This window comes from Euleptes europaea, chromosome 10 (assembly GCF_029931775.1).
Source record: "Euleptes europaea isolate rEulEur1 chromosome 10, rEulEur1.hap1, whole genome shotgun sequence".
Taxonomy (NCBI): Eukaryota; Metazoa; Chordata; class Lepidosauria; order Squamata; family Sphaerodactylidae; genus Euleptes; species Euleptes europaea.
In genome coordinates, this window is record NC_079321.1 from 74,663,650 (window position 1) to 74,807,828 (window position 144,179).

The window sequence follows — 144,179 nt, forward strand, 5'->3', positions numbered from 1 at the left end:
TCACCTGGAGATCCAGGAAGAGGCCGGGGAAAAGAAGGGCGGAACACCACCGAAGGAGTCCCGCGCACGCACCCCAAGACCGCCTGATGACCAAAGGCAGGCGACAGCCTCTCTCAAAAGGCATGGGAGAGAAACCACTGCTGGTACGAAGCTGCTTGACCTGGCTACAGCTGGCAAGAGACCGGTGAAGAATGGCAGCAGCTGCACACTGCCAGAGGCTGGGTCCAAAGCCCACCTAATAGCTGAGCCGCGGGGAGGCGGGGGAGCGGGTGGAACGAGGTCCGCCTAACAGCTGAGCTGCAGGAAGGCTCAGAAAGGCGGGCCAGCAGCCAGCCACTCGGGAGCCCTTTGTAGGCTTTGGGGGGAGTTTGAGGGGGGGCGGGGTAGGGAAGGGGCCTCTCCTACATAAGCCTGCAGTTGCGCTGAGGCCAGGGAGGAGAAGGATGGGTGTGGAGCTCCCAGGACGGGTCCTCTGAACACCCAGGGAAGTTGACGGGTACTCTGGCTCAAGGCAGCGATCCTGAATCGCTATGAAATTTCACCTGACACCTATCGAATGAAATTCCAAGCTCTTACCTGGAAGAGGGGAGATAAGCCTAGGGTCTTCGCGAATACCCTAATGGATTTGGCCTACAGATGGCTACAACCCACAACCATGGGGAGAAAAATATAGTAGATCAGGTGATATTAGACCAGCTGTCTCTAGTGATACCCGCCAAGGCCCGAGATTGGCTGTCCTATAATAGGCCCACGACTTTGACTGAAGCTACAAGGTTATTGGAGAATGTCACAGCCACAGAGAATGCTAAGGAAGTTACTAGGAGCGACTCAAGACCTCCAGGTGAAGGAGATGTGAGTCGGTTGGGACGAGGCAGAGGTTATGGGCGAGTAGCCCCGCCTGGAGTACCCAGGCCTTGGTGGACGCCTTCCCCAGTTAGCCTGCAACCAGAGAATAGCCGAGGGGAAGGCAGCAAGACAGAGTCTATGGAGGAAGGCTCCAGCAGGGAGGCTAAAGGGGCGGGACTGTGCTTCACCTGCGGACAGTAGGGCCACTTCAAGTGGGAGTGCCCCTTAATGGAATACGACCTCAGCCGGGAAGACGCATTTCAGGCCAGTGCGATGCACCCCCGGCCCCACGCCATGGTAGTGGAAGTGAGATACCAAGGATCCTTATACCAGGCATTGATGGACTCTGGCTCATCTATATCCATGATCCTCACAAACCTCTTACCCAAAGAGCTACCGATGGTATGGTGGGCGGACATTTAGTGCTTTCATTGGCATATCGAGCAATACCCCATAGTTCAGATAGCTCTCCGTTGGAAAGGCCAGCTGTATCAAATGGAAGTGGCCCAGGTAACGACATTGCCTTACCCTCTCCTTATTGGCCGAGACGCTCCTTGTTTCGCCGAAATTGTGGCAGTGTTCTTACGACCGAGGGGGTAAGCCAGAGCCCATGAGCAGTGCGCCCTGGGGTCTCCAGCCGACAGCAATCCTGAACTGACAACTAGTGAATCAAGAGAGGAGGCGGAGACCTTGCCAGGGTTGCCAACAAGTAGTCTCCAAGAGACATGGGTAAGAGACCCCACCTTTGGGATTGCCCAAAATCAGGACCCCTCATTAGAGGCTTTGAGGCATATGGTGGCCATAAGAGAGGGGACAGTGGAGGATGAAAGGCGGATGGGGAGGTGGCCCCAGATATGGCAGGAAGGGGGAGTATGGTTTCAGTTAACACAATCTCACCACCTAGACAGGTACTGGTGCCTCAGGCCTATAGAGAAAAGGTAATAGAATTAAGCCAATATCACTCCTGGGTGGGTCATCAGGGGGTAAAGAATACGATGGCTAGGGTGGAAGTGCACTTCTTCTGGCCCTCTATTTCGCGGGACATTAAGAAGTACTGTCCTCGCTGTCAAGAGATGGGATAGCATGGCCTCTCATCGGGCCCCCCTGCAGTCGTCCCCTATTATATCCACGCCCTTTGAACGGGTAGCAATGGACTTTATAGGCCCTTTACCTCGGATGCCTCGGGGGTTCTGATACCTACTGGTGATCATGGATTATGCCACGAGGTACCCCGAGGCCATTCCCCTGCGGACCCTACAGGCCACGGGGTAGGACGGGTGCTTATACACTTCTTTGCCCACGTAGGGCTTCCCAAAGAAATCCTCACGGATAGGGGTACCTCTTTTACATCTTCTATCACTAGACAGTTATGTCGGGTACTGGGGATCAGGCAGATGTTTACTGCTGTGGCACACCCCCAGACAGCCTGGTGGAGCGATTCAATAAGATTCTTAAGACAATGTTGAGGAAGCTAGCCAAGGATAAACCTCACCAGTGGGACTTATATGTAGACCCAGTCCTCTTTGCAGTCCATGAAACACCACAAGCGTCCACAGGTTTTGCTCCCTTTGAGCTTCTGTTCAGGAGAAAACCACGGGGGATTCTAATCCTGGTAGAAGAAAGTTGGGTAGAAGCTCCAGCTCCCGCAGGCCTAGAAACTCCCTTGTACATGCAGCAGCTAACAGAAAGGCTGGCCACAGCTTGGGAACTGGCGCGGCAAAACCTAGAGAAGGCCCGAACAGCATAGAAGGAACGCTATGATTTAAAAGCGCTACAATACCTGCAAGAGGGGACTTTAGTGTTAGTACGGGACAGAATCTTTGGGGTCGAAAAGGGGGACCCTTGGCATGGGCCATACCCAGTGTTGAAAGTTTCGGGGCCATGTTCGTATATAGTGAGATGCAGACCCTCTCCTAAACAAGATAAGCATCTTCATATCAATGACCTCAAGGAATGGCAACAGCGGGAGGTTAGTCAAACAGAATGTCATTTGGGGGAACACCTGTTAGATCTACCAGCAGGAGAGTTACCCTGGCAGGTGTGAGAGAGTGAAGACGAAAAGCCCCTCTTTGATCCCGAGGTGTCAGAGCACCAACAACAGCAGATGCGGGTGCTAGTGCGGAACACTCCCGGAGTCTTCTCCAAAACTCCAGGCTGCAAAACCTGGGTAGAACAATGGTTACGTACACCCCCGGGACAGGTGGCCTGAGCTCCTCGGAGACCCGTCCCACGAAAACGCTGGGAAGCTATCCAAGAGGAGGTTCAGAAGATGCTCAGAATGGGAGTTATCAAGCCTTCGTGGAGCACCTGGCAGAGTCTAATAGTGCTAGTCCCAAAATCGGGCAGGTCCATACGCTTCTGTGTAGACTATCGAGCTGTGAATAAGATAGCACAGTTTGATGTGTATCCAATGCCAAGGGTGGGAGAGAGGAAAAGAAGCCCCCAGGTTGCTCGGCGGTTTCCTTGTTGAACCAGGCATGGCTCCCGGGCGCTGGGCGGCCCTGGCTAGACACACACACCCTCCACCGACCCCCAGAGCTCCATCCAACCCCCTCCGCCTGGGCGCCTGGCTGGGTCTTCGGTGCTCAGCAGGTTTTGCTTTATCAGTTGCTTGAAAGTTGCCCAGGCTGGAAAGTTGCCCCCATGAGGAAGCAGCCCCAGAGCATGGGGGAGTGGGAGAGGTGCATACGCAGCATGCTCTTTTCACACATGCGGTGTGCTGGTTTTTGCATTCCACCTTGGGCCAGACCTCAGGGGCTGAAGCTCAGGAGCAAAGTCTCCAGGAGCAGAGGGGACCGTGGCTGGGAAGGGGGATTATTTTTAAAAAGGAAAAGGTGCGCAATAACTCTTTGTGCCGGCGTAGGCCAAGGGCTGGGCGGTGTCCGCAGTCCTCAGACATGCGGGATGTATTTAGCCCCTTTCGGAGCAGGCAACAAAGATTATGCTATCTACCAGGGTCAGAAGTCAGAGGCGGCGTAAAAGCAGGCAGGAGTCAACGGCCGGAAAGATTAATCAGAGGCAGTAGCAGGAACACAGAGAAACTGCACGGTTGCTTCCGCAAAGTGAAAGCATGCCTGCACTGCCTTTATCAGTCAGTGCACTTCCAAGCTAGGCTTCATCCTGAAAAGACTCAGCACCAGTTCTCTGTCTGTTTAGCCTCTCCAAGCGAGCACTCCTCCTTTTACCCTGCAAAACCACACGCTGCCGAGTCCTGATATGCCTATCAGGTTCAGGTGAGCTTGGAGGGCTGCCATTCTCAGCTTCTGCTGCAGGGGTTGGGGGAAGAGTAGCTTCTGTCTGCCCTTGTTCCATCTCTCTGCCTAGCTGTGGTTCCTGCTGAGTTGTTTCAGGCTCCTGTGCTACTGACTGCAATGGAGGTACTGAAGGCCCAGAGGCAACCTGTTCCTCCACTTCAGCTTCAGAGTCCTCCAAGTCCTCGGCTCCCAAGGCAGGGCCCATGACACTCTTTGAGGCTGCTGGGAGGGGAAAGTGTGGAAGAATCACCCCAAACCACATCACAACAATGAGGGGCCTAGAGCAGGGGCACGGCTGACCCCCCCCCCCCAGATTGGGGGAGAGCCACTGTTGCATACAGGCAGGTCTGAGTCTCTGCTTTCCACACAGCAACGTATCGGTGCTGAAGGAAGCAGAGCCTGACGCGTATTTTACTCTTGCCGGGAGGGCCCAGCAGCTCCTTAATAAGGACAGGAGCAGTATACTCACAATACAGGAACAAGGTCACAAACAGACACAATCTCCTCTCCTTTAAGGTCTTGGCTGCAGGCCACGGCTTTCTTCCAAGTTCAACACCACGGCAAACCGGACTCCAAATGAAGCTTCTCACGATAAGAGACAGGCAGCATGCAATAACATTTGCTCCCACGAGGCACTTAACGGTCAGTCCTGCTTATATTGCCTTCGTGACTCTCCAGGTGTTTCAGATCAACTGTCGGCTTCAGACTCTGATTCCTCCTGCGCCAACTTACGTCTTTTGTCCAAAAGCCGGGCCGACTTTCTCCTTTGCTGCAATGCCATTCTATCTTTTACTCTTCTTCTCTCCACTTGTGGAGGAGACCCTGAAGGTGAAAGGCTTTCTCTTCCCTGGTCTCTTGTTTCAGCCGGCTGGTCTTCTGGCTCAGAGGCCCCATCTTGCTGTTCCGGTGTTATCTCTTCAGAGGGAGTGAGGGCTTGTTCTGCCGCCTCTTCTTCTGAAGAGTAATTCTCAGGCTGACTCACGACAGCCACCCTCTGCTTGACCCCCCTGCCTACCACAGAGTCACTTGAGAAGGGTGCAGAAGGGTGGCTGGGAGAAGGTGGACTTTGGTAGAGCAACCCCCTAAAGTGGCCTAATCCTTCCTCCTGCCGAAGGGAGAGAGGGGTGGGGTGGGGATATGGCTGGACCCAGAGATACAGTGCAGAACCCCTGATTCCTGGCATGCCCAACAGGGTAGCATTGGCTGGCGGGGATTGTCCCAGTAATGTCCAAATGAAAGTAGCAGTTGTAGACATAGAGTGGTTACTACCGACACTTACCTGATGAGTTGGGGAGCTCACTCAGAGGATAGTTCCATTCAGGCATTGTGGAAGGAAAACTCCGCAGGTCTACACATCAATGTTTTGGAACATCGTGCAGTGTGTTTTGCCCTTACCGCTTTTGCAGGTATGCTATGTATCCTGTGTTCTCATTCAGTCAGACAATACTTGGGTCGTTTACTACATAAACAAGCAGGGGATGCAGGTTCCCCTTCCTTATGCTGAGAAGCATAGCTGACATGGGGGGTCGCAGTGGTGCATGGCATACAGCTAAGGGTGTTGCATATAGCAAGGGTCTGGAATACATGGGCGGATACCCTGAGTCGCTCGTTCCAGACAAACCACGAATGGGCACTGTGGGATGTTTACTTGGAGCCAATATTTGGCATGTGGGGTTTCCCAAATGTAGATCTTTTTGCCAGTAGACACAACAAGAAGACAGAGCCCTTCTGCTCCCTGGCTGGTCACAACAGAAAGTCTTTGGGGTAGGCTTTTCAGATAGTGTGGTCAGGAAACCTATTTTACGCTTTCCTGCCCTTCCCAGTTATCTCAAGGGTGTTAGGAAAGGTGCTCAGGGACCATACACAATGTATCCTAATAGCACCCTTCTGGCCAAGACAAATCTGGTTCCCCTTACTGTCCCAATTAGCAAGGAACAAGATAGTACATCTCCTGTGTGTCCTGGACCTTCTCAAATGGGAGGTTCTGTCCCATCATGATATGCTACGCCTGCACCTCATGGCATGGTTTCTGGATTTGAACAAGTAGGCTTATTGCCTGAGGTTCACCAGATCCTAGTAGAGTATAGGAAAGCATCTACTAGACGTTCTTATAAGGAGAAATGGAAGCGTTTTGAGGACTAGCTGGCTGCCAGGAGCATTTCCCCTTTTACCTGCCCTGTTAATGTGGTATTAGAGTACTTGTTCTTAGCGCGCAGTGGTCTGGCCGTGTCATTGGTCAAGGTTCACCTAGTAGCTTATATTTTTAGTGCTAAAATGGAACTCGCAAACAAAACAGGTTTGTGTCCTGTGTTTGGGTGTGATTCTCTGCTTTGGTTGTTAAATGGCTACTCGGCTCAGTTAAAAAAACACACACACACCGGTCAATTTCACAGCGAGGGTTTTCACACTTCGGGGATTAAACATAGCCGGGCTCATCCCCCCCCCCCATGTGTCCTCTTAGAGGCGTGAAAGCCTTTTTCTTTTTCATTTGAGAGTGATTTCCGATGGAACAATGAAATGGAAATGGCTGTTGTGATTGTTTTTATGTTCTTATGACTCCTGCATTGAGATAGCCAGAAACAAATTGGTTGGGAGGGTGTTTTTCCAGACCCTTCTTTGCTTTGGCTGTAAAATAGCCACTCTGCTAATTTCAATTGAAAGAATCCTGCTGCAGTATAGCCTATTACAGAGTAGCATTTTCAGGGGGGAGGGACTCAGAAACTCCACATTTTCACTGGGGATGCATAATTGATTACAAGATATTCCTGGAATTTCTTTGGATCAAAATGCCCCCATGCGTAGAGTTTTGAGAATTCAGAAGAGAAAAATGTGCATCTAGACAGTGGCAAGGCCAAAGCAAACTTTCCATGCGTTAAAGGCCTATCTTTATTCTATCAGGGCTAACAATGACCTTGTCTTTCTAAAAATAATGTTCCAGTTAATTCTCCATATTTTGCTTAGAGTAATTTTAAAAATCTTTTGAAGAAGAACCTACAGTATTAGAAAGTGAAGTGAAAGCTGCACTGAGAGCAAGTGGGAGAAACAAATCACCAGGAGCAGATGGGATATCAATAGAGCTATTCCAAGCCACAGAAACGGAGTCCATTAAAATCTTGACAAGAATATGCCAACAAATATGGAAAACAAAACAATGGCCCACAGACTGGAAACGATCAATTTACATCCCAATTCCCAAGAAAGGAGATGTCAAAGATTGGAGCAATTATCAAACCATTGCATTAATTTCTCATGCAAGTAAAGAGATGCTCAAAATCTTACAACAAAGACTGTTACCATATATGAAATGAGAAATACCTGATGTTCAAGCTGGATTCAGAAAAGGAAGAGGCACTAGAGATCATATTGCAAACTTACGTTGGTTAGTGGAGCATACGAGAGAATTTCAGAAGAAAATCAGCTTGTGTTTCATAGATTACAGAAAAGCTTTTGACTGTGTGGATCATGAAAAGCTATGGTTGGTTTTAAAGGAAATGGGTGTGCCACTACATCTGATCGTTCTGATGTGCAACCTGTACTCTGGACAAGAGGCCACAGTTAGAACAGAATATGGAGAAATGGAATGGTTTCCAATTGGCAAAGGTGTTAGACAAGGATGTGTTTTATCTCCCTATCTCTTCAATCTATATACAGAACATATAATTAGGAAAGCTGAATAGATTTAGATTAAGGTGGAGTGAAAATTGGAGGGAGAAACATTAATAATTTGAGATATGCCGATGATACTACGTTACTGGCAGAAAATAGCAAAGACTTGAAACAACTACTGCTCAAAGTTAAAAGAGAAAGTGCCAAAGCAGGACTACAGCTGAACATCAAGAAGACAAAAGTAATAACTGCAGGAGAATTACACAACTTTAAGGTTGACAATGAAGAAATTGAAATTGTTGAAGTCTTTCTATTCCTTGGTTCCATCATCAACCAAAAGAGAGACTGCAGCCAAGAAATCTGAAGGAGATTGAGACTGGAAAAAGCAGCCATGAAAAGATTCTGAAGTGTAAGGATGTGTCACTGGCCACCAAGATTAAGTTCATTCATGCCATCGTATTCCCTATTACTACGTATGGGTGTGAGAGCTGGACAATGAAGAAAGCTGATAGGAAGGAAGTAGATTCCTTTGAAATGTGGTGTTGGAGGAGAGATACCGTGGACCGCCAAAAAAACAAATCAGTGGGTTATAAATCAAATCAAGCCTGAACTGACCCTAGAAGCTAAAATGACTAAACTGAGGCTGTCATACTTTGTTCACATTATGAGAAGACAAAAGTCACAGGAAAAGACAATCATGCTAGGAAAAGTTGAAGGCAGCAGGAAAAGAGGAAGACCCAACAAGAGATGAATTGACTCTATAAAGGAAGCCACGGCCCTCAATTTGCAAGATCTGAGCAAGGCTGTTAAGGATAGGGCCTTCTGATGGCTTGATGGATTCTACCAGTTCTGTTAATCTTTCTTTTTTTCTTCCCTTCAGGCGTTTTCTCTCTGTTGTTTCTTCACAGGCAGTATTATCCACTGAAGGTCCCCTGTCCCTCTTATCTTTAAACAAAACAAAACCAGCCCAGTGCTTCCTATGAACTGGCTAAGTTGCTACAAAGACAAACTAGACTGACTGAACTTGACAGCCTGAGCAGCTTTGTGATGCTACCTGGCAGCTTGGGTTGGGGGGGGGGGCATTGCTCCACTGTAAAATCCCAGAGGGAGCTTGAACCTTGCGGACCCCCGGAAATTTACGCTGTTGTTGGGCTGTAAATATATTTTGCACAAATTAGGCATGAATTCTTAAAACTTACTTTCAGTATGTTCAATTTTTTTTTCTTAGAACAGGCCTCTTCCATACTTTTATTGTCTCTACTTGGTAACAGCACATAGCAATGCTCTGATCCCCCTTCCCCCATGAACATTTGGTGTGTCCAAGCATGAGGGTGTGTTAGTACTTTTATTTCCTAGAATTTGAAGAGAATTTTTTTAAAAATATCTGCCTGCAAGGTTACTGACATTAAGACTGTCGATTCGGTTCCATCTGACATGAAAAACAGCCGAATTTTCCCCAATTCGGCAGTTGCTAGTTCGGATAGAACCGAAGTCAAAAAAGGCGGGAAAACGATGAGCCGAACTCGGTGAGTTCGGGCGGACGCCGGATAAATTCGTACAACTTCGGTGCCCCCAAATCAGCATTCTCCCACGGCCAATAGGTGGCCAAGCTGGGTCAGTCAGTCGCAGATGAGTGCGTGAGTCTGGCCACTGTGCGGCCCGGGAAGAGAAAGAGAGAGTGTCTGTGTGTGTGAGAGAGATCCCCGTGGGGGGGGGGTGCGTGGTCCCGGGTTGCTTCGCAGCCCAGGGGGGAAGAGAGAGAGTGTGTCTCTCTCTGTGAGAGAGATCCCCGTGTGTGGGGGGGATGCGTGTGTGTGGTCCCGGGTTGCTGTGCGGCCCGGGGGGGGGGAGAGGCCATTTATGCACAGGAGGTTTTGCCTTGGATTTGCCGCTCTCTAGATGCACATTTTCCCCATCCAAATTCTCAAAACTCAACAGTAAACTCCCATGCAGACTTTTGAGAATCTGGCCGGGGAAAATGTGCATCTAGAGAGCGGCAAATCCAAGGCAAAACCTCCCGTGCATAAATGGCCAGAGAGTCTGTGTGTGTGAGTCTGTATTCCTTCCATTGCTGCTGCTCCTGTGCTGATCGTGAGAGATCCTGAGCTGAGGTGACCTGCTGCTGGTTGCTGGAATCAGATAGGATTAGTCCTCCTGACCCCTGCTTCTGCTTGAAGAGAAGACATCCACAGTTTGACCCGTTTTGGGGCTTTTCTCTATAGCTTTTTTCCTGTGTGTGTGTGGGGAGCAGATTCTGTGTGTGTGAGAGAGAGAGAGGGGGGAAGCCAAAGGGGGTGGGTTTACCTGTTCTGCTGGGGGGTGGGCTTGATTGCCTCTGTGTGGGACTGTGCTTTCTGCTGTTTTCACTGGTTGCCACCTTCACCTCGAGGTCAGTGTGGGTCGGTGAGTCTCTCTCTCTGGCTGCCCCGTTGTTCTCCTTCATTTGGAATTTGTGTCTTCTTGTCGCGGAAGGGCTGTTCTACTTGGGGGGAGTTTATTGTCTCTGTGGGCTCTGTGAACTTTTGCGGTCTTTTGCGTGATGGGGGGAGGGAATGGCGTGTAGCGGGCATGCATGTGTGTATGCGCCAGTGGTCTCGTGTGCCGTACAATGCAGTATCCTGCTTATTCCCCCCCTCCCCAGCCCCCCACGGGTGTCCCTGCTCAGGATTTCTCCTTTCCACTGACAGTGACAGCTCAGCCACGTTGTCTCCTCCCTCAACTCCCCCCCACCCCGGTCTTCGTTGTTTTTAGGTGCCCTCATGGCTGAGGAAGTGGTGACAGGAGGAAGCAAAATGTAGAGGAAAGGGCGGGCAGTCCTGATCCTCCTGTCTGCTTACTTGGAAGTAAGAGCCGCGGTGGGGCTTTGCTCCCAAGGTAAAGCGAAGTGAATTGTAAACAACACCGCCTTTTATCAGTCCGCAACAATGGGAGGTCTTGCCTTGGATTTCCTGCTCTCTAGGTGCACATTAAGGATTGCCTGCTCCCATTCATTCCAATGGGCGGATGGGGGGACCCCTTCCTGACCCCCTGACCCAATCTTCACCAAACTTGGGGGTTCTTGCAAGTAGGGTCCCTCCAAGCTACCCTGAAAGTTTTGGACCTCTACCTCCAAAAATGCCCCCCCCCCGGAGCCGCGGAAAGCTGCGAATGTGTTTTTAATGGCTTTAAATGACTGAATTTATTTGCGATCGCCAGATTTAATGCCGAATTCCACGGATCCGAATACGGGGAGTTTGGACTTTGGCATTTCCCGAATAAAAACGGGCCGAATTTTGCCAAATCCAAATTTTACCGATTTTTTTTTTCAACAGCCTTACAGCTCATTCCTGAGCTTTGCGGCGGCCGGGGACGGCATAGCTGAGGCGCCACTGTGGTGCCTCCAAAGCTGTTCCCCGGCTGCTTCAAGGCTTACGAAAGCTTTAATTTTTTTTGGAAAATGGGCCATTTTCCCCCACTGAAAACAGTGAGGCTGCGTCAGCAAAAAGCTGGCGCAGCAACACTGTTTCAGAGGGGGGCGTTCCTGGCCTGAAAGGGGTCAGGAAGCTGTCTATTAGCAGCTCCACCCCCCAGAATGCCCTGAGAATGCTCCCGGGAGGATGGTGCAGGGAAGTGCGTCGTCCGGATGCTGGCAGGAGGCTAGGCTGGCATCCCTGGGTGGCACTGACACGGCAGCGCTGGGAGGATGGTGTCTGGGCCTCTCTGCCGGCGTCCGGGCCATCCTGGGCGGTGTAAGTGGCACTGGTGCAGGGGGCCCGAACGCCGGCACAGCCCCTTCCTGGCCTCCTAAAGACTTTTGTCCTTTTAGCTCAGGAATGGGCTGTGAGTTTTATATTGCTCTGAATCTGAAAAACTGATCTTTTTATTATCAGACACTGACTTATATGTTACCTATAGAATGTCACTAGTTGCCCTGGCTGCAAAGAAAATAAGAGCCAAAGAGCCTTTAAAGAAAGTAACTGTTTAGAAATTTTTGGAGAGGACAATTTTTAGCTTAAAATGATCTCTATTGCATGGTAAATTTGTGCCAATTGTTATGTTATCAGTATCATTATTAACTTTTACTGTTTTTATCCCATAAAATTTTGGAAAATTATAAGGTTATTTTGGAATGGCCTATGGCTATACAAATAAATTTATTCTATTCTACTAAGTTTATAGAGAATTGAAATGAGAAGACAAGAGTCACTGGAAAATACAGTAATCTAGGAAAAGTTGAAGGGAGCAGGAAAAGAGGGAGACTTAACATGAGAAGGATTGACTAAGGAAGCCAGGGCCCTCGGATTGGAAAACCTGAGAAGGCTGTTAAGGATAGGACAGTTTGGAGGACACGGATTCAAAAGGTCGCCACAAGTGGGAAGCGACTTGATGGCACTTAACACACACATGAAATGGGAACTGCATGGTTAGCCCCAGCAAAAAAACAAAAACAAAGGGCCCCTTAGCAACATTCAAAAACACCATGGGGTTTTATCTTGTCTCCTTTTATACTGCCTGTGTAATTTGACACTGGTAGAACCCATGGTTTCTAAGGCAAGAGGAAGTGCAAGGCCCTGTTCCATTTTGCTTTGCATCATGAACTATTTTAGTTCTAAAGCCTTGCACGTCTGCTTTTGCTGCTGCAGCTCTGAACAGTAGGGTAGAGCTTTAAGTGACCGGATATAACAAATGGGCGGCCCAGAAAAGTGGCAGATACTATTGGGGGAAATGTGACTTGTCACAATTCATGTATACTTTTTATATGTAAAACAATCTAATAGATAGGCAAAGGGAGGGGGTGTTCCTTTTCATTGAAATGAAGGTGTACTTTCCATTTGCCCCTCTTTGTTATTAATGGGGAGATCTACACATGTAGCAGAAATAGTGCAATTGTGCAGTTCCACATCGAAGTTTGGTGGTTTAATTAAAGGTTTAAAGAACATTATTGTGTATTAAAATAATTGCAGTGAGCTTAGAATGAATCCCTTGTAAAGTGCTATTTAGAAAGCTGTCATTTAACTTCTTTGTATCAGAGACTCTATATTTGCCTTTATAAAAGCAGCAAGATATAATTTGTGTTCCCTGTACAGTGAGTTGGCCAATGTCCATTGTCTTTTGTTTGTGGTACAATAAACTGTGTGCCATGTGACTTTCTTTTGCTGGTTAAAATTAACTTGTTACGGGGCTGCACGCTGTAACTCTCGTCTGTATAAATAATGTCAGGTGGTATTGAAAAGCTAATTAATGAGCTTCTGCTTTTCTTCCCTTAACGATAAATGTAGGGGCTGTAACAAGGACATGAGGCACTGACTGGAAACATAAAATCTCACAAATTTACTTTGGACTTTTTACTGTTTACTATGGAGACCAAAGAAGACAAAAAAGAGCGAAGAGGCTATTTTTACCGGTAAGCTGATTCGAGTGTGTTTGTGGATTTCCCCCTCTTGTAACATTTTAGTCTGGGGCACCAGAGGCGCCCTGTTGTGGGTTCAGATGGCATTTTTATTTCCTAATGAGAGGGTAGTGGCTTGCTTTCTTTTCCTTATTGTTTCTGCTATCGCAAGCAACTCAGATAGTGGCCAACTCTGATAGTGGCCAACTCTGAGATTTATTATTATTATTTCAACACTGTACTTTTAATTTGGACTTTGGCTCCCTTTTCACTCCAACTCCATTAATATTGAAGCTGTTCACATAGTGCAAGTTTTGTATGCTTTTTTAAAAAAGGGTGATTGCTGTGTAATTCTAACAACTTCAAGCAGTGATCTGCCATTAAATACTAAGCATAATATATTCTGTTTCATGGAGGGGATGGTGGCTATAAGATGCAACAAGAGCTTGTAGGATTACCTATTAACTTGAAACAGAGAGAATAGCTCAGATACTATGTATGCCATGTTAAGCTACTCAGGTAAAATAGCGAAGAATTGGTTTTTATTACTGACAGGTAAAATACCTATGAGAAGATTGAGACAGCTGCTTTATTTTTTAATAACGTCTTTCAAATATACCCTACTTTTCCATACAGGTCAATACGCTTACAGAAACAAAACAAAGCAAAAAACTAAACTATATGATCATCAGATTATATTATATTTCTGATGTTTTTAGTTTCCTTGTTATCACTTAAAGTACTAAAGTGTGTAGAGTGGTAGACTGTATCTTATTTAAAACAGCAGCAAAGATATTGGCAGTGGATGAAAACATCAACAAAAGGAAGTCAGCTAAACAGTATTCAAAATTACAAAGTCATAACCAGGGTAAGACTGTAGTGGACAACTGAAGCAAAATCAGAACAGAACAGGTAACCTTTTGCCTGTCACCCAAATGCAGCCAATGAAGGTTCTAGACAAATGTTATGGGGAAGAGTGTCCAATTGAAGCAAAACAACCACTGAAAAGACCATCTGTGGTTATCACCTACAGGGAAAAAAACTGTCTTGAATAAACTCTTGCCAAACATCTGAAGGCCGGGAAACATGGACCAAGGGCTGTCCATATGACCTGAGTGTATGGTAACTCTTTCCAGGCCTTGTTTCAGAAAACCATGATATGCTAGTTCCATAGTATAATATATTTGCAAGTTCAATAAAATGCCATCTTTTGATAGTTGGTGGAGTATGTTGGCAAAAATATGATTGCCAGCTCCATTTAAAGCCAAGTAGTAGAACTAATGGTAGAAAAATTGCTTTGTAGGCACTAAAGTTGCATGCACACATCCTGAATGCTACTGATCCAACAAAAGCTGTATCCAAAATAAATATAGTCATTCTAATTAGGTATAGTTCCTAAAGAATCTCAGTGCTAGAAGTTTGGGCTTATCATTTGGTGTGCTGGTTGTAGGTTTAACCCCCCCCCCCACTTTGGATTCTGTTCATACTGGATGTCCATGTCACTACAATAGCCTCAGCATTTAGAATCAGTTGAAATTTTCAAAGGGTCTTCAAAGACAGCTGTATGTAGAACATGTTACAGTAATCAGCCCTTGATGTAATGAGAACATGCCCAGTTAAGTCATTTTATTCTAGGATAGGGCACATACCATACCAACTGAAATTTGCTGAAGGCAGTTTGAGACATGTATGCCATTTGTGCATCTGAGGATAAGGCCAGATCTAAAAACTGCAAACAAATTTTAGGGGCAATGCTATCATGTGTAGAACATGCGGTACCATGTTAGAACATTAATTCTCCAGTCCATTGTCATCTGTTCAGCACATTTACTGATCCATCTGACTCTAACGAAAGGAAGAAAACCAATAATTAAAATATTGGGGAGGAAGGAGGGATCACTGAGGAAATGCCAAGTGAAACAAAACAGTCTTCATCCACTGGCGGAAGATGGCAACAGAAGGGGACAGGTAGATCTCCCTGGGGAGAGAGTGCCAAAGATTTGGTGCCACTGCTAAGAAGGCCCTCCACAGTGGATATTCTATATCATGTGTTACCTTCAGTCTGTATTTAAATATTAATTGAAGTCCAGTCTCCTGAATACAGCAAACCAGGTTCTTTTAGTAGGATCTAATGTTGGAGATGGTAGGGAATTTTTAAAGATACTGAAAATCTAGAAAGTTTTTTTTCTTCTAAAGCAGTCGAGAAAATTGATTTTAATGTCTCTCTTACGGAGACTTGGCAAACTGCCACTATGATAGAGACCTTAGCACTGTTCTTTATTTGACTGGAGCTTTTGCTGGTAGATGTTGGTAAGATGGGGGAGAGGGTGGGACTAGGCACCTCATTCAAATACATTAATTGGTGTTAGTAATGTTCCATCAGTGATCCATTACGTAGCTCTGATTTAAAAACTACTAAGCAAGCACCAGCTGTTAAACCTATGTTCTTCGTTAATCTTCAGTATGAGCTGAAGCACATCTGACTAAATATCTGGGGTGTCATTTTTCAAATAAAAGCTCTCAAATTTGTATATATTCATGAGACTTGCTCCTTAAGATACTCATGTCTTGTGCAAGTCTACTTTATCTCACGAGAGACATTACCCACCCTGAGCCTGGCTTGCTGGAGATGAGGACAGGCTATAGATTTGATAAATAAATAAATAAAATTACTCTGTAAGGCACTCTATTCATTTATGTGCATACTCACCCAGTTCATCCATGATCTTACAGTGCAGTCCCACATAGGGACTGTGCTTGCACAGGCTGACCTTCGGAGAATTTTTAAGCTTCCAGCCACTAGGGGGCACTGCGCTCTGTAACGTGCAGGCAAGGCTCCACAGAACATGTGAAAACGGGCGCTCTGTGCCCCCTTCTCTCAGTTCTTCTTTTGCCCACTTTGGAGTCAGTCACTGAAAGCCACATTCTGTTGTTGAGTATATATATATACATTATGTTCTTATTCGACATGACTCAGACTGACGAGCGCAATCTTTGCCTGCTCTGTCAGGGAGAGGGCCATAATGTTTCTGCCTGTAGAGCTTGCCAGAAGCTCTACAGGGCAAAAAATGAACAGGCCACAAAGTTGAAGGCTGCTCTTTGGTAGCAAGCCTTGGCTGCCTCTTCAATCCCGTCAAAATCGGTTTCGGAAGTGGCACCACCCCTGAAGGGACCTTCGATGGGTTCAAATCGGATTGACACCAATGCACTGCTGGGAACCAAAGCGTTACCGGAACCGATCTGCATCACTGGTGCCGAGGTGTTCTTCGGAACCACTGAGGAAGCATCCTAAGTCTAAGGACAAAAATGACAAAGAGAAGTGCTCAGATCCAAAGAGAGGCGCTTAATCTAAGAGGTTTTCAGATCCACATCGAAACCGAGTGGTAGAACTGGCACCTAGAACTTCCCCAGAGGTTGTGGAGGCCTTGTCGCCCCCACTGAAAAACCATCTCCTTGCCTCGCTGCATATGTCCTTTTTGGACTGTGAGCCCGATTGGGATGGAACATCGGATGCAACTGTGGTTCCGACACAGGCGGAACCGACCAGTTGTGGCCACCAATGGATCCAATGGGAGCGGGATATTGGAACGAATGTTTTCAGGAACCGTTGGTGCCTCCTTTCACTCTGTAGAACCCAATGACATGTCAGTTGGGAGCCAGCCAAATGGAGCCGTTGAGACGTCCCCTTTCTCCTGTGTTTGAGGAGTGTGAGGGATTTGGGGAACCTGCGCACAGTTCTGACATCGGTTCTGAGAGTGTTTACTGTTCCAGTCTGGATGAGGCAGTGAATAGATAATTGAAAGACATGTACCTGTCCTGAGTTTTTGCCCCATGGGGTGTACCTGCTGTGGATCTTTTTGCAAGCAGGGAGGATGCCAAGGCCCCCAGTTTTTGTACTCTGGCAGGCAGAGAAGTTTCTTGGGTGACACTTTTCAGATCACCTGGCAGGGGACTCTGTTTTATGTGTTTCCACCAATTCCCCTGAATACAAGGCTGTTGGGAAAAATGAGGGTGCACGGCACTGACGGGATAGTGATTGCCCCTTTCTGGCCGAGGCAGATATGGTTCACGACTCTCATGACCAGTTCCAGGGATCGGTACACACTGTTCCTGCCACTGTCGGATCTCTTGAGAATGGGGATGCAATACCATCTACAGGTCGACCATCTGCACTTGGCATCATGGAGGATACAGCCCCTAGAATAGAGTTTTCAGAAGGGATCAAGGAGATCATTCTCTAAGCTCGCAGACCATCTACTAATAGGTCTTATGGTTTCAAGTGGGTTAAGTTTTCTGAATGGTGTAGAAGTAGAGGGGTGTTGCCTGATGAAGCCTCTCTATCAGTAGTGTTTGAGTTTTTACTACATCTTAAGAAGAGTGGTATGGCCTTCTCTTCCATCAAGGTTTATTTGGTGGCCATCTCGGCCCCCATGGGCAGGTAGAGGGGTTTGTGGTATTCTCACATAGAACCTCCAAAACCTTCCTGAAAGGGTTGTTTAATTCCTTTCCGCGCAGGGCCCCTATCATCAATCAGTGGTCCCTCTCATTGGTTCTAGCTAAGATCATGGGGTCCCCATTTGAGCCTTTGGCTTCTTGTCCTCAACACCTGGTCGCTATGAAGACCTGTCTGCTGGTGACTATAACATCAGCCTGCAGAGTGAGCGAGATTGCCGCATTGCTGATGGATCCACCTTCCATGAGGGCGTTCCCTGAGCAAGTGGTGCTCAGGCCATTGGCACAATTTTTACCAAAAGTGGCAACAGCCTTTCATTTGAACCAGGAAGTCATTTTACCAGTCCCCCCCCCCAACCCTTCCTCTGATGCAGAGGGAGCACTCCACTCATTGAATGTAAGGAGGGCTTTACTATTTTACATGCACAGGGTTAAAGGGTTTAGGAAGAATATGTCCTTGGGCAAAAACGCATGGTCGCTTTAGCCTCCTTTATTCCCTGTTTTAGCCAGGATTGAACGCATGCGTTTCACGGAACGTGCGTTCGATCTTGGCTGAATCCTGGCTGAAACAGGGAATAGAGGCTAAAGCGATCATGCGTTTTAGACCAAAGTTTGTGTGCCACTCGGGGCCCAAGAAGGGTAAGAGGGCATCACCTCAGACTCTGTCCAGATGGATTGTGTTTGCAGTTAAACTGTGTTTTACTGAGAAGGCTGGGGTTCCCTGTCCGGTGGAGATTCGTGCCCATTCCACTAGGGTGCAGGCTACGTTGTCTGCTTGTCTACAGGGGGTGCCCATCAAGGAGCTCTGCAGAGCAGCAACTTGATCATCAACTGACACCTTTATCCGCCATTATGTCTTGGACCTACAGGCAAGAGACTAAGTGTCAGTGGGGACAGCAGTTCTCCAGTCGTTGTTTCTGTGAAAGGTTGGAGCTCCCCACTGTCCTGGTAAGGATTGGGACTATGCCTATGGGGGACTGCACTGTAAGACTATGGATGAAAACAGAGTTGCACTTACCTGTAACTGCTGTTCATCTAGGACTTCAGTGAAGGCACACAACCCTCCTTCCTGCCCCGATGTGAGCTCCTTGATTCCTGACTCCGACGGCTCAGGGGGAACTGAGGGAAGGTGGCACAGCGAGCCCTAGGTAGGTGGGCACCAGTTTTTTCAAGCCTGCTGTCAGATTTTTTTGGTCTCACTGCTAGATTTCTTTTAACCTGGTTGGATCATTTTATCCTTTCTAAAACCTCCAGTTCTGAAGCTGCTCTAAATATCAGTGTTTACATTGTATGTGTGGTGCTTCTTGTCAAAGCATGCAAAACATGGCAGATCCTGTAATTTCTGGTAATATGCTTATAAAATTACCGTATATACTTGTGTATAAGCCGACCCACGTATAAGCCAAGGTGCCTAATTTCACCCCAAAAATGGGGGAAAATTAGGCACCCGCGTATAAGCCGAGGGTCTGCTTATACAACCCCCGGGTCGCCCTCCCGCCCGGCCTCCCGGGCCCTCCAGACCCACCCCTGGGGGGGAGGGGGAAGAGCCCCTGAACCCCCTACTTACCGGGAGAGGCGGCGATCAGCTGGCTGCGGCGGCCCCCCCTGGCGCGCAGGAGGCCGCGCAGGCCGCTCCTGGCCCGGGGGAAGCACGCTGGAGGCGGCGCCCCCCCAGCACGCAGGCTGCTCCTGCAGGCTGCTCCTGGCTTGGGGAAGCGCGCTGGAGGCGGCGGCAGCGGCGCCCCCCCTGCAGGCCGCTCCTGGCCTGGGGGAAGCGTGCTGGAGGCGGAGGTGGCGGGGGCGGCAGTAAGTTCCCCCCTCCCTCCACCTACCATATTGACCCGCGTATAAGCCGAGTTGGGATTTTTCAACCCTTTTTTTGGGCTGAAAAACTCGGCTTATACGCGATTATATACGGTAACATGTTGTACATACAAAATCAGGCTTTGTGAGAAATAAAGAAATTAAAATATTAGCTTAAGTGGATTCAGTTTGGCTTTCTTGGGTTTGATGAGGGCTTCATTGTCTGTCTGAGCTGCTGCTTTCCCCTTACCACTGTGTGCCTGTATTGATCAATGAGAACCTTGTTAGAACTTTCTTTTGTTTGTTGTGACTTATTTCCCACATCCAAGTTCCCGCTTCTTCTTTTTTTCTGTAGACTAGAATAACTTTTGGTTTTGTAAGCACAGTGGCTGCATACTGTAAACAGTTTTATCAGCCTGGTTTTTAATTTTTAATTTTTGCTGAAACTGAAGAGCGTAGTTAAGCAGAAGAAAAATGATCTGTTGCTTAAGAACCTGTGGTAGGGATTCTCAGGCCTTGAACCAGTGACCCTGGACTAAAGAACTACCATCAACTATGCTCAGGGGTTATCCAAACATTACTTCCCTTTTACAATGTTTGTACAGGATGCCTGTATGCTTAAGAATCTAGTTCAAGGTGCTCGTACCATTCATGATCTGAAGCCCCTGTACTTAAAAGACTCCCTCTACCATTATGAGCTTGTGTAGTAGCTGTACTCTTCACAAAAAACTTTGCTGGCTGTTCTGACCCCTGAGAAGTTTAATTCCACTGCTGCTCAATCACAAGCTTTTTCAGTGGCTGCTGTCCCATTCCTGTGAGACAGACTTCATCTTATATTCTAATAGCGAAGTTGGATGAATCTTTGGATACTTAAATCTGGACTGGAGCTGTGAATGGGCAAGACAGATTTTTCTACAAACCTGAAACAACTCCCAGGTTTGCAGGGGGGGGGGGGAAACATTGGGAAGGGGTTAAAAAAACCCAAAAATTATAAAAGGAGCACCTGTAGCTTTAAGCAACAGATCCCCTCAGTGGCTGTTCCAGGCTTCAGTTTCTGTGAGTAAAAGGTAGGGGGAGGGCTGTTTCCAGGCCTATTTTGGCCTTTGAGGGAGGACTCATTGGGCCCAGGTCTGACTAGGGTTGCCAGCTCCAGGTTGGGAAATTCCTGGAGGATGTGGGGTGTGTGGAACCTGGGAAGGGTGAGGTTTGAGGGGGGAAGGGATCTCAGAAGGGTATAATGTCCAACAGTCCACCTTCCAAAGTAGCCATTTCCTCCAGTGGAACTAGGGTTGCCAAGCTCTAGATGGGAGCTGGGGATCACCTGGAATTACAACTGCTCTCCACATGACAGAAATCAGTTCCCCTAGAGAAAATGGCTGCTTTGGAGTTTGGACTCCATGGTATTATACCCTGCTGAGGTTGCTTTCCTCCCCAAACCTTGCCCTTCCAAGGCTCCATTCCCAACACCGCACAATCCCCATAATACCTCTTTTTAAGACCAACCAAATGACACAGAACAGTGTGTGAAGCATTTGAGTTTGCCAGAACTTTTTATCAAGCTGGATGCTACAAATATAAAATATAACAAGTTTTGGGGAAATCAAAATCTTGTACACTGTTGTGTGTCATTTAGTTGGTTCTAATGAAAGGTATTAGTGAGTTGCCAAACAATTGGGGACGTGCAGCTTTTAAAACACGTAGCTTGGGAATGGGGTTTTTCACAGATAGTTCTGGGAACAGAAAAAGGTAGGGCAGATCTTAAAACTGAAACCACAACAGTTAATAAATATAGTAGCTTCCTTTTCAAAGAGTTCAATAAATAAATCATAGGATACACTACAAGAATTTTGATGTTGCACAGAGACAGTTTAATCAACTATAAAAGCCCATAGTTTGTGATGTACGGTAGTTTTTTGGTGCAGCTGTAGCCTTTGGTATTACTTATTTTCTTTTGTAGGGAAAGCAAGTTTCTTCGCTTGTTGGAAATGTTGCATGGGGAAAATCTGCTGGCCGGTTGTTTTCTAAGCTAGGTTGCTCAGCTCCTGACTTAAGACTTTAGTGTTGTGTTTCGACTTTTGTATAGGGGGAGCTTTGTGAAACTAGATTAGCTTACCTGCACAGATTCCACAGGGTGTCCTGTTATGAGACGGAGAGTAGTTGAGTAGTAATAGATGAGAATGCAAGATGGTTCCTTGTAGTGGGATAAAACTGTATTCATTTTGTCCTCTTGACTTCGATTTATGAAGCACATTTGGGATACTCTGGCTCAGTTGTTAGTGCTTTCTGTTGAAGTCTGTCCTAGCTATTAAATTGTTATCCTGGCCTTCCTCCAAGGAGATTTAAACCACAGACTTCCCAGATCACAGTGTGCAGTTCTGATAAGGAGCAAGAAGTACAACCACTATTATTATTGTTATTTATAAATATCCTCAGTGTGCCCAGAGGATTTTTATATGCTAAATGTTGACATAGACAAGTGAGAGCAAATGAAGATGGTGGCAGCAATTATTAAGCAAAGCACATGAGCATTTAAGATTAATTTCACTGGGGAGGGGAGACTAGAGATTAGAAGCCATGATAACACTTTTTAGTCATTATGGGCAGAATGTACTACTCCCAATCATCCTAATACATGGGATTGCATGTAGTGTATTCATGTAGGGCTAGTGAGTTATCTGATTCCACTATTCATAGCTAAATATTTGGAAGTTTTAAACAACACCTTCCAGGGGCCTATGAATAAACATGTAGGGTGACTGTTATGGTAGCTCAGAATCCTAAAAACATGCATTATGGGTAAGATACACCAGTGTATGTTTTTACAGTTAATGTGCAGGGACTACATTAAAAGTACAGGTTCAAGAAAATGACATTGTTTGGCTTTTTCTGTCTTTGTGTTTTATGACATCTTTCAAATCTGGAAAAAGGTAATCTTACAGGTATTATATTTCTGCTAGTATCTGATGTCTCTGTCACTGCTGTAATTACTGAACTGATATTGCTGTGGCATAGTTGTTGCTGCATATGATTCTACTAATAGGTATGTTGTTAAATGGCTAAGGGTAAGTTTTTTCAATCTCTGTCAGCTTCATATATGCTCAGAAATATTTTAAGTATTCCACTCTTTAGTTTATTGTGCCAGTTTTTGTCAAATTGATATTTGTATAAGCAATGACATCCTATCATTTCTCTATAAAATACTGTGTTCACATCACATTTTGGGCCACCAGCTCTTTTCCAAACAGCCTATGGAGCTCTGATAGGAGTTGGTATTGGGGCTGAATTTCATTTTTTCCATTTCACCCATATAAGGTACATGTGAAAATTGGGTTCAGAAGCAAGCAGAAAATGAGCAGTAATCCTTCTTCATGTGGATTGCATTGGCAATTACAGCTCACAGTTCTCTGTTGCTGGTAGGGGTGGATGGATGTTACCGCCTCCTCCTGTCCTTTGCCTACACTCATGATACCTCATCCTCCTGCTTCTTCCCCACCTTCTAACAATTTTTGTCTTCATCATCTTTTGGCCATTGCTTTCTCCTCTCGGCATTAAAAAAGAAAAGAAAATCTCTCTCATAATGTAAACTGTAATCTTTTGAGATTTTGGTTGGCATTTTTTGTTGGAGTTGCAAGGTCTACTTTCTTCTATGTTTTTTGGTTGTTGTTTTTTTTAAAGAAAACAAGTCAGATTTTTCTGCAAATCTAGGGATTCTCCCCAGTTTGAAGAAAAATCACATTTCTCTGTACTTGGCCCCATTATATGGATTTTTTGATCCACAGTTGGGGCCATGTTCAGAATTAGATATTGAGTTAAGTAATAGAAATGTTTACTGTGAGCATAGATAAGAATTCTGGAGCCAGTTGTAAAGTGTTCTATAACATAAGAGAGTAGGCTTTCAGCGATCAAAGGAATGCTGCCTTTTGAAAGTAAATACTTCTAAAAATAACACAGCGTTGGATGTTTTTTCACAATTTGGGGGTATTCTTCATGAGTGCCATCTGCATTGGCATTTACAGCTGGTTAGCCATTGCCTTCCTCTGCAGTCTTCCTTGGTGGTCCCCCATCCAATTACTGACCCTACTTAGCTTCTGAGATCTGACAGGATAAGGCTATGCCATGCCATCTTCCCTTACTCATAGGAATGTATGAAATCATTACAAACATTATCATGAGTTAATTCACAACAACAAAATATTTTTGTGCTAGTTCAATCCACATTAAGGATTTGCTGTCCTTTCAGGACGTCTTCACCCCCGCCCCAATAATAGAAGTGTTTTCTATCGTCTTATAAATTAACTCTTTGCAGACAGTACTGCATTTTCATCATTGCTAAGTGTGTGTGGCTTCATGTTCTTTCTCATGCCAGAATGTGTGGTGATTGCAGCAACATTGACTGGCAAATCAGTGTTCACCTAGGACTATCGGTGTGATTTCAACATTTCACATTATTCAAATAGCGGTGATTACCTGATGGTGTACATAACTAGATTATAAAATGAGGTCCTTTCCCCCCCTTCCTTCACCAGTTATATTTATCATTCTTACAGAAGGGTAGGATGCTCCCGTACAGATATGCTGCACTGGAAAACAGATGCTTGAATTTCAAGTCAAAGGTGCAATTGTTTTCTTTGCACCCTTAAGGAATCTTATCCAGTCCTACAACAAGATGCAGTTAATTTTCCTTGAACTGTATCACTAAACAATAATAGAATCATACCTGAATGTATAATTGCTCAAATTTTGCCTTTAAAAAGTATTTGTCTTGCCCCTTACAAAAGAACAATGCCTCCCACTTGTTCAGTAATGTGTACTAGGACTATAGAAGTTGTTCCTGAAGTTGTTCTTTTAATAATTTTTCTGTAATGGTACTACAGCAACAATTGCTCTGGTCATAGAGAACAAACTGTAAACGCTGTAGCCAGTGATATGGAAGAAAAATCTCTTCTTAACAGAGAAATAAAATGTATTTTAGCACATAAGCTGTAGAGAGTGAGTAGTCTTTGGGATGCTAACATGAACATGACATGAAGATGTGTATAATATTACCCCAATGACCTTTTAAAAAATAAAACAGAAAGGGCAGTTGGGATCAGTAGCTTTGTATGTGCATGCATGCGCTCAATATTTTCTCCATCAATTTCCCTAGTTCATTATCTCCCTCCCTAAATGGCTCTCTTCAAATGCACTTGGACTCAATGTGAATGATGGTTGCTATGATGTGTCAAATTTTATCTTGCTATATAATCTATGTGTGAAGCACATCGATCTTTTCCACTCATTAGTTAAGATTTAGAGTGATCACTTAATGGATATCTCCTCGTTTAATGGTACCCTTGTCTTAAGCTTCTTCCAAGATGTTTGTTTGAATATGTTGTTGGAAAAACTGCTCTTGTGAGTGCATTAATAAGAGAATGAAATGCCAGTGATGGTGGGACTGAATTTAATAATTTCAGTTGATAATTATTGGGGGGTTTTTTTGGTCCCATCTTTTCTTTAGGTTAAAGAAACTTAACAGTGTAATTAAATAAAAAATAATGAAAATTCAAAAGTGTTGTGATAGATGCTGTGAATTTTTTAACTAAAATGTAACTAAGCGTACAGTACTGAATTTCACTCATGAAGCAGAAGGTTGTTCTTTGTATTTCAGTGAGTCATGCATATTTCTCTTGTAGATGTTTGAGAGTTTCAGGTAAAACACGTATCAGAGGGCACTGATTAAATAACCTTGAGTGAAATGAATGGCATGTTTCTGTAAAAACAAAGTTAGTCATAAAGCTGGGGCAGCTGACTGTGAAATCATAACTTTAGATGACATGACTGTGAAATCATAACTTTCGATGACGTGACATACTAAGTAGATGTTAGCCAAATATATTACATCAGTATGGTATCATTTGGGATAAACCATGTATGCATATGCCTTCTGGTATTACCCAAGTGGTGTGGCAGCATGTTTGTCCCATGCTGCTCTGATAATGTCAATAGTCTGAACTCACGTGGGAGCAACACGGATCAGAAGGCCTTGAGAATCTAATCATGTGTCCAGTTTTCCAACAAGAGCTTTGTTTAATAATTAGTTGGATCCAGAGTTTCTTTTCCCACTAACATTAGATCCTTCCTCTAATCTAAGAAACCTTCTGCTGGTGGATCATACCTCTTCTGCTGGAGCAATGCTGCTTGCACCAGTGGAATGAAGCGCTTTGTGGAACAGGAACTCTGGCTTCAGCTCATAACTACTGACATTGTTAACTTATTTGCCAAAACCAGATTTGCCAATTTACATTGTTTTATTCTTTTTAGTCTGAGAAAGAAGAGAGCAGCAAAACAAAATGCAGACACGGCATCTGGTAACGCTTGTGGAACCAGTGCATGCAGAATTCAGACTGGGAAAGATGATGAAAACAAAGCCATCTCAGCACAAACCAATGGTTCCCAAGAAAATGGCAAAATTTCTATGGAAAAGGAAGACAGCGTCACTGATGGAGAGAGAAAAAAGAAAAAAAGTCAGCCAAAGGATATTAGGCGCACAGATCTCAAGAGATACTACAGTACTGGTGAGTGTATCCAAGATGTAAAATAATTTGGCTTTTTCTTGAAGGGTTCTCTTTTTAAAAAATTTAAATGTATTTAAATGTAACAAACTGAAGTGAGCACGTGTGTTTTAACGCTGCTGTTCTGCTTTCAGTAACCTTATTCCTGAGAGTCAATATAGAATGTATAAACATGTTGTAGTTTTATAGACTTCTCTCTGCATTTAAAAATGTTACAAAAATATTGTTTTATTGATCTTGGCAAGACTAGATGTGCAAAGTCAGTGTATGTATAAAGTTTTTTGAAATATTGGATGGCAGCTGATGGAAGGTTTTGATGTCAATATTCAGTCTGTTGTATATATTTGAAAGAATTGTGGTTGATGAGTAGTTTGGTACTGGCCATAGTCCTGAAAATGGTGGCCTGGTCCTTATAATGAACTTTTGTCTCTAGGTTATCCTTTGTAGATGGATATCTGATCAGCCATACTGACCACATTGCTCACTGAATGGATTTCCAAACCATGTAAACTTGGGGCTGGAGCCGTACTTAACTGTCCATTGGCAGAATGGAAATTTCCTCTCTCCCCCCCCCCCCCGCCCCCCGGCAGCCCAATGAGCTCCACAGCATGCTGCTCCTGCGGGATAGGAGACTTGGGGGAAGGACATGGGGGGGTGTCTTCAATAGGAAGTGGGATTGAAAATTACCAGTATGGTCTGGATCCCACTCTTGGGCTAATGTCCTTTGTTTGAATGACCTCTGTGGTTCTTGACAGATTTGTCAGTCTGTTTTTTATATGTACACATTTTGTGTACTATTAACAAGCTGTTCTGAATATAACTACCTTCCTTTGTAGATAACCATAACATTTCAGTCTGGTAATTATTTTCTCCATTAAGGTAACCTCTGGGGTTGCTGGTTCATTTGCCAGTCCAGCATTTTATGAACTCATCACTATAATATGTGAATAATGAATGCAGTACACAGAGCATGCTCAATCTCGGATAGTAGCTCTTGGAAATGTTTATCATAACATTGTAAACCATAATAAGAGAAAAAAATTATGTGTCCTGCTGCCTAGTCAGTTTTGTTGGAAATATCAGAGGCGAGAGTTTTTTTTAAAAAAAATCATACTATTGAAAGGAATTAAAGGTTGAAACAGGATGATTAAAGGTTGACACATGATTTTCAAAATGTGTACATATATAATATAAAATTATGTGTGTATGTGTATAAAATAAGTTCTTTGGGTTTGCAGTAAGATGTGTGTCACCAAAGTGACTTCTATTATACACGTTAAAATTCTAAGGAGTAATTGTAATTTGTAGGAATGACTCCATCATTTGGCAGGACTTTGCAAGGATAATGGGGATTGAAAATGCCTGCCCGAGTTGTTTGGAAAAGGTTTTAAAACATTAATTTGGAGATTGCCAGGCAGTTTGCTATCAGAGTCCTAAAATGTTTTGCTACTTTAATAATAAACCTGCTTAGCATTTATACAGTACAATTTCAACCTTCATAATAATCTTGAGAGAGTATTATTTATGCAAAGAAATAGATGTGATGCCCCACACCTTTTTCTAGATTTCAGTTCCTCTGTAAATTTGAAAAAAAGGCATCATAGATCTGCTGTGGTAGGCTGATTTAAAAAATAGCAGCCAAACCAAATATGCATTCCCTTTTGTAACAAACCCAACAAAAATACCAATTGTGGACTAAAAAAGTTTCCTGTTTTCATGCCATGTTAATGCATGAGTGGTTGCTAATATGTGTTTCAGCCACTTTCTGTCAAGGACAAAATTTCATGCACAAAACAACTGTGCAGCCCCACCTCTTGTCCTTTGTGCCTCTGGAGCAGGGAATAAGCATACAAAGCTATAAAACCCTTTTATACTTCTACTGGATCTGGGGTGATTTGGGCTGTTAAATGGCTCCAGAACATGCTGATTTGAGCTACTCATGTGAGGGCTTTACCGCGACTGCTCAGCTCAGACCTGGCCAGTGGCTCACCCATTGCCTTCTCTTGCACTGCTGCTGGCCAAGCCCGAACCAAGCAGCCCTGCAAGTCAGGCTGAGCCACTGGGAACAATGGGTTCAAGTTTGCCTGTCACCACCTCCATCCCTGGCCGAGTCTAGCCAAGCGACCCTGGACCCAGCTGACAGCAGTGTGGGAGGAGAGTCCAAGTCTCCCAATGCCACTGCTGGCCAGATCGAAGCAGCTTTCCAGGACGGGGGTTCATTGGGTGACTTAAAGAGCTAATCTGCCTTTGTTCAGGATGCTGTTGAGAAGCTGCTTTGTTGAACACTGCCACACAGAACTACTTTCTCCAAGTATGTAACAAACTTGTTGAGGAGAAGGATTTAGCCCTGAGGTCCCCAATGTGGTGCCCATGGGCACCATGGTGCTCGCTGACACCTCTCCTGGTGCCGGCCAAATGTTTTTAGAAAGTGGATGGAGCCAGGTGGGGCTTCTGCCCAGCAAGGCTTCTGATGGGCCATTGGAGACTTCATTGGCTGTGCAGGTTTTTTAAAATGTTGCTTTGGCAGCAGCTGTCACCCCAGCACAAGGGTCTGCACTGTGCGACTGAAACTAAGCTGCAGCAGCCATTTTGTGTCTGCGGCCACCATATTGTGTCAGAATTCCTAAGGCGCCCACAGGCTCCAAAGTTGGGCACCCAAAAGGTCAAAAAAATATAAATAAAATTAAAAATCCAAGGCCCAAGGTTATACACTCATGGATCTGTTACTATTTCTTTTATAAAGGTGGTTGTTGTTGGTGTAATTCCTAGCCTGCACTGAAAGTATGTTCCGTGCCACCCACCACCTCTGTCCAATTCTGATGTTACGTAATTTATTGGTACTGTTTTGTTATTGGGGCAGGGAAAGCCTTTTTTAACATACAAACATACTTTCCTAATTCCAAAATCCACATCATTTTGAAACTCAGGGTTTTCTAACAATGCAGTTAAATCGGGCGTTTAAAGTTAGAATGCTGGTTTATTTGAACAGCCAAATAATTGCGTAGGAGGTGATGTAGACCAAAGGTAGATTATTGCTATTTTCACACTGGTTATTTGCCCTGAATGCAATGCTGTTGGGACATGGTTTTTTTTGGGGGGGGGTTTGCTGCTTCCCCACAGCACTGTGGTGCATTTGTGCACCTCTCAAGGTTTCCCTGGATGTCCCACACTCTTCCCCAGACCTGCTTTGCTCCAAGCTTTTGGAAGGATTGCAGGAAAGCCCGGATGTCTGCTGTGTGGGTGAGAAAGTTCAGATGTTCCTGTTCCCACCCTCACTGCAAGTCATTTTCCTCATGGCAACCATTTCCTCTCCCTGGCACCAGGAAGGGTGCTTTGGGGGGTTTTTTAATTCAGCAACTGAATGTTTATTGTTTATTTTTATTTATTTTGAACATTTTTATGCCTCTCTAGGAACCTGCAGCTTCCAAAATAAAAAAACACAGTAAAAGATATTAATTAAAATTCAACATTTAAGACGTCCCAGCTCAGCGTAAAAACATAGATCATAAGAGCAGACCACAGACAGCTTAGGAAGAAGAAGAGTTGGTTTTTATATGCTGACTTTCTCTACCTTTTAAGCTTACAATCTCCTTCCCTTCCTCTCTCCACAACAGACACCTTGTGAGGTAGGTGGGGCTGAGAGTTCAGAGACAACTGTGACTAGCCCAAGGTCACCCAGCAGGCTTCAGGTGTAGGAGTGGGGAAACCAACCTGGTTCACCAGATTAGAGTCTGCCACTCCCAACTGCTACACCAGACTAAAACAAATGTTTTGACAAAATCCACCCCTTAATTAAAATCCTAGGTAAACAGAAACATTTTGGCCTGGAACTTTTTTCCACTGCAGGGGCAGAGTTTAAAGATAAGCTCAAAAGAAAGCCCAAAAGAAAGCCAGACAAGCCTCAAGGGGAAGGGCATTCCACAAGTGAGGTGCCACTGAATATGATTGCCACCCAGCTCCCTTCTGAAGGTGGGGTACAGAGACCAGGGCTTATGAGGTAGCTCTTCACTGCCAGGCTGGACAATATGGGGTGTGTGGGGGGGATGACAGTCCTTTAAGAAACCAGTTCCAAGCCATTTACGGCTTTAAAGGGAAGAACTAGCTTTTTGAATTGTGCCCAGAAACAAATGGGCAGCCAGTGCATATCATTAAGCATTGGGGTGAAACGATCCCTGTATCCTGCCCTAACAATAGCCTGGATGAGATGAAGTTTCTAGACTGTTTTCAAGACAGCCCCACATAAAGCTCATTGCTGTAATCTAACTTGGATGTAATCAGAGCATGGATGACCAGATCATACTTTTTGAGGAATGGCTGTAGTTGGCATATCAACCAAAGCTGATAAAACACACTATGTGCCACAGAGGAGATCTGGCCCTCCAACTGTAGGCCAGGATCTAGCAGTACCCCCAAGCTACAAAACTGTTCCTTCAGCAGGAATGCAACCACTACCAAGACAAGCTGTCTCCTTGAGAAGCTTTGTCATTGACCAACAGCACCCCAGTCTTCTGTTTATTGGCTGTCATCCATGTTATAGCGATATAACATTACAGCAATATGTGTAACAGGTTCTCTGAATCTTCAGTTGTCATTAAAAAAAACAACAACTCTGGTCCTGTTATGGTAACTGGTGGGAGTCTGGGAGGGGGACATGGTGCTGTCAGCAATGGCATGACTTCACTTTTTGGGAAAACCCAGAAGTGATATCATGCCTCTCTAGGAATAGCTGGAAACTCTGTGATGAATCTCTGTAGTTTTGGACCACTTGTTTATAAATGTTGAATAACTTTCAAAATGGCAATGAAGCTTAACAGAAACGGGATATCTGACAAAGAAAAGAAGTAGGATAAAAATAGACTTCGTGACAATGCACAAAATATGTATTCATATATCTCTAGAATGAATAGGAACAAAGTCACTTCATGTTCTCTTGCCATACTTTGTATATGTGTTGGTTGCAAATGAAAGCAGATGTGCTAGATTTTAATGTAGTATTCGTTCTTTCTGACCATTTTAATAGCGGTAGAAAGAAAAAGAGGGCAATTTTTAAATTGAATGCATTTATATGTTTAACCTGGAGAGGAGAAGACTAAGAGGTGATATAACCATCTTCAAGTACTTGAAGGGCTGTCATATAGAGGATGGTGCGGAGGTGTTTTCTGTTGCCCCAGAAGGTCAGACCAGAACCAGTGGGTTGAAATTAAATCAAAAGAGTTTCCAGCTAAACATCAGGAAGAACTTTTTAGCAGTTAGAGCTGTTCCTCAGTGGAATAGGCTTCCTCAGGAGGTGGTGAGCTCTCCTTCCCTGGAGGTTTTTAAGCAGAGGCTAGATGGGCATCTGTCAGCAATGCTGGTTTCTATGACCTTAGGCAGATCATGAAAGGGAGGGCATCTTGGCCATCTTCTGGGCATGGAGTAGAGGTCACTGGGTGTGGGTATGGGGGGGGGAAGGTAGTTGTGAATTTCCTGCATTGTGCAGATGACCCTGGTGGTCCCTTCCAATTCTATTATTCTATGATTCTAATTGGATCCAGACCTGACAGCAGCCACTGGGTGACTTGATACCACTTGACTTGCATGACTCACCTAGGCCTGGCTGCTTGCTACTCTTCAAGAACAGCCACCCTATGAAAGCCATTGTTGTGTAGCTGTTAGAGCTTCATAATAGGATCTGGGAGACCCAGATTAGAACCCCCTTATTTCTGTGGAAGCTCACTGGGTGATTTTTGGGCCAGTCACAACCTACCTCACAGGGTTGTTATGAGGAGAAAAAAGGAGGAAAGAATAATGCAAGCTGTTTAGGTCCCCACTGTGGAGAAAGGTGGGGTATAAAGGAAGCAAATAAATAATATAGCTGAAGATTGGAGGCAGATAAAAGGTTGGTGAATGGCTAAGAAAGTGAGAATGAGGCAGGGAAAAGAGAGAGGGCATGGGGGCTGACAGGAGGTGGGAAAGAGGAAATAGTGTGGGGTGGGGAATGCAGGGAAAAGTGAGATACCCCCCATACCAAGTCCTTGAGGGTTCCCTACCATGGATGTGGGTTTGGCCCAGAACCAGTAACACACAACTGGGCCACAGTTTTTCCTAGGCAGAGGTCGCTGGGGTGGGGGGAGGGAAACCTGAAGACAAAGGGGCAGATAAATGTAGGTTGGCTGTTGGATGGGAAGGAGAGAAGGACGCAGGAAAAGGAGAGAAGCTATGGGGGCTTTTGGGAAAGAGGAAATAGTGGGGGAGGGGAAAGTGAGATGCCTTCCCCAAGTCCCTGAGGGTTCCCACTTGTTCTAAATAATGCACATGACACAGAAAGTGGGTTTGATCTCTTACACTTCATTTGCACATGTCTGTGGGTCAGTGTGGTCTGAACGCAGAAGGTAACTATTTTAACAACTATTTCTTTATTTAGAATATTTCTATGCTGCCTCTTTGAAGTCATGTTCGAGATGGCTTGCAATTAAAAACACAATATTAAAACACAAGCTGTACATGTACATGCTAGCCAGTGTATATTTTTCATGGGGATGAGTGGATTCCTCCAGGTTGTAATCATTTAGGATTTGGTCCATCTACAATCCAGGGGCTTCACATCCACAGCCTTCCCTAAAATCTCATCGAATTCTGAGGAATAGAACCCTAGGATTTTTTAAAAAATGATCCTCACCATTTCTTTTGTCTGTGGAGTCCATGGACAAAGGGGAAATTTTTAAAAGTTCACTTCCACACAGGGCCAGTGCCAGTCTTTTTTGCTTCCTAGGCAAGGCTATCTACTTGTGCCCCCCCCCCCAATTGCTAACCAATTTTCAAAGGAAAGGCTAAACAGTTTTGTTCTGGTGTTTTGTTTTGTTTTGGAAAAAATGAAAGCTTGGGATATCAGAGAACTTTTGCAAACTATGTAAAAGAGTTGTTAAGGGGGGCATTTTTAGAAGGTAATAAGGCAATAGTATAACAGAATGGTTCAGGAAGGCACTTTTATAGAGAGAACAGGACTATAGTCTGTGCCTCTGCATGTGCAATATCTTATCTCTTTGTTATATGTTTTATCCTGCTCATACTCCATTGTTTTCTACTCTTATAATTCCATTTTGTTCATTGCTTAACATCTTTGGCACTTTTTTGTACTTTTTCTAATTTTGTAATCCTTGTCCTATTGTATTGCTTATTAAATCTCTCACACTATTTGATTATATTGTTTTACACCATGCAATCCATCTTGGCTCAGTAAGAAAGGTGGACTATAAATATAACGTAAATATATATAATGTTCAATGCTGTAGTGATCCAGCTATTACCAATTTTTATATGCCCAACCCCCAGACAAGGGGGTAATGCTGGCTGTGGGGGAATGCAACAGGGAAAATGGTACCAAAGCAGGTGAAACTTTTTGAACTGCAGCTCACCTTTTGGCTGCATATTTATAGAAAACCTTGGATAAAAGGTGGCTTGAGAAAGTACAGGGAAACCACAGAAAGACAACAGGTAAGTACTGATGTTGTATGCGAGCTCAGAAATAATCCTCTGAAGTTGGCAGCCCAAACCAGATCAAAAAGCCCACATAGAAATCACAATGAATAAAATGGAGGAGAGGAGAACAATGTAAGCTGCTTTGCATCTCCATTGGAGAGAAAGGTGGGGTACAAACAAACAAATAAATAAATTTAGGAACAGCATCCACAAATAGAAATACCAAAAAATTAGCCTTCTATTTACCAAAATAAAGTTTTAAAATTTTTGTTAGCCCTTTGAATAACTAGTTTTGAAAATGTTTCTTTGTTTCCTTTTTTATTTTGCAACATATGGTGTGCTTTTCCTGGGATTTTTAGTTCTTATTGTCATAGAAATATGGATCCATAAGATGTCAATGAAATTTTTCCTTTATAGTGTACCTGGAGTTTGGACGGGGTGGAGCAAATCAGCGTTCAGGTGGAAAAATCTGCTCTAATAGGATTTTATACATTTAGTGAGATGAGAGGCGGGGGTGGGGCGGGGGACAGGAGATGCCTTGACAATTATGGTGATGGAAAGGGGTCCAGGTGTCTTCAAGGGTAGGAAAAGGGGAAAAGATGCTCTCTACCAGAACAGAGCAGATAACAGGCCAACCCTTGATGTGTTAGCACCTCTTGACTGGAGGGTGCAGGTTTGGTGGGCTTGAGGCCCACAGCTTCACACCCAGATTGGCTGAAGACCCCCAAACACATGGGGGTGAGGTCTGAAAAGAGGAGCTATTTGCTGATGCTGTTCCTTTGTTTGGAACTTCCTTCTGGTTTTCCTGCTTGGCTCCTTCTTGGTTGGGAAGTCCGAGGAACGTGTGTTTTGCCATGAAGTATGACAGAGGGGAATGACACAAAAGAGGGATGTAGTTGCACCAGGGCAAGGGCATCCTACATCGATCCAGATCAGATGCAACATAGATTGCAAACCTGTCTTTTTGTTTATTTTCCTTAGTGTGTCTAGATCCTGACCTTAACAATACCCTGAGTTTGTGCCTTGTAGAAATAAAGCCTTGCGTAACTTGAGAGACTCTGCACATGTCCTTACCCTGCTCCTTGGCATGCTACTGAACTCCTTGCAAGGTTGGCTTCAGGCAGCCATGCTAGAGAGAGGAGGGCTGGATTTTACCTGAAGTGGTGGCAGCAACCAGAAATGGGGGGGGGGGAGGCAAAACAGTGGCTAGTCTTGCCCCCAAAGTGACAAAGACCACGATAGTAAACATCCCTAGTTTTAAATTCCCAGTTGAGACCTGAGGAAAACAAAAGCCCTTTTAGTGTCACTACTACAAACTCCCATATAATTGAGAAATACAAGAACTGATTTCAGCATCACTTTTGAAAACTTCCAAGGAGTCTACATGTTATATGTGCCTCAGGATCCTCCTGTTTCCCTTGCTGCAAGGTATTATGCTCATGTTTCAGCAAAGGGAGGGAGTATGCAAAATTACATTGGTCCTGGGAACTGGATTGCACAGACCGGGTCTGGCCCTTTCTCTAAACTTTGCCTCAGCAGAATCTTAAAAGAAGGGACTATGTGTGAGTGTGAATGTGGCGTTCATTTCTGATTTCTCAGTCAGAGAAAAAACAGTCAGTTGATATTTTGGAGAGATCTGTAGATTTTTTTGGCGACATTTGCTGTAGATTATTTTTGGATTTGTCTGTTTTGAGACAGGCAAGGCTGACTTGACAGGAGGCGTGGCAAGGAGTCTGCTAGAGGCAAAGCACATTTCTTTTCTATTTTTAAAAGAAAAGTTGTGAAAGACTTCGATAGGGCAATATCCAGATCTCTGAGGCATGTTGAAGTGACTCTGCCCCCACTTCTGCGCCTTCAGCTGTTTCCTATGGAGTGTTGCTGGGTTCACCGTCCAGGTAAAATTTGCAAGATCTGTTCGGCAGCTTCTCCAAGAAAGACCACCAAGACAGTTCCCTGTGAATTCCCCCAAAGATGCTCAAACGTGAAATGCGAAGAGGGTTTGTCGTCTTCAGGTTACAGTTCAGCAAATGAGGACAGCTATGAACCTTTGCCTGAAACGAGGGCCAGGGACCACGATATCTGTCTAACTGCAAAGAAGAGACTGCTTGAGGTTATGCACGTATTTTCATCTCAAAAGCATTTCTCCTGGTCTGTGGATTACAGACAGCCTTACCTGATATTAGGTATGCCAGCCACCAACTCCTGTGTGCTGTCAGTTATCATAGCAGAGGAGAGAGTAGGAACATGGGGATGTTTAAAAACCAGACAAAGTAAATAGCTGTAGCTATTTAGATCTAGCATTCCAGTTAAATATTTGAAAATGTAGCTCACATCTGGATCTTTGTACATGTGATAAAAGCAACTACTATAAATGTATATCTTTTATTAAAATGTGCGTGTTTTTATGATTACAAGCAACCTTTGTTGACCAAGGCTGAGTCTTGAGGCCATATATTATTCTGGAACAATCCAGTAAGGCATATGGACATGGGACTCGTTTGGCTTAAGTGTTCTAGGAATTTCAGTGAATGTTCTGTTGTTCAGTATTCAAATAATAAGAGTAGTTTTATTGTTACGGTCATAGACCAGCACATATATAAAATACAATGTTAAGCCGACGCTTATATGAAATCAGATAATAAGAGGAAAACAGGACTGCGTTCCCTGCATAAGCCTGTGCAGCGATCCTGACCCATCCTGTCAGTGTCTGTTCATGAAGGCATATAAGAACTGGCTGCTGCTACTTCGTCTTGAGCTTTTACAGTGGAGGTGGCCTCTACATTATGGGACAGCCTTCTGAGAATGTCAGGAAGGCATCCGTTCTTTCTTTTTTTGGTAGGCCATGTATGGTCAAACTGTCTATGAGGGCCTTTGAGCGCAATCAGTAGGATTAATAATCGTCCAACCACCTGTTTTTGATCTGGTCTCTTATTTTATTGATGGTAACTGTTGTTTTGATAGACTAACTAAGTTTCTGCTAGGAAATGCTGTGAGTCTCTTTGGGGATAAAAGCTAGGTATGAGTGTTTTAAACAAGCTACCTTTGAGGAACTTAGGGGAATTTTTCACGGAGATTTGCTGCTGTTTCGACACTGATTTGCGTCGGAGTCAAATTTTGGTTATTCACTGCAGATCGGCTTTTCCCTGATAGAGGTATAAAAGCCGCGTTATGTCAGCGGCAAACCAAACCACTTCTGAGCCGTACTTTCCAGTAGAAGCGCGTTTTGTTGCTCGGATGCCCATGAAAAAATGTTAGCCCTGTGACGTCTCCTTTCTCCTCCCTCAAGAACGGTGATTGGCTGGGGGAGTTTCGCGCTCGGACAAGAATACCGCGCCTTTTGCTGCCTGCCGGCCTGCCTGCCTAGAGTCCTGGTGTAACCCTGCCAATATTATGGGCTTTAGGACCCAGGGGGGGCTCACTGAGCATGGGCAGTTAGGTAGGTTACTGACTGCAACTGCCACACCCCTCAGTCGGTTGGGCTGGCTAGGAATAGGGAAGCCAGAGTTAAACTGAGGGGACTAATCATTTCCCTTTACAGACTGGGAAGAGAGAAGAAGGCCTTCAACATCTGCAGCAGCATTCGTGAAGCAACAACCCTGCAGTTAAACTTTAAGTTGTGGACTTTTCCTTCCTTGTTATTGCACTTGATGTTATTTACCCATGTACAGCGTGTCCTTCCTGAAAGGCACTGAAGATTTTGTGTATTGTGTTTGTGTTTGTAATTGTTTGGTTACTTGAAGTTATATGTTGTGCTGTTGTATTAAATGTTTTATTTTATTGTAAGCAACTTCACAGTTGTCCACAAGTAGTGCTGTCAGTTTATTGAATTCAGAACCCCTCCCTTATCCTCTAGTAGGGATTTGTGTCAACAGGGTTACACAAAAGGGGGAAAAAATGGCGCCCGAACAGGGACAGCGCCATCTTGTGGCATATTGATATTGCAAGTATAAAATTAGTGAAGTTGCTTTAAAATTTTGTATAAATATATTTCTGTGATGGCAATGGATCTGTTTGATCCAGAATACTCAGTTAGGCTGAGTGAGATTCACCCTGAAGTTACTGATGGAGAGTTAATGGATGCTTTGAATGAATATGGTGCTGTAAGCAAATTTAAAAGAATTCAGGGTGCAAGACTAGGTATTGCATTGTGTGAATACAGTAAAAAGTGTGCAGCTAAAATGATAAGGTCTGAATGTAAACAGTTTAAATTAAATGGCAAATGGAACGTGTTTCCTATCAGCTTAGGAAAAATACCTTTTAATGACACTGTATCACCTGAAGGGAATCTGGCCACTGAACCAATAGCTAGTACTTTACCTACTCAGTTTTCAAGGGAGAATTCATTTACCACTCCAGCTCATCAAGCACAATCTACACCCATCTTCACTATCCCTGAAGGGGTTCATCAAGTAGTAGTGGAGCATGTAGTAAAGACTAATGAGGGTACTTCTGCTTATTATCACACACCCTTTAAACTTAAATGCTTTTCTGGTCTTTCGTTAAGACTCCCTGGTGAAGTAGATTTTGATACTTGGAGGCTGCAGGTACAACAGCTACTTGATGATCCAGAGATATCTCCAAAAGGGAAAAAGAGGAAAATAATTGAAAGTTTGTCTCCTCCAGCCTTGAATGAAGCCTTAAATGCAGGGTGGAATTCCACGGCTGAAGAATGCCTGGCACAGCTGGAAACTATATATATCTCAGTTACAAGTAGTGATGAACTCTATGCCCAATTTCTGGAAACCTTTCAAAATTCTGAAGAAAAACCCTCAGAGTATTTGAAAAGATTAAATAGTTGCTGGAGGAAGGTTCTTGAAAAGAAGGCCAATGTGCTAGAAAATCAGGAAATGCAGCTAATAAATCAATTCATTCGTGGATGCTGGGATGAGTACCTGATTATGCAACTCCATCTTAGGGATTATTTGGATATTACCAACATTTCTAAAATATCTTATTCACAACTACTATACCAGGTGAGATTATATGAAGAAGAAAAGGAAATGAAGAAGCAAAGGAGATGTAAGCAGTTAGGGAGACCACTTTATAAATCTAGCAGTTCATGTCATATTATGGACTCAGGAAGCCCTACCAGTACTATAGCCATAGAGCCAAGGAAAATGGAAAGCAGACTAGAACATCTTGAAGGGGCTGTTTCCAAACTGGTGAACCGGCCTGTTATTCAGAAGCAGATGGATGGAGCAAAACAAAAGGTCTTTAAAAGTCCAATACAAGATAAGTCTGGGTTTAGTAAACCTTGGTTTTTCTGTTATAACTGTGGAATGGAAGGTCACTCTAGGACTGAGTGCAGAGAAGTACGCAATGCTGATTTAGTGCAAGAGAAATTAATTTCTAGGCAGAGTCGTGTTTCAAAATCTTTAAAAATTGCTGAGAATTGTAACGTTGATGCTAAGCTCCACGGAGCCACATATAAAGATAAGAAGATGAACAAACCATCAAATGAATTAGTGGGAGAGCCATGCCATACTCAGATGTTTATAGATGGAGTACCGTGTAAGTGTTTACTAGACACAGGTTCCCAAGTGACCTGCATAACTGCAAGGTTTTATGAAGAACAGTTGTCACATATGGAATTGCATCCAATTAAAGAAGCACTTCAGATTATAGGAGCAGGTGGTCAAGAGGTTCCTTATTTGGGATATGTTGTTGTTTCTGTTCATTTTCCCAAACAAAATTGTGGCACTGAAAAGGGTCAGGTGGTATTTGCTTTAGTGTGCCCTGATCAAAATCCTCCTGCAGAAGTGCCAGTTATTGTGGGTACCAATATATTGTGGAAATTTAAAAATGACTGTGAACAAATGGCTGGACCACATTTTCTGAAGAAGCTCAGGATTGATAGGGTATGGGCAAAAGTATATGCAGTGTGCAAAATGAAAAATCTTTTGCAGAAGGAGACCCCAAAAAGAATAATAAGAACTGCAGCAAACCAGTCAGTAACAATACCCCCAGGTGAAGTAAAGGAAATTACTGGAAATGTAAGGAAAATCTCAGGAGAGGGACAAATTGAAATGCTACTAGAAGATGCAGAAAATAAATGCTTTCCAGGAGGGTTGGTGCTAAAGACTCAATTTGCTACCACAGCTTCTGTGTCTTGCAATAGGATAACAGTACAGCTGCAGAATGTAAGTTCTCGTGAGATTACAGTACCCCCCAAATGTGTTGTTGCAAAAGGAGAAATTGTAGATTGGGTGAAGCCTATGCCTGTTTTGAATGAAGCCAATACCACTCCTTTGTCATTGGATTTTGGAGAGTCACATATAAATCCGGACTACAAACAGTACCTTGAGAAAATGATTCTTCAAGAAGCTGGAGCAGCTTTTTCCAGTCACGACTTAGATGTGGGCCATGTTAAAGGAGTGAAGCATGCTATTCATCTTTCAGATAATATGCCCTTCAAAGAGAGGACAAGACCTGTCTCACCAGCAGATTTTGAAGACTTAAGAAATCACCTTTATGAATTGCTGGCAAGTGGTATTATAGAAGAATCAGATAGTCCTTATGCTTCTCCTGTAGTTTTAGTTAGGAAAAAGACTGGTGCATTGAGGATGGTGGTGGATTACAGACGTCTTAATAGCATAACAAGAAAGGATGCCTATCCATTGCCAAGGATTGAAGAAACTTTTGCTTTGCTTTCTGGATCAAAGTGGTTCACTGTCTTGGATTTGAAGAGTGGATATTACCAGATTGAAATGGAGAAAGAAGATAAACCCAAAACAGCATTTACTACACCAATGGGAAATTGGCAGTTCCGTATGATGCCACAAGGGCTAACAAATGCTCCGGCAACATTTCAAAGGATGATGGAACGTGTCATGAAAGACATCAACCTCACTGAAGTAATTGCATTCCTGGATGATCTAATAATATTTTCTGCAACCCTAGAAGAACATGAAGCCAGGTTGATGAAGGTTCTACAACGGCTGATAGAACATGGATTAAAGTTATCAGTTTCCAAATGTAAATTCTTCCAAACATCAGTGAAATACTTGGGACATGTCATCTCACAGGAAGGTATACAACCTGATCCAGATAAATTGTCTGCTTTAAAGGACTGGCCAAGGCCAAAGACTGTAAAAGAACTGAGAACCTTCCTGGGGTTTGCGGGATATTATAGGAGATTTGTAAAGAAGTATTCAACTATCACTAAGCCCTTGACTTCACTTCTGGCAGGCAGGACACCAAGTAGAAAAGGAAACAGAAGTGGTTCTGGTAAGCATTCTCAGAAATTAGAAGAAGAGTGGAGCGGAAAGTGTCAAGAAGCTTTTGATGCCATAAAAAATTTGTTGACATCTGCACCTGTCTTGGGTTTTGCTAACTGGAAACTCTCATATATATTACATACAGATGCCAGCTTGAATGGATTAGGAGCAGCCTTATACCAAGAACAAGAAGGAGAACTCAGGGTGATTGCATATGCCAGCCGTGGATTAAGTGCAAGTGAAAGAAATTACCCAGTCCATAAATTAGAGTTTCTTGCTCTTAAATGGGCCATATCAGAAAAATTCCATGACTATTTGTATGGAGCAAAATTTAAAGTTACAACTGACAATAATCCCTTGACTTATGTTCTCACTTCAGCAAAGTTGGATGCTACTTCTCATCGGTGGTTGGCAGCATTGTCTAATTATAATTTTACCATTACTTATAAAGCGGGGAGAATGAATGCGGATGCAGATGGGTTATCCCGCAGACCACATGACCCTGAAATGGAAGATGATAGTGCATTAAAATTACAAGAGCGTGTCTCAGAACTATTAGCAAGAGCTAAACCTGACACTGAGGATTTGGAAGAAATATCTGTGGCTAGTTGTACGGCTGTGTGGCAAAAACATTCTGTTCATGTCATGGCACAGACAAATGAAGAGGATTCTACTGAAGATACTTTTCCAATGATTGAACTGTTGTCCTGTGATGATGGAGCCGTGCCAGATGAGTATGAATACCCAGGGTTATGGCCTGGGACATCAAGTATCCCTGGACTTTGCTCTGAAGACTGGCGAGAGATACAGAGGAAAGACAAGTTTGTTGCCCGAGTGATCCAAATAATAGAGGAAGGTAACAGGCCTAGTAGGAGAGAAGAGAAACAGGAACATTATGAAGTCCAGTTGTTGTTGAGAGAGTGGAAACGACTTCATCTGCATGAAGGGGTGCTTTATCGAAGAGTAAAAAGGAAAGAGGATTTCATTGATCAGTTAATCCTTCCACGTTCTCACAGAAGTCGAGCATTACGAGGTATCCATGATGAAGTAGGACACATGGGCATGGAAAGAACATTGGACTTAGCCAGAGACCGGTTCTATTGGCCTAAGATGGCAGCTGATGTTGACCGCAAGTGCAGGACCTGTGAAAGGTGCATCAGAAAGAAAGCTCCAGCAGAGAAAGCAGCACCTTTGGTGAATATAAAGGTTTATGCTCCAATGGAACTTCTATGTATAGACTTTTTGATGTTGGAGCCTGATGACAGAGATACCCGGAATATTTTGGTGCTAACTGATTGTTTTACAGGGTATGCACAAGCCTATCCAACAAAAGATCAAACAGCCAAGACTGTGGCTGTTACTTTGTGGGAAAACTTTCTTTGCCACTATGGTTTTCCAAAGAGGATCCACAGTGATCAAGGTGCAAACTTCGAATCTGAATTAATATCTGAACTTTGCAACATCGTTGGTGTGAAATCAAGAACTACCCCTTACCATCCACGAGGAAACCCTGTGGAAAGATTTAATAGAACTTTAATAAGTATGTTGGGAACTTTAGAAGATTTTGAAAAGGCTAAGTGGAGGAAATATGTTAAACCACTGGTTCATGCATATAACTGTACCCGAAATGATAGAACTGGAGAGTCTCCCTATTTTTTAATGTTTGGTAGACAGCCCTTGTTACCAATAGATTTATGCTTTGGTATTAAGCTGCAAGGGAAATCTAAAGTAACTCACCAACAGTATGTGAAGGACCTAAAAAAAAGGCTGAAGCATGCATATGAGTTGGCTAGAAGAGAATCTGAAAAGAACCAGGAAGCTAATAAGAGGAGGTGGGATGCAAAAGTCAAAATTTCGCATATCTCAGAAGGTGACAGAGTTCTGGTTCGCAATCTCAATTTAAGAGGAAAACATAAATTAGCTGACAGATGGGAAAAGGAAATATATGTCATCATTCAACAGCTACAAGACCTCCCAGTTTATGTAGTTAGACCTGAAGATGGTGATGGTCCTCAAAGGACATTGCATCGTGATCTGTTGCGGCCATGTGGGTTCATTTCAGCTATGGAGGGGGAAGAAGTTCAGCTAGTTGCTCACTCTGATCATGACCTGCCAGTTGTTGAACTGAATCCTGAAGCAATAGAGTTTGAACCAAAAGATTCCAGCTTTTCACCAGATAATTGGCAGCCAAATGCAGAAAGTACAGTGTTGCTGGATTCCAATGATTCAGTAACGTATACTCAAGGGGATGAGCTGGTTGATGTGTCCGTTGAATTTCCAGGGATTGAAATGGAGGATAGACGTGTTGAAACATCAAGTACGGGCACATCAGTTCTGGAAGTTGAACCTGAAAACTTGCCTCGCAGACCGCAACGACAGAGACAGATTCCTACAAGATTTAATGATTATGTATGTGGTGTACACAAATTAGCCCCACCACACAGAAGGATGTCGGGGACGACATCGGTTTAGTAGGGGAGAATGTAACCCTGCCAATATTATGGGCTTTAGGACCCAGGGGGGGCTCACTGAGCATGGGCAGTTAGGTAGGTTACTGACTGCAACTGCCACACCCCTCAGTCGGTTGGGCTGGCTAGGAATAGGGAAGCCAGAGTTAAACTGAGGGGACTAATCATTTCCCTTTACAGACTGGGAAGAGAGAAGAAGGCCTTCAACATCTGCAGCAGCATTCGTGAAGCAACAACCCTGCAGTTAAACTTTAAGTTGTGGACTTTTCCTTCCTTGTTATTGCACTTGATGTTATTTACCCATGTACAGCGTGTCCTTCCTGAAAGGCACTGAAGATTTTGTGTATTGTGTTTGTGTTTGTAATTGTTTGGTTACTTAAAGTTATATGTTGTGCTGTTGTATTAAATGTTTTATTTTATTGTAAGCAACTTCACAGTTGTCCACAAGTAGTGCTGTCAGTTTATTGAATTCAGAACCCCTCCCTTATCCTCTAGTAGGGATTTGTGTCAACAGGGTTACACTGGCACTTCTCTCCCTCCGTCCCGGAGGCTGGTGGGCGGGCAGGCGGCACGCCTTCCCCGCCCCTCGCCCGGGACGGGCCTTGGAGCTGGGCCCACACCTCCAAGCCTAGGGGGACGTCGGACGGACGGCTCCAGGGGGAGACCGGCGGGGCCACGCCATGTGCTCCTCGCGCGCTGGGGGTGGTGGTGTTGGCAGCTCGGTCTAGGGCAGCTGGACCCCTGGGGGGGATGTTCAAGGGAAGGGGCTGTTGGCCCCTCTACCCCAGCGGGGAGGGTTTTTTTTGAGAAATCGGATGGGAAAAATATGCATCCTGAGAGCGGAAAACCCAAGGCAAAACTCCCTCCCATCACTCTTCTGAAGAGGGGCAGCCAGCCTGCTCTTATCTCCCTCTTCTCTCTCGATGCACTGTGGCTGGATCATGGCTGGCGCGCAAGCCAGGGGCCTTCTTTCCTCTCTCCCCCCCCCCACCATTCCCACTTTCAGCTAAACACTTCTCTGGCACATGGATGCAATTCCTGCCCCCCCCCCAATCCTGTCTATCATTAAAGGGCAATGGGTTCCACACCTATAGAAAATAGAGGGAAGCTTTGAGGAAAGCGCTGCCTTGACCACCACCACCCCAATTTGGAATCTGACTGTTCCAAAAGCAGAACAGAGCGAGGGTGGGAGAAAAATGGAGGAGACCGGAGGGACTGGTGCTTGTTTTTTGCGCTGGGGCTGGTGAACCGCACGAGGTAATCTGCTGGACGGAGTTGGGGCGGAGCTGGGGGCAGGCATAAACAATGAGCCTGTTGGAAGGGGAGGCCTCCTGCAAAAGGGACAGACCAAACCGTTGTCAAATACAGCATGCTTTGTTCCCATGAAAAACCAAAACTACATTGAGATTGACAGGGATAAATCGCGGCCATGAAAAAAACATTTAAATCGTGTTTTTTTTTTAGTCCGTGGCAAAACAGAAGCAACATCTACCGTGAAAAATGCCCCTTAGTGAAGGGACTGCTTATCCTTTCCCTTTCTACCTGCTTTTTGCATCTTGTGGGGGAGAAGATACCCATGTCTTTTTACCCATGCAAAGCAGTGTGGCAAGGGTAAAAAAATGGCTGCAAAAGAAAGGGTTATGCAGCTAAAGGTCCCCATTGTCTACTCCTGGAACCTGCAGCTTCAAAGATAGCATTCAGTATTTAAAAAGGAGCTAGTTAATGATTGGTGGGGAGGGACTGTGGCTCCGTGACAGAGCAGCAGCTTGGCGTGCAGAAGGTCTCCAGTTCAATCCCCGGCATCTCCAGTAAAACTGATCAGGAAGGTGGTGATGTGAAAGACCTCTATCTTGCAGAGCCTCTGCCTGTCTGAGTAGCCATTACTGACCTTGATGGACTGATGGTCTGATTCAGTATAGGAGCTTCATGCGTTTATGGATAATAAAAGGTAGCTAATGATACAGTATATGTGTACAGTGCCTCATTGATTACTGGAGGCCATGGTGTAGCGGTGGAGCAAATATTTTGAAGTTTTTTTTTAATTCTACTTCTGCCAGCATAAAAAGGAGTAGACTAAATAGATGAATGACTTGATATTAGAGGAACCTTTATATCCTCTGCCTGTTTTATGCTCCTGCTGATATTAACATATCTTAGTATATTCATTAGTCATTCATTGGTGAATAAGCATGTGTCTGTTTGCAAATTATGACTATTAAAATGTTTGCAAAATTCATAAGTGAAAGGATATGTAGTATAACTAACTTTTAAATTACAGTACAAGTTAAAGGTGAAAGGCCCTGACTTAAAAATGATTTAACTTTATACCACTCTGATAGGGTGGAACTTATAAGTAAATTCTTCACCTCCAAACCAGTTTATCAAAACCAGATCATATCTCTCAACTGCAGGCCATTTTTCAATGAAGATTCCAAGATCAGTATATCTTTCATTTCCACATATCTGCTAGTTTCAGTTTAACTGTACTGTAATGGAATAAGAGCCCTGACCTGGATAGCCCTAGGTTAGCCTGATCTCATCAGATCTCAGAAGCTAAGCAGGGTTGGCCCTGGTTAGTATTTGGATGGGCAACCTCCAGGTGATACTAGGGTCATGATGTGGAGGCAGGCAATGGCAAACCACCTCCAAATGTCTCTTGCCTTGAAAACCCTATGGGGCCACCATAAGTCAGCTGTGACATGATGACACAAAAAATGGAATAAGAAGACAAAAGTAATGGCTACCGGGGACCTGAAGAAATTGAAATTGTTAAAGATTTTCTATTCCTTGGCTCCATCATCAATCAAAAGGGAGACTGCAACCAAGAAATTAGAAGGAAATTGAGACTGGGAAGGGCAGCCATGAAGGAGCTAGAAAAGATCCTTAAGTGTAAGGATATGTCGCTGGTGACCAAGATCAAGATAATTCAAGGCATAGTATTCCTCATTACTGTGTATGAGTGTGAACGTTGGACAATGAAGAAAGCTGACAGGAAGAAAGTTGATCCACTTGAAATGCGGTGTTGGAGGAGAGTTTTACAGATACCATGGACCGCCAAAAAGACAAATCAGTGGATTCTAGATCAAACTAAGCCTGAACTCTCCCTTGAAGCTAAAATGACTTTATTTAGGCTATTTTACTTTGGTCACCTTATGAGAAGACAAGAGTCACTGGAAAATACCTTTCCTTTCCTTTTATCCCTTAGAAGCTCCTTGATCAATTGATCTTGAGCAGCATATATCTAGTGTTGGAGGGATATAAGGACTGAAACAAATCTTGCCACTGACAATGTAGCCTTGGGGTCCCTGTCGCTTAGTAAAAAAGGCATTATGTCAGTCACAGAGGCATTGGATTTGTATATTAAAAGGGGGGAAATATAGTGCGATCGAAGTTCCTCGTAAAAGCGGCATTCCAAAAGGGCGTGGGCTAATGAGTCAATAGAGCCAGAAGAGCAAGGGCAGATCCTGTCTGAGTATGGTATATTCAGAATTCTGCCCTGCATTACCATAGAAGGGTTAGCATTCAATCTAGCCAAGCAAAAAGCTCTACAGAGACGAGGAGTTGTCAGATAATATGTATAGGCAGGCAGACCACGTGGAGGGGGTATTCCGAAGAACTGGGATGAACAGACGCGACGAGCACGAAAAGTAGTGCTGTTATAATCGAGCTCTTTAATGCGCTTTTTAATTTTGGCAAAAGCTTCAGTTTTCCCAAGATCTGATAACATATCCTGCAAGAAGCCCAACAACGCCAGTTTCTCATCTAAGATTTTTTGACATGAGGATTTGAAAGGGTCATGCTTCAGAGAAGCTAGGAACCCCACAGTGCTATAGCACAGTTTAAGGTGTAGTTTAAAGGCGGCCAACCACGCCCTAGCTTCAAGTGACATTTGGCCAAACTTGGAACGAAGAGTAATGCCAGCAACACATCTAGGGCATTTAGGAGTTTTCGTAAGAACTCAAGCAGTGGACGATCTATAGATTCATTGATGACTGTAATCCAGATGGCAACACTAAAGAGGATAATTGGGGTAATTTTCAGGTTAAAAACCTGAATAGCCCCTGGAATATATTTGCCACCTTTGGTGTGAAAAAAATTGGCAATAAAACCAACCCCAGGTTTAATTTTGTTGGACACTGCTTTTTGATGGGCATTCCAATTTAGGTTATGGGAAAACAGAATGCCAAGGTAAACAAACTCCTTGACTTGGTCAACCTCAAAGCCATCTAATACCCAGCGAAAAAGAGGCATTTACTGGAAAATACAGTAATGCAAGGAAAAGTTTAAGGCAGCAGGAAAAGAGGAAGACCCAACCTGAGATAGATTGACTCAATCAAGGAAGCCACGGCCCACAGTTTGCAAGACCTAAGCAAGGCTGTTAACAATAGGACATTTTGGAGGATATTAATTCATAGGGTTGCCATAAGTCAGAAGCAACTTGACAGCACTTAACACATATTATGGAATTTTAGATTAGGCACTCCCAAATCACTTTTATTAATAGGATTCACCATTGTTTCAACCCTCGGGGCTTTGTTGCCCAAATACATTTCTTAATTAATTTTGTTAGGATGCAAGGACAGGTTGCTTTACTCAAGAGATTTATTAATGACCAAAAAAAGTAGAGTAATTCATTCATTTTTAGAGTAGATTCTTCTCAACCAAGAGATTGGCAATGTTTGCCAAACCATCAGCTCTTTTTTCTCTTCTTTGAATAATTTATTATGATTACATTCAACCAAAACATCAAGATCTTGTAGCATTCATATACAGAAATATCAAACTGGTTGATCACTCCATGACATAGAACAGATCTGAACTATGCTGTTCTTGATTGACATTGACATATTAAATCCATTCCATTCTGATGTAGATAAATTTACTTCATAACCTATCACCCCAAATGTGTATAATAGGTTGACCACTTCTATAACTGAGACTTGTTGCTTTATAGGTAGAACTACGTCATCTTCATAAAGACAAATTTAGACTAAATTGTGTTCTGTGATTTTGTTTTCCTTATTCCATTATCCTTGATAGTAATAACCAAAGGGTCAAAAGCCAGAAATCTTCTAGATGCTGCTTTTGAAATGTCAATAAATACAAACCCCTCCTCTCTATATACTGTTTCCAAATGAGAGTAAACATACTGGTGCCAATATGGCACTGGTATGTTTTCTCTGACAGGGTAAATAGCAGGACATTGAGATAAGGAAAATGGCAGTGTGGGATGAAGATTAACCACCTCCTCCATGTCTCCATGTCTCTGATCTAGAGGGTCCTGACTGTCTGCTTTAGGTTTTTTGTGTTTTTTTTAAAGGGGAGATATGCTAACCATAGATTTCCTAGGATGTGTTACGTTTGTCATAATATTAATATTATATCTCGTGTCCTTCCATTGGATTCCAGATTCACAAAATTGCCAATGGGACAACATCTATTTCACAGATATCTCCGTGAGAGAGTACTTGAATAATAGAATCATAGAGTTGGAAGGGGTCATTTAGGACATCTAGTCCAACCCCCTGCTTAATGCAGGATCAGCCTAGAGCATCCCTGACAAGTGCTTTTCCAGCCTCTGCTTAAACACTGCCAGTGAGGGGGAGCTCACCACCTCCCTAGCTAATGGATTCCACTGTCAAACAACTCTTACTGTAAAAATAAAATTCCTAATATGCAGCCGGTACTTCTCCGCCCGCAATTTAAACCCATTATTGTGAGTCCTATTCTCTGCTGCCAACAGGAACTCCTGCCCTCCTCTAAGTGACAGCTCTTCAAATACTTAAAGAGAGCAATAATGTGTCCCCTACACCTCCTCTCTCCGTTCAGATGAAATCCCATTGACAACTACTCTTTGAGTTCGGTTCTGCAACCAGTTCTCTATCTACCTAACTATCCTAGGGTCCACTCCACAGTCCTGTAGTTTACCTATCAAAACATCATGGGGAACCTTGTCAAAAGCCTTACTAAAATCCAGATAAACAACATCAACCTCATTCCTTCGATCCAGAAAGCTGGTCACTTGATCAAAGAAGGAAACAAGGTTGGTCTGACAGGACCTGTTGGGGACAAATCCATGCTCACTTCTCTGGATCACCAAGTTGACTTTCAGATGCTCACCTATTGATCTCTTTAATATCTGCTCCAGTATCTTCCCTGGGATAGTGGTCAAACTGACTGGCCTGTACTAAATGACACATCAATAAGTGACCACCCAGGAGTCTTTACTTTTGTGTCTGGCTCTAGGGCCAGCACTATAGATTACATCGTAGTATGCTCATGGCTGCTGGGGGAGGTGAAAAACTTCCAGATTCTGCCCTATATAGAGGGAGACCATCTTCCCCTCGTGTACCATATTACCCCAATTGCTTTCTAGAAAACACTTTTTGATGTCTTCCAGGCAGGTTGCAGAGCTAGATGGACCGTCAGACTCCAGGATAGCCTGAAAGCTTTCCTGGACAAGCAAGATCTCCAATAGCTCTGTTTGGGGTTTCTTGACCCCTCAGTAAGCCAAACTTTGCTATCTATCTATGAAAATTTTATCCACAGGTTAAGATCCCTCCTGTTTAGTCCTGCTGTGGGGAAAAAGATAAAAATAGTATAACATCTAAACCATGGTTCGATAGAGACTGTGTAGTAGCAAAAAGGGCCCTAGGGGAGGTTTATAGGAACTTTATGACTGCTCCGGTGCGTTTAAAAAGCGAAGTGCAAAACACCCTGAAGAACCAGAAAAAGATTTTTAAACAACTAATACCCCCAAAAAAGAAAGGTCCTATAAGAAAACAATGGAGAATACTTATCCAAGTGGCCAAAGAAAATAACACCTCACCTTTTTGGCATCTGACATCTAACCGTATAGCGACTGATGCTGTTATTCCAGCAAGTAAATGGGTCTCATACCTCTGGGGCATGTACAGGGGAAGAAACAGCTGCTGGCTACACAAGCAGCGGCCTTAGAAGACTTGCCAGAGTGGCCACCTGTCTCCCCAGCAGAGATTCGAGCTCATATAGGACGTTTAAGGAAGGGGAAGGATCCAGGAGAGGATGGAATTTCCCGAGTGCATTAAAGATCAGGTAGATTTGTGGGCCCCTTTCTTGGCAGCCTTATTTACATTCATTTATGCTAATGGCTTCATTCCCAAAGATTGGGGGATGGCGGTGGTTGTACCATTCTTTTAAAAAGGGAGGAGAGACAACCCTGCAAACTACAGGCCGATTAGTCTCTTAAGTATGATGGGCAACCAGTATGCCAGACATCTTATGGACAAACTTAAGGCAGCTTTCGATTCCATCTCGAGGTCCCTGCTGTGGGCAAAACTTGAAACAACCACCACTGATAAGAGGCTCCTCTTCCTAATTTGTGCTCTACATGAACAGACAGCAATAAAAACAAGATGCAATAGAAATGGGCAGCTCACTGAAGCCATTTAAACATTCAAGGGAGTCAGGCAAGACTGCTTGCTGGCTCTTATGCTTTTCATTTTTTACATCAACAACCTGGCAGACAGTATGAATTCTGATGCCTTCCATCCACTTAAACTGACCCAGCAAAGCACTCCACTTCTCCTATACGCAGATGATGTGGTAATCCTTTCAAGGACCCCAGTGGGCATGAGAAGAGCTCTAGCCAGCTTAGCTGAGTACTGTACCAGGGAATCTCTTGTAATAAACAACAGAAAAACTAAGGTGATCGCTTTTGGTAAATATCGTAAAAACAGGGCCTGGTATATAAGGGGAAAAGAATTGAACAGGTAAAAGTCCATCAGATACCTAGGGGTGACTTTCCAATCGAACGGACTAAAAACGAGCACCACAGGCAGGCAGCAAATGTAGCTGAAAGATCATCCTACAATGTAATAAATTTTTACCGCACGAGGGGAGCCTATTTTATTCCAACTGCCCTAAGATTGTTCAAGGCAAAGTCTTTAACCCAAATGCTATATGGAATCTTATTGGGTTCTTCTAGGTCCAGCTGTGCCCCGCTAGAGCAGGTCCAAGCCAAATTCCTTAGAGCAATACTTCAAGTACCACCATGCGTCTCGAACTCTTGGGTACGCCTGGAGACTGGGATGTTAAAGACAGAGGCTAGGATCTTTCTTTCCTCCATTAATCTTTGGCTGAAAGTACTTGGTGCAACTTCTGCCTTTGCTCCTTGGTGATGATTTTAAACCCAGATGGTGGCAACAGAATGAAAGAATCACAAGCCTAGGATTTTCCACCCACTCTCTGTTAGAGCTTAACATTGATCAAGCAAAGCAGTTAATCAGGCAAAAGCTTTTTGACACTGAACCTCAAAATGAGCTTGTGAATTCTCTGGCGTTTTTGGCCCCAGACAACAATACGTATGTGCTAGCACCAGCAGAATATCTTTCATATCTGGAAACGAACAAACAAGGAAGGGCTTTTTCGCTTGCTAGGAGTTCTGCCCTTCCCTCGGCGATCCTAGAAAGCTGATTTAGCAGATTACCAAGATCAGAATTGGGATGTCCCTGCAAGTCGAGTGAAGTTGAATCTACTTTCAGGTGATCTTTCTATCAGGAAGTCCAAGCTAATTTCCCCTCTCCTAATCTAATAAAGGATAGCTCTGAGGAAGGGAGGCTTGAGGAGTCTCCTATGGGAAGGTTCAGACCAGAGGGTGAAGCAAGTAGCTAAATTCTGTGCCGCAATATAGAAGATCCATCAGACAAAGCTGGGGCTTGGTAATTTAGCTTAAAATGGAAAATGTTTTATTAATTCGAGGTCTGTTTAAATTGTATAAACTGTCTATGAATCGTATATCCTATAGTTTTAGTTATTGTATATTCTCCAATTTTAATTCTGTAACTGATATGAATGTTTTTAATAGCATTTGCTGTATTAATAAATGAATCTGAATCTGACTGGCCTGTAGTTTCCTGGGTCATCCTTCCTCCCTTTTTTGAAAATTGGGAGAACGTTCACCCTCCTCCAATCTTGTGGCACATCTCCTGTCCTCCAAGAGGTCTGCAAGATGATGGACAAAGGCTCTATAAGCTCTCTACAAAGTTCTTTGAGCACTCTCGGCCCAGGGGATTTGTACTCATCCAGTACATCCAGGTGTTTCTCAACTACCTCTCTGTTCATGTCAACCCTCAGCTGTGGCTTGTCTACTGTCATCTCTAGATGAGCCCGTTCTCTTTTTCAGGGAGAAAAAGGAGGCAAAATAGGCATTGAGCCTTGCTACTTTCTCTCTGTCTTCTGTCAGAGTTTCTCCATTTTCACCCAACAATGGGCCTATGGCCTCTTTTCCCTTGCATTTGCTCTTCACATATCTGAAGAAACTTTTCTCATTGTAGCAAGCCTCCCTGGCCAGTATCAGCTCACAGTAGTTTTGGCCTCTCTGATGGCTGACCTACAGTGCCTAGCAACCCACAGTGCCTAGCAACCCACAGATACTCTTCTTTAGAGGTATTTCCTTGCCTCCGTTTCTTGAACATTTCCTTTTTCTCCCTTAGCTCATCATGGAGTTCTCTGTTCATCCACATTGGTTTCTTGGATCCTCTACCATGTTTCCTTCTTGTTGGAATAGTGAGGGCTTGAGCTTGCAAGAACTTTTGTTTTAGGAGAGCCCACCCTTCACTTGCTCCTTTCCCTTCCAGCAGTCTTGCCCGTGGAATGATTCTCATCATGCCTCTGAGTTTGCTAAAATCTGCCCTACCAAAATCTAACAGACACATGTGGCTACGAACTTCCTTGGTCCCCCACAGCAAAAGGAATTCTAGAAGGATGTGGTCACTTTCCCCTAAGGTCCCCCCACCATCACTTCATCTACCATCTCTTTTGTCTGTTGATCAATATTAAGTCAAGTATGGCTGAGCCCCTCATAGCTATCTCTATCATTTGATGACAGAAGTTGTTGGCCAGGCAGGTGACGAACTTGTGTGACTGGGGTCGCTTTGCAGAGTTTGTCTCCCAGCACACATCAGGGAAGTTGAAATCACTCATAACTACAAGGTCATGTTGCTTGGATACCCTGCCAACTGCTCAAGGAGGGCAGCATCCACCTCCTCACCCTGGTCAGGAGGTCTGTAGCAGACTTCAGCCACAATACTGTTTGTCCTTCCTTCCCTTATCCTTACCCAGATACTTTCCACTGGGCTGTCACCCGCATCCTCTGGTATTTCTTGACACGCAGACCCTCTCCTCACATACAGCGCCTCTCTGCCACCTCTTCAACCTTTTCGGTTTTTCTTGAACAACTCATATCCATTCACTACTACATTCCAGTCATGGGAATAATCCCAAGTCTCTGTAATGCCTATTAAATCATATCGTTCTGACTGCAATAGAAGCTCAAGTTCTTTTTTCTTGTTTTCCTGATGAATCTCTCCAGGTTCCTTCCAAAAAATTCTTCCCCGACCTTGAAAGGTGAATTCTATCGTGCTCTAGTAGGTCATAATCCAGAAAACCTAGCTTGTGATCCCAGAATACAAATTACTCCTGCCGGCACCACCAATACAGCCAGTGGTTCACTTCCATTATCTTTTGTTCCCGTCGCATTCCCCTTCCTCTGACAGGACGGGGGCCCCATTCCCTTCAGCTTCCTCCCAAGAGTTTCATAGTCAGCTTTAATGTTTTCAGTGGTGTTCATGGCTGTATCATATAATGAAAACAATACTGGACAGAGTAACAACGTGGTTTCTGTGCTTGCCATCTGTAAGAGCAATGGAGGTACCATTAATTCTTTTAATGTTGTGATCATAAGGCCCCTTTAAAATATTGAACTTGAATTGGATTACAGACAATTGTAACAACTCACAAAGCTGATAATGCCATTCATCTATTATTCTGGCTACTTAGCATGGTTATACTTCTTAATTCCAGGTTGTGTTGATAAAATTGGATTTCATTTTAGTACAAAGTGGGAAAGATCAGAGATGGAAGTAGTCCAGTTGGAGAAGTATTTCCCCATAGACTATTATATACAAGCTTTTCTTTGTGAATTAATTTTTAGTTTCATATGGCTGCTACTGAGACTATATTATTTAACATATTTAAATAATAAATATATTATTTAAATATAATTATTTAATGTCTCTTTAGTAGTAAGGTATGTGCATTAGTAGTTTAAATGTTCAACTTGAGTAACTGATCTCCTGATTTCTTGTTCAGATAACAATCAAACCAAAACCAATGAGAAGAAAGAAAAGAAAATGGTCTCTCAGAAACCCCATGGTACAACAGAATATACGGTAAGAACTGGTTGCACAGAACTCATTGGTACATTAATTTGGGGGGAATGCCATGTCAGCTGTGTAATTCTCAGATGCCATTTAAATGACATTCTCACTTTAAGCCCATTCCTGAAGAGGGGGGCTGAAGCTCCTTAGGAGCCAGTGTAACCCTACACCGGCATAGGTGTTGCCTTATCACAGAATAAGGAGGCACCTATGCCAGTGCAGGGGCAAACATGCCAGTGTCTAGGACACCTGTTCCTTCTCACAGAACATACACAGGGATAGCCCATAGTACAGGTGGAATGGCTGAGCCATCAGCTCACAGACAAATGAGTAGTCAATCAAGTTTCCTCCAACAGGCAGTGCCCAGACTGCGCTTCCACAGGCGGGCTTATCGGCGCTAGCCTCTAATCTCTATGGCCCAGAAATTTCTCCTGGTATCACCTCACAAGGGTGGAAGAGAAGGGACGGATGTCCCCTGATAAATTTGTGTTGGGTTTGCCGCTCAGCAGATCCAGTTTTCTGATCTGAATTCTAAAAATGGTATGCATTGGGGCTTCTTGCCCGGAAGAAATCCCAGGAGTCAATTATGCATCCCCAACGAAAATGCAGAGCTTCTGATTCAGGGGAGAAGTGGTAGCTGATGTCATCTTGCATTAGCGATAAATCAAGAAATAGATTAAAAAAACTTATCTGAGAGTCTCTAGGGGCAGGCTGAGTCTAGCACTTCCCTGCCAGCTGCTCTCGCGGTGGAAGCCCTGCTTGCAGCTCCTCTCTGCCCACCCACCCCTTGTTTGTTAGCCAGATGAATCGGCTAGGCAATGTCATGCAGCTCACGGCTCCCAGCAAACAAGCCCCGACAGCTTCCTTCCCCCGACCGTTCACTCTTCTGCTACATCACCACCCCCATCCTCCCCATCTAGCCAGCAGGGAGATTTTGGAAATTTCCCTTCCCTACCCCAGCACATTGGGATCTCCTCTCTTGCAAGCAAAGGACCTCTTCCTTCCATGCTCTCTCTCAGCCTTCCTGTGCTGCTTGTAAAACAGTCAGCAATACAGTGGGCAATTGGGAGGGGGGAGCAGATTTTTAAAGGGGAGTGGAGGGGGGGAACCACCCTATTTTTGCAGCTTTGCAAATACAACAGGAATGACACAAATTTATTTGGTTATTTTTTTTTATTATCATGCAATCATTTTATCACTATTTTAGTATTTTAAAACAAAAAAAAGAAAAGGTCTACATCGATCCGCGGCTATGGGCTAAAATGCGACAGGGAATCTCCCAAAAAAGCTTAAACTCCCCAAAAAATGGTGTACGGTGGGTGTGGCAGGGAGTTGGAGGGAGGCGGGCGGGCGGAAGGAGGAGTGGGATGAGGAAGGAGAATGGGGCCCGAAGAGGCAGGACAGAGAAAGACCGCCGTAAGGACTATTCACGATTTTGCCTTCACTTTGGGTTTAAGGCAAATGTTAAAATCGCGATAACACAGGTCCCAAGAAATATGAAGCAAGGGTGCAGTGGACACGAAGCAACTACTGAGGCCCTACAATAGGACAGGGGGAAATCATGAATAAGTAAAAATTAGCCGCTGAGGAAGCACCAAGCATAAATGACCAATGTCTAAGGGTTTTGTTTTTCCTAATCAGGAAGGCACTCCAGGCCCTGGCTCACTTTGGCTGCCCATTTCCATACTTTTCAAGTTCTGTGATATCCTTCATGAGACAGGGTGATTAGAACTGTACACGCTACTTCGAATGTGGCTGTGCCACATATTACAACGCCAGCCATTTGATTTTCAGTCTCCCTTCTAACCATCCTCAGCATGAAATTTGTCTTTTTTTACTGCTGCTGATGCACAATGCATTGACGTTTTTATTGCGCTATCCACCATGACCCTCAATTTGTTCTCTTCACTAAAAGACAGCAGGCTTATCATCTTAAGTTAACAGGCTTATCCTCTTAAGTTAACAGACACAAGATGAGAAAAAAGTGGGGAAACATAATCTAAGCCATTGTACATGCTCCTTAGTATGATTATAAAGGGGTTAATTATATTAGAGAGAAATTAGCTTGCTCTGTATACTTGCTTTGTATATCCTTGTATTTTGTAAGCAGAGAGCCTATTGGACTTGCCACACAATTAGGGTTTTGTTTTCACTCAGATTCCTACCATCAGCTCCTCCCTTCCAATCTGGAATCAAAATGTGGGAGTGTTTTCCACTGATCCTTGTGTAAAGATAAGAGACTTGTACAGATAAGAGACTTGTACAGATAAGAGACTTGTATGTGCAGGCATGCTTGCTGTATGTTTGGTGGCTCCCAGATATCAAAAGCCATTCTGTTATTGAACTGGAATAGCAGTGGCATCCTATTCTGATGTTGGTTATATGCTTTAATGTACAGTGGGATAGAACAAACCAAAAAGTGTGCTTAGAAAATTGATTCTGCTTTAAATTTTAAGGTAGACAATGAAACAGTTTTCTGAAAGTAGATTTTATTTCTTGTTCTTAAGCTACCAGTTAATGTATAACTATAACGAAACAATACAGACCAGTCTCAGAAAATACAAAATTATAGATAGAAGGAAACGGCAACAAGATTGCAATTTGTACATTTTCATTTGAAAATTTGTCATAGTGAAATTTGTTAAAAGATATTTTGGTAGTTTCTTCTTTCTGATTTACTGTATTTATATAATTATTTTTACGAAATTGTGTTACAGTGTTAGAAATAAGAAATGTGAATAGCTGTCTTTTGTGCTGATTACTTGTGTTTTGGAGCTTGATGTGTGATCACAACACATTTAAAATTTAATCTTTTTTTTCAGGCTGGAAGCCAAGACACCCTAAACAGCATTGCCCTGAAGTTTAACATCACTCCAAATAAACTTGTGGAACTCAATAAACTTTTCACGCACACTATTGTTCCAGGCCAGGTAATTATATCCAGACTAAATCCCCAGTTGCTAAAGCTTAGATATGTGATCATAGAACACTTCCATTCTGAAATAATTTTGAAATTACCACAATGATAGAAGTGATAATAAGTGCATGGAGGCAGGTAGTGATTTTTGATTTGCATTTTCATGCCAAAAGTCTGTAGATGCATTGTTCTCCCTGCTGTCCAAAGCACATTCTTCCAGTTACTGCCAGTATTATGTTTCAGAATTCTCATGTGTATCTCACCATTTCTTGCACAGAACATGGAGTTTTCCTGTGTTCCTTTCTGTTTTTGCAGCCCCTTCTGATCCTGGCAAAATCACTTCCAGAGTTACAGGACCTGCAAGAAGGAATAGCAGCACCGTTTTAGCTGAAGGAAGAAAGGATAAGGTGCTGCTGCTTCTTCTGCAAGCACAGTCATGCTGAGGACAGGAGCTGATTTTAATCTCTTTGTTCCTCCTTACTCTGGCCCACTGACTCACATGACTGTCCCTCTACATGTGTCCTGTGATTCCTAGGAATGATCTTTTGGGGAGTCATAAAAAGGTACAGGAATGAAGAAGAACACTGGGGAAATCTATCTGCCTTCCATGAATACATGCTAGTATTGCTAGTATTTCGCATGCAAGATATAAGAAATGCATCTTTAAAACTCTGTAGACCTTGTGGCTGTTAATTGTAAGCCTACTTCTGACTTCTTGTAGATGGGTGGCAAGTGACGCAGGGAACCAGCAATCCAGTTCCAGTAGTTCAGGGGTGTCGAACTCATTTGTTACCAGGGTCACATAAATGTCACTTGGTCGGGCCGAGCCACGTGTACCTAGGGTTCCCGGGTTCCTCTTAGCCACCGGCGGGAGGTTTTTGGGGTGGAGCCTGAGGAGGGCGGAGTTTGGGGAGGGGAGGGATTTCAATGCCGTAGAGTTCAATTGCCAAAGCAGCCATTTTCTCCAGGTGAATGGATCTGTATGAGCTGGAGATCAGTTGTAATAGCAGGAGATCTCCAGCTACTACCTGGAAGTTGGCAACCCTACGTGTACCATAAAATTTAATGCCAAGTACCAGAGATACAAACTTTATAGAAGACACAGGCAAAGCCAATTAATGATATTATTTGTTACTTAAAATACAAACATGCTTAAAACGATAACACTCTTACAGTATTACAGTAGAGGCATTAGTATGCTGCAAGACTTGAGGCACAACCCTCATTCCAGGGATGGAAGTGGCTCTTTTGGTTGATGGCAACTGTGAATGCAGCTCTCTGCGAGCCCCAGACAGAATACCACTGAACTAGATCCTTTGTGCTCTTTTAACTGAACCTCTTGGAGGGGAATGAGCATACTCAGATCTCATCAGGTGTGAGCTCTAGTCCCATGATAATCCCATAAACAGACATCCACAGACAAGCAGTCCAAAGAGAGTTGATTTATTGGAAAATCCACAGGTTAACAGAAGCTAAGAGTCGAATGGACACTAATGAAAACTACAAGCACAGTACAGGGCATATATGCAAGAGCATAGGGCAAATCGGGGTAGATCGGGATGCCATGGCAACCCCCCTCCCAGGAGCTGTCAGGGAGATAGGATTCTACCAGCGTTCCCACAGAGTTCAGTCTAAACACGTTGTTTGCCGGGCTAGAGCTGGCCTTGGCCGGCATCTGGAGAAACCACAACATTCCTTGCTCAGGCCATGCCTGACAGCAGGCCATATTCTGAAGTGTTTTTGTTTTTAACTTACTAACACCACATTCAATGCAGAGTTACACTCTTCTGAGCTCATTAACTTCAGTAGACTTAGAACAGTGTAACTCTCCTTAGAATTCCACTGTTAAGTAATATTGTGAGGCAGGTTATGAGAAGTGACCTTCCCCGGGTGAATCAGTGACTTTTCATGGGTGAGTAGAAATTTCAGCCCAGATCTTCCTTGTCCTCCATTCTAATTGCTGGTATTTGTTTGTTTGTTTATTTATTACATTTTTACACCTCTGTTCTTCCAGCATACATAGTTCTCCCCTTCTTAATTTTTATCCTCTCAAGAACCCTTTGAGGTAAGGTAGGATGAAAGTGAAAATGATTGGCTCAAGGGCATCCAGTGCAATTTCTTGGCTATGTGGCTATTTATTTATTGTATTTTTATCCCTTTGTTTCCCTCAATAGTGTAGTCCTCCCTCCTTCATTTTATCCTCACAACAATCCTGTGAGGTAGGTTAAGCTGACAGACAATGACAGGACAAGGTCACCCAGGGAGGCTCATTGCAGAGAGAACATTTGGTCCTGGATCTCCCCGTTTCTAGTCCAACACTTTTAAGCACTACACCGCACTGTCATTTTGGAGGGGATGGCAGAGAAATTGGTTAATGGTCACTGAAGTGGGCGAACGGCTAGTTTCTGATTGGGATGCCAGAAAGGACCCAGTTGGAAAGGGTTTTAACCATGCTTCTTACCAGCAGTATAAGAGCAGAATACCTCTGTGCTGGGAACTTTAACTGAACCTCAGGGCTTTGACAGGAAAGGGGGGAGATGTTTTCCCTTAGTCTACCCTCTCATCTCAGTCTAGTTTGGGAAGAAAGCTTTGCTTCTATGTTCAAATGTGTATTTTTATTTAAGTAGCTGCTGCTGCTGAGCCAAGTTTGTTGCTCTTATTTGAAGCTCCTCCCTGGGAGTGCAGAACGGGAAGAAGTGGAGGTTAGAAGGAACCGCTTGGAGTTCTGTGGTGTGTGTGTGAACAAGCGAAGTTACCGTTACTGTTTTACTATGTGTGCGTGTCTTATATATGCTGCACACCAGTGGCCAGAGAGAGGGAAGAAGGGAGGAAAAGCCTGCATACACAGACTGCAGACCGCCTGGAGAATAATGCAGGAAAGGAAGTGAGCCAGCTCTCTTTCTGGCTGCTCCAGCTTCCCCCCCCCCTCTTTTGCGCACACGCATGCACCAACCAAGGGAAAAAGAGAGAAAGAAACAAGGAGGAGAAAAATCAGGATCTCATTACAAGAGCAACAGAGCGCTTTAGAGGACTGTCAGCATGGAAAACCAGAGGATTTTACACAGTTCCCTTTAAACCTGCACAGAGAGATTGGAAAAGCCCACCAGACTCTGGGTACACAACTATAAAATTGGACAGAGTTGAAGCTGGAGACAGAAAAAGGGTGAGGGGGGGGGGCAGGTGGGAGCTGGAGAGAGTGGGGAAAGTGCCCGGATCTGGACTGCTATCCCCTAAAAACCGCTCTGCCGTTCCTTTTCTTGATACTGGACGAAAGGGATGCCAAGGTGGGAGCCCTGCCTTCCTGCCAGGAGGCGTAGGGGAGGGGAGGTTGTCGTGTGCGTGGACTGAGTGACAGCAGGAACCCCGTCACAGCTCCTTGCTCCAGGGCTGAAGTGCAGCCAGGGCAGGGAGTTATGTGTGAAGGAGCAAAAGAGATGGGTGCGGGGAGGGCCACTGCGTCTCCCGGAGCATGGGGAGCGGGAAGGGGACTTGACGAGGCACTGGCCCCAGCTGGATGAGACAGGACGCAGGGGGACCCAGGAAGCAACCACCAGCTACGGAGGAAAGGTGTGGGGGGAGTGTGAAGGAGTTTCCATCTGCCTCACAAGGCCACTGCTATCCTCCTTCTGCTGCCGGCTCGGCTCCGCTGAAGAGAGTCGCCAGTGCTGCCTGTCCTGCTGCCTTTAAGCCTGCCATCCCACGAAGGAGCAAATGAAAAGGACGCCTTCGACTTCCTGGGCTTCTGTGTGCGCTGGCTCCTTCCCGCCTCATGCTGTCAGGGGCTCCATACGCCCAGAGGGAGGAACTCAGGCAGGGGGAAACCTTGGAGCCGCCAGCTGTGACTGACAGGACCCACTCTCTGCAGCCGCACACTAGATTATATTCAAATCTTGCTTGTGATAGAAATTACGTAGAAAGTGATGTAAAAGTTGTTAGCTTGTGCTGCATTCATAAACTTCTAAAGAATCCCAGGGTTCTGTGGAGCAGAGTTTGAAAAACACTGCTGTTTAGAATGAATTATGCTGATCATCATCCTGAATCCTGTTCACTCATCAGGGGAACACGTTTAATGTTTATTTATCATGCTCATTTTGTTGGGAGGACTAGTCCAGTGTGGTATTTTTTACAAATATGTGTGTTTTCTGAAATGAAGTCAGAAGAACCTCTCTCAAGTCTGATCCTGTGATAACTACTTGCATATGGATGAAAATGTGCACCCAGTTGCATGTTTTAAAAACTCATTGATTTTTTAGTATACTGAAAATTCAGTCCATGAATCTAAGTGCCTCATTGCATTAGATGGTAGTTTATATACAGAGGTGGGAGTTGTTGCCCTTCCAGGAACAGTTTGCTCATCCACCTTTCTATGAAAAGGAAGTGGTCTACATTGACAGAATCCAGTCCCGGCTATCATTTGTGTGTATTTTTAATTGGTACTTTAAGATCGCATTCTCTAAAGTGGTTATTTTCATAGTGGTTGATAGATTTTGATAACATGATATTTATGTTATAGCATATTTAATTTTGTGTCTTTTGGTATAGGTTCTGTATGTGCCATATATTGATCCTGTTTCCACTGCTGGAAAGCTGGCTTCTTCAAGTCCTGGTGCTCCTGTTTCACCCTCATCATCAGATGCAGAGTATGATAAACTTCTGGTAAGAACTCTCATAGGCTTTATTTGTCCTTAGACATTGGTGAAGTAATTAATCATGTCAAACTATCTTTGACATTACAGTTTAATTTCCTCAAAACAATGGATGTTTACAATAGTTTACATGTTTATGGCTATTTCCTCTGCCGGCAGCTGTTGCCATGCATACAAAGCTGTTATCTGTAGTGGCTTGAGAAAACAGCTTGATCTACACAGAGAGCCCCTATAAACCTTCCCACCCCAAGAACCCTTTCTGGGCTAAGAGCTAAAGTATAAATCAATCAATCAATAGGTCAAGATTTGAGTGCTGTGAAGTGAGAACCACTCACAACAGATTTAAGTTTAGTTCTGGATATCGATCACATGTAGGTCCTTTCAATGTCATCTTTAGCAGCGAGGGGAGAGATTACAGAAACAGTCCTTTTGCATGTTGACGAGTAACATCAGAAGACCAAGATCACATGGGAAGAATTCACACTGTGGTTCCTTCCCACTCAAGCATTGTTCTAATTTCCAGGACTATCAGTGGTGTTCTGGAAAGGAGCTGCAGCAGAGACTTCTTTCCATGTCACTTTGATATTTTGACCTTTTGTCAATTAGTGCGGCGAGTAGTCTTGTGACACCAGCTTTCATTATTCCAGATATAACGTTAAAAGGTAATGGAGGAGGGATTTCTGTAATTTTGTAAATTACAAATGTCTGCTGTTGTGGATACGCAAGTAGTTCAGGTCACATAGGTCTCTTCATCAGACAGAAAACAAGCTCTGTATAACGGGTATAATTTCTGCATAACTTCATATTTTTATATGAAAAGGATGTGAAATATAAATTCATATGAAATTTAAGAGCATTACGTTTATTCTTAAAGGATGCTGACTTGGCAAGAAAGGCTTGCAGACCGATCCAAAGAGTCCTGTCTTCCACATCTGAGGAGGATGAGCCAACTGTTGTCAAATTTTTAAAAATGAATTGTCGATATTTCACAGATGGCAAGGTAGAGGGTTCTAATGGTTTCTTTTGCAGCAAGTTGCTTTCATATACTGGATTGTATTTTATATTATTTCATAGAAGCAGATTTTCCCCACCTTCCCCTTCCCATAGCAGCCCTCTGTGATTTGCAAAAAGGTATTGTTGAGGACTCCACAGACAACAAAGCCACCCAGCACAGGGGATTGCAACATGGCCATTTGTCCCTCTTCTTACAGGTTAGCTTTTGCTGGCAGAGGAGTGGCTATTTGACCTTCCCCCCCCCCCCCCGCCGCCGCTCTTGCCAGGTATTTTTCAATCCATGGGGAGGTTCTTTAACCCCAGCAGTGTCTGGGGTGGGTGGGTCACAGAGGGCTGCTGTGGATAAAGGAAGATGGTATCTAGAATCCCTAAATAGGGCAAATACAGAATTTGTATTGTTTAACAATATTACTATTAGATGTCGTGCCAAATTAAATGGATGGAGAATCTGAACGAGACTATAACGATCGATGAATGGGAACAGTTATTTCGCAAAAATCTTAAATTTACGCTATGCCAAGGGATCCAGGAAAACTGGTTGAAAATGCTACATAGGTGGTACCTTACGCCAAGTGATATTCAAAATATGAACAATTTGACATCTGGTCTATGTTGGAAATGTCGTAAAACTAGGGGCACTTTTTATCACTGCTGGTGGACATGCGACTTAGTTCAAAAATTTCGGAAGGAAATACATAAGAACTTAGAAGGCATTATTGGTCAAAGTATAACATATGACCCTAAATTATTTCTATTAAGTAAAACTCCGGATAATATCGACAAAGACCAACAGAATATACTGAAATATTTAATCACAGAGGCAAAAGTAGTATTAGCATCTCTATGGAAAACAAACAGAATCCCTACCATAGAGATCTGGATGGATAAATCCTATGAATATATAACAATGGCACAACTGACTGAAACTTTACAAATAAACAATCAAAAACAAAATAGAGACAAATGGACACCTTTCTATGATTACATTACAACTAAAAAATAACAATTAGACTCCAAGAATCACAGTAGATTCAAGGTGGAGCTTAAATCCACCCTGCTAGAAAAATAACTGTATTAATAAAAGATGTAAGGGGGTAGTACTAGGCGCTACACCGCTAAATATTATTTTAATAATTTATTGCTGGTTTTTTTCTCCCCATCTCTTTTTCCCTTCTGTATCCCTATTTATTGTTGAAAATTAATAAAAATATTTAATTAAAAAAACAATATTACTATTAGCAAACTCTTTAAAAGGGTTAGCAGATGTTTTAATAAATTCAGTTTGCAGATTCAAAGGATTGTGATTTTTAGTTTAACCAAACTGACTTGCACTCTTTCCAGTTCAAGATACTCTAATAAAATAAGTTTCTCAATAAATTGCATTAATAAAGAGCTTTCTTTTGCAAAACATTTATAAAACTGCTTCCTGACAGAAGGTAGGAAAATAAGGTTAAAAAAACCCATTGACAACCGTTCACAGAGAGTAAATTAGTTTGAATCAGAATAGAAATTTACATTTTGACTCTTTCATTCAGGTAAGCACATATTATGATACACTAAGTCCAATGCTGCCCCACATTATTTGTTGGGGTTTGTTAGTGCAGGACGACACCCTCTTTTTACAATCCCACTACACAGCAAAAACTGAGGGCTTACTGAATCCCCTGAAGAACTCCTTGAACTGTAGGTAGGCAGCGTTCGGCTTTGTGGTCACATATTGTGCCATCTTGCTTTAATTTAATAAGTGGTAATTATTTTAGCTGATGCTTTCCTTGTTAGACATTTAACATCTCAACTGATTTATGAATTCAGCCATTATAGCATTATAGTCTGTCCCAGGACTCGTGCAGACTTTATCTGAATCCGAAAACTAACCTTTCTAGATGGAATGTTTGTGAAAGGAACGTACAGACATACACTGCTTCGTGGATCGTTTTCCCAAATAGTTTCTATGTGTGCTTTTGATTGAAAATTGGAATTATTGCTAGTTCCAGTAGGTGTCATGAGATAAGCCAAAATGGTTTGTGTTGACTCAAAAATCTTAATATTGTAACTCTAGTTAATTAACAAGCAGGAGCTCTGTTTCATTGCCGTTGGGGATGAAATATAAACACCTGCATCTCTCTTTATAACTTTGGCCTTGTCTGTCAAAGATAAACTTGTTTTGACCACTCTGATCATTATCTATGGTTGCTTGTAACAGAATATTGACCTGAGGGTCACTGCAGTGGAAAATAACTTAACTGCTGGGGGGGTGGGGAAGGGGAGTATAAAGAGTTTAGGGTAAAGTATTTAAGAACTGGGTAACAGACACAAGAGTGTTCTGTGAGCATATGATAATGCTCTGATGTGCTAAATGCTCATTTCTTTTTATTTCAAGGGCGTGGTTGGGGGGGTCATGTTAGTCACTCCAAACAACATCATGTTTGATCCTCACAAGTCGGACCCTCTGGTAATTGAGAATGGCTGCGAAGAGTATGGACTCCTTTGTCCAATGGAGGAGATTATTTCGATTGCTTTGTACAACGATATCTCACACATGAAGATTAAAGATGCTCTGCCATCGTAAGAAGTGTTCTTTATTGATCATGTTTGCATGTTAGCAGTGAGATGTGGAGGAAAAACAGTCAAAATAGGGGAAGGAGACTACAAACAGCAGGACAGCTAAGTAAAAAAGGAGATAAGTGTATTATCTTATCCAGGCCCTACTAATAAATTTATTTTGATTGGATATTAAAGCCTATATAAAGTGCAAGTCATGCCATATTAATATTCATGGTTAGCAACACACTGATAAACTCGTTATTATGATTGCCAACTCCAGGTTGGGAAATACCTGGAGATTTTGGTGGTGGAGCCTGAAGAAGGTGGGAATTGAGTAGAGGAAGGGCCTCAGCAGGGTATAATACCATAGTCCACCTTCCAAAGAGGCCATTTTCTCCAGGTGAACTGATCTTTTTCACCCAGAGATCAATTGTAATCCCAGGAGATCTCCAGTCACCACTTGGAGGTTGGTAACCCTACTCGTTATATTTTTTAATTTTCTAATAAGGCAACTTGTGAGTATTTTATGAGGCTGCTGTTTTTAAAAATACCTCGTTGCATGAAAATGATGTTGTAAAAATTACTATTTGTGAACTTTATTGTCCCATAGACAGACACAAAAATTGGCCTACATCTTCAATTTGAAGTAAAAGGCAGAGAATTGATAAAAAGGAAAGCAAGACAACACTATGAAAGAAATTTTTAAAAAGTAGGGATGGGCACAGAATTTGGTTTTCACTGGGCTGGTGTCCGCACTGAATTTATTGTTTACAGGAAATGTTGATTAAAGGGATATGATTATAGATTTCAGTACTGTGTGCTGCGGATTATATCAGTACAGTGAATTATACAGGGTAGTCTGTAGGAGAGCTGATATATGAAGAGCCCTGCTGTGCACTGGCAGATAGCTAGGCCTGATGTCCTTGGATTTTCTAAAGTCTTATGCTTCTGTGACAGTTAATTCCTTATTCTTCCTTTATTGAAACTGCTGATAAATGGATATGTGATCAATGATAAATTGCCATATTACATGCAACACAACAAGAAAAATGTTTCATAATCCAGAACTGTGGTTTGCACTTTATAAATAGGGTTTCTCGTGTATGTACCTAATATTGGTTATATATGAGAATTTTATAATGAAGCCTGTATACCTGAATGGATTGGTTCACTTCCTTTTGCCCATTAGTGTATCTAGGTTTTAATGGTTTTGGTTTCACAGCTCCTAAATATGGGAGCCAGAAAACATTCCAGTTCAGTTTTCCATCTCAAGTTTTTTTGTAAGGTAAATTCAAAGTTAATATTTTGTCTGAAGTCTCTGAGAATTACAGAAACTCTCAGGCCTGCTAGCTTACACAGGTCTCCCAAGGGTAGTCTCGGGTTACATTCATATAATCAATTCCACCATTTATAAGAGCACAGAGAACTTAGAATATTAGAACATTTTAATGCAAATCACAGGAGTTGTGGAAGCTCTATATTAATACAGAAAATCCCTGTGTCTTTGAAGTTCTTTCATCATTAATCTCTAAACAAAAAGCAGGACTTCAGATGTGAATACTTTTTCATGTATTTGATGAATACAAGGTTGAGTGATATGTAGGGTTGTGCAAAAAACAATTCAGTAAATTTCGGGTTCAGGTTTATTGGGCCTGTTTTTTTGGGGGTAAACCCAGAATAAGCTGAATACCCATACTGGTAAATATGGGTATTCAGGTTGTTCTGGGTTTACCAAAAAAATTCAGACCCATTAATAGTGTATGGGGATTTTTTTCAAAGTTCCTGTGAGGATATTTTTGGAGGTAGAGTCACCAAATTTGCAGCATGGCTGCAAAGGACTCTCCTTAAGTCGGTCACCGAGGTTTGGTGAACTTTGGGACAGGGGGTCCAATTTTATGGGCCAGCAAAGGGGATGCTCCCATCCTCCAAGTATTTGTGAGCCGAGCTGTCCACCGGTTTTCAGGTTCAGAAGTTCAGCGTTGCCAAGGTCTGGCGGAAAGAGCCAATTGACAGGCTGGCACCTCAAAGTCTGAGGCTCCCTGCATATCTGGGATGCATAGCATGATGTCCATGCAAATTAGCTTCCAAACGGAGGGAAAAGGCTTCAATGCAAGAAAAATAAGGCACGGAAAACATTCCTTTTGATGGCAAATGACATCCTGTGAACAGTCCTTTATTATAGTCATCAAAAATCTTATTTGAAGAGATGGTCACGGTGCAGGGAAACGAAGCCTCTCCTTGGGGTGACCTTCTTTTTGAAAGCAGGTTTTCATGGTGGGGAGGGTTGTGATATTGGAGCCAGCCAAAGTCTTGACCACAGGGGGCTTCTCTGAAGGAGATTGCTCACCCGCACGGGTGATGAAGTCTCCTTTGGAAGCCTGGTAATGTGAGCAGCTGTAGAAGCTGGTTCTTTTTAGTTGGAGGGTATTTTCCTCCAGTTGGGACTGGGTGAGCCCTGTCTTTTAAATAACCCTTATGCTTGATCCAGATTAACCCACTGAAAGTTGATGGTTGGTCATACCAAGTTGGCTCCGATTACATGAACCATACCTCAAAAGGCAGTTGGGGCCCTAACAACAACCAGTCAAAAGATAGAAAAATGGGAGAAAGCACAGAGCCATGCATCTGAGAAAAGATGAATAGCCGAACCCGTAAAAGCTGAGTAATTATTCGGCTTTTTCGTGAAGTGTCTATTCAGCTTGGGGCAGATTCCCAGGTTTTAGTATTCAGTCTACCCAAAACCCGAATATTGCCGAAATGGCTAATTTCGGATTTATTTTCAGTTTGGGTATATATACACAGCCGGTGTGGTATAGTGGTTAAGAGCAGCGGTTTGGAGTGGTGGACTCTGATCTGGAGAACTGGGTTTGATTCCCCACTCCATGACATGAGTGGTGGATGCTAATCTTGGAACTGGATGAAGCTAGCTGGGTGACCTTGGGCTAGTCATACACTCTCAGCCCCACCTACCTCACAGGGTGTCTGTTGTGTGGAGGGGAAGAGAAGGCAATTATAAGCTGCTTTGAGTCTCCCTTAACTGGTAGAGAAAGTCAGCATATAAAAACCAACTCTTCTTCTTCGTGATATGTGGTACAGCTTGCCACCCTTTTATTCATGATGATTGTTTTGGCATGATTGAGATCATAAATCTCAGAGTTCCATAAATACATGCTTTCAGTTCAGAGAGGCCAAGTGTTAACACCCCCAACTATATTTGCATTCCAGAAGTCATGATTTTCTAATCATTTTGAGCTGAATCATGGTTTGGAAAACTTGGATCTCTTAATTCTTATATATCTGTTTTTCCAAACTGAGGATTTGTATGCCATCAGTGGATTCAGATCCACCGCAAATAGGAAAATTGGACTGTTCTGTTGTACCCTTTGTAGCAGCGTAATACTCAGACTGTCTTTTCTTCCTGCACCCTTAAAAATCCCTACAAAATACCCGTGTTTCAGTGCTGACGTTGGTTGTACCTCTCCTTCATCTTCATAACCATTTATTACAGTTATATTTTATTTTGTATGAAGCTGGTTTAACTTTATTATTTAAATATTGTTTTGGTGTATCTTATTTGAACTTTTTTTCCATCTTGTATTTTAGTTCTCATTTTGTGTTTTTTTCCCCCTCCTCTTTTTAACACTCCATATACATCCACCGTTTTTTGTGACAGCGACATACCAAAAGATCTTTGTCCTCTGTACAGGCCTGGTAAATGGGAAGATCTCTCCTCTGAGAAGGACATCAACCCTTTCAGCAAATTTAAATCCTTGAACAAGGAGAAGAGGCAACCAAAAGTAAACAACTTGGTCACCTTGAATTCTAAACTGATAAAGTCTCCAGACAAGGAGAAACCTACAGATTTTGAACTTCTTAAACCTTTTGAAAAGTCTTCCTTGGTGTCACTAGACCCATCAAAGGACTCCATCATTGCTGATCCTTCAAAAGGGGTGCCTTTAGAGAAGTACACTAAACAATGTTCTGGACATAAGATTAATCTAGACATAGCCAAAGATAATTCCCTTTTGGAAGAAGATGGTTTTATTGAACTGGAAGAGACTTTATCTTGGACTGATGGCAGAGGAGACAGTAGAGATGTGGGACCAATAGAGGTTTCCACTGATGGTAAACTGACTGAGGAAATGCAGGTACGAGCAACAAATAAAGGCAGTTATGAGCAATCAGATTTAGATTTATCAGGGACAAAACATGAGGCTGTCCCTAAAGAGGCCATTGATTTAGAGTTGTGTGAGAAGCTAGATATAGTGCCTGAAATAAACAAGGGCAGCAGTTCACCAACAAATAAGGTAGAAACAACTATGGATGCCAACCAGGAGTTGAATAAAGACAAGCTTATTGAATTTTACCTCAATAAAAATGAGTCACAACCTCCTGATGATTCATGTAATGCTAAAATCAAGGAAGAGATGAATAATAAACAATTAGGCATAGACCTCACACTTAGTTCTTCTCATTCCCAAACCAATGAAGATTTTACAGGCAAAAGGGTAGGACCTGATTCATGTTCTGTTGAAAGAACAGAGCAATTGCCAGAAGTTAGCTCAGCAGTGCCTGAAAAAAAGGAGCATGAAGAATCGAGATCATCTTCATTGGCTTCTCATCTAGATGGAAAGTGTTGTCAAGAAATTGATCTGGATAATAAATCTGAAATCAGGCTGTGGCTGCTGCAGAGAATCCAAGTGCCGATTGAAGGTAGGCATCCTTTAAACTTGATGAGAAAAATAGCCATTGGTTTCTCAAAGAGCTGAACTTATCTTCCTTTTACTTTAACTTAATTTTAGCATAAATATTTTAATAGTATAATTCTCTACTGCTCTCCCTACTTCTGGTGATCTGGTTTTTGAGAGTCTTGGATATTCCAGTATACATGTGATGTATACTGCCTGCAGGTAACTACATTCACTTCCCTAGCCATGTAAAAGAATACTGTGTTCCCAACTGAAGTGGGAAAGTCCTGTGGGTGCAAATATGTAGGAGAGAGAGAGAGAAAAAGGAACTCGGGGTAAATTTTGTACTTGTTCTAATGCTACATTTCCCCTTCATTGTTAGTATATTTGCATATACAGTGTGTATAGATCACAAGTGTTTGATTTAGTAAAAGGCAGCTGCTTATAAATGTTTGGGGAACAGAACCTTGATCCACCTAACACACTTCTGTCTGTCCTGACTGGAATTATTGGTGCTTCTAGAGACAGAAACTAGTGTGCGGGTGGCTGGGTGTTTTCCATGACTTGAGTACAGTCGAAATGAAGAAATGTACCAGAAAAAATGGTATTCAGGTTGCAGGATTTTGAAACCCCACCCAAATAGTGAAGCTCTTTAGTAAAAACACCACACCTACTATATTAATGTAATTGATTCCCTAGGATGTATTGCCGAAGAAAACTGCAACAGAAATTTCAAAATCTGGAGGTTAAACTGTGACTTCTATGTTCTCTTTGCTATGCTGTAATTACATGGTCTCCTTTTTCTTGGATTCAGATATGCTTCCTTCAAAAGAGGAAAAAAGCAAGACCCCTCCAATGTTCCTGTGCATCAAAGTGGGCAAGCCTATGATGAAGTCATTCGCTTCTCAAAGTGCCACTATGGCCCAGCAATATGGTAAAAGAAGGAAGCAACCAGAGTACTGGTTTGCTGTTCCGCGAGAGCGGTAAGATGGAGCTCTTCTTTTATACACATCTCTCTTGACTGGTAAAATCTATTCCTCTCAACAACCTACTTCTGTTTGTGGGTGAAGAGAGAGAGATACTGCATTTTCCCAGACATGTTGTTATGATCCTTTCTTGTAGCACTGATATGGATTGTAATAACCATACTGGTGTCCCCTTGATTGCACATTTGGTTTATTGAGCTTGTTGTTAAGGATGTGATTATGCAAGTATCAGCAGCCCATTAGTTATTGTTTGAGGTAGTTAGTGACAAGTGCCACAGTTGTTTCCCTCTCTCCTTTTCCATGAACCTTTCTTTTACGTTTTTAAGTTTACGTAAGTGGCCTAATAAATGTTGTAATGTGACGTCACCCCATGGGTCAGAAATGACCTGGTGCTTGCACAGGGGACTACTTTTTAAGTGGCAGCTACTAGCACCATAGAGCCCTAGTGGAAGTGATATTGGACAAAGAAAATTTTAATGTGAACTCTGAAGAAGCCTCTTTTCTCTTAAATTTTTACCTTTGACAATATACTTGTGGGAGCTGAATTAGCTGAGGGACTGGCAAGGAACTCCTGCAGACTCTGTTTTGATATTTCCTGGGAAGTCAAAGCAGTGCGGAAAGGGTTTTTCAGATGGTGTAGGACTTGAGAAGAAAACATCCTACACTTTCTTCCAAAGCTTAGGAGAGCCTAATACTTAGAAATGACTTCATACAACCACAGAAGTGTTTAAAAAGAGCTGCAGCACCTGTCTATATAAAATCTTATAATTGCATTGCAAAATTGCCGCACCACTCTTTATATATACTATGCTTTGTGGTAGAGTTCCCAGAATACAAATGAAATCATATAGCTTGTAAGCTTTCTGATCGACGAGACAGCTGTCTATATTGCTTCCTTTGTACATTCTTGCAGTATGTCACAACCACAACTCTTAGCTGTTTTTGCTGAACATTTTTGTCCTCTATGTGACTTTGGATAAGTAGCAAGTGCTCCTAAAGCATACGTTGTTTTGTCAGTCCAGACAATGACCATGAGTTAATCAATGGCTTAGACACAGTTGCATTGTGATTGTGAAATGGAAGGAGTCCTTATCTTTTGCACATAACTTGAGAAGCTATAATCATTATAGGTGTGCTTTATAAGGGGATTTCATTGCCCTGCTGAATGTTCATTTTGACCCAGTTATGCCTTTGCATCAGTTAACTGGGCAGAAGGTCCTTCATTAAAACGCCTGCATATCTTATAATGGGGAACATGAACAGGTCTGGAATTAAAAAAGCTGTTGTGTCACTTCGTGCATACTTGATATCACTGAAGAATGTCAGGTTGGTAATATTTTTTTAAGTAGTTGCAGTTGCTTATAATGCATTGGTGTATTGGAGAGCTGGCACTACTGTTTACAAGGCGAAGGTAATTAGAAAGTAGAGAATGAATATGGGCTAATGGCACAGTTCTTCTTTCAGGGGTTAGATGCACGGATGGAGCGCATCTAGTCCCAGCAGTCCACATGTGTGATGGGTTCCAGTTTGCTCCAGTCCTCCCTATGCATCCACATAATCATTAAGTAACTGCAAGAGCAACTTCCCAGTATCTGTGCAAGATTAGAATGGCATAACACAAGACACAGTGAATGCTTCTGTAGTATAACTTTGTTTGCTTGTAAACTTTGCTCTGTGTGACCAACATATGAAGCAGCCTTACACTGAGTCTATTTAGCAAAGTATTGTCTGCTCTGACAGGCAGCAGCTCTCCACAATCTCAGGCAGAGAAAGGTCTTTCCCAAAATTTCTTGCTTGTAATTTTTTGACTGGGAGGTACCAGGGATTGAATGTGGAATATTCTGCATGCAAAACATGTGCTCTGTTTCTGATCCACTTCTCTGCTGATATGATTGAAATGTTTGACTCTAGGACTATTAATAATATCTTGGAATTCTTACTGTATGCATAAAGGAATGTGCTTCAATGAAGAAAGATATTAAACTCATGAAGTAAAAAATGGTTATGGAGAAACAAATTGTTCACAAAATAATACAATGGTAGTGTTTAATGTCTATAATCATTGTTATTCCTATGCCATGTCTAACCTCCCCCCACCCAATTGTTTTGGGACCAGTAGCTAAAGAAATGTGACTTTCTCCTGTTAAAAATCTATTGTAAGTGACCCTGGATCAAACTTACAGCCTTGTTTGTAGCATTGCAAGAGTGGGAAAACACTGGCAATCAAGGTTGCTTGCTCATTTTGATTGGCAATGGCATTACGCATTTCAGATAATTATCTTGATAAAAGGCATTAACTTAAGCTCTTGTAATTGTGCAATAGGAGCCCTGTGGAGCAGAGTGGTAAGCTGCAGTACTGCAGTCCAAGCTCTGGAGAAAATTTCCAACTTTTTCTTTTTTGCTGCTATTGCCAATTTGGCAGTGCTAAGTAGGTAAGCTGCAATACTGCAGTCCAAGCTCTGCTCACGACCTGAGTTCGATCCCAACGGAAGTCGGTTTCAGGTAGCCGGCTCAAGGTTGACTCAGCCTTCCATCCTTCCAAGGTCGGTCAAATGAGTACCCAGCTTGCTGGGGGTAAAGGGAAAATGACTGGGGAAGGCACTGGCAAACCACCCCGTAAACAAAGTCTGCCTAGGAAACGTTGGGATGTGACGTCACCCCATGGGTCAGGAGTGGCCCGGTGCTTGCATAGGGGACCTTTACCTTTAATTGTGCAAGGCAGGTCCTTTGATTGTAGACTGGAGTAACTATGCATAGGATTGCACTGCTAATGCCTGCTAGTGTGAACACAGAATAATGGCACTAAGAATCAGAACAGGTCTGTAATCTGATTTCTTGAAGCCTCTCCCACCCCCGCCCCATTTTAAAACCAGCTATGTAGGGCTTACAATTTGCCTAGGAAGCAGCGCTAGTTTGGTTAGGAGAATGATCCTTGGGTCAGAAAGTGAGAGAATAACAGATTAGGTCTGCTCCAAATTGTTGTCTAACAGCATTAACACTGTATGTGTCTTGAAATTGTTTCACAGCTGAGTTCAAAAATGATGGTGTGAAATAGGTTAGAGGGACTTGCTTCTAAGATCCATGAGTTTAAAACTGATTTTTGATTGACCTTACTTTCTTTCTTCTACCTTAGTTTCTTAAGTGTTATGTTGAAACCATAAAGAAAAGTTAACTTCTTGTTTTGTTTAACCCTATGGACTGCATGTCTTAGGGAAAGAAACACACACACAAAAGTTAATATCTCCATCTATATAGGTATGAGATATGAATAAATGGTGGCAGCATTGTGACTGGAATAGTGTTTGAGCCCCAAGCCCAATAACTCTGTGTGAGTGAAGGCCTGTTGTTAAAGGAGGCTGGGCTACTCTCTCTGTGGATGTCTCTGTGAATAAGAGAGGATCTGAGAGGGAAAATGGTCAAGGCTCTCTCTATATTTTAAAGGAGCTGAAAAGGCTGGCTTGTGACGTCCTGACCTATGGGTACCCTGAACCTGAGAGAGAGGTTTCAGAGGGTGGTAGGCACTCTGTGTGAGTGGAAAAGGGGTGTCACAGTAACCAACCCATAAAACCTCTCAAAGGCTAACAGCATTCACAAGTAGAGAAATATTTAGAGCATAGTATTTACTAAGCTATTTTTTTCTGTGCGGGGTTAGGTTTCTTTAAAGCAAGTAGGTTGGTTGATATTTCCTTTTTGGAATATGGATGTCTATGTTATATTTACCCAAACTGCCACATTGGGGTCATTAGCCAACCTGAGACCCAACCTTGTTGGGAAAGGGCAGGGTATAAATTAAATAAAATAAAAAAACCCAATAAAATAAGAAGCTGCCTGTGTTTCAATAAAGCAACAAATCTCCACCAGTGCTGCGTAAATAGGATGGGAATAATCAAACAGGCAGCACTAAAGCTCGAAACTAAATAATCAAACTCTCACTAAATGAAACTTATGCAAAATGCTACTATAATTGCACCGTGCAAAGTGTCGAAAATCTATACCACAATATATATCAAAATGACATGGAATTGTACACACATATATAAAACATTACTCACTAACTGTCTAACTAACATAGTCCAAATACAAACATTCATGCACGCACTGACAATGCCCAAAATTGACAACAATGAACAGGAAATAGACAACAAAAAGTCCATGGGAAACTGCTAGAAAACTAACAAAGTTCTCAGTCTCGTAGGGAAGACCTTATTCCACTCTTCTAAGTAATAATCTGTGTTCTCCAAGAGTCCGCTAAAGGGATTTAACTTTCCGAGGCGAATGAAGAAATTAATGTTTGGAAACGCATCTTCCGGAATTGGTCGGCGTTTTCACCGTATCTACGGCTTCTTCACCCTCTATACTTTCGCCAAGTCTAAATTTATTTTCTAAGCAGGCGTAAAAATTGCCCTTCATGTCGCAAACCAGGATGAAAAGAGTGGTGTTGGGAGGGGCAATAACGTGTGTGTCAAATTTGCACATGCATCTTTACCAATCAGTGACTGATATTGACATCTCTTGCATGTCCTGATATTTCAAAGGGTTAGTGGATATTAGGAGCCCTGTGGTGCAGAGTGGTAAGCTGCAATACTGCAGTCCAAGCTCTGGGGAGGACAGGGACCTCAGTGAGTACAATGCCATAGAGTCCACCCTCTAAAGTATCCATTTTCTCTTGGGGAACTGATCTCTGTAGTCTGGAGATGAGCTGTAATACCGGGGGATCCCCGGGTCCCACCTGGAGGCTGGCTTCCCTATGTGGGAGTGAGGCCCTTTTGGGTTTTAGCCCTTGGTTAAATAGGTACACACATCCTACAATGCCACCTTTCTTCCATAACAATCTGCTAGAAATCAGCAGTGCAGCTTTAGGGTGACTTTGTACATGGGGCAAGTGTTGTTTTTCCTCATGCAAACAGGGTTCTTCTACAGGGTTCTGTTTCACTGGCAGTGTTATGTAGAAATGCCTTTTTGTGTGGTAATGAAGCTAAATAGAAACTACCCCTGCACTAGCAGCTTCTACATTCACTGTGAATGTGTAAATCCTTCTTTAGACAATGGTAACCTTTAAGTAACATAGTGGAATGTGTGTATTTTTAAAACTCAGCACTGTTCTTTTTCTTTTGTTCTACAGGGTAGATCATCTGTATACATTTTTTGTTCAGTGGTCGCCAGAGGTATATGGCAAAGATGCTAAGGAACAGGGTTTTGTGGTGGTGGAAAAGGAGGAGCTTGATATGATAGACAACTTCTTCAGTGAGCCCTCAACAAAAAGCTGGGAGGTGAGTGCTTCTGCACTGAGATAATTGTAAGGGTTGAGCCCAAGCATGCTACCATGCCTCTAAGAATCTCTCTGATGATTATGATCTCCTGTCAACTGAGATTGTTTGGATTCTAGTCCCTTTGGTTACAGAAAGAACTTTGTAACATAAGGATAATATATTGAGAAGGCATTGAAACCAAAACACAGTTGGAAAACACATTTTATTTCAACCCTCTAATTGCTTTTCAACACACTATCCTCATGGTTTTGAAAGCTTGTTTTCTCTTTTATAAACACAACACCAATCTCCCTAAATTAGTTCTATACCAAATATTTTGTGGTTAATAATATAATTTGAATAAATTTACTTTTTATATACGGCAAAAAGAGGATTTATATTCCACACAAAAAGGTTCAATATCAGTGGAACATGGTTGAATTTAGCATGGTTAATTATCATTCCTAGAACCAGAGATCCATTGTCAATTTGGGGGCTTAGAAAACTAATTGAAGTTAAATATTCATTAAATATTTTATCAGCTACATTTCTATCCTACTCTTTGTGCAAGAAGCTCCGGGAAAAGTGTACATTTGAAGTTACCTATGTCTGTCCTCACAACAATCCTGTGAGGTATGATAGGCTAAAAGACAATTACAAGCCCCAAGGGGTGGGTCATCCAGTTTGGTTCTTGGTTGAGCAGGGATTATTTTTTTTAAAAAAAAATTCATTAATTTTTCAATACATGACAGAAAAATACAAACAAAAAATATAATACATGGCCATACTCCAAACTACAGAAGGAAACAAAGAAACACCATCACTCTTACAATGCATAAGGAAACTCTTTCTTATATTATTTCAAAACATTATAAATAATGCCCAACTCTCAATAAGTTTATTTGAACATTGAAAGTTATTTCTCTGGGTCCTTTGATATGTTAATATGGTTAATAAGGTAGTATTCCACAAGCAGTGGAATTCACCTTCGAAGAAAATTTCCAACTTTTTCTTTTTTGCTGCTATTGCCAATTTGGCAGTGCTAAGTAGGTAAGCGGCAGTACTGCAGTCCAAGCTCTGCTCACGACCTGAGTTCGATCCCAACGGAAGTCGGTTTCAGGTAGCCAGCTCAAGGTTGACTCAGCCTTCCATCCTTCCAAGGTCGGTCAAATGAGAACCCAGCTTTCTGGGGGTAAAGGGAAGATGGCTGGGGAAGGCAAACCACCCCGTAAACAAAGTCTGCCTAGTAAACGTCGGGATGTGATGTCACCCCATGGGTCAGGAATGACCTGGTGCTTGCACAGGGGACCTTTACCTTTTTAAGTAGGTTTAAAACCTGTTCTGCAACTGAAAGGGTGGAATGTCTGTTTATTTGATCCTACAGAATAACGTTTTGGTCAGGAGGTCTATTACAACCCAACATTTTGTAACTGAATTACCAATTTCAAAAAGGGTTGAATTTTTGAACATGTTGAAAAATATGTTTAAAAAATCTGCCATAAATGAGCCACATCACCAACAATGATCCTGAGCCTGTGTAAACTGAGATACCCTTGAAACAAATTTTAAAGAAAGTTTATTTTAAACGGAGCTGCCAGTGCCTCTTCTTACATGAACCCATGAATTTGGTAAAGCTTGGGTCAGGGGCCCCAATTTTATTGCCCCTCATTTTCCCTCCATTTGTGACCTATAGAATGCTACATGCCATCTAGCACCAGTTTAATGTCTTGTCACAATTTCATATATAAGGGTTTGGACACTTTATATACTGATCACTTTATATACTGATACATGCTTTATGAACCATCAGCCTCTGTTAGTTAGTTACTTCACTTTATACAGGATATCATGAATCCTGACTTAAAGCTACCCCTCGGGCCGTGCCCTCCAAAGTGCATTACTGCTCCCAACTCTGTGCACTGTTCCCCAAGGCAGAGAGCATTTTTGGGAAGCAGTGGCTCAGGATGGGTGGAGAGGGGTAAGATGAGGCCAGGTCTGTGACTGTCCACTTTAGGTGCTGAGTATCTCACACCTCCCTCATATCTATATATTTCTCAAGTGTGGGTAGATCTGTGGATATCAAAATCTGCAGATCAGGCCCACATGGGGAGAGAAGATTTTTCTCCAAACTTGGGGAGACCCCCAGGTTTGCAAAAAAAAATCTGAAATCGATAAAAAAATTACATGGGGGAGTCAAATCCCATCTAAAAACAAATGTGTTATCTGCACATGGGCTGCTTCGCTGATTGCAGGGGGCGGGAAGCTGTGGCATGCTTGGCTGCGTCACTGACGGGGTGGGTGGACAGGAGTCACAGTGGTCCTGGCGAAGGGGACGGGAGCTGTGGCAGATCTGGCTGCTTTGCTTACAATATATATGTGTGGGGGTGGGTGGGCTGAGAGCCGCAGTGGGCCTGGCTGCTTCGCTGACAGTGGGGAGTGTGGACGGGAGCCACAGTGGACTTGGCTGCTTCGCTGATGGTGGCGTGGTGGTGGCTAGAAGCTGTGACAAGCTCAGATGTTTCATTGATGGGGAGTGTACGTGGGAGCTGTGGCAGACTTCGCTGATGGTGGGGGCGGGTCAAAATGTTAAAAAACGTTGGCCGGTGTGGCTTCCTCCACTGCAGACATTGATGCCATGGTTTCCCCCATTGCAGCTAGGGCCAGCAGGGGGGGGGGGCTGGTGGGGAGACAGATGCACAGGGAGTGGACCCAGCCGAGACCTTTGAACTTCCCAAAAGAAAAAATAGTGAAGGATGCTTTCCCTGTGTGTGTGGGGGGGGGGGGGCATCTGGAAGGGCAGGGTTGTCAGCTGGCAGGATCCAAGTGATGGGAGGTCGGAGAAAGAAAGGGGCAGTAATAGGAGAGAGAGAGAAATGGGGGTTGGGGAGGGAGAGTGACAGAAAGAGAGAGAATCAGAGAGAGACATGTAAAGTAGGGAAGGAGTGGGGAAGGGAGAAGAGAGAGACAGAGAAGGAGCGGTGAGAGAGGGAAATAAGCAAAGGTGGGGGAATGGTAGCAATTGCCCGTTAATGGACATTTGATCAGTGTAGCTTGGGGAGGAAATGTACTTGCAGATAAGGGGTGTGAGAGGCAGAATCCCAGGGACCTGCTGAAGTATGTTTACACTAACATTTTTTCTTAGAAATCTTGGGAGTCAGTTTCTTTAAAGAAGCTGTACCAAAGTGGTAACCAAATGGGCTTTTATCTCTCCATGTGTAAACATAATGTGCACACTTAGCTGCTACAGGCCTTTGACTCTTAACACATTTCCAAGAACATTCTTTTGTACTGAGACTGTTGCCAAGCCATCCAGTGCAGTTTAGTGTAGAAAACGAAAGTGAACACTACAAGGAAGTCTAGACTCTTTCACAGCTCATGCTAGAGAGAAACGGCTTCATTTGTGGCGAGGAAGCTGATGGCACAGTTAGTGGCAGGAAACAAAACTGCTAAGAATGAAAGTTCAGCAAATACCCTTGAATTTTCAAATAATATACAGTGCAAGACCTGACCAAGAACCCACTGTGCAGGTAGGTTGCTTTTTATCACTATTTGCAAGCTGTAGAGATCTCTGACTTTTGTTCAGTTATCAGCATGGCACATTTATTTAAAGCACGTGGACGATATGCAGAGTTAGAATCTGGATAAATAGTAGTGTTCTTTATACTGGAGAGTTGCAGTTAACAAATCTGTCCAGGACCAGTAATCACAGTGAAATTTAGTCGTACTTTGAAAAATTTACTGCATATTATTTTTTTAACATTGCAGAACAGTGTTATAGTCAGTGAAGTGTGCTGTGCACTTATTCTGGTCTATTGTTTGTTTTGTAACCATGGCTCCTTCTAGGACATTTGGAGTTTTGACATATGGGTTTAGAGAGTAGTAAAACTATTTTTTCTGCCTCTCTTGGGTCCTTCTTTTTTTAAGCTTCAGTACAAAGGATAAGCCGTTTTTTACATACCTCCCATACCCTCCCTTCCTGCCTTACTCTCAAAACGAACAAACAATGGTATTTAGGGATAACTTACTCTTTTACATAATAGATTTTTTAATGCACAAAGTGCTTTGCAGACTCACTTCAATTAGGGCAGCAAGCTTCAAAATGTACGTGCTCCAGAACAAGGTACAATTACATATCTTTTGTGCTCAGGGCTGGGTAATTTTTTTCACCTCCATTAAGAAGGTAATCTGTCATAACTACCATTGATCTAAATTATGAAAGTACCATCAGACTATCAGGTTTTGTTTACAATGCCTGTGTGTCTGTTTTGTTTAGATTATCACTGTAGAAGAAGCAAAACGCCGAAAGAGCATCTGCAGCTATTGTGAAGAAGATGGTGATGAGGACGACGATGATTATGACGATGCTTTGCCTGTGTTAAAAAACCAGAGTGCACTCCTAGAAAATATGCATGTAGAGCAGGTAGACTTGATTTCATCCAAAACTTGCTAGTTGATTCCATTCTTTTTTTTTAAATTAAAATATTTATATCTTGCCTTTCCCTCTATACACAGAGGCTGAAGGGGTCTTCTTTCTCACAGTTCTAACAATAATTTTCATTTCTGTGTAGACCATAATAAGAATCTTCAAGTATCCAGGTCTCAGAATCATGGATAGGCCAATGATTTCAGGCATCCAGAAATTTAGCTTTCACAAACAGATGCAGGCCAGGATCCAGACAATTCCTTTTTATGAGGAGAACACACTAACGGGGTCTAAACTTGCTGAAACTGAGAGGGGAAAATACCTTGGGTTGGAGTGGATATTTCAATGAAAATGTCAAACCCAGTATGCCACAGCAGTGAAAAGAGGGTACTCTACGCTTGGGATTATTGTGACTGAAAATAAAACAGCCAGTATTATCATTCAAATGAAGCTGCCTTATACTGAATCAGACCATTGGTCCATCAAAATCAGCGGCTCTCTGGGGTCTCTGTAGAAGAGACCTCTGGTAGAGGTCTTTCACATCGCCTACTACTTCATCCTTTAAACTGGAGATAACAGGGATTGAACCTGGGACCCTCTGCAGGGCAAGCAGAAGCTTTACCACTGAGCCATGGCTCCTGCCCTGTATAGATCTATGGTGCAGCCTTATTCAGAATACTGTGTGTCGTTCTGGTCACTATATCTCAAAACAGACAATGCAGAGCTGGAAAACCTACCCCTCTGGACTGTAAGTTCACTGGACAGAAACTGTTCAAGTGCTTTTTTGTGCACTGAATAGTATTGTGGCATTGAGCAGTATTGGATGGATTTGAGAACTAAGGAGATCAAATTCTGACCGTAGCACTCTACGCGTGCCTCTTGAGTTTATGACAAACTGCCTCCCTTTCTTGTACAGAAACAGGGCTGTAACTAGGGGGGAGGTGAGGAGGGCAGCCGCTGCCCACGTGGCATGCAGAGAGGGGGCTGCAGAACTGCCTCTCCTACCTGGCACAGAGGCACCTACAGGAGACACAGTTCCCCACAGGGGCAGCGGCTGCCCTCCTTGCCCACCCCCAGTTATGGCCCTGTACAGAAATACAACTCAGATTATGGGTGCAACCATGTATTTCTCTTACCGGACAGTTTTTTTTCCAGTTACATATTTGATACAAGCAACATGGTTGTGTTTTAAATTGTAGATTTTTCTTTTTACCTTCCAGCTTACCCGGTGCCTGCCAGCAAGGGTTCAGGGATATCCTTGGAGGCTTGTGTACAGCACACAGGAACATGGAACTAGTTTGAAAACTCTTTATCGTAAATCAGCGTCCCTTGATAGTCCAGTCCTTCTTGTCGTCAAAGATATGGACAACCAGGTTAGGCACTAAATTGAATTGATTCTTTCATTACTGACAAATCCCCTTGTGAGTGCAAATAGATGTGTGCCAGTATGTCCATGGGGAGTGTAAATCAAAATACGGCCCACTTTAAAGAGGATGGCTGGATTAATAATCATGCTTAAGATATAGAACATTTTTGTTAAACTTGGGGGCAACGGTAGTAATCTCAGAATTTTCAGTGCAGAATTTGTCCTTTTGCTGCTTTCCCTTTAAAATTCTCTGTAGCACAATAAACCCCCCCAATGCAAGATAGTTGAGCAGTGTTCCCAGCTGGAAAGAAAACTCAGCGTACTGGTAATTTTGCTAGTGTGACCCAGGCTTTTCAACCTGCCCCAGTTTTGAAGCCCTACTTGGGATAAAGTTTCTCTACTCATCCACATGGACCAAGGATGGGTTAGAAGATTTATTGAAACACATCATCCCACAGGTAAATACATTTAATTGAAGAGTATCAACACAGATCACTAAAAAGATTCCCCAGCTGTACAGTTGAGATCAGTCACCTGAATGTTTTGGTTAGTCCTTCGGGTGTCTGTATGTTAGGCAACTGAAGATATATACCAGCAGGACCTTGGACATTCAAACAAAATGCAGGATGTGCCATTCTTGTCAAGGATGAGAGTCAGTGTGGTGTAGTGGTTAAGTGGTGGACTCTAATCTGGTGAACCGGGTTTGTTTCCCCGCTCCTCCACATACAGCCTGCTAGGTGACCTTGGGCCAGTCACAGTTCTCTCACCTACCTCACAAGGTGCCTGTTGTGGGGGGAAGGGAAGCCACTTTGAGACTCCAAAGATACCTGCAGTCAGCATCCCATTACTAGCAATAGCAAAGAGAATGGACTGATTTTTTTTTTTGAGCATTTTTAGGCTGTTTTTTCCCCCTCGAGAGGCACCTAAAGCATCTTACACACAAAAAAAGTAACAAAACCAAATCTGGGTGCATCCAGGCCTGGCAGGTTGATCTTCATAGATCCCAGGCTGTGAGCACTGGGCCAGGAGCCCTTGCCCTCTGGTTTGCACCTTGGGACTCTTGCCTCTGACCCACCCAGGTTAGATGCCTTCAGAAAGAGAGGGAAAGTTAGCCTATATAGACTCCAGCTGCCGCTAGCTTGCTGTAGATCTTTCTCAGTTCCCTCCTCTGCTTGCAGTGCCTCCCAAAAAATTCTCACCCTCCCATCTCCTTGGAGAGCCTGTTTCACAGAGTGGCAGCTACAATAGAAAAAGCACGGGCTCTAGTTGATGCCAGGTGGGCTACCCTGAGCATGGGGCAGCTAGCAGGTGGTAACCTGAGGGCTGCAACTGGCACAACTGGAAAATTAGTTCCCATCAGCCCTATGGGCTTTCACCTTCCTGCATCTATTTATTTTATTTATTTACTCCATTTGTAGTCCACCTTTCTCACAGAGACTCAAGATGAATTACAACTAAAAACAGTGCAGTAAGAACAGTGCAATATGGAGCACCAACTGAATAAGAGGCAAAGTCAGTGGAGTATCATTATAACATTATCACAATACAACATTAGGCAGCATTCTGATCTGTTACACTAGCAGGACCAGAAGAATTCTGTTTGGACGTGGTATGTACTGGGCAGGGCAGAGTGGGTGAAGAGAAGTGACCAAGGCCCTGCATTTTTGTGGGCCTGCTTCTGTGTGTGAATACTGGCCTGATGTTTCAGCAGACTAAAATCCCCATTTTTAAAAACCCATCTCTGAATCATAGTTCCGTTATATACAGAAAAGGGCCAGAATTAAACATTAGGCTAGTGGCTCAGAGGATCGTCTGTGTTAAATTTCATATGTCCAACATCTCATTTAAATTGGAGTCTCAGCTAATTCTTTAGCAGATTTAGAAGAGCAGAGATTCACAGCCTACCTGGTTAATGTTGCATGCGTAGCAGCACAGTTTAAATGCTGGTTTTGTGAAAATTTATATGGGTAAGCTCTTCTTTCCCATCAGCATCATATTTTGAATCAGGCCTAATATTGGGGATTTAAGTGTTAGCACTGTGTTTCGCAGATTAGCTGCAAAAGGATCATGGGCAGCCAAAATCTAAGGGGGGGAGCCACAGCGACAGCGCAGCTGACCCACCTCCTAAGCAGCTTGCTACACCATGGCCAGCACCGGGATGGGGACGTTCCCCCAACCCTTGTAAACGAGGAACGCCAGGCTGCACCTATGTTTTTGCCAGCATAACTATGGGCCGGCAAATGTGGGCATTCCCATGCTGAAGGGCTCAGGGAGCTGACCAATGCCAGCCATGCCCCCAGGCACACCCCTTTTGGCATCAGCCCCTGTTCCGGAGGTGCGCTGGCATGCCAGGGTGCTGCCGCACCACGCTCTTTTGCTGGCACAAGTGCCTCAATGTCAACGTTTGCGCCCCTTACACCAATGTAAGTGGCAGTTATGCTGCTGCTGGGGTCACACTGTCTCCAGAGCAGTTTTACCCCCTCCCCAATGGATTGTACTCTTAGAATACATGCATTTTGAAAGGATTTTTGCCTTTAAAGTTGTCATTTTCTCCTTCCTGCTCAGCATAACAGTCATTTTTGTTTTTACAGATATTTGGGGCTTACGCGACACATCCTTTCAAGTTTAGTGACCACTATTATGGCACAGGAGAAACTTTCCTATACACATTTAACCCTCTTTTCAAGGTATGGTGCACTGAGATACCTTCAATGTCTTTATGCTTCATGCTTACTTGAAAAATTAATGAGACTTGCAAATGTGGTTTTTCAAAATAGTAATAAACAGGCAGGAGGGCCTGTATGGGGGAGGACATTGTATTCATAGGCGATTTATGCTTGGTTACTTGCCACATGATCTCCACGGAACTCCTCCTCGACAACTTTTAACTTATGCATGAGTTTTCCATCCATCAGCACTCACTTGGTGTCCGTGCCAGAGGGAGCTGGCCCCGGCCCGGTCTCCTGCCCGCTAGGGTACCTGCCAGGCGGCCGGGGGGAAGGCACTAGAGGAAGCGGGCTCCAGCCGTGACTCCTGACCATGAGGGTGCCTGCCGGGAGCCCAGGGCACCGAGGGGAGTTGTCCCCAGCCAGATCTCCTGCCCGCAAGGGTACCTGCTAGGGAAAAGGTGCTGGAGGGAGCAGACCCTGACCATATCTCCTGCCTGAGAGGGTTTTTGCCACGCAGCCAGAAGGAAGTCACCGGAAGGTGCAGACCCCAACCGTGTCTTCTGTCCGTGAGGGTGCCTGCCAGGCGCCCAGGTGCTGGAGGGAGCAAGCCTCGGCCAGTTCTCCTACCCACAAGGGTGCCTCCAGGGCGCCCGGGGGGAAGGCGCTGGAGGGATCAGACCCCAGCTGTGTCTCCTGCCTTTGAAGGTGCCTGCTGGGCTCCCAGGCGCTGAAGGGATGGCACTGAAGGGAGGGGCCCCTGGCCAGGACTCCTGCCCTCGAGGGTGCCTGCCAGGCGCTGAGGGGAAGACACCAGAGGGAGCAGACCCCAGCCATGTCTCCTGCCCGCAAGGGTGCCAAAGGGAGCAGTTCCCAGATGGGTCTCCTGCCCATGAGGGTGCATGCCGGAAGGAAGTCACCAGAGGGCGCAGGCCTTAACTGTGTCTCCTGCCCACGAGGGAGCCTGCTGGGCACCCAGGTGCTGGAGGGAGTGAGCCCCACGCAGGTCTCCTGCCTGCAAGGGTGCCTGCCGGGCAGATGGGGGGAAGGCGCCGGAGGGAGTGGGCCCCAGCCATGTCTGTTGCCCGCGAGGGTGCCTGCCAGGCACCAAGGGGAAAGAGCCGGAAGGAGCGGACCCTGGCCATGTCTCCTGCCTGCGAGGGTGCCTGCTGGGCTCCCAGGCGCTGAAGGGAAGGCGACAGAGGGAGCGGGCCCTTGCCCAGGTCTCCTGCCCTTGAGGGTGCCTGCCGGGCGTGGAGGGGAAAGCAGCGGAGGGAGCGGACCCCGGCCAGGTCTCTTGCCCACGAGAGTGCCTGCCGGGCACCGAGGGGAAGGAGCCGGAGGGAGCGGACCCCGACCAGGTCTCTTGTCCACAAGGGTGCCCGCTGGGCACAGACCCCGGCCATGTCTCCTGCCCGCAAGGGTGCCATCTGGGTGCCGAGGGGAAGGTGCCGAAGGGAGCGGACCCTGGCTAGACATGGATCCAAAGGTGTCCTTGCATGAGTGGAAGGTGTTAATTTCTGTGGGTTTTCCCTTCAATTTAGACTGGCTGTCTAATATGCATAAAAACTTACCCAAGTACTTTTTTATTGAGCAAAAATAGAATAGAAACTAATATCAGCAGTAATAAGTATAATTTTGGTACTATGTGTGTATAATTAATGATTGAGACAATATCGTTTGTTGCAAACGGATGCAAATCTTTTCCACTTTCCCCTTTTTTTCTTTCTGTATTCCCTAAAATATAATAAAAACCTAAAAAAAAAAGATGCTTCCCTTTGCACCATGCTGTTCCCAAGGGTTGCTATTACAGCTACCTTTTTTCTAGATTGTTTGTGCATGCATGTGTTTTGCTCATCTTTATTCAGCATAAGTGAAAACCAAAACTCGCACACAACTGGGCCTATTTTGTACCAAAACATAGTAGAATACCGTAAAAGCCCCAGCTCTTAGGATAAGTTCTGGGGACAGCAATGAGGTCTAATTAAAAAATTACAAATAACTAAGTTTTAATTAAATTTTATTATAATATTTTTATATTAATTATTTGTTGGAAATCACCTGCATGATATGTCAGAGATGCAGTATGCACACTTTTAAAATAATAAAATAATTCCTCCTATGGGAGGAATGGGGAAACAAGAAAACTGTGTTTGTCATGTTGTGGATTGAAACCAACAAATACTGTCTTCACACTATGTCCATATCCTTCTTACTGAAGCTGTACCCTGTTCCCTTAGGTTTTTAAATGGAGTGGAGAAAACACCTATTTTATCAATGGAGATGTAACCTCATTAGAACTTGGAGGGGGAGAGTAAGTTATTAAACTCCAGTGATGTATTTATTAAATAGATAAGATTGTATGTGCAACTGGAACTTCTTAGACATCTTCCAAGCAGCCATTCTCCCTTATTGAGAGTTAAAGTGCTGTTTGTTTTAAAAATGGCCTTATACCTCCAGCATTATAACAAAATGTTAGCTGTATGTATGATTCTTATACGAATGCACATATATCTGATGCGTTGGACTGTGGATAAAGAAATTATATTTTCATTTAAAGAGAAACCAAAAATGAATTAAATTTAGTTTCCCTTGCATGTGCAGCCCACTTTGGTGCTTGGATATCTGTGAATAAGCACATGCTGTTTCAAATAGATGTTCACTGACAGCAACCTAAAAATACATCTGCTGTGGTTAAAAATTAAGAGGAACAATTCACCCTGAGTTATGGGCTTTTACATTCTGTATTTCAGTGGGGAAAAGTTAAACATGTTTCACATCCATTGAAATAAATGGAGTTGGAACACTTAACTTTTGCTGGATCATGCCCAATATTTTAAGGTTATAACTGAACAAACAAAGCATTCAGCTAACTGTCTTCTTCTTTCAGTGGCAGATTTGGTTTATGGCTAGATGCTGATTTGTACCATGGTCGGAGCAACTGTTGTAGTACGTTCAATAATGACATCTTATCCGAAAAAGAAGACTTTGTTGTCCAGGATGTAGAAGTGTGGACATTTGAGTGATGTACTTGCTGCCTTAAAAAGCCTATGGCTCTGATTGTTGAAAATTGGTATGTAGTCTGCCTCACATTGTAATACATCTCATCCTCCCCTTAAAAAGCAGAAAGTCTGACTATACCATGCAAAAATGGATTACAACAACAAAAATTTGGCGAAAATCTTAATCCAGCTCTGCCATTGCTCCTACAATAAAGATGCAAGTTGCTTACGGAAGGCATTTATGACATATGAGTTTAAAGCAGTCTCATTTTGTCTGTATCTGTAAAAAAAAAAAAAAAAAAAGAACTGTATTGTACATTCCATGTGTATTTTTATTCAGATAAGTGAAAACCAAAAAGAGGGAACAGTTCATTACCAAATTTTATGGCATAAAGTGATGTTTTCCATGATAAAGTAGTAGTCATTTGAATTTATTTACCCGGCACTTAAAGGGAACATTTTATTTATATATATATATATATAATTTGGATAGTAACTTTTTCTGAAATGCAGTAGGCATGTTGTTTTGTTTTAATATTTCAAGTCTCAGAATTTGCTAGAAAGATTGTGACAGATGTCTTAAGTGGCAGTGATGAATAGTTTTGATTTCCTAGTTTTTATATTTTGCTAGTTTTTTTAATTTTGTAAATGAAACTTTTTTTGTTGATTTACCCTAATTATTTTAGGGATGGGGGGAAAAACACTGAGTGCATAATTCTGGGTTGAGATAGGAATATTGGTAGCACACATAATCAAATATGCATTTGGTTGTGTTGATATGATGTATGGAGGTCGGCTCTTTTCACTGGTTATCAAGTGCAAAAAAAACCCTATTGACAGAGGTACTTCTCAGAAATATGTGGTCATGGGGCACCAAATGAATATGCCTCTACATATTACTTGAAATTTTGTTAAAGAAAAATGTTATAATACTACGCCAGAATAGCTTAGTCACTTTTTTGAAGAATGTTCTTTTTTCTGAATAGCTTTTGAACCCAGTGGTTGGCTTTCTATAACAATCACTTATTTTGGTTGTTTTTCAAAATGACATTTATACTGTGTCCACACATACTTGAATACTGCAGTCTTGTAATCATTCATCTCTTGGAAGGGTAAATGATTACAGTAGCGCAGTATCCAGCTTTGCATGTATGCTTGTGTACATTTGTTGAAGGAGAACACTGGACCTGAATTCACTTTGCTGTAAAAAAGAATTAAGGAGCTTCACATTAACAATATTTTTGGTTACTTGCCTCTCATAAAAATATTCCAAGTATAAAAGTAACTAAAAAGAAAATGCTATTAATTCCTGAAAAGCTTTTAATACTACCTTGATATTTTGCTTAAGAGAGGTGAGACAAGAGCCCAGACTGAGTCACCTTGAGAGGACATTTTTAAAAAGTAAAATTTTGCTTTAATATTCCAGAAGTACACTACATATGTCACTCTGTTCCCTGACACATGATATCTGTCCCAACTAAGGCTGCAGACTAGTATATAAAGATTGTGCTCTCCAGCGGGTCATTCCTATTAAGAACACTGCTTCCAATTAATATAGACAACTAAACTATAGAATCCATTTAAAAAAGGTTTGTCTCACGTTTATATTGTCCCTCTCTCTGTGTGTTATACTATGTGACCTGTGCAGCTGGGTCCAGTTTACAAAGACTGTGTGTGAAAACTGTCATTTATTATTCTTCCCTATTTTTTATCTGCAGAAATAAAAGAGAACAAGTAGCTTTTCTTTGAAAGCATCATCTCTTTGCACACAAGGTTCTTTGTACTGATGGGTCTCTGCATTAAATACAGTCTGAAAAGTTGTCTTTCACATGATTTTTTAAATGAACAATGCTTCCTGTAAAGAATCGCATGTATGAACACACACTATTACTGAGTGTACATACAATAAGAATACAGTAAGACTATGCAGCATTCGGGGCTTGCTGCAAAATGTACATGTTAGCAAATAAAAATGCATGCATCCATCTGATGGCACATGGCAAGATGTGTACATAGTTCCCTACAAATAATTATTCGCTGTCGCGCCGCCCCTGATCCGCTGCAACCCCCGGGGTCTCTGGCTTGGAGGGGGGAAGGCCTAGAGGAGCCTCCTCGGCCTCAGACCAGTCCGAGGGAGACTCAGAGCTTCCCTCTCCCTCGGACGCAGCCAGGGTGTTGAGAGTCAGCTCACCTCTCACACCTCTGTCCGCACTCCTTCCCCCGCCGAGGCTCCTCTCTGGCCTTATATTCCCTCCAGGCCAGAGAGGCCCCTCCCCGTCCGCCCTTTGTCCCGCCCCCGGAAGAGCCAAATAGGGCTGAGGGCTTCACCCCTCAGGCGAACGCTGAGCCACCGGCCGGCGAGCTCTTCCCTGCCCCACCCGCGCCCAGCCGCAGCCCAGCTGATGCGCAGGCCAGGGCTCCGCGGCGCGCGTTACTCCCGCCGCGCCCGTCGCCGGAGATGGAGGGCTGGCCTCGCTGCTTCAGGGAGGGTCTGCCTCCTCGCCGCTTCACCGGGGTCCTAGGGGGAAAGACAACGTTGAGTCGCTGCCCCGGCGCTTTCTCCCCGCGAAGTTGGCTCCCCCATCCCCGTTCTCGGCCTCCCCCGCGGGGGTTGAGTCCCCCGCCGGGAGATTGGGGGGGCCGAAGCTCGTCCCCGACAGGCTCGGGAGCGGCCCGTCGCGGGACACGTTATCCTTGTAGACAATTTATCATGTGAGAAACAATACTGGAACATTTAACACGTGCCCCCTATGCTTTTATACTTCTTTCTCCACTGAAAACTCTGACCATTGGTGGTACTACTCTGATTGTCACTGTAATGGATGAGCCACTATTGGTATAACATTTTGGAGACATACCAGGGAGCTCTTAAAAAGTAATTTTGCAAATAACAAGAAACTCACTAACTGCAACCAAAAGGTTTTTAGATATTTGGCGTATTTCACTACTGTTACCTGCAGTTTATTCCATTATATACTTGTCAGACCATATCTGAAATGTTTGTGTTCTGGATTCAAACAGTGTTGTCCTACCAAATTTGTGACCCTTCAAACCTATCAATATTTAATATATGTAATGAAGTGCTATTGCAATATTTTCAATAAAGGAATTTATGCATTCATATGTTTAATTTGAGGTTTTTCTCCCACTGAGGAAAGGTGATGAAACTCAGGGAGAACTAAAATCAGATGTGGCCTGTTGTCTTGTCTAATCCACGACACTGGGTTATTTTTGAGGAACTATACGGGTTTTAGACTTCTAAAATTGGAATTGCTTTGAGATAACCTTAATCAAAATGTTCATGGCGCAGTGAGGACAGAATGTGCAGCATTTGGGGCTTGCTGCAAAATGTACATGTTAGCAAATAAAAATGCATGCATCCATCTTATCTGATGGCACATGGCAAGATGTGTACATAGTTCCCTACAAATAATTATTATCCTTGTAGACAATTTATCATGTGAGAAATAGAAGGCAACTGTTCTATAGTGGCAACTGTTCTATAGTGGCATTTGGAAATCTGGGAACTTACTATGATAAATAGAAGGCAACTGTTCTATAGTAGCATTTGGAAATCTGGGATCTTACTATGATAAAGCCCACAAAAGTGAATATATGTCCCACTTTGAATTCCTAATGAGTGATCTCACAACTCTGTAGCAGCCCAACCTTGGAAAATTAACCGTCCACGTTTTTAAATGTTTCCTGTCACATTCCAACTGGATATATACATGGCTACTTTAATCTTGCCTTCTGTGTTCCTTCCCACTTTTTAGAAATGTTTAACAAAACAAGAGTAATCTAGGTACAGGTTGAGTATCCCTTATCCGGACTGCTTGGGACCAGAAATGGTCCATATTTTGGATCTTTCCATATTTTGGAATATTTTGGAATTTTTGCATATACATATTGAGATATCTTGGGGATGGGACACAAGTCTAAACACGAAATTCATTTATGTTTTATATATACTTTATACACATAGCCTGAATGTAATTTTAAAAACATTTTAAATAATTTTGTGCACATTGAACTATCAATGACACTGCTGAGGGCCTGTGAGTAATGCCTGCATGCTGGCTCAAAAGGTCCGATTTTTGGATCAGTCCATATATTGGATGTCCGAATAAGGGGTACTCAACCTGTATTATGGACACATGTTACTTATTTATTTTTATGTTTTTAATTATTATTTTTTACTTTCGTATTTATTTTTACTATGGTGGGTGCTGTGTGTGTGTGTGTGTGTGTGTGTGTGTCAACTGTTGTCAAGTTGCTTCTGACCCTATGAATTAATGACTCCCAAAATGTCTTATTGTTAACAGCCTTGCTCAGGTCTTGCAAACTGAGAGCCGTGGCTTCCTTTGTAGAGTCAATCCATCTTATGTTGGGTCTTTCTCTTTTCCTTCTGCCTTCACCTTTTCCTAGCATTATTGTCTATTCCAGTGTGTCTTGTCCTCTCATAATGTGACCAAAGTATGATAGCCTCAGTTTAGTCATTTTAGCTTCTAGGAAGAGTTCAGGCTTGATTTGATCTAGAACCCCCTTGTCTTTTTGGTGGTCCATGGTATCTGTAAAACCTTTCCAATACCACATTTCAAATGAATCAACATTCTTTCTGTCAGCTTTCTTCATTGTCCAACTTTCACACCCTTACACAGCAGTGGGGAATAATATGCCATCAATTATCTGGATCTTGGTTGCCAGAGACATATCCTTAAACTTAAGAATCTCTACTAGCTCATTCATTGCTGCCCTTCTCAGTCTCAATCTCTTTTTTTCTTGGTTGCAGTCTTCCTTTTGGTTGATGATAGAGCCAAGGACAGCAGTCATCGCATCCTGAATCCATTTTCTTGGTGAGATTGGTTGCGTCTTTAGATCCATCTGGATTTGAGGCTGTCAGTTCCGGACGACCTGATAGTCCTAGAGGAGGAAGAGCGGCTGGGGGTGGGGTGGAGGTTTTCAGTTGATTAGGGCTAGAAAGTTCTGTATCCACGACTGGCCTGCATATGTGTAGTCTCAATGGTTATTGATGCAGGGGAAATTTGTGTTTGGTTTGCTGCAGTTTTCTGTTCCGAATTCTCAAATACTATATGCATGAGGGATCTCCCCCCCCCCAGTTCCAGGAGTACCTTGTGATTAATTAGGCATCCCTAGTGAGTCATGGAGCTTCTGTGTCCCTCCCCCTGAAAACGGAGCCTTGTTGCACTTTACTTGGAGGGGGCAGGTCAGCTCTTAAAGGGACTGTGTGCTTTTGCTGGGTGTTCCTCCCCACCTTCCAACCTTTGCAGCCTCTCTTCAGTGTCTTCCTGCACATTTCATGAAGGTTTAACCCCCTCTTTTGTGCTTTGCTTTGAGGGAAGGGGTTGGATGGGAGGGACAGACACGTGGGAGGGAGAAGCCAGAATGGGCGTGGGGAGAGAAAGCCTAAAGTAAGAGCTATTCATGGAAATAGGGAGAATTTGCGTTGCTCTTGCCTCGAAGCATTATTTAAATTTGTCCTAAAACTGGATCCTAGAACTGTGGGAGGAAGAACAAGGCCAGAGCGAAGTCACGTCTGAAGGTCGGTAAAATCATGAATAATACAAAAGAAGCCTCGAAGCAATCCAGCAGGGGCTGTGAACTAAATACCCCTGCATAAATGGCCAATGTGTACCTGCACAGAAGGCCTCAACAAACAACAGTTACAGGTAGGTGCAACCCTGTTTTCTTCTTCAAAAGATACTTCTTTGAAGGAATCTGTCATCCTTTCATCTCTTCCGTATAGTTCTTTAGTGTAATGTTCCCATCTTTTCTTTATTTTGTCCTATTTAATTCATGTTTTTCTGTGTTGATATTTCAGTATGACTAACCATGCTTTAAATTTCCCTTCGATTTCTTGGATCGTGTGGAATAGATCTCTTGTTCTTCCTTTTTTCTTGTTCTCTTCTATTTCTTTACACTTGTTATTATAATTGTCTCTACCTGCAAGTCATTGGAACATTGCTTTCAGACTTCTGAAACTATCTCTGTCACCTTTTATTTTTGCTTCTCTCTCGTTTGGAATTTTAAAATTCTCATCTATCATCCATCAAAGCTTGCATTGCTTTTGGCTATAGGAATAGTATTTTTACTTCTTCCTTGATAATATCTCTTAGTTCTTCCAGTTCATGTTCACTTGAACTCAATAATGCAAATCTGTTATTTAAAAGGGTAAAGGTAGTCCCCTGTGCAAGCATCGGGTCATTCCTGACCCCTGGGGTGATGTCACATCCCGACTTTTACTAGGCAGACTTTGTTTATGGGGTGGTTTGCCAGTACCTTCCCCAGTCATCTTCCCTTTACCCCCAGCAAGCTGGGTACTCATTTGACCGACCTCGGAAGGATGGCAGGCTGAGTCAACCTTGAGCCGGCTACCTGAAACTGACTTCTGTCAGGATCAAACTCAGGTCATCAGTATTTGACTGTAGTACTGCAGCTTACCACTCTGCACTCAATCTGTTATTTACATGGTCTTTAAACTCTTCAGGAATGTTGTTTAAATTGTATTTTGGTGCTACTAATATTTTGGTGTTTTTCTTCAGCCTTATTCTAATTTTCGATAGTAACTATTCATGGTATGTACTACGATCAGCTCCTGGTCTCGTTTTAGCAGAGCGAATAGAGCTTCTCCATCTTCCACTTCCAATTATGTATTCTGTTATATTTCTATATTGGCCAATCATCTGTTCTGTTGCCTGAAAGATGTGTTCACAACGAACCAATTGCTGTCTTCACACAATTCTATGAGTTGCTCTCCTGCTTTATTTCATGCTCCTAGCTCAAATCTGCCAACAATTCTGCTTTGATTTTGCTTTGTTTCCTACTTTTGTGTTGCAGTCACCTATGATTATCAGTACATCTTGTTTAGATGTGAGATCAATTTCTTCCTGGACACTTGCACAAAAGCTTTCAATTTCTTCCTCATCAGCATCTATAGTTGGGGCATTAACTGGAATGATGATTGATAGGCTTTCCATGAAGCCTGGTTGATATTATTCATATTGATATTATTCAGTCAGACTGTGTAATACAGCCTGATTGTTTGCGCTACATCTCACCTCACTATTAGAGCAACTCCATTTCTTCTGTTTGTCATTTCCCTGACGCGGGAGCCAGCGGATTAAGCAGGTTGTCCAGGAAAACACCACCAGAACTCCTTGCTGCTAGAAAAGCAGTGCTTGTTTATTTTACAGTGCACAGGTATAATACAAACTCCTCTTCCACTCATAGCATCCTGACACATAAGCTTCCACTCTATACAGCTTTATACAATATGCCATCTCAGGCAATCAACCACAGTAGATGCTAAGTCATTCACCTGTTGCTAGTACATTGCATCAGCCATCTGGCCCACACCGGTTCTGGCCAGATCCCTCAGGCTATCCAGGGACTTTCCAGACTTATGACATCATTACAGATCTACTTGATCTCAGTGCAACCTGTCAAACTATTCTGACAGCCTTGCATCTCTGACATTCCCAAGTAAAACACTTTGAATTTTCTGACTGAAAATATCCTAATCCAGTTCACTTGAGTTCACTCACTCCCAGGATCGCAACGTTTAAACGTTCCATTTATCATTTTATATTTTTGAGTTTACCTTGATTCATACTTCTCACGTTCCATGTTCCTAGTACATGCGCTGAGCAGCTTTGGACTTTCTTTTTGCATCCATTCACATCTACAACTGAATGTCCTTTCAGCTCCAGTCGTTGCGTCATTAAGAATAGCAGTCATACCTAACCTCAGCTCTTCCCCAGTAGCTAATTGGATGCCACCTGACTTGAGGGTCCTGTCTTCTAGCACTACATATTAGTTTTGGAATGTCTCATCATAGGGTTTTTGAGGTAAAAGATGATCAGAAGTGGGTTACCATTGCCATTTACACAGTACTAACCAGGGTTAGCTGAAGCAGTACTGTCATTGTTTATGAAAGATCCTTCCACTACTGCTGCTGCCCAGTAAGTACCATTCAAGGATTCCTCTGCCCCCATCACCACTTGTGGGTGCTACATGTTTTGAAATCAAAGAATGCTGAAAATGTCATTTACGACACAAGAGTGATCCCAGTCAGCTGTTGTGCATTGGGTCTGACCACATCCACAGAGCTTGGTATTGTCTACTTCAAGTGGCAGCATCTTTCCAGGATCTCAGGCTGAGATAGGTTTTTCCCAACACCTCTACCTGAGGTCATACAACGAGCTGTCAGCCCTCCAGCATAAATGGAAAGTTTTATGCTGTGCCACTTAGCCAAAAAACCTTTTTCCTCAGTTAACGCAAAGGCTACAGAAGAAGACTCTGAGCCAAGTTTCATTGGTGGAGAAGCCTTGAGAGAGCTAATAAGAGTTTGTTCTGATATCCAAAACTACTTTAATAACAAAAAGGGAACTGTTGCGTACAGGCAGGTCTGAGTCTCTGCTTCCCACACAGCAACTTATCAATGCTGGAGGAAGCAGGGCCTGACGCGTATTTTACTCTTGCCGGGAGGGCCGGCAGCTCTTTAACACAATACAGGAACAAGATCACAGACAGATACAAGTTCCTCACCTTTAAGGTCTTGGCTGCAGGCACGGCTTTCTTCCAAGTTCAACACCACGGCAAACCGGACTCCTAAATGAAGCTTCTCAAGATAAGAGACAGTCAGCATGCAATAACATTTGCTCCCACGAGGCACTTAACGGTCAGTCTTGCTTATATTGCCTTCGTGACTCTCCAGGTGTTTCAGCTCAACTGTCGGTTTCAGACTCTGATTCCTCCTGCGCCAACTTACGTCTTTTGTCCAAAAGCTGGGCTGACTTTCTCCTTTGCTGCAATGCCATTCTGCCTTTTACCCTTCTTCTCTCCACTGGTGGAGGAGACCCTGAAGGTGAAAGGCTTTCTCCTCCCTGTTCTCTTGTTTCAGCCGGCCGATCCTCTGGCTCAGAGGCCCCGTCTTGCTCTTCCGGTGTTATCGCTTCAGAGGGAGTGAGGGCTTGTTCTGTCGCCTCTTCCTCTGAAGAGTAATTCTCAGGCTGACTCACGACAGGAACATTCAATATGTGCACAAAGATACCTCTTTATGGCTATGCAAAAAACTGAAAGGTAAGACTGAAGAAGTAAATAGTGAACTGTATCTCAAATCAAGTCCTTGACGGTAAAACCCTTTGTTTGCTTAATTTTCAGGGTTTAATCTGAGTTGGGGTCAGTTTTGGAATTACGTTTTCAATAGCAAGATGAGGACCGAATTATAGAGCATGTTGGGACGCACTGGTATAGGCCATTCTACCTCTTTAAACCAGTAGGCCGCTCCAAGGAAGGGTCGGTGTGACGAACAAAGAGTGAATCTTTGAGAGAAGCTCAGAGAAAGGGAGTGGAACTCACTCCGTCCTGAAGAAAGGAATTAGATTTCTGGTTTCGGTAACCTGCGCGTTCAGTAGGTGCGTTTGGCTCTGGGAACCTGAAGGTTCAGGTTTGCCTAAGCTGGTGTGAAACAACTCCTGTGGAGTGACGGGCAGAGACTGGGAGGAAAGGGTCCCTTTCTCAGGTCACTGGAAGGGAATTGGGCTCTGGGAAGGAGATATTCCAGATACAGGGGGTTGTTTAGGGATTACTGCCACAGAAAAGCGGGGTAGATCTGTAGAGAGAACTGGAAAAGAGATCTGAGGAGAAACCTCCATGCTTCTGTGTTTCTCTAGGGGGGGAAAGAGAGATTGAACGGCCTCCGACTTTTCTGATAGGTAGGCAGCGGAGTCCGAATAGAAACATCTGTAAGAAGTTCTGGGAACTGAACTGAAGTTGTGAACTGGAACTAAGAAGTGTAATACTGTAGCAAGTAAGCCATCTAAGATCTGTGCCTTCTCTGAAGTGAAATTTATAACAATAAATCTGGTTCTGTGCTTTTCCTAGGAGGGAAGGCAGCATGGTACAGCCCGATCTCGTCAGATCCCGGAAGCCAAGCAGGGTGGGCCCTGGTTAGTATTTGGATGGGAGACCCCCCTCCGAGGAAGACCAGGGTCGCTGTGCAGAGGAAGGCAGTGGCAAACCACCTCTGTTAGTCTCTTGCCATGAAAACCCCCCCAAAAGGGGTCGCCATAAGTCGGCTGCGACTTGACGGCACTTTACACACCCACGTGCTTTTCCTAAGCGGTTTCCCCTCCAAAACCACCCCTTGTACAGTTTTTAAATAAAGCTTTGTTATTTGTGTGTCCACTTGGAAAAGGCCTCTGGTGTCTCATTCCTTCTGAGGTGAAATAAGTGAAGAGGACCGAGGAGAAAAATTAAAACTGGAGCGGCCTCATGCGTTTGGGCGGCGGGCGGGCGCGAACACGCCGCCTTTGGATCAGGGCGAAAGGCGGGATCGCGGAGGAGGGTTCCTTCCCGCGCCGCCCACACCTTTCCCCGAAAGGGGGCGCTCTGGTCTTGGACCTGGAGGGGGGAGGAGAGAGGCGGGCGGGCCCGCCCGCCTCTCTCCTCCCCCCTCCAGGTCCAAGACCAGAGCGCCCCCTTTCGGGGAAAGGTGTGAGCGGCGCGGGAAGGAACCCTCCTCCGCGACCCCGCCTCCCTCGCATACGCAACATCCGGCGGACGCGCAGTTGAGCCCCTCTGGACACTCGCAACGATGAGCGAGCGGAAGGAAGGCGGGCTTAACGGATTTAACGGACTTAACGGACAACCGCGGCCCGGCTTCTTTCCCCCCACCCGGGGCGACACTGGAAGGCTTGAGGGGCGACGCTGCGCGCGACACGCTTCCCAGGCCGGAGACGCGCCGCCCCTTAAGAAGCAGGCCCGCCCCCCCTCCCACACCCGCGCTGAGGGCCCGCCTTCCCCCATGCGGAAGCGCCTGGGCGGAGCCGCCGGGGCGCGTTGGCGGTAGGCGGGGCCTGTCCGCGGGAGGCTCCGCCGCAGCGCGCCGGGGCCGCCGGGAAGCGCGAGCCGATGGCCGGGGACGAAGGGGGGAGCTCGGGTTCGTCTCCTGCTGCGGAGCCCAGTCCCGACGCCGGGGCGGGGGCCGCTGGAGGAGAGAGCGGCGGCGGCGGCTACGATGGCAAGTGCATCTTCTGCAGGATCACCCACGGGGAGGAGCCGGGCACCGCACTGCTGCCTTGCGAGGTGAGGCCGCCCTGTAAAACGCCCCCCCCCCAACACACACACACCCCCCCCCGCGCGCCCCTAACCCCCGTTTCTGGCTCCAGCCCACCTCCGGTGGTCAGTTGGTGCTTAGAGCGCGCCGTGCTGTTTCTCAGCCCGCCCCGCGAAGACGGGCTCCTAGTCTTTACAAAGTGATCTACAGTCCGAGGCATCACATCAGAGGCAATGATTAATTTTTTTATTATTATTCAGCGCCTTGGCCCGTGGGTATGCATATTGCCTTGTAACCTAAGCAAGACTCTTAGTAGAAAAGGGCCAGAGTCCAGCAGCACCTGAAAGACTAACAAAAATATTGTCTGGCAGGGTATGTTGTTGAATCTATGCTATATGGTAATTTATGGACCTAATAGAAAAGATAAAGATAATTCACAGTGGGTCGCCATGTTAGTCTGTCTGCAGCAGTAGAAAAGGGCAAGGGTCCAGCAGCACCTGAAAGACTAACAAGAATATTTTCTGGCAGGGTATATTGTTGAATCTATGCTATATAGTAATTTATGGACCTAATAGAAAAGATAAAGATAATTCACAGTGGGCAGCCGTGTTTGTCTGTCTGCAGTAGTAGAAAAGGACAAGAGTCCAGCAGCACCTGAAAGACTAACAAAAATATTGTCTGGCAGGGTATGTTGTTGAATCTATGCTATATGGTAATTTATGGACCTAATAGAAAAGATAAAGATAATTCACAGTGGGCAGCCGTGTTAGTCTGTTTGCAGCAGTAGAAAAGGGGAAGAGTCCAGGAGCACCTTAAAGACTAACAAAAATATTTCCTGGCAGGGTAGGAGCTTTCGTGAACCACGGTTCAATTCTTCAGAAACAGCTAGAATGTGAATCCGTCTGTCTTTAAGTAGAGGAGAGTGAATTTAGTATTTAAAAAAAGCAGGAGTCCAGGAGCACCTGAAAGACTAACACAAATATTGTCTGGCAGGGTATATTGTTGAATATATGCTATATGGTAATTTATGGACCTAATAGAAAAGATAAAGATAATTCACAGTGGGTCGCCGTGTTAGTCTGTCTGCAGTAGTAGAAAAGGGCAAGAGTCCAGTAGCACCTGAAAGACTTAACAAGAATATTTCCTGGCAGGGTAGGAGCTTTCGTGAGCCACGGTTCAATTCTTCAGATACAGCTAGAATGTGAATCCGTCTGTCTTTAAGTAGAGGAGAGTGAACTCAGACAAGCATTAGCATGTCAATGTTCACAGTATGCAAACGTGAATAGCAGGCGTGATGGGATTGGGTGTGGTATGCAGAAGAGTCTGTGATGTCCAGGGGAGAGATGGGTGTGGAGAAATCAGCTTTGGTAATGAGCCATGAATGCAAGGTCTTTATTCAGCCCAGGTAAATGCATTGACTTTAGTTTGAATATCAACTGTAATTCAGCAGTTTCTCTTTCCAATCTCCCTTTGAAATTCCTTCAGATACATTCTAGCTGTATCTGAAGAAGTGAGCTGTGGCTCACGAAAGCTCATACCCTGCCAGATAATATCTTTGTTAGTCTTTCAGGTGCTACTGGACTCTTGCTCTTTTCTAGTACTGCAGACAGACTAACACGGCTGCCCACTGTGAACAAGATTCTTAGGTGAGGCTTTACTTGTGTTATAGTGTACATCTTGAGGGAAATAAAGCAAGGATGCTGATACGAAACGAATAGAAGCAGTAAAGAGAAGGGCAAACTGGAGAGAGACTTGAGGGAGGGACAAAAAGAGAAGATCGCAGATAGACTGGCAGAGAGGGAAAGGGGCCGTGGAGTCACAGAAACAGAGACTGTCAGGAACTTTCTGCGGCAGAGATAACACCGGGTCGCCTCCACACCCCATTGTCTGTGAACAAGATCTGCTGTGATTGTCTTAAAGCTAGGGAGGAGTCCAGTTTGGTGAAGAGGGAGTAATGAAATCCCCCTGGCATGCAGAAAACAATCTTTTGCTTATATGGCCCCACAAGGGAAAACATAGAGATTCCTGGCTCTCCCTCCCCAGGGCAAATAGGGACTGGTTGAAGGGGAAAGCGATAGTCCCCTCTTTTTGCACCACAGCCTCAGCTTTTGATCTTTAAAAAACATGTAGAAGAGCCATTCATGGACCTGCACATCTCCTGTACTTGGCATTGTCACCAAAGGGATTCATTTGTGTGTCTGTTCACTATTATAAGTGTTAGCCAATTGGAAGCATTAACTGTTTAAATCAGTAGCATACAGAAATATTGTTTAGGCACCCAGAGACTAAAGGCTGATTGCCTGTCTTCCCCCTGAGAGCAGTGAAGACCTAAACCTATTTTTATGCGCCAATACAGTTCTGCTTCTTGCATTGTCACCTTTGTGTCTTTCTAACACCATTCCACCTGCTGTTTACCAGCTACTTTAGTGCCTTCACACCCCTTGTATACAGCCATTTGACAATTGTTTTTATTTGTCTTTTCTTGTTGCCTATTTAACTAAGGTGGATGTGGGTTTTCTAGGAAGACTTAAATGGGAACATTTTCTAATTCAAATTTAAATAAGTAGTTTAAATATATAGATAATTTTAGCAAAATTTAAATAATGGCAACCAAAGGGCATACACACCATATACAAGCATTAAGGTTTGTCCATGCTTCTCAGTCCACATGTAGCCCGTGTGACATGATTGATTTGTAGCACAACAGCCCCAACAACTGAAGATAAATAGACTATATTTACATATATGGGGTAAAAAATTTCCATGAAAAAAGCACTGGAAAAATTTCTGCCCCTTGTCACTTTGAATACCATTTCTTATTTAAACCATCTCCTGCAGGAAGAATTAAATCAGTGGTTCCCAAACTTTTCAGGCCACCGTAACTTAGTTATACAAACTCAACCCCGGCGCCCCCTACCCTATCCAACAACACAGTTGAAGGGGCTCACCTCTATCACCCCCTGCTGCCCCCTTGCCTCTTAGTGCCCCCCTAGGTGATCCCACCGCCCCCAGAGGGTGGTACTGCCCACTTTGGGAACCACTAAATTAAATGAATGGGTGTTACTGATAATGTTGGAATACGTATGCACTGGGCCCCCAAATGAAGGCTTCTGACTACTTTGGGGTGTTGGTACCATCAGCAGCATGAAGCACTTTTTGCCTGGCTAGGCTGGTGGGCTGAATGTGATTCTTTCTGGACAGTTATCCGTGCCCTGTAACATTCAGGCCAGAGTACTGCAACATACTTTACGCCTTTACTAATGTACCTTTGAAAAGCACTCCAAAACATCAAGTGTTGGAGCATTCATTTGTGAAATTGCTGACTAGTATTAGCTAGTTGGAACATATTTTGCTGGTGCTAAAATTTCTCAGCTGGATAGTCAAAGCGCTGGTTTTAATTTATAATGTAATTTATAAAGCTCTTAAGTGGCTTGGTCCCAAGACACATGGCCAGCTCCCATATGACCCAGCTGGATTTCTGAGGTCACCTCAAGAGGTCCATCTTCAGATACCATTTCCTTAAGAACACGTACTGAAGAAAAGGCCTTTTTAGCAGTGGTGCTACCTTTGGGGAACACTGTTTCTAGAGCAGTCTTCCTGGCACTTCAGTTTTAGGCACCAGGACAAAATAGCTTTATATACCTGAGTTTTTAATTTAAATCTCTGCTTATGTGTTTATAATAGTAGGATTATATCCTGCTAATCCTTTATCATCTGTTGTCAGTAATGGTAAGGAACTTTCCCTCAGTTTATTTTAATATCTTGTGTACATGTAGAAAATGTTGACCCTGTCTTAGAGGCACAAAACCCATATTCTTATTGCTGCATGAAGAAATCCTTTCTGACTCTTCGAGTAGCATTTTTCCCACATGAGAGAAATTGGCAACCATCCGGAAAACATTGCGCTGCTCTCCAAGTGCAGGTTATTCAGCTGAAAGAGGCAGAAGCCACTTTCCCAACAGAGACTACATTAGGTAGACTTTATTCAGGAGGGTGTGGCTTGTCTTTGTGCTGTTGATATGCAGTTTGTATGCAGCAATACTTGTTGTCACTCACCACCTTCCACTCATATGATCTTCCAGTGTTCTCCCAGGAAGTAGTCTCTGTAGCAGGCAGAGATACTGGGGAAATGCTCATAGCCCCCCCTCCCCACAAAAAAACATGAATTGGGGAACATAAAGCTTTAACTACTAAATTCTTTTGTTGGGGCTGCTTCATACGTGACAAATATATTCATTTATACCTTGCCTTTCTCTCCAATGGGGATCCAGAGTGGCTTCTATCATTCTGCTGTCCTCCATTTTATCCCCACAACAGCCCTGTGAGGTACATTAGGCTGAGTGCGTGCGACTGGCCCAAGGTCACCCAGCAACCTTCCATGGCAGTGTGGGGATTCAAACCTGGGTCTCACAGATCCTAGTGTTACACCTTAACCACACACCATGCTGGGTCTCAACTTTCTATTGTAGACAGTATTGTCATGTAGACTCTAGAGCCTCATAACTTGGCATAGCACATATCTTTCTTTGAAGGACCTTGTGCAGTCATTATTGATGGGGTTTGCACAGTTTTCACCATGGATATGCCACCCATAAAAGACATACACTTAATTTCAAGAAATCCTTATTAAGAACAGATTCTAACTCCTTGCTAGACCCATATAATTAAAATGTTAGGGTTTCATAAAGTGCTTATGTTGCTTCAGTCAGAAAATAGTGGCCCAGCCAGGACTGGTCTTTATACTCCATCTTTTAAAGCATATGTCATATGACATTTCATTAAGTGAAGGTATAATAAGCAAGATGTATCTAGGCAAACATTCTGTGGGAGGTAAATGAGCAAAAGTATTTCTAGTAGTTTTTCTAGTGTTGGGTTGTTTCTATTATTTTGTTTTAAAGTGATGCAGCTGCCATACACCTGCAGTGAGCTTTTCTTAAAATGACAGTACACTTTTGCAACATTAATTTTTCACTAATTATATGCACAGTACTTCGAAACCTCATTTATTGAGACAGTCCCTTGATTTGGGCATCACAAAAGATGATGTTTGTGAAATATCAAAAATCCCCCAACATGAGTTTTATTAGAAGTTGTGTATACTTTGGCTACACTTGTGTCCATTAAATGCATTGTGAATGGGGCTTCTTTTACGGTTTGTAATACAGATTAATATATGTTTTATTTCATCTGACTGCTAGAGTGGTTCTTACAGGGACTGATGTTTGCCACGTAAGTAACAAGTTTTCACCTTTTCCTCCCTTAGCATGAAGACTTGGTGTGCTTCAGAGACATCAGACCTGGAGCTCCACATCATTACCTAGTGGTGCCAAAAATACACATGGGAAACTGTAAGACTTTGAAGAGTGAGCATATCCCATTAGGTAAGCCTGAATGTAGGGCTCTTTCATAACTATGAAGAAGATAACAGCAATCCACGACAAGCATTATTTCTTTATTATCAAAAATGTATCTCACACCTTTCTACCTGATCAGGGCCTCCAAGACAGCTTGGTGTGCTTTGTGGATACAGTAAGGGTCAACAGCTGGAGGCCCCAATGCCAAATTCTCTCTTTAAATATCACCAACAGGCTGTAGAGTTGATAACCCGGAAACAAAAGGTGGAATAGAACTTGCTGGCAGTTCACCATGAGGGACTGGAAGAAGGTTTCTTTGGATCTTCCATCCCTTCATGAAGTTAGTTGAAGAAGCATAGTATTAGAATCTGGGAGATGATCCTGATCAGTTTTTCTGCCATAGATTTACTGGGGTTTCACTTTTCCATGTCGGCTGTATCCATTTGAAGTCTTAGCTCCTCACCTCTTGAAATCCTAATCAGCACATATGCTCTTGAGACTTCACCAGACATTGCTCACTGGCCTCTTTTTGCTCTCTTAAAAACTAGAAAAAGACTTGTTGGTGTTTTATGGTAGTCTGTGGTTTTAAGAATGCAGCATTCCAAACTGATGCTTATTTCTGCTTGCACAGCTTGACTGTGGAAATAAAGAATACTCAACAGTTCTGCTCACACTGGTCAGTTGGTATCAGGAAGTCATCCACTCTGGAACCTTCTGCTTTCCCCTACTACTCCATTCTTCAGAGGAAAAATATTTTACCTAATCCTGCTATAAATCTGTAAAATTCAGCTTGAACACTGACTCTCCAATCACTGCTGGCTGTCTTTACATGTAGCCAGTGTATTAGCTGGGTCAGAGAATAACCTGGTATTACTTGTCCAGAGTGCTTTTGCTTTGGGCATATGGAGTGTGTAGGAGCATAGCTTGTCTGGTCCAGAAAATCCTTTATTGAAATAATCTTCAGAAGAGATGGGAGGGAGCTATTTTAAATTGGATATTATGGATGCTTTGTCATGTTGCAAGCCATGGTGCCCCTGCTGGTGAGCCTCCTTTGGCCTAAGTTTTAGTAGGTTGCAAAGGTCTCCCAGCCTCATTAGCTCCCTTGATCACCCCTAGCCCTGAACTGCTTCAGTAAATATAAGTTTATCCTTTTTTTTACTGACTCAGAACAGTTCTGCTACCAACTTTAGATAAAAAACCTATCCCATTCCTATTCTGAACCTATCCCTTCTTCAAAATAAATCACACTGCTGTCAGAGGGGTTAGCATTCAATTTGGATGTATCTGGGATTGAGCTGTTGGATTTTGGAATGCTTCAGAAATCTGATTTTTAAATCTGATGTTATTTTTCCCTCCTGGATTTGACAGTGGAAAGAATGATGGCAGTTGGAAAGAGTATCCTGCAGCGAAATAAGTTTACTGACTTGAATGATATAAGGTATGTTTCCAGAATGGAAAATATCTAATGTGTTTATAAAAACAAAATAGTATTGCATAACAAATTTGTTTTTAAGGAGCTTGAAGTGGTTGCATTATAGCTAAGACTCTTAGGATTTATCATTAGGTGTAGTTTGCTTAGAGTTCCTTCACTTTCAGTTCTCTGTATGGGAAGCAAAATATTTTTAGTATTGAAGTATGGCTCTCAGCCATCCCATTAAAACCGACAGCTGAAAGCATTTTATAGCAAATGCCAGAACTAGTGGAATACTTTTACATGTGCTTAAGGAAGCCACCATAGGAGTTTCTCTCTCCACACCTTCCCCTGCCCATGTCTAAAGCACCTGCAGACAACAAAGGTGGTATAGGGTAGCTTTCCTGCATTAGTGTAGATTGGGAAAAGCCCAGTGAAAGCAAAGGCTAGTAATTTTTGCATGTGGCTATAGCTTGTAGCCAAGAGTAAACTGTAAAACAATGGAACTAGATTGGCGCAAACAAGATTTTACCAACAAAATGGACAAGTACATTACATCTGTTCACTAAAGTAGAACTAATTTCATAGGATTTGTTATTTCTGATGGGCATAATTTTTCCCTATGTATAAGAACTACTTCTGCTTACTTAGTTAGGGACAACTCAATATTTGTGTTCATTGTACATTGTTCACTTCATCCTGCATCCTTATTTCATACTGCTGAATGGCTGATAAGCTTTTTCTCTTGTTTCTCAAGGATGGGTTTTCATTGGCCTCCATTCTGCTCAATAGCCCACTTGCATCTTCATGTCCTAGCTCCAGCTAGTCAGTTGGGATTCTTGTCCCGAATGGTATACAGAGTCAATTCCTACTGGTTTATCACGGTAAGTGCTGCCATTTGGTGACTTCCCAGTCATAGCACACAACTACTTCATTAAGTGCTGAGGCTCATAACTTCTACTTCATGTTGCTTCTAACTGTAGAGAGATTGGTGTGAAATACATGCTTATTCTTAATAAAAGGGGACTGACTCCTTCCACATACAAGCTAATATGTTTAACCATTATTCCGTGAGTTTCTTGTTATTCATCCTTGAGTGAAATTGAGGTTGAAGTAGTCGTGACTACTGGTTGAGCTTAAGACAGTTCCTCTATTTTAGTTTATCATTTTGACAGTTTTAGCTGGTATTTGATTTTGCATTTGATTTAGTAATCCTTGATGGCAAAGAGAGATGAAGGGTAACTCAAGTATCAATTAGGGTGGCTTCCACATGGAGATCATGCTCTGCTTCAACTTTCATACTGGAACTGGTACATTTTTTGCATCCACATAATATCATCCCCTAATTGTCCACTATCCAGCTTTTCCTTTGGTTATTCTGATCTTTCCCAAATCTGGTTTGATATGATCCTTTGGAAAAGACTGTGATCAAAGCATGTTTCATGTCATGGGGTCAGGAAGGTTTACATTTTTGCAAATCCCACCTAATTTGACATGGTTCTCCTTGCTCCAGCTTCTTTATAACTGCCACTCCCCCCCAAATGGGAGGTTTAAAAAAAAATGGTAAAGTGACATATAGCTGTATCGCTTGTTAACAAGTATAACAATCGATATAATGCTGTGTTTGTGTGTGTGTGTATATATAACACATTTTTTGCTGTCAAATCACAGCTGACTTATGGCAACCCTGTACACTTTTCATGGCAAGAGATGTTCAGAGGGGGTTTGCCATTGCCTGCCTCTGTGTCACAACCCTGGTATTCCTTGGAGGCCTCCCATTCAAATACTAGCCAGGGTCAGGGCTGAGAGTATGTGACTGGCCCAATGTCACCCAGCAAGCTTCCATGGCGTGAGTGGGGATTTGAACCTGGGTTTCTCGGGTCCTAGTCCAACACCTTTACCACTACACCATGCTGACTCTCTAGTTACTGATATTAAGCTACTGTAACATGTTGATTACCAAATCCGAACAGTGAGGAACAGTTTGCTGTAGCTTAAGGCTATAACAGTGTCAATTACCATTTTTTTTAAAAGCCATCCAGTGGCATAGGGCTGAGGAAAGCAAATTGTGGGGAAAGTGGGGAAAGCTGCCATGTGGATACTGCATTGCTGCTGCTTATGCAGACTCATTCACACAGGCAGTGAATTCAATGGAGAATTATCAACATATGGAAGTAACCTGGGAAACTGCACAGCAGTGATCTGGCCCAGAGGCATCTGGTTACTGACCACTGTTACTGTCTATTAATTGTGCTAATTAACATTGAAATACCTACTTTGAAGTGCTCACAAGAGCACTCATACCTTTTGTCGAAGGCTTTCACGGTCAGAGTTTATTGGTTCTTGTAGGTTATCCGGGCTGTGTGACCATGGTCTTGGTATTTTCTTTCCTGACGTTTCGCCAGCAGCTGTGGCAGGCATCTTCAGAGGAGTAACACTGAAGGACAGTGTCTCTCAGTGTCAAGTGTGTAGGAAGAGTAATGTATAGTCAGAAAGGGGTTGGGTTTGAGTTGAATCATTGTCCTGCAAAAAGTATCAAAACTAATGTGCTAATCATTGTCCTGTAAGTGTCAAGATAATGTGCTAATGAGGGTGTGGTATGTTAATATGGAACCATTGTATCCTGAAGTGATCTGTTAATGTGTGAAATCCAAAGCTAATCCGCATGGCTATTGTGGACGGTAGTCTTTGTTAGTCTGGAGGTTTTCAGGACAGGAAACCAAGCCTTATTCATTCTTAAACTCTCTTCTGTTAAAGTTGTGCTGATGTTTATGAATTTCAATGGCTCTCTGTGCAATCTGACAAAATAGTTGGTAGAATTGTCCAGTCTTTCAGTGTCTTGGAATAAGACCCTGTGTCCTGTTTTTGTCAGTCCATGTTCAGCCACTGCTGATTTCTCAGGTTGGCCAAGTCTGCAGTATTACTCTTCCTACACACTTGACACTGAGAGACACTGTCCTTCAGTGTTACTCCTCTGAAGTTGCCTGCCACAGCTGCTGGAGAAACGTCAGGAAAGAAAATACCAAGACCACGGTCACACAGCCCGGATAACCTACAAGAACCAATGAACTCATACCTTTTGTTCAAGATTTGGAGCAGTCTTTTAGCTGCAAAGGACAAATAAGTCTTTGGAACTAGCCAGAGAAGCACTAACTATGGCTGTTACCGCGCTAGGTATTCCCAGCGATGTATTAAGAGTTTGAAACTGTTATAAAAAATACTGTTTGCACTTTGTTTGGCCCCTTTAGCTGTGAAGACGTCTTCCAACCATTTTTTAGCCGTGGCATCCAAAAACCCTTTTAAAGCGATGTTCTTTAGAACATTTTCAAACTCTTAGTACATCGCTGGGAATTCCTAGTGCGGTAACAGCCATTATCTCACACTTTGTTTTAACAGGCTGAGCAACTGATGGAACGACTGAAAGCTGAAAGTGCTACAAGCTGAAAAGCCTTGCCTATAGATGACACTTTGGATTGTGACCATTGAACATAATTGAAGAAGAGTATTGAAAATGCTGCTATACAATGGTTGAACTAATGGTTAGTGAACATTGTACCCTAAAATTCTCAGGCAGATACCTGAAATAAGAAACTCCCCAAGCACTCTTTAGAGCATTTATGTCTACAAATCAGAAAATTAAGTGGTCAGTGTCTTCAAAAAGGTAATTATGAATCCTGCATAAGAAAGCAATTTAATATGTGCATCTGGTTTGATTTTGTTTAAACAATGCAGGGGTTTTGTGCCTATGCAATTCATTCTTGGCATCACAGGTGCTAACAGTAGTTATGGTGACTATTGGTGCTAAATTACTTGATCACTGATGCATTTACGTGAATAAGCATAACAAGAGCTACGAACAGTTACTCAGAACTGTGCTTAATGAGAGAGAGCATACTGTTGGACCAGGATAGGATCGTTTGAATGTAGATTTACTTTATCTAGTTGAGTGCTTGCATTTAAGAACAGGTGGTGAATTATAGGACATATCAAAGTGAAGTCATGGTTTCTTTGAACTTGGGCTGTAAAATAGAACATATGTGACAATTCAGGGGGCTTATGCTGGTCCTAAACTTGTCTCCTAAATATTACTGTAGAATGTAGAGGCATTGTCATAGACATTAGGGTGTGTTTCACGCAGCAAGAAGCTATCACTGTACAGATTGCATCTAAGCCTTTAGGAGCCTCAAAAGGGGAAAATTGGGGATGCTTCAAGACTTAGCTTGAAATTACTTTCCCCAGCACATTTTCTGTTTAGTTGACTGTTGTCTTCACAGTAATGTCAACCCCTATGCATTGTTCATACACTGTAAAGTTCACCAACTTATTTCAAGAAAAATAGCTTGAATGAGTAGTGGTGGCAAGCGTGCATTATTTAAGCAACATAATTACTTCATACATCCACTATTACACTGGTGTTCCTAGTATGCCAAAATAAAACAACTGCTCTTTGTGTTTTCTCGGGACTTTAGAATGTTAATCGTCTTTATTTATTGGGTATTTAGCATGTATTCTGCTACTAGGATTAACCTCTGAATGTTGTTTAAAATCACTCAGCAAACTCAATTGCCATTAAAACTCTGGGGAGGAGGGGAAATTGTCTACCATGTTGAAATGTTAAAAGTATGAATAGATATGTACTGTGAGTTTATGTAATAGAACTGTGAGTGTACATAATGAAAACTTAACTGGTTGAAACACTGTTATGAGAAGGAAAGTCCCAATAAAAGTCATTGTCCATGCATCCCTTGAACATTTTTTATCTAGTCTGAGCAAGAAAGCCTCTAATTGTGTACTGCAGTTTCCTTCGTGAGACTCACAACATCATCTGAATGACCATCAGACAGTTGTTTGGAGACGAGAGCATTAATTATTGTATTAGTAAGGCCTGTCCTGGAAAAATCCCTCTACTTCTCAATCTAGACTTCAGAGATAGTAGCAAGGGATGGCGGGATTCTTGAGCTCTTAAAAGTAAGCATTACTCCCTGTGTCTGGCTTTGGATTCAGTCTATAGCAAGTCTATAGTAGAGCTGTCCCTCATAAGTAAATTACTCAGATGGTTAATAGCCTGACGTTTAGTATACCATGTTGGTATATATCCTCTTTATTTACAAACTCTGAAACACACCTTGTTAGGTTGCAATATCAAATGATTAAGTGGCCTTTTAGCATGTAACTGATACTCGTTTGAGTCTGAGTTTCTTTTCCTCCTCTTATCTAAATCAGCTGCATGAGAAAACCAAGGGAGGAACACCCTCTCTTAATTGGTTCCAGCTTTCTTTTTCCAGACCTTGAACTGTCCTAGTAAACTTTTCAAGCTTATCATTTATTTTAAGGAGTCAAAGATAAGTTCAACAGTTCTAGCAGTCAATTCCAATAATTTAGACAGGGCCTTTCCTTCATCTTCTTTATCCTCTTTTTCAATAATTAAATAATGTAGATTTTTTTCCGATTTCTTGTTAATAATATCAGTGTCTCCCAAATGATTGAAATGATTAGAGACAAGGACATTATTTTGTCCCAGGGGACTCTATAAACTTCTTCCACATCCGGCTGCTGTTTACCGGCTCGCATCACAACAGATAAAAAGAAAGCAAAGCAATCTAGGAATCATAAGCAGCAATTCCACTTCCAAATCTGCCCAGCAGAAGAAAAAGTAAAATGTTTATCTTAAAACCACATTACAGGTAGGAGCAATGCACCGAAGACGCCATCTTCCTGTGATCATCTGAGTACTGCAGAATTTCTGAAGAAATGCATGAGTGCAGCACCGAGTATAATGTAAAAATACAGTGGCAGCCTTTGATATGTGAATGCTTGCGGGCTATTACAACAAACATCTCCATTAGAACACTGGGAATCCTGCACCAAGTGTGTGAATTTGAAACTAGCTGTTGCTAAATGATAGTTGGGTAGCCTTGACCTACTTTTATGTGGTGTCTTAAAGCCTGTAATCTTAAATGAATTGCTTCAAATGGGGGGGAGGCGTTATTGGGAAAGTGTTGATTTCAAAGTTGAGGCAAAAAGTGTAGTCCAAGTGACAGTGTGTTAAAGATATTTGATATCATGCTACTGACACTGAAATACTTGGTTTATATCACTATTATTTTCACTAGCTTTATTCATGCTTGTATTTCTAAAGTATTAACTCGTGAATTACATTGCTCACACATTTCCAGATCCGTGTTCTTTCAGACTAGCAGAACAGAATGTGGGAGTCCATCAGGTCTCACACCACAAGGAGATACACAAGAGTAGGCTAACATAGAATGATTGGAGACTTCAGGTGTAAACTCATTACAAAGTTAATCTGAATGGAGAGGTGTTCAATGGGGTGCCACAGGGCTCGGTTCTGGGCCCGGTACTTTTCAATATTTTTATAAATGATTTGGATGAGGGTGTGGAATTTAAACTCATTAAATTTGCAGATGACACCAATTTGGGAGGAGCAGTGAACACACTGGAAAAGTGGGCGGATGTGAACAGGATGCAATTCAACAAGGCTAAGTGCCGAGTTCTACATCTGGGTAACAGAAATGAGGGACATGTATACTGGATGGGGGATACACTTCTGGGCGGCAATGTGTGTGAACAAGATCTTGGGATATGGGTGGACCATAAGTTAAATATGAGCAGCCAGTGTGATGCAGCGACAAAAAAAAGCTAATGCGATATTGGGGTGCATCAACAGAGGCATAACATCCAAATCGCAAGATGTCATAGCTCCACTGTACACTGCATTGGGCAGGCTGCACCTGGAGCATTGTGTGCAGTTCTGGAGATCTCACTTCAAAAAGGATGTGGACAGAATGGAACGGGTGCAGAGGAGAGCAACAAGGATGATCAGGGACCTGAAGACCAAGCCCTATGAGGAAAGGTTGAGGGAGTTGGGAATGTTTAGTCTGGAGAAGAGTTGTTTGACAGTGGAATCAGCTACCTAGGGAGGTGGTGAGCTCCCCCTCACTGGCAGTCTTTAAGCAGAAGCTGGACAAGCATTTGTCAGGGATGCTCTAGGCTGATCCTACATTAAGCAGGGGGTTGGGCTAGATGGCTTCTATGGCCCCTTCCAACTCTATGATTCTACTTAGTTTATTCTGTGTTTTGGCTAACTAGCATTGATGTTTAAGGCTCAACTGTTCTCAAATCTGCATGCAGTATGGTTAATACCTGGCTACTTTACTCCAGTAAGGTAATAATCACATCATCATCTTTTCCTTGCCAAAGCATTTCACCTTCAAAGTCAACCAAGCCTTGTTTCCTTGCTCTCAGTAGAACACCAACTACCTTATTGGATATGGTCACATATCTGTCAAAGATCTGTTTGAATGTTATTTTTACATGTCCATCCTGGCGTATCTCCCCAACACTTCTTATGACCAAGCATAGTTCTTCCACTTCCTTGCCTATGTGGGTGTGAGCATCTTTTCCCCTCTGTTCTGTTTTGGAGCCTTCAGGGGGTCTCCCATAGGTGGCATCTCCCCTTCGAGCACATAGAGTTACTGGTCTGTTGCTGCTGAATGGATTCCGTCTCTGATAATCAGCATGACCTTCTGACCAACTCTGCCAACCTCTTGCTAGTTCTTCCACAGTACCAGTATGGGTGTTGGCTGCCTTGATATTCTGCCCTTTGCTTCCCTCCATGTTTCAAGGACACTTCTAGATACACAAGAAGCGGCACTGTCCTGAAGTTACAGCTGTAGAGACAACAACAAAAAAGCTTCTCACTAACCTGTTTATAGAAACAACAGCCTGACCTTTCCCCCATGTAGTAAAATAGTACCTATGTTGTTATACTTGCCTTTTCTTCCAACGAGAAATTACTCCCTATCACCCCAAGATCTCCCACTTCTTTTTCATTTTGCGTTTATGAACTGAAAGGGAGGGGGGGGAGAACAGATCAAATTGTAGTATAATTCTTAAACCTAACATTGATTTTAATTCTTAAACCTAACACTTTTGTTTGCAAGGGCTGACAATTTTCTTAAACATAAACTAGTTTTATTAAGATCTTAGGTATATTATTTACACATAGGTAAGTGAATTAAGTGGCTTCTCTCAAGTAAATATGGATAGTTTACACCCATGCATCCCAGCACTCCACATTCTGATTCCGAAACAAGTCCCACCAAGATGATTCAAGTTTTCAAGTAAATGTACTTAAGACTACAGTTATCAATCTAAGCATCAGAACATAACTACTCGTGACTACGCAGTATGCAGTAAGATGCCTTTGGGAAAGCTGTACTCACTGTTGTTCAGAAGCACCTCTTCTCTGCACGTAAAACAAGCTGCCATTCAGTTCTTTCAGTGCTTGACCTGTTTAATGCAGGCAAGCACCCTGCTTGGTGGAAGTTACAGTAAGCCAATCAGTGTAAAGTTGCTCACCAAGGGGTGGGGATTTTTTCAATGCTGTGTAATTTTTATTTTTAAGGTGGAAAGAATATTTAAGTAATCTGCTACCAGAAAATACAATTCCACTGGTATAAAATGGCAGAAAAAAAGAATCCTAGTTTACAAAAAGGACCTTAGGTGCATTCTACAATGCCGTGCTTTAATCTCCAAAACAATGTTATTTTAGGATCAACCAAAAGCTTCAAATAAGGTAGCATGCTTTCAAATCCCGCAGACATTTACTGCCAGCTCTTTTGTAGGAGGAATTTACTATACATTTAATACTGCAGTTACCCTTTTTCTGATTACTTTCCTATAAATACTCCTTTAAAATGCATATACACACAAAGAGCTATGGTAACTACAGTCAAAAACCTGTCTAGGCAGGATTAAGCTACACTCCTATATGCACCATGGGATAAACTGGGACTTGCTTGTGAATAAAACATACATAGGATTGGACTATGGAGTAAGGGTGGGCATTCTTGCCAACCGCTATGGTCATCTTTCCCAGCTGTTTGTCCACTGCAGACGTGGAAAATTCCACTTGAACGTGGGTAGAGCAGGATGCCCTACCGGGGGGGGGGGCGGAGACCCCACAATACAAACCAATTGCCTTTCCTTTCCTTTTATCCTTTAGAAGATCCTTGATCATTTGATCTTGAGCAGCACCTATCTAGTGTTGGAGGGATATAAGGACTGAAACAAATCTTGCCACTGGCCATGTAGCCTTGGGGTCCCAAACAAACCAATTGCAATTGTCCTCACCTTTGTCTCCCTAGACACAGTATTCGGTATTCTCAGGCGGAGCATTATCCCACTTCAACAAGCTCCCCTATTATACGAACCCACTTCTGCAGAAGACCCTCCTCTCTTTCATTGCCCCCCCACCCCCGTTTCCTCTGTCCCGGCCCCGCCTCTCCGCCGGCTCCTCCCGGGCTCAGCTCGGCGCATGCGCGGGCCCCGACCACCAGCGGCGGGGCGGCATGGCGCTGGCTGGCGGGGCGCGGAGCCGCTACCTGCTGCTGCTGGCGCAGGAGAACCTGGCCTTCCGGCTGCCGGTGAGTCTGGCGCCCGCCCGCCCGCCCGCCCGCCCGCCGGCAGCTGGTGGCAGCTGGTGGCAGCTGGTGGCAGCTGGTGGCTCGCGGATGGCCCGGGCGTTTCCAAAGGGGCGCGGGGAGGGGGCGCTAGGTGGGTCCCTTTGTGCGTCGCCGGGGTCTCCCAGCTCGTCGGGGTGCCGCGACTCGCTTTCCTTGGGGTGCTGCCCGCGGCGGCTGCTTGCGAGGGGCGAGACACAAATGCAAGCCTTTAGGACACTGGTTCCCAACCAGGGGTCCGTGGACTCCCAGGGGTCCGCGAGAACTAAATCAAGGTCCGCGAAACAAAGTTATCAACCCATCATAAATTAACATTTTCAATTAAAAGTTCTCTATTATAAATATATATATATTCAAATATTATTCTAAGCTTAATGTTTCACTAACCGTTATGATTAAAGTTGATTTTCAAATTCTCTGAATTTTTATTTTGAACCTTGGGGTCCCTGCACCGAACAAAAAAGTCCTAGTGGTCCCTGGTCAAAAAAAGGTTGGGAACCACTGGTTCCCAACCAGGGGTCCGTGGACCCCCAGGGGTCCGCGAGAACTAAATTAAGGTCCGCGAAACAAAGTTACCAACCCATAATAAATTAATATTTTCAATTAAAAGTTCTCTATTATAAAATAGATATATTCAAATATTATTCTAAGCTTAATGTCTCACTAACAGTTATGATTAAAGTCTGTTTTCAAATTCTCTGAATTTTTATTTTGAACCTTGGGGTCCCTGCACCGAACAAAAAAGTCCTAGTGGTCCCTGGTCAAAAAAAGGTTGGGAACCAGTGTCACTGGTTCCCAACCAGGGGTCCGTGGACCCCCAGGGGTCTGCGAGAACTAAATTAAGGTCCGCGAAACAAAGTTATCAACCCATAATAAATTAACATTTTCAATTAAAAAGTTCTCTATTATAAATATATATATATATATTCAAATATTATTCTAAGCTTAATGTTTAACACTTATGATGAAAGTCTATTTTCAAATTCTCTGCATTTTTATTTTGAACCTTGGGGTCCCTGCGCCGAACAAAAAAGTCCTGGTGGTCCCTGGTCAAAAAAAGGTTGGGAACCAGTGTCACTGGTTCCCAACCAGGGGTCTGTGGACCCCCAGGGGTCCGCGAGAACTAAATTAAGGTCCGTGAAACAAAGTTATAAACCCATAATAAATTAACATTTTCAATTAAAAAGTTCTCTATTATAAATATATATATATATATATATATATATATATATTCAAATATTATTCTAAGCTTAATGTTTAACTAACAGTTATGATGAAAGTCTGTTTTCAAATTCTCGGAATTTTTATTTTGAACTTTGGGGTCCCTGCGCCGAACAAAAAAGTCCTAGTGGTCCCTGGTCAAAAAAAGGTTGGGACATTATGAAAAATGCAATAAAAATTTATATATATGTAAAAAAAGGTCGGGAACCACTGCTCTAGGGACTCAAGAGCAGCGTGTTCTTCTGGCCTCTTGCCCCTCTTTTCCATCCCTGTTCTTCAGACTGGAGTTTTTGTGCATGGGAGGCATGTGATTCGGGCCTGGGGCTTAAAAGCCGCTTTTGCTAGACTGGCAGAAGCGCAGCTTCCGGATATAGTCTCCCCCTTTTCGAGGGAGCCTTGGAAGAAGCTGAGAAATGGGATGCTTGTGGGGTAGGTAGTGTGGGTACGTGTGTGCAAAGGGCCCTCAAGTTGCAGCTGACCTAAGGCGACCCAGGCTGGGTGCTTTTAAGGCAAGTGAACGGCAGAGGTGGTTTGCTGTTGCCTTCCTCTGCAGTGTCTTCCTTGGTGGTTTCCCTTCCCAGTAGAGCCCTTAGTCAAAAAGGGCAAGAGTCCAGTAGCACCTTAAAGACTAACAAAAATATTTTCTGGTAGGGTATGAGCTTTCGTGAGCCGCAGGCTCACGAAAGCTCCTACCCTACCAGAAAATATTTTTGTTAGTCTTTAAGGTGCTACTGGACTCTTGCCCTTTTTGACTGCTGCAAACAGACTAACACGGCTACCCACTGTGAGGTAGAGCCCTTGCTTAGCTTCTGAGATCAGGCTATACCATGATGCCATATCACCCCCTCCCCCGTGGGGTGTAGGCCACAATTATTAACAACATTTTGTAGACTGGTGGGCTGTGGCTGATAGTTCGTTACTGTTATATAGTATACTGTTGTAGTCCCCGCATGGTGGATGTTAGGGAGTATGGGAAATAATGGTTTCTTAATGCCCAGGCTACCCTGGTCTCGTCAGATCTCAGAATCTAAGCAGGGCCAACCCTGGCAAGTACTTCGATGGGAGACCTCCAAGGGCTGTGACGCGGAGGCAGGCAATGGCAAACCACCTCTGAAGTCTTTTGCCTTAAAACACCCGACAGGGTTGCCGTAAGTCAGCTATGACTTGATGGCAAAAAACCAAAATCCAACCATGCAATGTGAGTCCACTGTTACTAATCCTACAGAGATGTTGGAGGGGAGACAACATCCTACAGTTGACAACTAAATTGCCACATAATTGATCTTTATTGGTGAAGTACAGTAAGTCTGTGCAGACTTTAAGGCAGGCATACTTGATAGAAGGGAGCAGGACTACGTCTGCTGGTCCTGACACCCACCATCCATCCAATCAACCATACCGTCAACACCAGCAGAGGGTCCCAAGTGAGTCCTTCTGTGTGTTCATGCTGTTGGCACAGCCCCCTGTCTTCCATGCAATACCAAACCGATGTCACCGAGATGCACACAGACACTAAAACAATGTAGAGATAATGTAAGTTCCCCTGTAATGCAAGTTTCATTTCCCTGAGCATCCAAAGGTCTCATGCTGCTGTGCTAGACATATTTAGGTGGGAGCAAGCCCCACTGAACTCAATGGAGCATGAGCAGCACCTGGGATTTCACATCATTTTAAATTATGACACAGATATGTGGAAAATGCCTCACTGTACAGCAAAGATGGATCTAGCAAGGATGTTCTCTCCCTTCATCCTTTGTTCACCAATTGTCTTACCCACTGAAAGGCAATTTGACCTAGCCAGAGCTCCCTTCTTTAGGGCGCCTGCCAATACCACGTATAGCCTTTGCCCAGCAGCATATCTTTTGACATTAGAAGTAAATGCTGTTAGGAGAATATTCACTTTAGCTCGTTGATTGGCACTGTCCTCTGCAGGACTGGAAGGGAAATTTTAAAAGGCTTTTTAAAAGGTTTGCAAAGGCTCTGCCCCTGTAGTAGTGAACTGGAAACACTGATGTATTGAGAACCAGGTGAAGATTCTAGGCCCTCTTCTGAGAAAGAGTACTGGCTATCCTGAATCATATAGAGTCAATGTGTGTGTAAAGTGCCGTCAAGTCGCAGCCGGCTTATGGCGACCCCTTTTTGGGGTTTTCATGGCAAGAGACTAACAGAGGTGGTTTGCCAGTGCCTTCCTCTGCACAGCAACCCTGGTCTTCCTTGGTGGTCTCCCATCCAAATACTAACCAGGGCTGACCCTGCTTAGCTTCTGAGATCTGACGAGATCAGGCTAGCCTGGGCCATCCAGGTCAGGGCAGGTTTAATGTATAGAGTCAATAGCCTTCTTCTTTTTTTGAATTTTTTTTCAAAAGAATAAAGGAGTGGACATTTTTTTTAAAAGGGATGGGGGAAATAGGGAATTACAATAATGCATCAAGATATTACATCTGCTGTTCAATTATATAGAAGAAAAAGTATATACACTGGGTGGGAATATGTCTTTTATCCCAATTTAACCTCTAACATTCTAAAATGTGATATATTTATTCTTTATTTCTGTATATTTGTTAAACTAAATAAAAATACCTTTAAAAAGCCATGTTTAATATTATCCACATTGAACTCATAACTTATGCTGTTTTCATATAAGCATAGCAAAGCCTCCAATTTAGAAACAATTCTTCTCTAGGTCTTTTGTTTACTAAATTAGTTAGTTTCGCCATGATGACATATTCTACCAATTTATTCTTCCATTCTTCTGTGTTGAGACCTTCATCCGATTTCCATTTCATGGCTAGTACCATTCTGGCAGCTGTGACCACGTATCTATACAATTCCTCAGATGCCTTTTCCAGTGTTGCTGGTGTTATCCCAGTATTTCTTCACAATCTTATAAGACCACCAGATGTGAAAGAAGGTTCCTTCAGTCTCTTTACATTTCCAGCAATATTCACTGTTCTCCTTATTTATCTTTTGAATGTCTTTAGGTGTAATATACCAGTTGAAGAACATTTTATACCAATTTTCTCTAAGAGCTTGACAAACTGAACATAATCACCTTTGTCCATAACATCTCCCGTTGTTGCATAGCAATCTCCTCCGCAAAATTCTGCATCCATTTTATCATACATGGTTTAACTTGGTGTAACTCAATGTCATATTTAAGTAATCCTTCCCATTAAATGATCGCTGTATTTTTCTATCATGAGTTCAAATTCTGTTATTTCTGTAGGTGCCCCCCAGAAAAGAGTCCTTTTTTCAGTCTAGAAACAAGTTGACACTATGTGAGCCGTCTTATGTTTTTATTTTCTTCTTTAGTCCTTTGCCAAGTTTTGACTTCTTGTGAATTAATCATGTCTGTGTAAGTATTATAACCTTCGTGCTCATTTGTCATAGTGTCAAGAGATTATATTGTAATTTTGAGTTAAAATCCTGTATGTAAGTGTCTCAGGATCTTTCCTTGTGAAGCATAATTAGGCACCTGTATGAGGTTAGTTCTAGCCTCATGTAATTCAGCTGGGAACTGTCAGAATGTTACTTTGACAGGAGAAGATCTACATGGTGTCAATGGTAACAAACGTTTGACAGTTGGTGATCTAGATTGAAGGTTGGCCCAAGCTTGTTAACTTATCAAGAAAGTAATTAAGTAATTAGTGGGTAATTAACAATAGGGCCAGATGTATATAAAGAGTAGAATCACAGCAGAGAGAGCTTGGTCTTGGCTTGGACGCTGGCTGGGACCACACTTTGCGTGATTATCCAGAAAGAGGCCTGGAGAACCAGAAGAGTTGGAAGAATTACCTTTGGACTAATGTTACCAAAACTGCTCTTTAATTTGGGGAAATTAGCATGAGCAGTGGCACCAATATTTATATAGCGGGATCACCCAGTGTCTATCAGGGTTGTTTTCAATGACTCTCAGAATAAGGACAGACCAAGGATTTCCAAATTAAAAGTGTTTATGTATATTCATTCATTCAGTGTTGCAAATACATACATACAAGAAACTAAGAATAAAAGATAGGTAGGATTAGAGACGTTTAGGATGTTGTTGATTGGGTAATACTTTACCTATCTAGAAGTGGAGGGTCCAAAATCCGTGGCTTATAGATACAAAACAAAATGCACCCAGAGCTGGGAGAGGGTACCTCGGAGCCTTGAACCAGCCAAGTCACCGGAGGAGGAGGGTGCGTGTGTGTGGAGATCCGTGGAACTCAACACACAAGAGAGGCAGGACAGAGTTAAAGGGAAGATCTGAACCAGGCTACCTTGTTGGGGAGAGCAAAATATACCCTTTTCTGGGGGGGCGGGGGAATAAGATTCCCCAGATGGCTCCTTCCCAAAACAAAAGGGATCAAAGACTTCAGGTCCAGAGATAGGGTAAAGTGGCAATTTGTAAACTAAGCTGGCAGCAGTGATTTATACATCTCCGAGATTGCTCTACTCAGTCTTCTCATGTCAGGAAGCTGTAAATCCTTTACACTCCAGGGATGCAGCAAACAAATTCTTCCTAGTTGTTGATGCAGATTGCGGCGGATGTTTTCCCACGGGATACTGGGGGTGGGGTGGGGGGCTGTGAGAGAGAGCGACGTGATGCTTTCGCTTCAGCGTAATGGCTTCTTCTGGATCAGGAGACAATTCAGGATCATGGCTTCCCCTTTGCTGGTTCTGCAGGGGCGACCCGGTCTCTTGTCCTGGACAGCCTGGCAATGCAGCAGAGCGCTAGCCAAGAGCGGCGGGCTGTTGGCGCTTTAGACATTACAGCGAGTCTCTGGTGTAGTTGCCATGACCAGGGCTGGAGGCAGCGCATATTGTAACACTAAGCAAGGCAAGGAATTTTACTTCAAGGCTGAGCTGCTGAAGAATGCTGGATGGAAACTCTGTAGCTATCAAGCTGGAAGCTATCCTCAGGACTGATGGTGAGGAAGAGCTGAGGAGACTTGTTTTGTGAATATCTTGCAGAGACTGCACATTGTCATTTTGTAAGTTTTTATCTTGTAAATAAACCTTTTTCTAAAGTTGCTAATTAAAGGTTTATGAGTGCTTGGAAGGTCAAGACTTTACAGTAACAGTAGGTGGCATCTAGGTATTTTTGGAAACAGCGACCTCAGGAAGCCCTGTTACCAGTGAGTAAGGGGCGAGGTCATCACACATAGTATGCTTCAATTGGCAACGTTAATAGGGATAGTGAAGGACTCAACGCATTCCTGAGGTCTAAGGATGAAAGCCCTAAGGAGGCCAGGAAGGCGCTGCACCGGCATTCGGGGCCCCCGCACCAGTGTCCAGGCAACCTCTGCCAGAGTAAGTGGCCCAAATGCTGACAGGAAGGCCTGGGCACAGTGATGGATGGCATAATAAAATATCTGGGAATGAGGATCTCAGGACAGAACAAGTGCCTCCCCGGGACACCAGTGGGGCCTTCTGCCGGCGTCCCACCGCCGTCAAAGCCCGCGCCAGCGTCCCAGGAGGCGTTCCCAGAGCGTCCCGGGGGCCTGGGGGAGGAGCCACCTTTAGGTGGCCTCCAAAGCCCTTTCAGGCTGGGAACGCCCCTTTTTTATTTTCGAGAGATACGCCACCTTTTTAGTGAGCCTCTTTCCCCCCCCATACTTTCAATAAACTTCCATTAACTATATGTTCTGAGTCGTCATGTGAGAATTCTTGATGTTACTTTCTTCCACAAATAATAATGCAGGCCATTTTTAAGGTTTGCTTTCTCCAGTTTCATTAGTCTTGATTCTGGATTCTTGATCCAGTCAGAAATCCATACTAATCCTGCCGCATGATAATACAGTTTAACATTTTGTAATGCCAAACCACCTCTCTTTTTCTCATCTTGTAGAATTTTTAATCTAATCCTTGGTTTCTTGCTATTCCATATACATTATTTAATCTCTGTTGCTATTTGTTAAGCGACTTCTCTTCCAAATATATTGGCAACATCTGGAATAAAAAGTTAAGTTTGGGCAAAACATTCATCTTTATTGTAGAAATCCTGCCCAACTATGAAATCTTTAGTTTTGCCCACCTCTCTAGATTTTTTTCAGTTTTCTCCCATGTGGTCTAATAGTTGTCTTTAAATAAAGTCCATCAATCAATAGTTTATTTGCAGTGATAGACCATCAAATAAAGCAAATTTGCATGGTTAAAAGGTACAGGATAAAAACAGATACACATAGATTTGCTATTAAAATAATTAAGTAGTTAAAATGGTTAAAAATGGCAAGATTATCACAGTGCATAGCTAATTAATATCCAAACAAATACTAAATGTGAATAAAATTAGAAATAAAATTAAACAAAGGCTTGTTCTGTCCTGAGATCCTTATTCCCAGATATTTTATTGTGATATCCATCACTGTGCATCCTGTAGTTTCTTTAATTCCATATTCCTCTTTTTTTGAAAGATATTTTAAAAATATTTTTATCTTTTGATAGTTTTTTTTGTATCCAGAGTGATGTCCACACTTTCTGATTATGTCAGTTAAAGCACCCATTGAAACTTGAGGGTTTTGAATAGATAAAACCACATCATCTGCATAACTCTTCACTTTAAATTCTTCTCCATCCACCTTCTGCCCTTGGATTCCTTATTTTATTTGCCAGGACTTCAGAGTCAATATCCTTCTTAAGGACGAATTTCCTCAGGTAACAAAACTGGAGGCCAAGCTTTGTACAATAGTATAAAATTTCTGGAAATTTTAACAGAAATGAAAAGGTGTTTGCTGTTATTGGTCGTTTAAATTTACACTCCTTGTTAGTTTTTAATCATTTTAAAGGTATTAACATTTTGTATTCTGTTTAGTGTTTTAACCAAATGTATCAGTTTTATACTATTGAAATGGGTAAGGCATTTTTTTAAATTTAAAACTTTATTACATACATAAAAATTACACACATTCATAAAATTTGGGGGAAAGAAAAAGAAACAAAAATATCAATCAAAATTACATACCGTTTCAGATAAAAGTAATAATAATAATAAAAGATAACAAATCTTGCACAGTTAATTATAGCTGATGTTAAGATATGAAGGAATATGTCTCGTAGATTTTTTTGTATATCTGGTATATCATTTAGTAAAATGGTCTCGGGATATTGATTTCGAGATTGTTAGCTATAATTTGGATCACTTTCTTCCAGTATGCATTAGCTCTTCTACAACCCCATCACATGTGTAGGAAATCAGCTTCAGCAAAGTTACAGTACCAACATCTTTGTCAAGGTTCAGCATTTTTTTGAATTCTGTTGGGAGAAAGATGCCACATATGTATCATTTTAAATAAGTTTTTCCTAAACGTAAGGCTTATAATAAAATTAGAACCCTTCGTGAGTATAAATGCCCACTTCTTTTCATCTAGTTCATATCCCAATTTATTACTCCATTTCTGTTGTGAAAAAAAAAGGTAAAGGTCCCCTGGGCAAGCACCGGGTCATTCCTGACCCATGGGGTGACGTCACATCCTGACGTTTCCTAGGCAGACTTTGTTTGCGGGGTGGTTTGCTAGTGCCTTCCCCAATTTCTATTGTACAGGTGGTTTATTTGGCCTATTTTTTGTAATAAAATAGCATAAATTGTACTCACAGAAGTTTTGCTTGAAATCATTAATTGTTCAAATTCATTTAGGGCTCTAGGAATTAATTTACTTTTTAACCAGTACTAAATAATTTCTTATTTGAAGATATCTAAAAGGTGATAATATTTTTCTGCTTTCCTCAGGGAGTTCTATATAAGAGATGATTTGTTGGCCTTTAAACCAATATCTATATTTATCGTAATCATTTAATTTATAGGTAAGCCAAGATTGTTTACCATCATATCTGCCATAATAGATGCTAATAAGGATTTTCCTGGTATTACTTTATGCCTTACCTGATCCCATAAATTTGTTAAGGTATTACCAACCCTATTATCATTGTTGTAATACTTTTTTCTATGATTTTTTTCAATCCATAACCAAAAAATAATAATAAAATGGGTAAGGCAATGTAATTTTCTAAAACTATATATTTGGTCTGATGACCATAATAATAAAATTGAATTGACCGTCTCACCAATTAAAGATACTAGTTTGGTGGGTACACAAGAGAGGACCTTTTCCTGGCAGCCCCTGGAGTGTGTCCTTTTCAGAAGCAAGGTTTAATGGGCATAGTTTCAAAGACTGCCCAAATGTTTGGTCTCTTTGTGGTGTGTAAGTGTTGGACTTATGGGTTGTTTTAAATGCTGTTTTCTTGATTAAATTGGTATTTGAATCTACATACTAATAAACAGCTTGTTTTGTAGAAAAACAGTCTCAGAGATTTAATATTTAAAGGCGTCAGCTATTTGTTTCTTTGCTGAAAGAGAGCCAGCGTGCTGTAGTGGTTAAGACCGGTGGTTTGGAGTGGTGGACTCTGATCTGGAGAACCGGATATAATTCCCCACTCCTCCATATGAGCAGCAGATGCTAATCTGGTGAACTGGGTTGGTTTCCCCACTCCTCCACATGAAGCAGCTGGGTGACCTTGGGCTAGTCACAGCTCTCTCAGCCTCACCTACCTCACAGGGTGTGTGTTGTGGGGAATGGAAAGGAAGATGATTGTAAGCTGGTCTGATTCTTAAGTGGTAGAGAAAGTCAGCATATAAAAACCACCCCCCTTTCTTCTTGAAACTACTTAACTATATTTTTGTTCTGTAACATTTTCTTTTAGGAAATAAAGTCTCTGATCTCCCTTAGTGGCGGACAATTTAGTAGTCAAGTGGAATCAAACCTAAATGTAAGTATTAAGTCAGAGATGTGCTTTTAAGCTATTGTAAGCTATTACAAGCTATTGATTAAGCTATTTATGATTTCCCCCCCTCCAAATATTTTAGTGAAAAAATATGCTTTAGGGCAAGCATTGAATCAAGTGCTCTGTATGGAAATAGACCTTGAAAGAGGTATTATTCCACCATCCCATGAAGATATGTTGATGTTTTAGACTGGGACACAAAGACATTTGGTTCAAATAATTTCAAAAATGAAATTCAGGAACATAGACATTCCATCTGACTCTGCTGTGATTCTTTTGGATTCTACCATATTCCAGAGGATCCATCAAGGCAGGGCCTTTATGATAGTGTAAGAGCCTACTATTACACCAATGGCTATTAAAAGTAGTGGTGTTGGTAGTAATACATTGTTTCATTGTTTTACAATTCAATCCTAAACAGAGTTACATACTATCAACCATAGTATCCTACTGAGCTGCCTCTTGGCACTGGAACTGTGGTACAGTGTTACGGTGGTTGGAATCCTATTAGGATGGGGTCAGTCTCAGAGGGTGGTACTGGGGTTGGCTTGTGGGGTTCTGCAGGGTTCTTATTGCTCGTGCTATTTAATATCTATGTGAAGCCACTGGGAGATATCATTGGGGTTTGGGCAGTGGGGATACCCTGCTCTACCTTTCTTTCCACCTAATTGCATGAATGCTGTTGATGTTCTGAACTGATGCTTCAAGTCAATAGTGGGCTGGATGAGGATGAACAAGCTGAAATTTAATTCTGACAAGACTGAGGTTCTCTGGATTAGCAGAAAGGCAGATTAAGGACTTCAGATCTCTCATATCTTGGATTTGGTTATACTTCCCTTGAAAAGCCAGGTTTGTAGCTTGGAAGTGCTATTTGACACATCAGTCACCTTAGGAAATCAGATGGCTGTGGTGGTTCAGAGTGCATTTGCCCAGCTCTGGCTAGTGCAGGGGTCTGCAAACTGCGGCTCTTGAGCCGCATGCGGCTCTTTGGCCCGTTGAGTGTGGCTCTCCAAACTTGGTTCGGAGCCCCTGCTCTTGCACCTGCTCGCGCCGGCAGCCAGGCTGCGGAGCCAGCGCACCTGAGAGAGAGAGAGAGAGCGGCCGAGCGGGCGCACTGTCTCTCCGCCCCCCCCCCCCCGCCGTGGAGAATGGCCGCGTCCCCCTTGCCCTCAATGGTTGGGAGGCTAAAGCCTCTCCTCCCCTCTAGCCGCGTGGTTGCTGGGCGGGCGGCTCAGCGGTTCCTGCCCCCCCGCCTATCAGCTGTTGGGCGGGGCGGGCTTCCTTTGGTAGACCTGGCCTCTGGCTGAGTCCCATTGGGAGGCCATGTCTACCCTGGACTCCGAGGAGGGGAAAAAGTCCCCCTTCAGAGGCCAGGTCTACCAGTTGGCTTCTATGGTCCTCTGGAGGCCAGGTCTACTGCCAAGAAAGCCAATGGGTAGACCTGGCCTCCCAATGGGATTCAGCCAGAGGCCAGGTCTACCAATAGGCTTTTATGGCAGTAGACCAGGCCTCCAGACGAGGACTCCGGACAGGGAGGGGGAAATGGCAGGGACTTACAATTTAATTTTTATCAATAAATAAGATCACTATTAAGTATGATATCAAGTTTTATTCAGCGTACCTATAGTTTAATTAAGACTTAAAACTTTAATTAAAGTTTATTAAGTTAATAAACAGTGTACCTACCTGTATAGTTTAAGTTTAAGAAATTTGGCTCTCAAAAGAAATCTCAATCGTTGTACTGTTGATATCTGGCTCTTTTGACTAATGAGTTTGCCGACCCCTGGGTTAGTGCATCAACTGCACCTGTTCCTGGGTCAGTCGAACCTAGCCAGAGTGATCCATACCTTAGTTCCATTGAGACTGGACTATTACAATGTACTCTACTTGGGGTAATCTTGAAGAATGTTTGGAGGCTGCAGCTAATGCAGAACACTGCAGTTAGACTGCTGGTTTGGCCAGCTATCAGGAGCATGTGACCCCCACATTACAGCAGTTACACTATTTACTAATTCACTCCCGAGTCCTATTCAAGGTGTTGATTTTGACCTTTACAGCCCTATATGCCTTAAAACTGGGGTATGTGAAGGATCATATTCTCCCATATGTTCCTCCTGGGTCACAGAGAATGGCCCTCTTGACTCTCCCGTCCATCAAAGAAGCTTGTTTTGTGCATACACAAGATAAGGCCTTTTAAATAGCCGCCCCATGATTATGAAACAACCTCCCTAGGGAGGTGTGCCTGGTCCCCTCTCTTTCGATCTTTAGGAGGCAGTTGAAGATGGTTTTACTTAGGACTGCATTTGTCTGCTAGCAGTCCTGAGTTGTGATTTTAAATTTTGGTTTTTATGATTTTTATGTATTTTATGCGTTTTTATTTATGGTGACCTTCATAGGGAAAGAAGGTGGCTAATAGATGTTTTAAATAAATAGTTGAAGTATTTGGGCTTAGAATGGTGTAACTTTACTTAGGAGTGAACTGTAAGTCACTTAGAACTTTTACAGTGAAAATGCAACTAATACATGTATTCAATAAAGAAATACAATTTTCAGCATTTCAAAAGTATTTAAAATTTGAACTTCAGCTTATTTTGTGGAATGTGTTTTGGGGTTGTGGAGTTAATATCATGTGAGGATCCCTGTTCAGTTCTAGCTGTGTGAGTTGACAGACAAGGAAAAGATCACCTTTCCTAATCTGATTGTTCACTAACTTGAGAAAGCTGGTGGGTCCCAGAAAAAGCTTCCTGGCTTCATCTTTTTTTGTATGCCGTCTGATATCTTGATGGAGATAACTGCTCTGCTAAACAAAATAAATGGGTTTTATTTTGTACTCGCAGCTCCATTTTATGCATGGATACTTGGAAGTAAATTCAACAAAAATAAATTCCTGTAAATGAAGGGTGCTGTCCCCCACAAAAATATGCTTAGTATTTCAGCCTCATTTGGCTGAACACAGTGTAGAGATGGGGCTGTCTGCCTGGAATGAAACATAATCCTACCCTCTGAACTTGCTGTTCAATGAGTTACATTGGTGTTACTCAGCAGGACTGCATTTCTTCCTTTTGGAATGGTCCTCCCCCACCCCATTGCTGTATAAATATCATATGTTCAAATATTGATAGAGTTCTAAGTTTCTCAATCCATTGATGTAGCAGAGGTGGGCTTTTATCTTTCCAGTGTTGTAGTACAAGACTTTTAGCTGTAGTCAGGGCACAGAGGGTCCGTTTTGGTTGACCATTGGTTAGCTTCCACGAGACAGGCAAATTTTTTCAAAGTACATAGACGTTCTCAAAAATCAATGAACATTCTAATAAAAAATTGATATGAATAATCTTCCCAGAAAAACCAAATGACTGGACACGCCCAAAACATATGTTTAAGGGATGCGTCTGGTGAGTTACAATGCCAACAATTAGACACTTTTCTTCTTACTTTGCTAAAGAGTCACTGTAGTGTACAGTATTTCTTGAACATAATTTTTTGCTGAATAAGTCTCAGCTTAAGATCCATGGAGAGAGCAGGTATAAACTTTAAGTTCATATCCCATTGCTTTGGAAAAATAGGGCAAACTAGCTTCTTATTCCATTCAGTGCTGAGATTTTGCATATCATATTTATTATTCGACATCAAATATTTATAATCAAATATTGTAGGTTTTGTTTTCTGCCTTGATTCAATTAGAGCATCCAGGAGCAAAGGTGACTCTGAGGCACTTAATGCTGCAGGGCCGTATTTAAATACCAACGGATGTTGCAACTGTAAATATTGCCATTCTCTTTCTGGGCTCTCCAGGCATCTTGCAGACTGTGGGTTTTACCATCCCGTGCCCAGGGAGGCAGGACTAAAATTTTCTCTTCCTGTCTTCCTGGGCGGGAAAACCTCCCAGTCCCAGTTTCCGTCCTGCCTTGTAGAGGGAGGCAGCTTCACCAGTCGGCTCTGTTAGAGGACGGCTTCTTAGGAATAATTTCTCTTACCCTTCTACACTTTTCTATCTAATCTTCGCTCCGTCTCTATCCTGCTCCAAGCTTTTTTTTTTTTTTAAAAAAAACCTTTCTCCCACCCGATCCTTCCCCCCCTCCCCTTCGCTCCAGAGAGCAAGATGGCAGGCGAACGAGGTGAATCGGAAGAGGAGCTCCTCTCTGAGGGAGATAACGACCGAGCCCTCGTCGCCTCGACAGGGCAGAGTCGCAGGGAAACTTCCAACGGCCGCTTTTGCGGTTCCGCGGAGGTTGGCGGGACGGCCCCAGCGCTCCGGGGGGGGGAAAGCGCGTGCCGCCGGGCCGCCTAGAAATGGTGCCAAAAGGGCCGCGCGCCATAACGAGACGGATGATGTCGGACATGGAGCGGATAGAGCACTGGCACAGTGTCCAGTATCGGATCCCGGGAGCAATATAAGCTTGATCCGGAGTCCCCTTTATCTCGTAGGGAAGCCTTTGATTTATTTAATGGGGTACTGGACAGGCAGTCACAAATGCTTCAAGACTTTAGTGATTCCATTTCACCCCTCCTTAAAAATATAGGACTTAGCCCTCAGAACAACCCACTCTCACAGAGCCAGGTTGATCTGCAAAATAGGGGTAATGAAGAGACAATTAGAGGATTGTGGCCCACCAAAGCTGCTAGAAAGGCTTCTTGACAGGGTCAACCAAGATTTACACAAGAAGATGATTCCTCCAATATTGCTGACTCTGAAGGGGAGAGCAGGGAGGACGGGGAGTATGAATCGGATGAGGACACCCATGTAATTTTAGAGGAACAACAGCCGCGCCTCTTTGGTGCTGAGGACTTCCAGAACCTATTAAGTAAGGCTCTGGTAGCTCTTGACCTAGATGAGGAGCCTGAGCCCACACCAGAGGCCAAGAAAACTAGAAAGAAGGGAACCAAAGAATTTTTTCCTAAATCTCACTCTCAGTACCATACCATTCCCTTCCCAGAATTCTTTGAAAACCAGGTCAGAGCTGAGTTGGATAAACCTTTGGCTAACAGGCAGTTCCCAGCTAACATCAAAAAGCTGTATACCATGGTTCCCCAAGCCATGGAACTCCTTAAGATGCCTATAATTGATGCCCCAGTTGCGGCAGTCCATTTTCCAGATCTTCCTGCAGAGGATGGATTGGGTAATATAAAAGATCCCATGGATAGGAAAGCAGAGATACTGACTAAAAAGATTCATGACTCCTCTGCTTTGGCCGTTCAAGCCCCAGCAGCCACATCTATCATGGCTAGAGCCTCTATAGTGTGGATCAGAAAAATAGCTCAGCTGTATTCTGGGGACAATCGTAGAATCACTGATGGCCTTAACAGACTCCTAAAGGCTGCTGCCTTTATGGCAGACTCGTCTCTTGACTTGATGACCTTCGCAGCTCGAGGCTTATCTTCCAACATAGCGGTCAGAAGGGCCCTATGGTTAAGACCATGGCAAAACGAATTTAAAACCAAGTCCCTCATTCTCTCTTACCCATTCCAAGGGGAAAAATTGTTTGGGGAAAGACTGGAAAAGATCCTTGAGGACAAGGACAAAAAGAAGATCTTCCCAAAATCCTACAAGAAAGATGGGAGTCATTCCTCCTCCTATCCTAGCTTTAGATCCTTCCTCTCTCTTAACCGCTTCATACCTGAGCAACGTAGAGGGAACTGGAACAATAGCAGAGGTTCCTTTCGTAGGGGAGGGGGTAGATTTTTTCGTTCCCAACAGGGACAACAACAGTACAGTGCCAAAGGAGACAAGTTCTCCAAGAGCACTAAGCAATGACGCCAACCCAATGGCAGTGGGGGGAATACTCCTAAACTTCAGTCACAAGTGGATTCCACCCCACACCGACATATGGGTAGCCCAAATTGTTTCCTGAGGCTACTTAATAGAATTCGTAAACACCCCAAAGGACAGGTTTCTAAAATCCCCGAGAGCCTTGAAGCAAGAAAAGCACTTGAGAACTATGGCAGCCATAAATCACCTGGTCTCCATTCAGGCCATAGAGCCAGTCCCCCCCCCTAGAGTCTGGCAGAGGGACTTACTCAATTTTCTATACGGTCCCCAAGCGAAACGGGGACTGGAGGGCCATTTCAGACCTAAAACACCTGGTCAGTAAAATACAGGAAATTCAGGATGGAGACGTTGAAATCCATCATAGACGCCCTCCACCCAGGGCATTTCATGACATCTTTAGATCTAAAAGAAGCCTACCTGCATGTTCCCATACACCCCCTTCACAGGATGTTCCTCAGATTCTTTTATGCGGGGAAACATTTTCAGTTCAGGGCCCTCCCCTTTGGCCTGGGTTCGGCCCCCCGCATTTTCACAAAGATACTAGTAACCCTACTGGCCATTTTCAGACAAGAAGGAATCAGAATTTTTCCCTACTTGGATGACATTTTGATTTGCTCCAAATCCAGGGAAGAGGCAGAAGCACACACACACAGGGTAATCCAGACATTGACAGAGCATGGCTTCTTGATAAATTCAAAAAAAGGCCAAATGAGACCGACCCAAAGACTGCAACACTTAGGGGTCATACTGGACACCAACAAAAATTTAGTGTTCCTACCTCCGGACAAGATTTCTAAAATCAAGTCCATAGCCCAGACGATACTCAGGGTCAACAAGGGGAGACTTATGTTCCTCGCCAAACTCATGGGTCTAATGGTGTCCTGTCTAAGTTGTGTTCCCTGGGCCAGGTTCCACTCAAAGCCATTGCAGAACCTTCTACAACCTCATCAACATCTGATCGCCAGGAAGATAGACAAGACTATATCATGGAATCAAGACTTCCGAAACAGTCTCTCGTGGTGGTGCAACCACAAGAACCTCGGCAAGGGTCTATTCTTCCTAGCAGAGGAACAAGTTCAACTGTACATGGATGCCAGCTTGGAAGGATGGGGAGCGATGTGCCAGTCCCACATAGCTCAAGGCATCTGGTTAACGACAGAGAAGAAGCTACACATAAACGTCCTCGAGCTCAGGGCCATCCGTCTGGCACTACTTCATTTTCAGGACTTACTTCTCCACCGCCATGTTCTTGTACGAACAGACAATGTGTCTGCCAAGGCACATTTAAACAAACGGGAGCTCCAGGTCATCTAAGCTCCACAGGGAAGCAACCTTAATATTGTCCTGGGCAGAAAAGTGAGTAATCTCCATCTCGGCGGAACACATCAGGGGGGTTCTCAATCTCCAAGCCAATTGGCTGAGCCATCAGACCTTAGACAAAGGGGAATGGTCTCTCAACAGATCCCTATTCCTACAGATAGGAGAGAAGTTTGGCCAGCCTTCAGTGGACCTGTTCTCGGAGGAAAACCATCTTCTTCCCCGCTTTTTTACGAGGTACTACCATCCCAAAGCAGAAAGGATGGATGCCCTGATGTCCCCATGGTCCAAGGAACTTCTCTTTGCATACCCTCCTTTTCCCATCCTACCGAAAGTGATCAGGAAAATAAGGCAGGAGAGGGCCTTGGTCATTCTAATAACTCCCTTCTGGGCAAGGAGACCATGGTTTCCCAGCCTCAAAGAGATGTCAGTACATCAACCATGGGAACTACCTCCGATTCCAGACTTACTGATTCAAGGTCCTCTATATCACCCAGACCCGCGATGGCTTCGCTTGACCGCCTGGAAATTGAGTGGAGCAACCTCCTAAGTCAAGGATATAATATCGGGATCGTTAACACCATGATTGAGTCCAGAAAACCATCAACTAGAAGAATATATGATTTCTCATGGAAGGCTTTCGTCCTTTGGTGCAGACGAAAGAAATCCGATCCTTTGACAACAGACGTCACCAAGATTTTGGAGTTCCTTCATGACGGTGCAGAACAAGGTCTCAGGGCGGCCACGTTGCGCAGGCAGGTGGCGGCCATATCTACAGTTATCCCATCTGTTGACGGCATTATACCTTCTAGGCATCCACACATACAGACATTCCTAAAAGGAGTGATTCAGACCAGTCCTCCTCCTATTCATCGCTTTCCCATATGGCGACTTAACGTAATGCTAACTGCATTAACACGACCTCCATTCGAACCCATTAGGGAGATCCCGCTAAAATGTTGAGGATGAAGGCAATTTTCCTGACGGCCGTTACCTCTGCTAGGAGGGTCTCCGAATTGGGAGCGCTATCCATACGTAAAGGATTTTGCATCTTTTACAAGGACAAAGTCATTCTTCGGCCTGACCCTACCTTCATTCTGAAAGTGAATTCCATATTCCACCAGAAACAGGAAATTCACCTGCCATCTTTTTGCCCCAAACCCAGCCAGAGAGAATGGCACAAATTGGATCTTTGTAGGACACTCAGGGTATACATCAAGCATACATCTCACCTTAGGTGTTCAGAATCACTGTTCATTTCCCTAACTAACCCGAACCGAGGATCCAAGATGTCTAGGTCAGCCATTAGTTATGCCATTAGACAATGCGTTGCCGAATCCTACAAGTCCAGTAAACATCAGGTACCAGCCGGTATCATGGCTCATTCTGTAAGGAGCGCAGCCACTTCGGCTGCATTTGATAAGCCTCAGTGGAGGAAATTTGCCGGGCAGCCACCTGGTCCTTGGTATCCACCTTTACTAGGCACTATAAAATAGACTCCATGGCATCCGCTGATGCAGCCTTTGGCAGAAGGGTCCTGCAACACGTCGTGGAGGAAACATAAGCCCACCCAGACTAACTAGCTCTTGGAGATCCCACAGTCTGCAAGATGCCCGGAGAGCCCAGAATGAGAACGGAGCCTTGTTTACTTACGTGAGGGCTCCTTCTGTTCTGGGATCGAAGGCATCTTGCCCGTCCAAGAGTCTCTTGACCTCCAAAACGTTAGCAGATTATGTAAAACAGTTAAAGATTGATCAAAATTAAAATGTTTCAGGTCATGTATAATTATTCTCCTTTGGTCGCCATCTTGCGCTTAATAAGGAGTTTCCTTTTACCTATTCAAATGGTTTTAACTTTTCTCGTTTCTAGTTCTCATTCATATTACTTGTTTCTGTAGTGTTTGTTGTTTCTTGCACTTACCTGTCTCCTTTAGCTCGGCAAGTCCGAAAACTGGGACTGGGAGGTTTTCCCGCCCAGGAAGACAGGAAGAGAAAACTTTAGTTCTGCCTCTCTGGGCAAGTGATGGTAAAACCCACAGTCTGCAAGATGCCTTCGATCCCAGAACAGAAGGAGCCCTCACGTAAGTAAACAAGGCTCCATTCTACATAAGGTGGCAAGTCCTATCTAGACCTCAGCTCAGAAATTGGCAGAAACTCATCATCATAACCTATCAGTTGGTCCAATGTAACAATTCTCTGATCAGTCCAAGCCTTACATAAAAAAGATTTCTTCCCAACTTTTAGATATGGATTGGCCCATAATGTTAATTTAGCATGTGAAAATGGATCAAATTGATATTGTTGTGCCATTATACACTATTGTTCTCTAGTTGCAGAAACTGGGAGAGGAATGGGATCCTCTCTAGCATAAGTAGACCCTAATGCATTCGCAAGAAGCCTCCAAACGAGCCCAAGAGGGAGAGTCCAACTGCAAGGAGTGATCCCAATAACTAGTACAACTTAACAAGTATGCCAGATGATATAAACTAAGATCAGGGAAAACAAATCATCCTTCATTGAATGGAAGTTGCATCCTTTTTAAAGAAATTTGAGGCAGTGAGGAATCCCACATAAATTTCTGAAAAAAGTATTAATTTTATGAATATATCTTCAAGTTCTACAAAAAGGAATTGCATGTAAAATATAAATAATCCTAGGTATAGTATTCATTTTGAGTGTATTTACTTTGCCACATAGAGACAAGTTTAAAGTTGCCCATCTGTCTAAATCCAAAGAATTAGCTTGTTAAAATTTAGCATAACCATGTGCGTAATATCTCTAGGAATCAGTAGTCCAAGATAAGTAATGACATCTGGGCACCACCAAAAATGTCCACAGGCAAATACTTTCTGTGAATTTGTGAATTCAGAAATTTACAGCCCATTCCTGAAAAATGGGCTGAAAGTCCATAGGAGGCGGCATGACCTCGCTGCCAGCGTAAGTGCGCGTAATCGCTCGAGTACACACACTTATGCTGGCGCCGAGCCCAGGCCCTCCGGTGGCAGAGCACCACGGGACCGCGCCTCCCCCCTCCTCCGGCGCTGCCTCTCCGTGGTGCCGGCCATGGCGTAGAGAGACCGTGCCGGCGCAGGGAGTGTGTGTTCTGGGGGCGGGGCAGAGGGAGGAGCTGCCAGTTAGGCGGCTTCCTATCCCGGCTCGGCCGGATACGCCGGCGCCAGGAACAGCGGTGCGCCTGCTTTTGAGCAGGTGCAGCCTCGCTGTTTTCAATGGGGCTTTTGGCCCCGTTGAAAACCAAAAAAAGCCTTAAACAGACGGCAATGAGCCAGATTAAAAAATTTCATGATACAATTGATAAAGTTTTGGAATTAAGAAATCTGCAAAGGTTTTATACCATTCAATGGGCAACCCATCTGGGTCTGGAGATTCTAATGTCAGGTGTGACTTCATTCACATAACGTATATTTGCTGGAGGAAATACTTGAGTCACCTTTCATTTTGCCCCCCCCTGCTTTTGCTGGGTAGATAAGACATTTTTCAGCATGATTTCCTGTGTTCATCTTTTACCAAGCGCTCCCGCGTACATTATGGTGAGGTTTGAATGGAATTACTTCAGGAATAATCACAAATAATCTCACCTGGTGTGCCACAGAGAGTTGCCTAGATAATTATGTGTGGAGAATTGCTTAGAAGAAGTCTTTACCTGAGGGAAAGCTGAAATTTTAATATCAGCAGTATTTACTTAGTGTTTACTTTAATGTCAGCAGTATTTACTTAGAGCTAAAGTAACAGAGGAAACGTTGACAGCCCTCAGGAAACCCACCCAAGCAAGTAGCATGAAGGCCTAAATATTAGCAGAACTTTCTGTGGAAGGAGATAGTCATGTAAGGAGGGGCTTGTGACAGGTGAGCGTTCCAGGCTTTATTCTTCCCTGCTGGATCCATCTGTTTTTTATCTTCTGCTGCCTCGGTGTCAGCTGGGGAAAGTTAACAAAGAGAGACGCCGTCCTTCAGTGTTCCTCCTCTGAAGATGCCGGCCACAGCTGCTGGCGAAACGTCAGGAAAGAAAATACCAAGACCACGGTTACACAGCCCGGATAACCTACAAGAACCGATGAACTCTGACTGTGAAAGCCTTCGACAATATTTTAACAAAGAACCTTACCGCTTTTCCTAGGATGAGGCAAATGGGGAGGCAACAAGGAAAGAGTAGCTTGGAAAAGGACAAGACTGATTGACTTCAACCAACTTTTTATTCATCAGTATGCTTGTGTGTCAGTTTGGTTGTGAAGGCCAGCTTACAGGGTGCACAGTTCGCCCTCGTCTTACACTATGGTTGTTTTCTCTCCATATTGTATAGCAGCATAAGCTATGTGGATTTAGTAATCCGTTCTTTTTTTCCTTAGAACTGTTGCTCTTTTCATTTCAGTCTCCATTTTGGATTCTCACCTTACTTTCAGATGAGATGGCTAGAGGACTAATGAAGCGGACAGTATGTGCCAAGTAAGGATTATGCATGTAGAAATATAGAGTCCTCTTGCTCTTTCACATACACCTTTCAGTATGCAGCATTTCTACTGAAGACTCTCCCTTCCCATCCATTCTGAAGCAGCAACGGCCATTGGTGTGGTTGTTCTGGAGGTCTGTCACAGCCCTGTTCTCAGAGATGTTTTTGATAAGCAGCACCAGGGATTGATCATGGAATTGTCCGCATACAAAGCCCATGCTTTTACCATTGATGTGTTTGTTCTCTAAGGGCCACAGGTTGCGTGAAGTCAGTGATATGAAAATGGGCATCTTCACTAACTGAATCATGACAGTATGAATATATATTCATTTTTATTTGTGAGGATTTTGAGTCTAAAGGCTTCTAAGAGAACTAGGCACACATTTTTCATGTGCAAGGTAATTGTAATTATTGTCATGTTTTCAGATCTATATTTGAACTGTGGGGAAATGGCAAATCTGTGGAAGAACTGCACTCTTCACTGAAGAAATATTCAATAGAGAAAATGGTTTGTATAAGAGAAATCTTGGGGGAGGGGAGAGCATGTTCACAATTACACCCAGCCGAGCATTCATTGTAACCTAACCCAAGCTGCATTACTTTATTTTAGGAGCCGTATCTACAGTCAAACCTTACATACAAAATAAAGGTGCATGCTTTTAACAAAACACTAACACAACAAGAGAAGATTGAAAGAATAGATGTAAGTAGGTGTTAATCTCTTGAAATAGTTTCATAAATGTTATTACAGAGTGATAGTAATATAACCACATGTGTGTACATTTCATTGCTAAAGCGTTTACCGTATTTTTCGCTCCATAAGACGCACTTTTTTCCTCCTCAAAAGTGAGTGGAAATGTCAGTGCGTCTTATGGAGCGAATGCAGCGGTAGCGGGGTGCCGAGCCGGGTCGCCGGGCCGGCTGGGATGCCGCCAGCCAGCTGGGGGGGTGGGAGGCCCCTCCCAGCCCCCCAGCGCAGCGGTAGCGGGGCGCCGAGCCGGGACGCCGGGGCCGGCTGGAATGCCGCCAGCCAGCTGGGGGTGGGTGGGAGTCCCCTCCCAGCCCCCCAGCGCAGCGGTAGAGGGGCACGGAGCCGGGACGCCAGGGCCGGCATCGGGAGGCCCCTCCCAGCCGTGCAGCGGCAGCGGGGTGCAGAGCCGGGCAGCCCAGGGAGCCGGCTTGAATGCCGCCAGCCAGCTCCAAGCCGCCCAGTGCAGCGGCAGCGGGGCACCGAGCAGGGCAGCCCCGGGAGCCGGCTCGGCTGCTGCCAGCCAGCTGGGGGGTGGGAGGCACCTCCCAGCCGCCCAGCTCAGCGGCAGCGGGGCGCGGAGTCGGGCAGCCCCGGGAGCCGGCTTAAATGGCGCCAGCCAGCTGGGGAGGTGGGAGGGGCCTCTCACCCCCCCCAGCTGGCTGGCAGCACCCGAGCCGGCTCCCGGGGCTGCCCGGCTCTGCGCCCCACTGCCACTACGCTGGGTGGTTGGGAGCCCCGGGAGCTGGCTTGAATGCAGCCAGCCAGCTGGGGTGGGTGGGAAACCCCTCCCAGCCGCCCAGCGCAGCGGCTGCGGGGCGCGTAGTCGGGCAGCCCCGGGAGCCGGCTTAAATAGCGCCAGCCAGCTGGGGAGGTGGGAGGGCCTCCCACCCCCCCCAGCTGGCTGGCAGCACCCGAGCCGGCTCCCGGGACTGCCCGGCTCTGCGCCCCGCTGCCGCTGCGCTGGGCGGCTGGGAGGCCCCTCCCACCTCCCCAAGCTGGCGGGACGCAGAGCCGGGCAGCCCCGGGAGCCGGCTCGGCTGCTGCCAGCAAGCTGGGGACGCCGTTCAAGCCGGCTCCCGGGGCTGCCTGATTCTGCGCCCCGCTGCCGCTGCGCTGGGCGGCTGGGAGGGGCCTCCCACCCACCCCAGCTGGCTGGCTGCGTTCAAGCCGGCTCCCAGGGCTGCCCGGCTCTGCGCCCCTCTGCCGCTGCGCTGGGCGGCTGGGAGGGGCTTCCCACCCACCCCAGCTGGCTGGCTGCATTCAAGCCGGCTCCCGGGGCTCCCAGCCACCCAGCGTAGTGGCAGCGTGGCGCAGAGCCGGGCAGCCCCGGGAGCCGGCTTGGACACCTCTGTGCTGCCATCCCAGGCAGCGAGGAGTTTAAAGACCCCCCCGCCCGGCTTCCAGGGACTGGAAGCCGGGCAGGGGGATCTTTAAACTCCTCTGTGCTGCCTGGGATGGCAGCGCAGAAGAGTTTAAAGACCCCCCTGCCCGGCTTCCAGGGACTCCCTGGAAGCCGGGCAGGGGGATCTTTAAACTCCTCTGTGCTGCCTGGGATGGCAGCGCAGAAGAGTTTAAAGACCCCCCCGCCCGGCTTCCAGGGACTCCCTGGAAGCCGGGCAGGGGGATCTTTAAACTCCTCTGTGCTGCCTGGGATGGCAGCGCAGAGCACTTTCAAGACCCCCCCGCCGGGCTTCCAGGGAGTCCCTGGAAGCCGGGCGGGGGGATCTTTAAACTCCTCTGTGCTGCCTGGGATGGCAGCGCAGAGGAGTTTAAAGACCCCCCGCCGGGCTTCCAGGGAGTCTCTAGAAGCCGGGCGGGGGTGGGGGAGGTCTTGGAAAGTGCTCTGCGCGGCCCTGCCCACCTCCCAGCTGGCCGTCGGCGCGGGGAACGCGGGCTCGCGCCATCCCGACGCACCCTCCATAAGACAAGTTTTAGAGGAGGAAAACAAGATTTTTTCTTGTTTTCCTCCTCTAAAAACTAGGTGCGTCTTATGGAGCGGTGCGTCCTATGGAGCGAAAAATACGGTATTTTGAAGTCATAATTTACATATTGGAATAGTTACTATCTGACTTTTATAATATCATAGGGTTAGGCTGCATTTCACCCCGGCATAAAAAAGGAAGTGGCTTAACATTTTGTATAAATTACCCTGTGTCCCCCTGAAATACTTGCTTGTGAATCCCAAATTTGTGGGCAAGCCAGCTGTGCTTTACCCTTCTGGTAGATTTACATCTACCCTTACTGATTCACATTTAACCTCTGCATACATATGTGCAAATATTATTAATCATCTGAAAATATAGATTTGAAAAGCTTATATCATTTGGTATGTAATTCAGTGCCTTTCCTGGAAGGCAATATAAGCATTTCTTTTACAGTGCAGCCTTACAACTTGATGGGGGTGGAACATCTGTTCTGGGTATGACCATTGCCTCTAAAGAGGCAAATTTGAAGTCTGCAAGTACTCCAGTATCCTGCCTTAACCAGAGGTTAAGCGATAGCTTCATCTGAAATGCTAGCTGTGACCCCCCACATGAATCAACCACAAGCATCCATGCCCTAGAAATGACTGGGATAGATTGTTACAGTGCATTCTTCATGGGGGTTGTCTTTAAATATAGTCTTCCAGGCCCAATTCAAGATGCTGGTACAAAACCTTGGTCTGGTGTACCTTAGGGAGGGCCTTCTACGTTAACTGTTCAATCCCATCAAGTCAGCCAGTGGTCTACTCCTTGCTGCATCATCCCTTTTTTTTAGAAGTACAAGCTGTTAGGAAAAAGTATGATGCAAAATAGATTGCTTCACTGTTTGCTGTTTAGATGAGACCTTTTCTCTTATTGAACAGTGTGATCCTAATCAGAGCTGCAGCCTTCTAAACCCATTGACTTCTATGAATTGGAAAGGTGTAACTGTCTTTAGGGTTGCACAATTAAGTTTCTAGTTTTCCTCTCAGTCTGTATTAGATTTTAGTTTTCCTCTCAGTCTGTATTAGAGAATTAGATTTTATTGTTAGGTTCTGTTTTTTATTTGGGTGGTGTTGTATAGGCATACAATTATAATCCCTGAATTGCTTTTTAGTAATTATTCCACCTGATGCATTAGTACCTGTTTATGCTTCAGCAGTTGTTTTTAATTCATGTGTTTGTATTTCTCACTTTTATACAGTCTGTAGAGTTTTTACCATTTAAAGGAAAAGTGAATTTAAAGAAACCAGATTACATTTTTTGGTTTTTAGAAGATTATGGAACAGATCCAAACAACATCCCAGAACAACCTCTTCATTTGTATTTTGGTAGATGGGTGAGTAGATATATTCATAACATAATAAACAGCTTAAAATGTTCAGGAAAGTAGAGTTTGCAGCTTGAGAGAGCTATCTGATGATGGAGGACATAAGTTCTTCATATATGCTTCTCAGTATAAGTCAGTGATATAAAATAGTGAAAACAATTTTGGGTATGTAGGTAAAAGCAGAAAATACTTTTATATAGCTTAAGTTCCCCTGTCATTCTGACTCACAGTTATTTTGTTATGTAGCCTGACAGTACATCTCTGAAGGGAAAGGAGCTGCGCCAGTGGCGAGGGAGGCGGAGCAATGGCGCAGAGGGGCCGCCTCCTAAGCTATTTGCTGTGGCGTGGAATGGCAAGGAAAACTCCAGAAAAGCATAAAATAAATGGGTGACGCATGATGGCGTGGGAGCACCAGGGTGATGGAGGTGTGAGGGCAGAGAGGCAGACATGAGGGGGGCGGGCCACTGGCAAGGTGGGGAGGAGCATGGGTTTGGGCAGTGGTTGTGGGCGTGGATGGATGGTCATTTGCCCTGCCCCCGCTCCAGAGAGTTTCTCAGGAAGGGTGGGGGCAAGCCTTCAGAGGCCACCAGAGTATGTGGCCAGCAGGCTCCTGATCGGAGTTCCTGGGGCCGGCCGGAAGGATGGATGGGGGTGATGTCTGCAGGTGGGGCAGCAGCCTCTCCAGGCAGCTTGCTCTAAGCCACTATGTGCCCCTGACTTGCCAACTGCCACCCCCCAAAGCTTGCGAGCGACAGCGGGGTTGTGGAGCATGGGTGGGGGTTAGTGTTTGGCTAGTCACCGGGAGGGATGCCCCCTGGCATGGCTGCCAGCACCCGCGCCTGCCCCTCAACAACGTTCTGGGTCAGCCCAAGCATCGTGACCAGATGGCTCTTGGAGGCAGCCACATCAGCAGCCAGGGTCTCCATCCACCGATCGGCCCGGTGGGTCATTTCCCACCACTCATGTCAGGCCTCCAGCTGCTCCCTCTCAGTTGCGGCCCACATGGAGAAAAAGATTGGTGGGTTGGGCTGAGTCGGTCTGGGACCCCATGCTATTAACCGGAGGGCCAGTCCCAGGGTGGGAGGGACCAGCTCTCAGCTCTCCTCATGGGGGGGGGGCGGGTCCAGCTGTTGGAGGCACCCCTCCTTGGTGGCCTCTCTAGAGGAGCTCAAGGGTGCATGGAGTGGCACCTCTTCATCCCTGGCAGGCTTGGGAGATGAGGTAATGCCCAGAGAACTCAGGACCACCTTGCCAGCCTCCGTTCCCCACTCTCCTGGGCCCAGGGAACTCAGATACTGAAGGGCTGGTGGCTTGAAGGTCAGGGTGACAGGAGCCTGAACGACGTACAGAGTAAGCTCCATTGGGTCCTCCACGCACTCCCAACACCCCTCTCCCTCACCATTGAACGGGGCAGCCGTTGGTCCACAGTGGGCACCAGCCAAACCTCCCTTGCCAGGATGTGGGGTGGGGTCCTGGGAAGAGGTCATTGGGTGTGACAACTGCTGCGCCTAGCTGCCCACAACCCGGCTCCGGCCCATGCACGGCCACAACAATGCCTATCCAATCAGGAGTGCTATACCCGTGGCCGTGGCTGAAGGGGCACCAGTTTCCAAGTTCAGGTGTACAACCAAATGCCTCCTCTATTTGAGGGAAGCCCCATACACATGGGGCTGCTGAACCTGAATATTTGCTGTTGACATGTGTGACACAGCCAAGTTCTTCCCCCCACCCGGAAAACCCCCTCTCAGTAAAAGATAGTGCCATCCACAGTGGGGTCTGGTTAGGCTGCCCTAGAACAGTGGATGGCCTGCTTCAGTTCTCAGGGTGCGCAGCCATAGGCTCCTAGTGGGGGGCCCGTCCCATGCAATACAGATCACCTGTGCTAGGCAGCAGGGCCTCCTTGCCCTGGAATGGGCTGACAGATGGATTATCAACGGGGGGAGGGATGCTGGGCTGGGTGGGGTTCTGGGCGCCATATCGCTTCCGCCCCGTCAAAGGTCTCTCGCATGACCACTGATGGCACTGATGGCTGTCGGATGTTTGTGGCGGAACAGGACGTGAACCACCACAGAGAATCAGCCAATCGTCTATGGCTGCTCACCTTGACACCCCCACCCCCGCAATCGCCACTGTAGCTGCATCTGGGGCGACGGAAGCAATGGACCCTGGAACCCAGATTCTGTTTTAAGGGGAAAATAAGACTGTGACATAATCCTATTCTTGCACTGTAGGGTGTTTGGGGCTAGAAATGTTATTTAGTATGCTATGAATTTTATGACCTTTCCCCAAAATAATACCATATGCAATACAGCTATTTAAATATTTTATCAGTGCTCGTTAAGGAAGTAATTCCTGGTTGCCCCCTCCTCCCCAACAGATTGCCAATGGACAAAGGGACCTTATTGAGTCATACAGTGTGAAAAGAAGACATTTCATTGGGAACACAAGCATGGATGCTTGCTTGGCTTTTATCATGGCAAACCATGGAAGAGTAAAAACAAATGATATTGTGTTTGATCCATTTGTGGGAACAGGTATCTGGGTTATTTTCCTTGTTTGGGGAGGAAATGAAAACTTTATATATACATGTATGTACAGCCTGTCTGTATTTATGTTCAGCTTTCTCCCCAGGCTCTCAATCTTTTTTTTTTTTTCCGTAATGTAGACCAACCTATAAAAAGAACTGAAGAAAAGGTAGAAGAAATAGCTTTTGTTAAGGTTCCTTTGGAGCACGGCACACTTAATCCAAATGTGATTAAGCAGAGATCCTGATTAATGGTGCCTGCCTGCCCTGAGGCCCAAGAAAGTATTTTGGACATTCCATGAGGCCCTTGGGGGCAAATGTAGTTTTAAATTTAGATGTTACTTTTGCCCTCCATTTTGACCGGTTGCAATTCAGCCTTTAAAGTATATCCATGACAACACTTGTTCACAAGTGCACATTTTAGTGCAACAGCCTTCAGCTCAGTCCTTTCCTTCATTCCTTTCCTGCAGCAATTCTGGTGTGAAATCTTCAGAGCTAAGGGGATCCTTTGTCATCCTTTACATATTCAGGAGAATGGGAAGAAAATTAAGTAGCATCATAGCATTTACCTCAGTCTTGATCATTAGTATCTAAACAGTGGTATATTAGAAGTCTAAGGGGAGAAACAGGATAGCCCACATACAGGTTCTTTGGTGTAGTAGAAGTGTCCAGGCATGTTTTCTCTTCACTTTCTGTTTCCTGAACAAACAGGAGGGATGAGAGTATAGTTTGCAGGGTTATCCTAGTGTACATGACTTGTGGAAGGAGTATAGTACTGTCCAAATGATGTGGTATTAGTTAAATAACATTTTCCCCCTTGTGTGGGTCTACATTACAATTCAAAGTGATGTTACATCAGAAAATGTATTTTTTTTTATTTTCTTTTGAAGAACATGGATAAAATCATGCTTGATGTTCAGAAAAAAGTCCTGAAGTCTAGAGGTTTGCGTCATTTGAGCTCTTTTATTGTGGGAAAACGCACAAGTCATCAAAGCAACGAGAACTTGATTATTCTGATTTTCTTGAATAG

General features: G+C 43.7%; 3 protein-coding genes across 7 annotated transcripts in view; all 3 read left to right on the forward strand.

Annotated features, from left to right (window-relative positions):
- The first annotated feature begins 13,023 nt into the window (after positions 1-13,023).
- On the forward strand, positions 13,024-87,774 carry NCOA7 (nuclear receptor coactivator 7). Of its 3 annotated transcripts, none has more exons than XM_056856515.1 (15): positions 13,024-13,089; positions 25,630-25,883; positions 54,154-54,233; positions 57,044-57,151; positions 61,681-61,794; positions 62,659-62,784; positions 65,179-65,363; positions 69,016-70,055; positions 70,845-71,013; positions 76,139-76,286; positions 80,539-80,685; positions 81,909-82,061; positions 84,646-84,741; positions 86,961-87,034; positions 87,611-87,774. In XM_056856515.1, the coding sequence occupies exons 1-15, from the start codon at positions 13,043-13,045 to the stop codon at positions 87,744-87,746; spliced, it is 2,877 nt and encodes a 958-aa protein (XP_056712493.1). In that variant the 5' UTR covers positions 13,024-13,042; the 3' UTR covers positions 87,747-87,774. The 3 variants fall into 3 exon arrangements, with proteins under 3 accessions (XP_056712493.1, XP_056712494.1, XP_056712495.1); XM_056856516.1 differs by having other exon boundaries at positions 69,049-70,055; XM_056856517.1 differs by lacking the exons at positions 13,024-13,089; positions 25,630-25,883; positions 54,154-54,233; ... (5 more) ...; positions 70,845-71,013; positions 76,139-76,286 and adding an exon at positions 79,697-79,792.
- A 10,883-nt stretch (positions 87,775-98,657) lies between these two features.
- HINT3 (histidine triad nucleotide binding protein 3) lies at positions 98,658-109,269 on the forward strand. Its single transcript, XM_056856669.1, has 5 exons — positions 98,658-98,831; positions 104,066-104,183; positions 105,525-105,594; positions 106,325-106,451; positions 108,964-109,269. Exons 1-5 carry the CDS (start codon positions 98,658-98,660, stop codon positions 109,009-109,011), a joined length of 537 nt encoding a protein of 178 aa, XP_056712647.1. The 3' UTR covers positions 109,012-109,269.
- A 5,702-nt stretch (positions 109,270-114,971) lies between these two features.
- The window catches only part of TRMT11 (tRNA methyltransferase 11 homolog), a 50,082-nt gene continuing 20,874 nt past the window's right edge, over positions 114,972-144,179 (forward strand). Inside the window, exons 1-7 of one of the 3 annotated variants that reach the window (XM_056856341.1) lie at positions 114,972-115,016; positions 124,956-125,021; positions 136,506-136,579; positions 137,010-137,091; positions 137,194-137,286; positions 140,500-140,634; positions 143,003-143,159. In XM_056856341.1, the coding sequence (XP_056712319.1) occupies positions 136,542-136,579; positions 137,010-137,091; positions 137,194-137,286; positions 140,500-140,634; positions 143,003-143,159 (505 nt within the window). In that variant the 5' untranslated portion in view covers positions 114,972-115,016; positions 124,956-125,021; positions 136,506-136,541. Of the gene's footprint in view, positions 115,017-124,955; positions 125,022-136,505; positions 136,580-137,009; positions 137,092-137,193; positions 137,287-140,499; positions 140,635-143,002; positions 143,160-144,179 lie in introns of those variants that run through there. The other 2 variants (XM_056856339.1, XM_056856340.1) reach the window with 2 other exon arrangements.

Bases quoted from the DNA above. Each gene is read 5' to 3' on its own strand.
- NCOA7 (XM_056856515.1), top strand. From the start codon at position 13,043: ATGGAGACCAAAGAAGACAAAAAAGAGCGAAGAGGCTATTTTTACCG. The intron at 54,234-57,043 runs GTAAGAACTGGT...CTTTTTTTTCAG, and splicing joins ATGGTACAACAGAATATACG to GCTGGAAGCCAAGACACCCT. The intron at 76,287-80,538 runs GTGAGTGCTTCT...TGTTTTGTTTAG, and splicing joins CCTCAACAAAAAGCTGGGAG to ATTATCACTGTAGAAGAAGC.
- HINT3 (XM_056856669.1), top strand. From the start codon at position 98,658: ATGGCCGGGGACGAAGGGGGGAGCTCGGGTTCGTCTCCTGCTGCGGAG. The intron at 104,184-105,524 runs GTAAGCCTGAAT...TGGATTTGACAG, and splicing joins GAGTGAGCATATCCCATTAG to TGGAAAGAATGATGGCAGTT. The intron at 105,595-106,324 runs GTATGTTTCCAG...TTGTTTCTCAAG, and splicing joins ACTGACTTGAATGATATAAG to GATGGGTTTTCATTGGCCTC.